General features: G+C 38.8%; 1 protein-coding gene across 6 annotated transcripts; it reads left to right on the top strand.

The window, feature by feature from the left end:
- Positions 1-25131: 25131 nt before the first annotated feature.
- Positions 25132-93493, top strand: HNF4G (hepatocyte nuclear factor 4 gamma). 6 transcript variants are annotated; one of them, XR_008576047.1, is made up of 12 exons: positions 68525-68669; positions 71608-71776; positions 73370-73464; positions 77136-77242; positions 81175-81330; positions 83527-83614; positions 85744-85896; positions 86078-86314; positions 86796-86918; positions 87315-89548; positions 91963-92044; positions 93224-93493. XR_008576047.1 is itself a non-coding variant. In XM_054818011.1 (11 exons), exons 3-11 carry the CDS (start codon positions 71631-71633, stop codon positions 87431-87433), a joined length of 1224 nt encoding a protein of 407 aa, XP_054673986.1. In that variant the 5' UTR covers positions 25132-25347; positions 50928-51031; positions 71608-71630; the 3' UTR covers positions 87434-90899. The 6 variants fall into 6 exon arrangements, 5 of the variants coding, with proteins under 5 accessions (XP_054673986.1, XP_054673989.1, XP_054673988.1 ...); XM_054818011.1 differs by lacking the exons at positions 68525-68669; positions 91963-92044; positions 93224-93493 and adding exons at positions 25132-25347; positions 50928-51031 and having other exon boundaries at positions 87315-90899; XM_054818014.1 differs by lacking the exons at positions 68525-68669; positions 91963-92044; positions 93224-93493 and adding exons at positions 31614-31714; positions 50928-51031 and having other exon boundaries at positions 87315-90899.
- The last annotated feature ends 50686 nt before the right edge of the window (positions 93494-144179 follow it).

Raw genomic sequence — 144179 nt, 5'->3', positions numbered from 1 at the left:
AGAAACTGTATCGCCGAGTATGCTTTCTTAATGTCTTGAGGACTTGTTTAAAATGTGTGGAGCTTAGCTCCTGGTGTTTTTTCTTTGTTTACCCTCATAGTGCTAGAAAGTTTAAAAGCGCATTTCATTAATGTCCTTTTCCTATATACTCTTACCCTATTTTTAACGCCTATTTTTTTATTTGGAGTGGTTTTGCATTTAATTTTGTTAGTTAAGTGCAAGCGGGTCAAGTGTCAGCTTAAGTGTCTTTTCTGCTCTGTCCTTGAAGGAATGGGAGCTTTTGTTTTACCGGATATTTTTAATAATTCTTGCTGCTCCCAACTGGATACTACGCTGAGTGATTGCAAGTCTTTAGGTAAAACAAATTCAGATCTGGTTGATTGACTGTGAAAACTGTATCAAAACCTCCCCAATATAAAACATGATCAAATGAAATAGTTGACATTTTTTAAAAACTAGTAGATTAAACCAGATTTACTCTTTCTAAAAAAAAAAATGAGGTGAAACTACCTTCAGTTTTTAGACACAACAAATTACATTCTGCTTGTCATTTTACGTGATAAGACCCAGCAAACCCATTAATTAAAACAGCCACAGAGCATCTGCAGCAGTTTTGAATGAGTTCAAGGTCAAAATTATCTGCCTTTATGGATTAGTGTTTTTGTGAGAAGGTCGAGGGGCTTGTTACCTGCCCCAGAGTCCTCTGCAGCTTGAGAGTTTGCTCTCCTGGAGTGGGATTAGATGCGATGGTGGTTGTCCGTACTGTGTTTGGTTTTAAATATCGAGGGTAATAAAAGCTCTGCTTTAAACATCCCCATGCCTGAGAGCATAACATTTTGCAAACATTGTAGGGGACGTTCAGTTGTAATGTTTCAACATCTGAGAGGCACATCTATCTAAAAACTACCATAGATCACTGCAGACTGGGCTGATTGATAGGGAAGATTTTTTTGCCTGGAAGCAGTATAGCTAAGAGTTAGAGGGCCTTCATATTGAAGCTAAAGAACTTTAATCTTAGCTTTAGTTTTACCAGCTTTCTAAGAGATATCTGTAGCTCTGGAATAAAATACAATAAAACTACCAAAAATCTGATTTGTTTTGCAGTACGAAAAAACCACTTAAGTTGCTTGAAATTAATTTTGAGTAGCATGAAAGACAAAAGCATAAAAGACAAAATCCTATGAAAAGCCTGCCATGCCAATCTTCTAGAATAACTGAAATAGAAATAAATTTAAAGGAGGGTTTTAAAATAATAGGATAGATTGATCAATTCCCATGGAATCATCCATCATACCTAAGCAGTTTGGCTTATCAAATTGAAAGCAAGTTTTGGAAGAGGCACAGAAATGTCCATTTGAGCAGAGATAACAGAATTAATCAAGGCAGTTTGCAAAGGAACAAACCTGAAATGCTACTGGAAAGGAAAAATATATCTAAGCATTCTTCAGCTGATGAGAGTTTTAAGGCTCTCTTATCAGGAAAGATGTGTAACCAAGCTCTTCATCAACCCTTATAAACAGAAATATAACAAAGAATATTCTTATACCAGTGTTTAGGTCTGCATTGGACTAACATCTTGAATAGTACATCCATTGTGAATAGGTTTCAGTAGAGCTAGAACAACTAGAAAGAAAAGAATCAGTACTATTGACTAGCTGAACAGAAATTATGTAAACTAGGACTATTCAGCTGGAAAAAGACAGTTGAGGAAGGCTGTGATAGAGGTCCATAAAAAATGAATGATGACTAAAACTTCTACAGGCAAAGAGGAAGCAGCATGCAAAGAAATTATTTTACAAACAAAAGGAAATGCTTGCATAAAGGAGACAATTAGACCATGGAACTCAATACCACAGGATGTTGTGGAGGCCAAAATTATAAATGGCTTCGAAAGAGGATCAGACCATTTTCATGAAGGATAGGTCCATTGGTAACTATTAAGTGTGATGGTTTATGCCCACCTTCTGACACAAGATATCTTTAAAATACTGACTGCCAGGAGCTGAGAGACAGCAGTAAGTGAGAGACCATTTTAGAAGGACTGAAGAGGCAATGCATGGAAAAACAGGTCAGATGAGGTCATAAATACAAAATCAGGATACTGTATGGCAGTATCAAAGGCTCAAACAGTGCCCGCTGGCCTATAAAGGCAGTTAAGAACATATGAGGGCCCAAGACAAAAGAAATGCAGTCATATTCTGCTACTCATCATGGATGCATTCCTGCAAAGTGTGACAGTTAGTGATATGAGAGGCAGCAAAGCAAATGTCACAATAAAGAATGCAGAGATCATCCCCTGCAACATCTTTCCCACTCCCTTTCTTCAAACCTGTTCTTAGCAGGATTATGACATTTTCAGAAATGCTCAAAACAGCCATGTCTTTCTGTAAAAGTCTCTTCTTTGCAACAGGACTCACAGTCTCCATCTGCCTCAAATCCATAGGCGTTTAGCCTTTTCCCTTCCGGTGAGCTGACACACTGTCAGATTCTTCTTACTCAGTTCTTCAGTCCTGGCTAACAGTAAATATTTCATTTGCCCCATGACAGAAATGTTTTTCCATTTAATTTACTTTAACAACAGCATATAGCATTGTTAGGGGATGGGAAGCATGCCCTAGCAGAAGAGATTCTTCTCTTCAGGTGGACCTAATAGCATCCTTCCAACATGTAAAAGGAGATCAACAGCAAGACGGAGTGAGACTCTTTGCAGCAGTGCATGACTGGACCATGAGAGACAATGGGCACAAGCTGAAAAAGGAAAGCCACAGACTGGGCATAAGGGAAAAAAAAAATCTTTGTGTGGACAGTCAAGCTATGAAGCAGGTTGCCCAGGAAGGTTGTGCAGTCTCCATCTCTATGGGTTTTCAAGACCCAAATGGTTAAAGCCCTGATCTAATCTCACAACTGACCCAGCTTTGAGCTAGAAACTGAACTAGAAACCTCCTGAGGTTCCTTCCAGCCTGAAGTTTCTAGGATCCTATGTCTGGCACTCTCATGAATCCACACTCATAATCCATAACAATTAATGTAATAAAGGCAGGAAACACACAAGACTGAAAACCAACACACAGTCTGAATACTCAGAGATAGTATATTACTTGTTGGGCATACTTCAGAATGAGTAGGTGGATCAGGGATGTTTTCAATTGGAGATGGTTTCCAAGAGGTAAAGGATGTGAAAAATAAATAATTGAGGAGGAAACAGCAAAACTAGTAAGGCAAGGGATACAGTGTGATGCTACTGCAGTCCTTTTCCTCCACTGCTCTTACTACTCTGAAGGATAGTTTCATCGTGGCTCAGTTATGGATGTCTCAGTCTGTGGATGATTAATGAGGAAATTCTGCAGCTCTGGAGACCCCAAAGGAAGAATGCCTGAATCTGAAGGCATAGAAAAAAGTGTAGGTAGAGTTTATTCTGGGAGAAATAGTCTTTAATTTAGCATAAATAATAATTTATAAATATAAATTCAGCATAAATAATGACTGCAGTTTCCCTTTACTGCTGAAGGTCATAGCAGAAAAGTCTAGGGGAAGGTCTTTCAAGGACGAATTGTTATGAAACACTTATTTCCTAGAAAATATCATGGTGGGATAGAGTGGATAAGACAGGTGTATGATGCAGGGTCTTTTCAGTTCATCTGTCAGTACTCCATGAGTTGCTTAGTCTTGGTCATAGCACCTTCTATAATAGCAAAACTCCCTATGCTATCTATCAAATGTCTTAGGAACTTTAAAAGAATTTTGTGTCAAATTTTTCTCAATAAGTACAGTGGAAATTGTCACTTAAAACAGCTTGCATGTTCTAAGGAGATCCCACAAGGAAACTGGCAGCTCAGCGTTGTCTGAGACAGACACCTCCTATGTGAACGTAAAAGAGCTGCTTTGACGTACGAGTCTCTGCAACCAGTGGAAGAAGGTCTGCATCAGTGTTTTCTGTCTGTTACAGAGGGGATACAGCATCATGGTCTATGTACCCATGACTGGGGATAGTGGTGCTCATGTTTTTTAGTATAAGCTCTTTTTCTAAAAGAGTATTTTTTGCTCCACAAGCAGCTTAACCTATAATACCATGCATTTTTAATAAGGCCCTTGAACAAAGTATGTTCAAGCACTCCAGAACATGTTATTACAGGAGATGGATACTTTAAAAGCTCTCATTCCCATTCCCTTTGTCTCTGACTACTTTTTCCTGCCCTACATCTCAGTGTGTCATATCAGTTATGCCCACAGAATTGTTCATGAGGCTGCTTTGTGAAGTGGATCAAGAAAATTAGTTAGATTAAAAATCATGCTCCAAACCCCAGGGTTATTTTAGTCTGACAGGAGGGAGATGGGAATTTTATTTCAAATGTTTGAATAACTGGTAAATTCCATACCAATAGTCCTTCCCAGTGCTGCTTTCTTCCTTATTTTGTATCTATGTATTTCCTACTAGAAATGGCTAGGCATGAGCTTACATCGATATATGATTACAGTCTGTTGGACCTTAGTTTGCCACAAACATCGCTAAAAACGTTGCTGTTTTTCCCTTGGGAAAAGCTGGAGTTTCTAGCTTTTAAATTTCTATAACTGACAAATATCATGACCTCTAAAAAATAATAAGGTAAAATTCTATATTTTTTAGGCTGAATACTACAAACAGCGATAGACTAAAATTAACTAATTTTAATGTTAAACATTGAAGACAGAAATAAAATCTGCATGCAGAGATTTTCCATACTGATATGATAAAATATGACTCAGTACATGGAAGAAAAAACTTTTTTATTGTTTATGGTATTTTATAGTCGTTGGATGTAGAAAAAAATGACAACATATTGTCATTCAATGCTTGAAGTAACTAGCTGCTAACGTACAATTAAAAACAAGTAGTAGTAGTCTGCCCTCTGCCCACAGGGTACTTCTTGGGGACAGCAGTGCACACCATGGCACATGGATATGTGACTCTTGGACAGAGCAGCAGGAAAATCTTATTTACTTCTGAGATTTTAAGGCACACAGATAGCAATCAATAAAGCAAAACAGACAGTACAGTAAGATCTCAGAACTAGTTTGAAAGTTGATTTGATAAAGATTGAATATTTAATTGGGAAAGTCAAGTCAAATCATACCTCAAACATTTCAATATCAATAATTACATTAATTTATATAAGAGTTTGGACACACATTAAGCAAAAAGAACTTTCCCAACCTCTTTACTAATATGATAGGTATGGCTGGATCCTCTCAGATTGTATAATCACTAGAATATGGGTTTGCCACACTGGTTCATTCAAACCTGTCACCATCAGTTCAGGCAACACTGAGGCGGAGGATTTTTCTTATTTAAGTAAAACTTTATTTCCTCAGGACGATTTACCATTTAAAATCATTTTTGTACAGTAAAAGCGAAATCCCACATACGAACACAAAAGGCATTGCAAAAGTAAATATGTTATACTATATCGGCTTGCACTAGAAGAGTGTAAAAAAACCTGGTATGGATTTCTTAAGCAACATTTTTGTTTCCCTGCCTTCACACAGCAGTGTGGAATGCTTATCTTTCTATTTTTTTTTTTTATAAGGAAGATGATGTTTGTTTAATTATATCTCAGTTTTTCACCTATATCAGCTTTGAATTTTCACCCGGCATCATCACTTCTGAAGTGGTATAATGTTTATTATAAATATCCATAAGATGTTTTGTGTGACCAGTGCTTTGAGCTACATGTTTATAACATAGATAATTAATAATAGCGGAACATTCTCAGTGTGTCTCAGCTAGGACAGGATAATAAATCTGTCACAATGCATCCTGAAGTGGAATATGGACCATATGGTGAGATACTAAAAAATGTGCAAAAAAAAAAAGTAAATGTGAGGTGTCAGTGATCACAAAAACATTGATTTCCTAGTGTTTCAGAAAACTCAACTGGGGTAGAAGGCTGTCACTTCAGGATGACCATATACATTCTACTACCACCAGGTGCCACCTGCACTACAGAGTAGTGAAACAAGTAAATTGCAAGCTCAGGAAATCTGCACAAGTAATCCATTTTATGGAATTAAATACTATTGTGCTTATAACCTATGACCTCCATGCAGGAAGCACCTGCAAGACTTTCCATGTGGAATCAATGGCTAAAACATTGTGAGTTTATTAAACCATCCTACTACAATGCCAGTGATTTGAAAAGCTGCCATTCTACACAGAACATGGATCATAGAATGGTTTGGGTTGGAAGGGACCTCAAAGACCATGTAGTTCCAACCACCCTGCCATGGGCAGGGACACCCTCCACTAGACCAGGTTGCTCAAAGCCCCATCCAAACTGGCCTTGAACACTTCCAGGGAGGGGGCACCCACAACTTCTCTGGGAAATCTGTTCCAGTGCCTCACCACTCTCATAGATAATTTCTTCCCAAAATCTAAATCCGCCTCAATCATCGTAAAGCCATTACCCCTTGTCCTGTCACTACATGCCCTTGTAAACAGTCCCTCTCCATCTTTCCTGCAGGCCCCCTTCAGGTACTGGAAGGCTGCTATAAGGCCTCCCAGAAGCCTTCTCTTCTCCAGGCTGAACAAGACCAACTCTCTCAGCGTGTCTTCATGGGAGAGGTGCTTGAGTCCTCTGATCATCTTCGTGACCCTCCTCTGGACTGACTCCAACAAGTCTATGACTTTCTTGTACTGGGGATCCCAGAGCTGGATGCAGCACTCCAGGTGGGGTCTCACAAGAGTGGAGCAGAGAGGGAGGGTCACCTCACTCAACCTGCTGGTCATGCTTCTTTTGATGCAGCCCAGGATACGGTTGTCAACATGACATTACCAGGTCATGTTGAGCTTTTCTTCAACCAACATCCCCAAGTCCTTCTCCTCAGGGCTGCTTTCAATCCATTCTCCACCTGGCCTGTAGTTGTGCTTGGGATTATGCCGATCAGTGTGCAGGACCTTGCAGTTGGCTTTTTTGAACTTCATGTGGTTTGCACGGGCCCACCTCACAAGCCTATCAAGATCCCTCTGGATGGCACCCTTTCCCTCCAGCATGTTGACCGCACCACACAGCTTGGTGTCATCAGCAAACTTGCTGAGGGTGCACTCAATCCCACTGTCCATGTTGCCAACAAAGATGTTAAATAGTGCTGGTCCCAATACCGATCCCTCAGGAATGCCACTCGTCACGGTTCTCCACTTGGACATTGAGCCGTTGACTACAACTCTTTGAGTGTGACCATCCAGCCAGTTCTTTATGCACTGAGTGGTCCATCCATCCAATCCATGTGTCTCCAATTTAGAGACAAGGATGTCATACAGGACAGCGTCAAATACCTTGCACAAGTCCAGGTAGATGACATCAGTTGCTCTTCCCTTGTCTACCAACGCTGTAACCCCATCACAGAAGGCCACCAAGTTTGTCAGGCACAATTTTCCCTTGGTAAAGCCATGTTGGCTGTCACCAATCACCTCCTTATTTTCCATGTGCCCGAGCACAGTTTCCAGGAGGATCTGCTCCATGATCTTACTGGGCACAGATCATATCACCCATGCTGAAACAAAAGCATGTTTACGAGCCTCTCCAGAAAAACAATACCTGGTTATTTTGAGGCCAACCAAGGAACACTTTAGGTTAGCGCCTGGAAAGTGTGTTATAATTTTACTTTATGTTGTGTGTTGCTCTATGCAACGGTTTTCTACTCTCCCCTGGCCCAACTTCTAGCCCATGGGACTAAATAGTCTTCCATTCCACATGCAGTCTGACTATTCAAAAATTTACTACAAAGCCAGTGCCAAAAGCTGGCATTGCTGTCATTTTACACATTTTGATTACCAGGCAAGTGGAAAATGCAGATTGAAAACATTTTAAGGATATCATCAAAATCATATTTTGACTCTTGTTTCTTCTGAAGACTTGTGTTAGGCTTCATTTCCTTCCTGTGGGTCACCAAAAAGAGGAGCCTGAGCCAAACAGGAACCTGCCTGTAACTTAACTTGTTGGTATAACATGGTAGCAAGACATTGCAAAGGTCACCAACTCTGCAAAGTCAGCATAACCTTCCACCTATTGATTCTGCAAATCAAGAAACTCACAAGCTGCTGCAAGTAAATCCAAATCCTATAAATATCAGGAACATGAAGGTTCCAGTAAATAATTCCTGTCAAAGTCAAGTCTATAAACAACTTATTAAAACATGTCAAACTGTCAGACATCCTTTATATTTTCAGTACCCTTTCCAGTATAAGAGATAAAACAAGGACTTGCCGATATTACCTTACAGAAGGCTGGACATGCTGGTGCCTTTCCAAAGGTCCTTAAGAACTTTGGTCCAAAAGGAAGGACCTGGCAAATTTCTTTAAAAATACTCATCTCGCTGGCAAGCTACTTGAAGAATATAAAGTTGGAAAAGTTATGATCTTGTATGCAAGCAAGCAGTCAATTCTACCATCTAGCAGTCAATCTATTTGACTTTATAGTGCTTGTCACAGCTTGTTAGAGGTCTTCCTCCGCAAGTAATAAACCAGTTTGGGAAAAAGCTGTCCTAATAGAGCAAGCAGAGATCAGATTTAATAACAATAGCTCTGGTAAGATTCTAGTGTAGTCCTGAAGTCAGCTACTGAAGGGAATTTAAGCAACAGTTGCATTTGTTATGTTCAATCGGCCACATTTGTAGGAAGAAATGTGTCTCAGTTAAGCTTACTTCTATGTTATCAAATGTTCTTAACTTACAGTGCTTACACTGTGAACAAAGTGCTCAGCGGTAGAAAATCTGCATGCTTAATCAAATTTCTGAATGAAGGGCTCCCCCAAGACTCACTATACCTACTACTTCTCTAACAGCGATACTCTACCTACAATCTCCTACAAGTTTATGTCTGTAAATGACTTTGGACTTGCAATCAAGTCTGGTGCCTGCTCTGAGGTCAGCAGTGATCTCATTTCACTATGAACCTCAAAGCATGAGAATATATCTACCCTAATAGACAAATTAGACCAGGGAAGCTCAGCCCTGAAGACAAGTCACATTGACCAGCTCAGACTTCCACGGAAAACCCTCTTCCTCCCCAGGGACAGGAGGCTACATCTACTCTACCTTTTGGGAATGGCCTATTGGGAATAGCCATCTGTGCAAGAATATCCAGGCATTTGTCTGTTAGCTGGCAGGCAAAGCCCTAGCTGGGAGGGGCTAAGGTGTGCTAATGAGTTTACTAAAAAATAAATAGGAAGGACAGGTGTGATCTAGTGCTTAACTCCAAGCTCCAGCCTTGTTTTATTCCAAAGCATAAATGTAGGCTTAAAGACCAACTTCACAGTTTGGAAACTAAAACCACCATAACTTCTGCTTTCTCCCAGAACAGGCAGAAAATTATAGACAGCTAAAAAAGATAAGAACTGGTAGGAAGTCATAAAAAGTCTCAAAATTTTTTTTCAGGAACACAAATTAAATTCCTGAATCAGAGAATAGTTCAGGTTAGAAGGGACTTTAGGAAGCCATCTAGGCCAGCCTCCTTCTGTAAGCAGGGTCAGCACTGAACATGGACCAGGTTAGGGTTGCCTGCTGAATCGTGTTGGAATCTTACTGAAAGCCACTCACAGCTGCCAAATGCATGTTGAGAACAAGCAAAATACAAAAGCCCAGATCTACCCATTAAAAGGTAATGGGAACTACCTGGGGTAGCATTGTATGTGCCCTGAAGATTTTAAAACAAGGATTTGTCCTATCTACAGCAGAGAACTGCTCATCTGTTTGATATAACAGCCTTCATACATAGTTGATCCCCCCTGAAATAAATAGCTCTTTGAGAGTAATAAGCAGTGCATTAAACTCAAATCCAATTCCTTGGCTTTCAATACTATTGAGCATTCTGCCATCCAAATATTAAACGTGAAGCAGCTGCACTATAAGAGTGCCAGAAATTTATGGTCAATAAAGATCTGCCACTCGAGGCTAACATAAACGAAGAACAAGCCATCTGCCTAAAATCCAGAAAACTGCTTTAAATATGCATCTCAAATCTCTGGGCAGAACATAAAGATCTCACATCCTAATGGCATTTCGTATAGGTATCTAGTATTATCCTAAGTAAGAAATGAATTTTTAATCCCACATAGTAATGCCAGGATTTACCTTACTTTGGCAATAAAAGTCTATCTAAACTAATTTGCAGCCAAAGAAGTCATAGAAGGTGTACACATCTTCTGCATAAGCAGGGATAACTTTTTGAAGAGAATTTCAGAGAACTTAATAATTCACATTATTAAACAACTCTGGAATGTGCAGTGATGTAGGGAACATCAAAGAAATTCAACAGGCCTTCCCAGAGTCTACAGTAGGTTTTCTGTGAATAAACAGTATGTTGTTGCTTTTTTGAATGCCTGTTGTAAGAGAGAAAGAGAATGTTCATACATAGTTCTACAGATAACTGTTATTTTATAATTTATCGGGTATTTCCATTTTTTTATATAAGGCTTTTTTTATCATTTCTGCATTTAAGAACTAGGAGTTCTGTGGGCAATGGATCTACCATTTTCATAAAGGTTCCCTCTTACTCTAAAATGAACCAAAAACAGATGATGGAAAATTTATATCATTTCTATCAGTGATAAAGAAAGCATGAGGATGAAAAAAGAACCTGTAAGAACTGTGTTCAACCTATGGAAGTCAATGGCCCTGCTAAAAGGTTCAAAACAGAAGGACTAGTGTTCTATTTTGTTACTAAGAATTTTGGAACAATATTGCCTTTTCAATGAAAGAATACTTTAACACTTCTACAGAAGTGTGAGGAGGATAATAATTTCGATCAAATCCTTTTTAATAATTCAAATTTTATAAATAAATCTTAAGGAGTTACAGTTGCAGAAAAAAAAAAGGTATGCCTTACAAAAAAGATAAAGCAAACCTCATCCTAGAGCAACATGTGTGAGGATGCTGAACTCTTTTGTTTAATGTAACTTTTGTTCTCAAATTTGCCTATGCTTTGGGAATGCAAACTATCCATAGCATTCAGATCTTCTTATAGACTGATAGCTATGCAATGCCCCTTAATTTAGGGATTAGCAATATATAGATATGTGAACATTCACCCATACAATGAAGCAATCTTTCTTCATGAAAATAAGCTATGTTACAACACCAGAGTGTACCTTGAAAGGTTACTTTGGAACTGTTATCAGAGGTTTTTCTTTTCTCTATAAAAAGATATTTTTAAACATTAGTTTTTACTACATCTCTCATAGAACACAGTGTGTAGTTATCAGGTATTATATACCATTGTGTAATTTTGAACCTGCTCCAATCAGTCTAACATGGACTAAATTTTCTAGAGAAATTTCCTAATATGATATTATTTATAGTAATCAACAGCACCACTGGGACTTTCCGTAATTAAGTTTTAACATGACAAGAAGAAAAAGGCCACATGGCCATCTAGTGTTGACTGTGAGAAATGCAAGTGATCAACTTCAAAACATTATCCCCAATTTGACAATGACTTCGCAGATCTCCTTTAACAGTGAAAACGCTTTCAGGATGCATGCTATTTCTGCAAAGCTGAAACCTGAAATTCGGGCTGTAACACTGAAAACTGTAGTAAACAGGCTCATTTCGGAGCTTCATTTATTTCTGTTAACTGTATGCTTGTGTCTAGACTTTCGCAGAACACTCATCAGTATGGACCAGAGATACTGGGGCACGCAACCAGAATTTTCAAAGGCTCACTCAGACATTGAGTGAATACATTGAATTTTGGTTGCAGTCAAGTGTCTAACTCCATTTGATTACGTAAATAATACCAGCTGGTATGCAGATACCCCAAATTACTAATCAAAGCCAAATAACAATTTCTTGCCTTCTCATGTGCGCAGGCTCTCTGAAGCCCATGACTACGTCCAGACTGCTCTGCAAGAAGGTTATGCCAAGCAGCCTGGCAGCCCTCCACCACGCAAACACACCAGGCACACCCTGGCATGTGGGGTCCCAGAACGTGCTGCAAGTCTCAGGTCTGGTCTTGCTCTGAGGACAGATTCAAATGCATAGCAAAAAAAAAAAAAAAGATAAAGACAGATGTAATCAGATTCTTTGGCTGCAATATGACCTGGTGCTGAACCAGAGCAAGTATTTACAAAAGATCCGTAAGTCAAAGCATGCTTATGGTTGTCAGTATGTGTCAGGGTGGAGTTATGATAAACAATTGTTACAATTGTATGGTAATGTTTGCCCGTACTTTCTAGAATGTATTCAATGCAAAAAATTCACATTCCACCACAAACAAAAGTCTTTTTGTTTCCCTTGAAGGCAAGAGGAATTTTACCATTGACTTTGGCAGCATTACATTTCTTATGAAGTTAACTCATTTGTACTCATATGGCTTTATCATATTAGTCATCCTTCACAGAAAATCAGAAATGATCATAGACTCATAGAGTCTGTTAGGTTGGAAGAGACATCCAGAGGTCATCACTTCTAACCCCCATGACCAGCTGGAAAGAAGGGAGAAGCCCTTCTCCTGCCACTAGAGTACTTCCTGACAACATCACTCAGAAATTCCGGCTGAATCTGTTTTGCAAAATGACAATATTTTTAATACACACTTTCTACTTCAGCATACTCTACCTTTAACTCTGTGGTTCCACATAGGAAGCAAGAGTACTGACCAAAATCCTTCAGGAAAATTGACAACCCTTCCTGGGAAGAGAACTCTCTCATGAAAGCTATTTTTAATGCATCTGAAGATGCAAGAGACACAGCTAAACATCTCATCAGTACATGTTCATTAGGAATGGCCCTTTTGTGCATAGTGAGTTTTAATTAGCACTACCTTTTTTCCTGCAGGGGCTACTGCAAATGACAGCTGAGTTCACTAGCTTGCTGCCACTGGGTAAACACCACGATGCCTGCCACCAACATGGATCTCTTCTGCACTCATAAATGTGGGTTCTTGTCCTACCTCTGCCTCGTTTGTTAATTATGGCCACTGAGAATTATGCCATCAAGCCTTATTTGAAGATACTTCCAGCATAAAGATGGAAGAAATTAAATGACATTATAGCTAATGAGGGACCACCTGAGCCCTATAGCAATTTCTACAGGCATATGGGATGTGGTGAGCTATTCAAAAATGTAAAAGAAATATCTGAGGTGATTTAATTCATTAAATAATTCCCTAGGTTCTCACTAAGTACTACACATACACAGGTCTCAGTGTTCTCCTTTTCTTTTTTCCAGTGTACAATTAATGAGATGGCACACTGAGGAGTGGTTGGATTTAAAAGTAAGAAGAGATTTCTCATATGCAAATGTCTTTAAGGAAACCCAGACAGGCATTCCACAGGAAAAACATCACTGTAACCTGGTAGAACAGCATTCTGCAATCTAGTTAACTGCTTTTACCCAAGATAAGAGAATATTCCACTAAGCCAAAGAGGAAATCTTTTAAAAAACTATATCTCAGGGGTTGGAAACGCATCCTCCAATATATTTAGTGAAAGATATGCCTAAGTCTCTGCAATATTTAAAAAAAAATCATCACCCTATGATCCAAATATTTATTCCTGTCACATTTCAAAAGAACAGATTCAGTCCTAAGAGAACAGTTCACTGTAAAGAAAATAGCAGGACTTGAATGTGGTGGGAATACTACAAGCATTTCTGACTACGTGCAATACGTCCAATATACCCTCTAGCTCTTGTCACTTCAGTGTCTAGATAAGGAATGGTGTAAGAAGCATAGACAGCACTGTAGCTCATTTCCAGCCTAACCTATCAGGTTTCCTTCCCATAAAACCACAGGAAAAGAGGTAAGACTGTTGATTCCTGTCTTGCCCAGATCCCTTAGTATAGTCCAAGGGTCTAAACTTGCTCCTGCTAAAAACTGCATTGGTTGTACCTTTTTTTTTTTTTTCAGAAAAGATTGAAATGAGACACAAAATCCTCACCTTCCCCGTAAAAGCAGAGGTCAATGTTCATGGCAAAACCCTGCTTGGGGCAGAAAGGAGAGGAAAAGCCCTTTGCTGGTTGCAACTACATCACTGACTAATGGAGGACAAAAGGGGAGTTTGTTTTGTGCAGTCTGCTATGGTTCTAGGACTGTACGGCCACATCTCATGTACTGACAGTCAAGCTCATGCCAGTTGACAGTCCTGCGTGTGTCCATACATCCAAACTTAAAAGGCAAAGCAATGAAGATGCCTGTACCAATGTGCCAAAATGTCTTGCTGCTCCGGACAACATTCCCTGCACATGTCAAATGCAAACTCCTGGGGATCCTCATGTCCTCGCTGCAAGTGGGGCACAGGGGATGGATGGTGCCCTGGCAGGACACTAAGACGAAAACAACTTTGAATTCATCTTCACTGCACTGGAGTGTGTACATATGAGCCCAAGCACAAAAAGAAGGCAAGTTCTCACCCAGACAAGAACCCCTCCAACACACCAGATCACTACCATAGATGCAGCTCTGGTTCTCCTATTCTTCTTCTCTGCAGTTTCATGAGAATAGCTCCATGTTCACACAGAAATACAGAAGTACACCTATAAAGAGATCAGTCAGAGACAGGGGTATTTTAATTGCTCTTCAAATGTTTTCCTGCAGCTGCATTTAAGGAAAGAAAGACCTTTCAACCATTAAAGTGTGAATCCTGGCATGGTCTTAATGCAGCTTCATATCTGACTCCCTTACTGCCACTGTATCTGAACAGTTCATAATCTCTCTGTATTTGCCTGTACTCTATACCACTCTGAGATAGGAAAGTATTTGCAGATTTTCCTTGTAGACAGGAGAGAGGCACAGAGACATTCCTGTCTTTGGTTGAGACCCATGGTAGAGGGGACAACTGAGTGAAAAATTTTGCAGTCGTAAGGCCCAGAGTGCCATTACCTTTCAGACTTCTGTTAAATATACACAGACTCGATTAGTATTATACTATGGTGTAAAATTCATACATGAAAATATATTTGTGAGAGTAATGAAACTATCTTCCACTTGGTCATTTGATGAACTTTCTCCATTTTCCCCAGTAAGCATAAAGCTTTCAAAATCTTACTACCAGCTTGACAGAAGCTTAGTAGATTGCATTTAACCTCCTCAGTTGTTTCAAGGATTTCCTGATGCCTTTTGAACTGCTGTTTGATGCCATTTTGCAAATGAAACAGCTCAGGGGATTGGTAACAGGATATGGGGCCTACACTTGCGGGTCTATGGTGGTGGCCATCTACCTTCTGTCAATACTGATTACAGTAATGTGTGGTTGCTTGCTGAAAATGAATTGGAATTCCAACTCTGCTTGCTAATTGACAGCAACTGAGTCAGAAACTACCCTGACAACCGACATCTAAGTTGTGACGCCTCAACGAAATGGATGAAAGAGGAAGTACCAGACTCCATTCTTATCCTTCTAAGACAGGGTTGGATCACTAGATAATTTGTGGAATTACGTACTACCCATACAGTACCTAGTCAATGACCAAATAAGGAACTTCACTTTACAGGATTGTCAATCTATCACCTTTCAGGAGCATTAAGTTCACTTAAAAAAATTAACTTTAGCAGAAAAGGATGTTATTGCTTTTACTGAGGTCACTGAAAGGGTAATACCATTCTCAGTGATGCTAATGTGAAGGTACAGGGGTGACATGAGTTAATTGCACAGTTACCACTCTATTATTGATTTATACTCTCCTGACATTTACAGAGAAATAAAATAGAGTTTACATTTTACTCACTCTCACAAAACATAAGCCACAGAAACTACTGTAGAGAGTTGGACTTCAAATTGTTAAAATTATTCCATGTAAAGGAATGAAATTAAGAAAAGGTATAATTTCTTCTCTAACTTTCCTTCCGTGAACCATTAAAATGATAATTAGGGGGTTTGAATGAAAGCTGGGAAAGGGGATTTGTCTACTCAAAGAGTTTACACTTCCAGTAGCTATGTGCATATAGAAATGTTCTGCCTCTGTGACTAGCACAGTTGTCATATTATTTGAGGCCCACCAGGCATAAATGTATTCCATCACGCATTTTAGTCTACATATATTCAAATGTCAAAAAATAAGACAAAATATGCATGTAACTGACCTGGTGTAAATTTACCTGTTTGAACTCTGACAATAACTCTAAAGCACGTAATTAGCTGTTCTTCCCTTGAAAGAGTTTCTTTTGCCAGCCTATTCAGTCTGGTAACTCAGTTTGGTCACTTTTGTTCATTCACAAGTCAGGATAAGAGACTTTCTGAAAGCAAGATTTCTCAAGAAGCTTCATATGAAATTTTCTTCAGTCATAGGGCTCATGTAAGATTCACTTTTCTGAATCCACTTCCCTGTTTCGTACAACACTGTATGATGAAGGGTATCAGGAAGCGATGCTTCAGTAGAGAAGCAAGTCTGAAATTCACTTTATAGTACAAATCTCCAGCCCTGCGGCCCAAACACGATAACAGAAGATGAATCCGGTGCACATCGATATTTCAGATGCAACACAGGTCCTGCAAAAGTAGGTTCCAGTGCACATCATTCATATTAAGCACCTGAAAAAGTCTATTTTAGGTTTACTTACATACATGTTCTGAATTTCTGTGCTAGATCTGTGGAACATGCAGCTTCATTTTTAGGGTGTCGGGGGCCTCTTTCCTTTATTGTGTGAGTGTGTCCTTCCCCCCTAGAACTTCTATTTGTCTCAACATGAGGAACATCACTTTATACCAGATACACGAAACAGGAACTGGAACATAGAAAGCCTAAGAAACTTGGCAAAATATCACACAGCAAGTCTATCGAGAAAGCAGAGGAAGTAGTACATCTATACAAATGTATAAAAATATAGAGGGATCATCCCTGAAAGACAAATCAGGTGTTCTGTGATGATGGTAGCATAGGCAATAGAGAAGCAGCTGTTCCCCAAGGACACCTTTCTCAGAGGATCCAATATATTCCAGACTGGGGAGGGAATTTCCTTTCAACGTACTCTTTCCCAGCATGCGTCTTTTGGTTTACATCTTTTTTATTGAACAGGCAAACCAATAACTCTTAAAATAGCTATTTTGTAATGAGTTTGATGTATTCCATTTCTTCTAACCAAATCATCATCCCAACTTAAATGGTCTTTTTGTTTCCTTTTCTCAGGGAAAGGTGGACACTCTCAAATTCACTCATGCTAGCATGCTATCAAACTACGCCTACAAAGTTTCTAGGAAAAAAACCAATCTGAGTACTTCACTAAAACATCCTACTGTCAGGCTGGCAAAAATATGCATCGATCTTTCCCATTCTTTGGGGAAAAAAAAGCTTGTTTGTACAAATCAGTATGAGAAAACACACTGAAAGTTAGCAAGTATTACTTTATATAGTGTGATATAATGTAGGGAGTACAGTTATTTTTATGGTGACCTCAACATATTTCCTGGGGTTAGTGACTGAATTTTACAAATTATTTAATAGGTAAATATACTGTCTTTTAGCAATCTTAAGTGATGTTTGCTTTTACACTTTTTTTATTAGGCTTTTAGATTTATGTAAAATATTTAAATAAATGACAACTTTACATTCATCATCTAGAATGTAAGAATACCCATACTGTAATTAGGCCATAGGTTAGACTTAAGAGAGACTGCATTGCATCACACAGATCTTACTGAAAATGTAAATGTGGAGTTTTAGATCTGTAGCTATGTTAAACAGCAGTGTTAAGAAAAACTTTTAAAAATGCTGTTCTTCTCCAATTTTAGAAATTAAAATTGGCTTATATTGTTAACATAAATATGAACATAATAGTGTTTGATTATATGTTCTGAATGCTGCTGTGCTCTATACAGAGCATGAGGAATATAAAAGACTCACAGCTGTAGCTGGGTTCTAAATAACTTTGGTAATTGTATGAGAACATACAAGGCTGCAGTACATGTAAAACGGCCTACCCCTTCTGGATCTCGTGACTTCAGAACCTGAAGATATGGAGAGATTCTTGCCCTCACAGATGATTAAAGTTATACCTCCAAATTCTCCAACACTGTAGTTAATCCAGAATACAGACAGTCACCCGCTGCTGAAAGCTGCCAGTCCTCTTTTCATCTGTATTTTGAAGATTACATCCCCCCTTCAGTTCTCCTATCATAACTGCATGCATGCCCAGTACTGTTAGAATCATCTGATTTAAAAGCAAACAAGTTGACTTAATTTTTATGTTAAGCTGGATCATTTTTACATGGTTGGTGGCAGGAACTGGCAGCTTTCATCTAAGGAGTGGACAACCTAGGAAGAAGTGCTTGGAGCAAAGGTGGGACTGGCAGGGCTCTTCGGCACTCGCCTGGCTCAGCCTCTTCAGCCTCAGTGGCTGTGGCCAACGCTCAGGCCTTCTTCTGCACTAAAGACCTGAACCACGTGTTTCTGAGCCAACCGTGTTGAAGCGGTTAAAGTGCAACCAGTTCAACTGAAACCATCCGTGAGGAGTTGGCTTTCCTTTTCCTAAAGCAGCGCTTCTCAGCTGGTGATCTGTGAATCACTCTGGTATGCGCGGATAAAGGAGAATGTGAGAGGTAACTAAGAAAAGTAAATAAAAACACGAGTATTGCCATGAGCCTGTACCTCCGCTGAAAAGAAAAGGTGGTGATCTACAAATGGAATAAGTTAAAACATTCTTTTAAACAATTTAACACCCAAAATGGGGTCCAAAGCTATTCTGTAATTCTTTAAATCCAGTGCCAAGCATAATGTATTCTGGGATGCTTTAAAAATAGCTGGTAAACTTTAAGATTTAGGCAAAGTTGAATCGTCGCATCTTCTCTGCATCTATATGAGTGTAAAAATAGCCCAGGCGGACCACTTAGTTTTAATCATCATTATTAACCTAGACAAATGGAATTTAAATGGTTCATTAGACTTCTAGGGCGCTTTTTACCTGCGGAGCCCAACTGAAAACATTGCAGAAGTTTTCATCAATTGATGTCATGGAGATTGAATTATTCCCAACTCTCAACAAAAGATGATTTTCATATGCCATGTCCATACTGTCACCATGTACGTTATACATGTTGTTTATCAGTATACGCAGTGTGAGTTATACTCATTTATCAGTAAAAGATAATTTTCTTTTGCCCTGCCTACATTTTGAATTCAATCATCCCTAACTGAATCAATGAGGTGGAACTACTTTGTGTACAGATTATGTATCAGATGCACGCTCATCCTGTTAATCTCTGGTCCAGCCTCTTTCAGTTTTGCTGTGTTCTCACACTGGTAGTGTTTAAATCTCTTTCAACAACAATATCCTCTGCTTACCTAGCCTACAGTTTCCAAGATATCTCCCAAGACCTGGATCTCCTGGGAGGCAGTCTAAGGTGACCACTGCATACTCAAACATAGAGGGAGAAGTCTTCTTTTGATAAGGACCATTTCAGAATAGCCTGTGTTGGACAGAGCATGTAGACTAGCAGATATGTATCCATGCTGAAATTGCCATACATATAAACCCTTTTGACCATTTTTATAGATAAGCATGAGGTATATTCTAAATCATGATAAAGGCATCAAATAATGATAGAACGATACAGTTCACAAGTGTAGAAAAAGCAACAAATTCTTAGAAAGCTGATCTGGTATGACCAGTGCTTTTAGATATGGTATGTTAAAGTACTTAGAATAGCTATGAAATATTTTTCATTTCATCTTTTGTTCATGCATGCATCTCTTCACTGTATTTGGGGAGGAAAAGAAATTAATCACGATTTGCATAAAGCATACCATGAACATGGCCTGGATTAAGCAACAAGATAAAAAAAAAAAAAAATCTCCAAATATGCAGTTACTGTCTTCATCATTTTCTTTGTATTTGTTCTCATTACATCAGTAACTGCATTTTGGAGCCCTTATTCCTGCCTTTGCCTGGCAGAATTTTTAATCAGAAAAACAAACACGGTGAACATGGTTTGTACTTACACACATTCACTACCGTTAGGTTAATGACAATGTCCTACATGATGATGTGCCCCCCACCCTCTATTTGCCTGATCAGAGGATGTGCTTTTTCCGGGGAAGGAGTTGATAGGATCACTGACGTGGGTCAGGTGGAACAAACAGGATGGAGACCCTGGTTCTTATACTCTATTTAGCAATCTATCTACATGATGAATATTTGTGGGGTGAAAGGGTCAAGATGGGGAGGGGGGGGGGGAAGTGAAGGAAGCATTCAGGCAGCGTGAAACCTCTCGTCTGCCGATCGTTTCCTTTTCCCCTGGAATACGTGGGACACCTCGCGTGTAACACTTTGACACGCCGGCAGGATTTTGCTCACTTTCACACTTAAAGGCAGTCGTTACGGCTAGGGCGGCAGCTCCCCCCTTTCCTCCAGCTGCGGGCACCCTGCGGTTCTGCTGCACCGCACCCTCCCGGTGGCGGAGGCGGCGGGGGCCGGGGGGCCGCAGGCAGCGGTGGGCAGCGGGCAGCGGCGGGCAGCGGCGGGCAGCGCGGCCCGGCGCCGCTAGGTGGCACGGCTGGGTCTCGCACGGCGCCCGCGCCCCGCCGCTGCCGCCCGCGCTACCTGCGGCGCTGCCCTGCCCGGCGCTGCCGGCGCTCCCCGCCGCCTCCGCACAGCCGCAGCCTCCCCCCGCCCTGTTAGATAGAGAGGGGCGGCAGGAGCTCCCCCCCTCTTCTTCCTCAGCTGCTAATGAGGGGAATGGCCGGGGGGAGAGGGCCGCAAATCATCTTAAAAGAGAGGCAGAAAATTACCATGGGCAACCGCCACGAGGCTGGTTTTGTTTCTCCGCTCTCGCAGTAAACTCTTGTAATCTGCAGTTATTAGCATAATCTTCAAAGATCTTTAGGGGGATAATCCTTAAAATGCCTAGGGTGCTCGCTTGTGAGGCTCCTAAATAGGATATCATTGGAGGACCGTCAATACCCTTTGAGGTGCCTTTCTTCGGATTCGAGGGGTTCCTCTCCGCCTTCTGCTGTGGCGGACAATAATGTAATCTCCGCCTTGATGGGGGTCAGGAGAGCATTACGGGTCTGAATACTCAAATCTGCTCTCTCGCGGGCTTTTAATTTACGAGGAGGAAAGGCATATATTTTCCCTCGAAGTTTACTTTTCGTGAAGGGTAATTATCTCACTTGCATTTGAACTCTTCGGGGGACTAGAATGAGTTTCCAATCATTTGATTCCCCTGCCTGCAATCTATAGCTCTTTTGTGTGAACCTTCAGAGCTCTGGAAATGAACAACCCAACCCGCGGTTTGCAGAAATGTTCATTGCAGCGAAGGGCGTGTTCGGATAATACAAACAGCACCCACAGATAGTTGCCAAGGGCACCTAATACATCTTTGCATTACACCTTGAACCAGTCTGCCCATATCTCCGAGTTTTTATTGCAGGGATCATAAATGATTGTAAAGTCTGCAAATCTTTCATCAGACCCTGGCAATTAATAGTTTAGTCAGGGAACCTTTAAAGAAAACAGAGTCTCTAATGCAGCCCTTGAAATCGGTTCATAGCCGCGTGGTGCCGGCGTAATCTCACGATTCAGAGTTTTAAGAGGTTTACAGCTTTTCTTTTTCTTTTGAACAATGCACTTTCTCTCTCACTCTGGTTGTCGAGGCAAAAAACCCACAGAAACATTAGTTAGTACCAGAATGCCAGGTGCTCCCTGATCAGGGGGAGGGGGAAAGGGCTCTGCACAAGTCGGCTTGAACGCTCGATACCAGAACCTGTAAAATTAGACCGCGTTTCCCATTTATGGTTTCAGGTAACCACATAAAACTACCTGTTTCTTTAAACCGGTTTGGTCCTGATCGTTTCCTGTATTGCGCTTTAAAAGCCAGGAGCGCCCCGTGACCCTAAGTGACTATAGTTCCCGGCAGCCGTTTAGATGGTTTTTGAAGGCACGTTGGGGTCCTTTATCAATTATTCGTGTCAACAAAGAAAAGGCGCTTGCCTGAAGATGGGAAAGTTTTTCAAGGGAAGCTCCTGCGAGGAGAGAAGTGCCCAGTTGTCCATAAATGATTTACAAGGGATGGATCAGTAACAGGGAAAAAGCAGCCCAGGGGAGGGAGAGAGGGCACACAAACAGTTGCTTCACCCGCAGGTTAATGATACCGGAATGAAGCGAGCGGAGGCCGGGCGGGTTGCCACGATGGGCGGCCGCTCGCCCCCGAGCCTGGCTGTCGCCCCCGCCCCTGCCCCTGCCCCGCCGCCTGCAGAGGCAGCCCCCGCAGCTCCCCGGGTTTTCTCCCCAAATAAACTGCCTGCCGAGAGGTAGACACCGCTTCTCGGAGCAGGTCGGGGAAGGGCAGACCCTCGCAGAGGTCGCCGGTAGCTGCCCCGCGGGAGCGCACCAGGCTGCGCGCCCGAGGCGCAGGTCGCTCGCACCGCGGGGACGAAGGGGCTGAGCCGGCGGCCGCAGCCCGGCGGGCAGCTGCCCGGCAGGTGTCTGCGGCCGCAGCCAGAGGCAGTCAAGTGCTTAGAGGGTCTTCTCCAAATTGGCACGGAAACTATACTGTCTGGGACTTCCCCCTTGAGGTCAACGCCTGGAATTATTCGTTATCTCCGCTGCAAAGGGCTACGTGAATTTCCTCCCCTCCCTAACCTCAGCCCTGCCCCCCGGGATGCAGTTAGGGAGAGATGCAGTGAGCAAAAGGGGCATCTCCTGTCCCTGATGGCCCAGCTGGTCCTTTCAGGGATCCCGAGCAGAGGGTCCCCGCCGCTGCCCTAGTGCCTTGGTGCTCCATCCTCAAGAGAGGCGGGGGGGGGGGGGGCAGAACTGGAGGTGACGAGAGCCTCCACCCTTGGGGGAAGCGGGGAGGGCTCCCGGCCACAGGCGCCGGGGCAATTCACAGCTACTGCGGCTCTTTGGGAGGTTGCATAATTTCACCGTGGAGGTGACACGTGAAAATGCTGCTTAGAGGTAGCACTGGCGGCGAGGTGACCGTCAAGGGACTCTATGCTGCCCCCCACTCTTCCTCAAAAACGTTGTTGATAACTAAAAGAGGCAACCACTTCATAAAAACCATTTAAGGAAACGCTGAAGTCGAAATGAAAACCACTAGTTACATTAAGGTTAAATCAAACGTGGCCTTATGTGATGAGAAATACGCGCAAATATTCCCCGCACAGGAAAGAAATTCCATTTACTATTCCGCAAGCTATTTGCTTTTGGCACGAAGCAGTACCTTTCCCGCAGAAAGAATAATAATAACAACGTTTGTATACGCTGAAGTGACTGGAATCAAAACGTCCTGAGCTCCCTTTGCATCAAATCTGCCCTCATCCAGATGCAAGTATGGAAATACAGTTGCTACAGATGACCACAGGGCGTTAGTATGGTAACTTTATTCTAATTAAGACAGCAAAGAAACTCCGACCAATCCTCTTTATTCATATAAGAAAACTGGTTATTAGCCCACGGCATACGGCTGAGATTCTCTGAAGAAAGGTAAAAAACAACCCTCATTTAAGTGACAGTCACTTTTTAAACAGGCTGTTTGCGCCTGTGGATTGCTCCGAGGCGCGCTGTAGCCAGCAGCAGTAACGTTTATTTCATTGGCAGTGCTGCCCTTGCCTGCAGTATTTTATCTGCGGCAGGAGATGGGCAAGAACTCCTCAGGAACAAGTCTTCCTCGACGACTTTTATTGGCCTTTTAAAAACCACCTTTGAAATAACACCGGAGGACTGTGGATGTATTTACACCTTCCTTGTGGCTATATGGACAATTATTTCCAGTGATTATTAATGTTTCGTAATGGGGGGGAATTGTCAAGTAATATTCCCTTTGTTCCCTCCAAGGGACAATCGAAAGCCCCTAGAAATTGGATCCAGAGTTTCCACGGGCAAACTCTGGAAATGAGGAATTGGCCATCTTAACAAGATACAACAGCATGGCGAGGTACCATCGGTAAGAAAGTAGAGGAAACTCGCTGATCTCCTCACTGGGGAAACCAATCCATCACCGGCCGCTTTCAGAGGCTGGAGGAAGAGAACATTTTTCATATTTTTTTTTCCAATCTCCTTCCTGTGTAGAGCCCGCGCAGTCCCTCTCCTGCGAGAGTGTCGTTAAATCACTGACACGGGTGTGCAGTTATGGGAGTCGGGCATGTTCACGCATCCACGGCGAGACAGTCCCTTTCTACGGGGACTTTCTTCATTCTTGCAGGGGAACTTCTGCCAAATATCCTCCTCTCACACCGTCAAGCAGGCCCCCCCGAATGGTATTTGAAGTGACAAGACACCACCTTCACCGCTTTGAGTTATTTCCTTTCTTCCTGATGCTTCTGTGGGTGTGAGCTGGTGATATCATAGGCAAGGCGTTAATTATTGTTTCGAGTCTGTGAATGTTCAATGTCGGAGGACAATGCCAATTATTATTTTATAAATACTTCCTTGTGTCACGACCTTCCCGATGGTAAAGAGGCCGACGAAGTGTCTCTAGTGCAAGGAACCCAGAATTTGCAGTGGATCCCCGTATTTGGTCCCGTTTCTTTATATAACCAGAAGCGTAACTAAAAAAAGGGGGGCTTCCCCCCACCCCCGTGACAGCTTCAGTGGAGCAAAGGGAGAGACACCCGGTGGGGAACCCTCGCTCTCTGGGCGCACGCAAATCTGTGGCTACCAAACACGGCGGAGATCTGAGGACTGGCGGGTCGGGGGACAGCGGGGGCGGCCTCGCGGCCGGGGGTCGCCGTTCGCTCGAGCCCTGCGGGGCGGCTGGGCTCGCCCCCCCCGGGGGCAAAGCAGGGCAGGCCGAGGGGTTATTTCCCCGCCCGTAGCTCAGGAGCAGCAGCAGCCCGCCGCGGGGCGGCTGGCGGCCGGCGCGGTGCAGCGAGGGAGCGAGGGACCTGCCGCTCCGTGGCCCAGCGGCCGGGGGGGCGCTGCCGCAGACCTGGCCGGGGGGGGACACCGGGCTGGGGGGCAAAGCCCCGCCGCAACACCGCGGCTCCCGTCAGCCGCAGCTCAGTGGGGCCGGGCCGAGCTGAGCCGGCCGGGCCGGTAGCTCCTGGCCCACCCGCCGGCGGGGCGCGGGCTGCGCGCAGGGCCAGCCGCAGTCGGCAGCAGCAGCTTTCAGTTTTCATTGAGGCTGCTGGTTACTGTTTAACATCCCCACCCACGTTTCAGTTTGTTTAGTAAATCGATCTGATGCTTGGGCTGAGGCTGCTGCCCTGTCGCCATTGAGCAAAGTTAATTCCCCCCCCTCTCCACACGTTCTCTCCTCCTCCTTCTTCGCGCTACAGCATATGGTAAAGACGGTGCCAGCCACACCAAACAAGTCACGCAGCCCAGCGCCGGGACGCCCGTGGGGAGCCGGGGGGTGCGGGGGAGGCAGGCGGCCCGTGGGATGCCGCCGCCCTGATCTGCGACCGCGCCGCCGGAGGCCGAGGGACGGGGCGGCCCCGCCGGTAAGTTCCCGGGGGCTGGCGGCGCCGGCGGCCGCCGAGTGACTCAGCCCCGCGCAGCCCGCCGCGCCGGCGAGCAGCCTCGCCGCAGGAGGCAAACGTGCAACGTGGGGAAAGTTGACCCGGCTCGCGGGAGAACGGACAGCAGCTGCTCTCGGGGGTGGTGGGGGGGAGGCGGGTAATGTTGTACATTTTTTCTAATTTTTTTTTTTTTTAAAATACGCTTGGTCACGTGTCCCTGTTGTCGGCGCCCGGGGCGCTCCGGGGAAACGCGTTGCGCCGGGCGCAGCCTCGGGCCCCCGGGGCGGGGTGTGCGTGTGTCCTGGCTGCGGGACGAGGCCGGCGCAGCCCAGCCCCGCTGCGCGCTCCTGCGCCCCCGCGGGCCGCCCCTGCCCCGGCGGCCGATCGTGCTGCTGCCTGGGGCTGTGCTGGCATTTGTGACTCCTTAGCAGTCGAAGTCACGGCTTTGCGTCGGGTTTAGCAAGATTTTCTAAAGGCTTTTAGGTTTTGCACCCTTATTTATTTCTCCGGCCCCGCCCTCATGATCACCTGTGCAGCAGGTGGATCTGTTATTGTAGGGCTGCTCCTAGTAATAGCACTTGGCCAGTGCTGGATGCCCGGGTAGAGAATTCCAAAATACTTCTCTTAGGGGAAAAATAATTATAAAAGAGAAAACTTCAAACACGAAATGGGCAAAGCAAGCCAAAGATGAGTTTTGCAGGTAGGACCAGCAGTGTTTCCAGTGCTTCTACAGTGTTACAGGTGCGCTGTTTACAGGGTACCTTTGATCAAAGCCAACTTTCAGGTGTCACACCTGTGAGTCGAACATCTGTTCCTGCACACTGAAATGGGAGATACAGTCAAGCATTTTGTGAAGTAGACAGTAGGTTGCAGTAACAGTATTTCAAAGTAACTTTTCACATTTGCAATGGCGAATACTATTCCATAGCAAACGATGGTTATGTTAAATTGGGCCTTCCCTTATGTAGGCCTTTTCTTGTACAGTGCTACACATAATTTGATTTATTGTGATTTCTCATCCATATTACTAAGACAGTAGAGTAGTTTAAAGCGACATTTCCTTTGTTATTGGTGCTCAGTTTGTTAAAACTGAGTTACTGAATGAGACTGATTATGCTACACAGCTTTCAAAGTCCCTGAGTCTCTTATTTGCTGAGAAAACTACAAAGTGCTGTGTAATTCCCCATATTCCTTAAGAACAGAAGTTCTTACAACTTACATAAGAGGCATATGAAACATTTATATATGTACAGGTGATTTTCAAATATTATGAACACTATTTTGGTCCTTTCATTCTTTTCCTCTTTCATTTTTATAGTTATAGGATAAGGGAAAGATAGAAAAAATGCTTGAAATGCTCTGTTGTAACTCAGTTCACACTTCTCATTATCCTTCAGTCTCTGAAGCGTTGAGAGGAAATAAGAATTTTAAAAGTGCTATTTCCATTGCCCAGTACTCAGCTGCCTGTCCCTCTCTCTCTTACTGAAGTGCACCAGGCTGTTTAAGGCTCACTTCATACATATATTAAAAAAAAAAAAAAATCAGGTGTAGGACAAGATCAGGATGCTGTTATCTTGTTCATGATGTTACTTTTGATTTTAGCAGCTCACACATTTGGACTCATTTCCCAGAATACAAACTTTGTGTTTCCTTCACAAAAAGCATAACTTTGTCTACACCTTATCTCACATAACTAGTGGATTATCTCTATTCCAGAATGTTGTGCTTACTAGCAACAGCCTAAAACCAGAGCAATGCAGAGGTTCAGCCTGCATTTCCAAGACGGCTATTATGAGTACCTGTAGGCAGTGTATTAGGAAGAGCTTCAGGTGGCATTCAGCTGCCACCACCCTCTATCCTGCCTCTCACCCGGGAAGAACACAGGAGGTACAGTGAGGAAAACGGGACTCCTGTGGCCTGGCTATAATAGCCAGTTCCTTGGATGGCCAAGTGATGTTTACTGCTAATTTGTGCACATCATTAAATGAGCTCTAGGCCAGCTCCGTAACAAAGATGTTCTAATAAACACATCTTGGCTGCTCCCATTCCTCCAGAGATGGCCGAGTATTGCTTGGCCAAATTTGAATCTCTGAATCAAATCCTATTTGATCCCACTAAGTTTGTCAAACTACAGTAGTGCAAGAACAGAACTCAGTCCTTGTGCTTGACATGGCTTCTGTTTCAAACTTTGTGGCAGAATTTATATCAGGTGCATATGGACTCAATACTACAAGAAGTCGGTCCCTGTTGTGTCTTCAAGCTCTTTAGGACTGGGGTGGAAAAATGGGATCTGGCACATACCATGAGTGTTACTTGCATATGCACATCAATTTTGACTGGCTACAAGAAACAAAACATTACTTTAAGCAATATTAATTCTTTTTAGCAGGTCATTAGTAGAAAGAGACTTCCTGAAAAAACTTAAAAATTAGTAATTTGGTAACCCACATGATGGAAAAATCATCGACTTTTTGCTTGTTTGGTTTTGTTTATTTGCAAATTGAATCTATTATAACAAAACAATAATTATTCACAACTGATTTAAGACTGCATCGTTAGTATAATGTGGTTCTGCGCTGAGCAGGGTGTGCTTTTACATCTGTCAGGTAGCAGGGGCAAGGTACTCCATTTATTAATTGATAAATGGACTCTTTCAATGCGAGGATCTCTGCCTCACTTCTCAACGATTTCAAAGTTCTGTCTCTTGCTTGTGAGCTTTGAAATATTCTATTTATTTATTTTCATTTTTTATTTAATGAAGTGGTTTAGCTATTCAGAAATCTTTCTGTTGCTCCCTTTCTGCATTCAAAAATAAATGAAACAATCTACACTGTTTAATCTCAAGCCTGAAAATTAGTTTGATTTGCATATGTTGCATCATGTTGATATAAGGTATGTAATACTAGTTAATTGCATTATTCTGGTAACATAGACTAGTAATGTAGACTGTTTTAGAATATAAAGGAAGTTTTATTTCTGTGGAAAAAAGTTACCTGCTGTATATGTGATAGAATTTAATTTCTCAATGAAAATATTGCTGCAACATAAAATAACGCTGCAGGAAGGCATGGCTCTTAAGTTTTCATGTATGTTAATGAATGATACATTATAAAACATATCATGATGAGAAAATATGGAAAATGCATTACTAACAGATTAAGATGTTTGAACGTTTTGCAACAGCTTTGATTGAATCAAATATTTTTTCATTTCAAATTTTCAATTTTAAAACAGCACACCCTAAAAATCAGGTCAGAATGCTGTGTGCAATGTCAGAGCTGAGATCTATCAAACTGAAAGGCTCCAACAACATTTTCAAACCTTTCTCAATTGTCAATTTAAGTTAATTGAAAATGAAAGGTCTTGCTTTCAGGATTGGGCCATTTAAATAGAAGCCTGCTGCTTTCATTTTGTAGAAGGGCAATCTCCCTCCACATACGTGTTTTTAAAAGGTTCATTCATAATTCTCCCTTCACACTTCTATTGGAAATGACAGAATTCATTATTTTGAGTTCTTGAACTATTTTTCTGCAACTTGGGTGATGAATTGTATGAGATCTAGTTCATAACGTGGCACAGCAACCCACAAGATTTAAAATTCTCAAGGCTCAATCTGTCTCTTTCTGGCACTGGGCTGGCAAGGATGCAGGAAGCCTCCATGTGCATCTTCTGGCTCTTACGGAGCAGTAGGTTGGGATTTTTTTATTTAATACTGACTAGGAAAAAGCCTCGCACCCTTGCCTGGTAATTCACTAGAGGTATCCAGGCAACAAGGACATACATTACAGTCAGCGGTATACAAGGTGCTGTGTGAATTTTCCTTGCCTCCTGTTTATCGGGGAATCCAACTGCAATAGACCCATACAACTAGCGCTGTTTCCACTATCTGTTCTTAGCCATGGGAAAGTTTGCCCCTAGACTTCTGTATTTCTATTTGTACTTAGTTCTCTGATGGAAGAGGATTTCTTAATGTGTAACAGTACCTGGCCAAACACGGGGATTAGGCTCAGGTGAAAGAGGGGGATCGAGCTTCCGTGAAATGGCAAATATGATTTAGTTTGCAATTGATAGTGCATCTATGGCAATGTTGCAATGAGAATCCCCTTTTTGAGAATCATTTTTTTGTATGGGGTTGCTAGGCTACACCAGCCTGGTTTGTACTTTGAGAAAAAAATTAGTAGCAATGTCCATCAGCAACCAGCTACTTGCTAACCAAAATAGGTCTCACTGGAAGAAAGTTATGAAGATTGAATTTCCCTTTTTCTTTGTTAAACAAGACATTTTTTCATTAACTGCTGACATACGAAGTATCAGCACTGGGCACTGAGTGGGACTAGTTCATATTTTCAGAGCTGGTCCAGATGCTTGAAAACTACTCACCGCAATTGACCATGTTTCTTCACATATCTTAGACACTTTTTGTGCCTCCCACAGCTAGAGAGGGTTATTTTGGTTGGGTTTGTTTTTTTTTTTAATTGATGATTATGAGAAAAATTATTGATACCACCTCTTTCAGAATCACATCCCAAAGTGTCTTGCAGACAGTGTCTTTTGCTATGCCCTTCAGGAAAATAATATTTATTCCTTTTGCAAGGAAATGTCAGAGTGACGTTACCTTAGCAGGTGAAATTCCCTCAGCAGAGGTCTAGACACTACTCAGAGAAACGAGGTGGTGACCATGCTGTGACTGCACATTAATACACACTCACTCTCCTCTCGCTGCACCTGATACGTATAGTGAGGTGTTGGCTCGTACCTGCTGTTGTAGTTCCAAGGGAAAAAATACAATTTTGGAAATGGGTGGGATTTTTTTCACCGAATTGTTAAATACTTCACCTGTTTATTACTCCCCCCCTCCTAACTGATAAACAAGTTGAAAACAGTCTTTTCTGCTGGACCTTTTGGTAGCCACACAGTGATCCTGTAAGGCGGGATAGAGATCTTGTACGTTGTTGGCCACACGTGTAGTTTCATATGGTTTCTGGGCAGTTACCCTTTGATCCATATTCCTTCTGTTGTCTTCATAAAAATGGACGTAGGCTTTTTACTTACGAATGGTGAAAACAATGCATAGCTTTTACTACTAGTTCTGATTTTGGTAGTAGATGCTATCTACGTAACAGGTATGTATTATCCTTATTTTAATATCCTTCTTGCCTTTTGGGAGAACAGTGATATTCCTGGCTTTAAAGTCCAAATCCAAAACATTTCAAAAAGATGTACATTTTTAAAGAGGCTTTAATGTCTTCCGAGCCTCTTGTCTCCGTTCACGTTTTACAGTGTCTTACCCTATATTATTGCTTTTAACTGTCTTTTTTTTTTTTTCTTTTTATCTGACTCTCTGAGCTTCAGTGACTTTTTATATTAATATTAAACATGTAATTTTAACGAGTGGTTTATGGAGATTTAGAGACAATGCTTTTTAATTTACTTCAGTTTTGAAGTTCCAGAGCTTGGCCTGACATAAGTTTAAGGCAGAACTTTAGATCATAGTAATACGAATAACTTTGGCTGTGATGGTAAGAGGGGAAAAAAATTGCAAAGGAAGGCACTCAGTTTTAATGCGAGATTTATCTTGCTGTGTTTCATTTCAGAATCTTCTAGATAAATTACAGGGAGACAAACTAGTCCCTTTAAGAGTTTGATGTTGACACCCAAGCTTGTATGGAAAACCAGATCATTATATCAAAGAGAAAATGCTATCTGCAAAAGTAAAAAAAAAAAAAAATAAAAGGAAGCCTCCACTGGAATTTTCCCAAAGAGCAAAAAGTAGCCTCAGGATTAGGGGGAAGAAGTTTTAGTTGTAAAAATGTAAAATGCATTAAGCTAATTGCAGGTGTATTAGGCTAACTTTGTGCGTGGTTTTTGTTTGTTTGTTGTTCAGGGCTTTTTTTTGGTTTAAAGTGAGTCAAGATGAAAATAACTTATGTCAAATAAAAAGTATTTACAGGGTCTGTATCTCCTTAACTACTGTTATTTAGCATTGAGAGTAAAACATAAATGGGATGAACCAGAGCCTTCACTCCCAGGAATTTACAATCCATATTGCATTTAAAAATGGAGATGCATTCTGTACTTCGCAGAACACAAGTCTGGTTTGAGTTTTGGGGTTGTCTTGAGGTCCATCTCCACAGCCAAATTTTTCAGGCTTCGTTCAGATGCCTTTGTTTTCAGATAAGTAAGAGAGGAGAAGAAACAATGTAAGTAAGTTCCCTGACGCAGGCTGATGCATTTCACTTCCATTTTCAGACTCCGCCAAAACAACCGAGGCAGCTGAAGGCATTGGCACTGCTTGCTTGTCCACTTCATCTCCCACCTCCCCTTGAAGGTCATTGTCCTTATAACAAAGGTGCCGGGATTAATACTTATCTTTGTCCGCAGTTGAGATAGTTCCTTAAATTGCCGAATACAGGGACGCTTGTGTTGATCTAGTGGATGTTGAACTTTCATGGCTAACGTCCGGGTGCATGCCTACCTCCGCTGTCCCTGTTGAAAGGAACGGTCAGCTCTGAGGAGAGCCAAGATTGAAGTTTTAGAGTATTGCAGCCAGACCTCAACAAATTGTCTGTCAACAAAATCAGTCATTTCCTTTCTTGTCAAAAAGAGTAAGCTGATTGGTGGACATATAATGGTAGGGGTATTTGCCTGCCTGAAAATTGACTGAGGGCAACTCATTTCTCATTTTTAACATCAAGTTGATTAGTGGTAAATAGGAGAGCCATCAACTCCACTATAGTAATCTTTCCAATAGCAAGTCTATAAAGACCTTTTTAATAACGGAAGAAAACAAGGAAACTTTAAATGAATAGGCTTAACATTTCAAGGGCAAGGAAATGTTAAGCAATTTGCAGGCTCTGGCTGAGAAAGGGATTCAAATTTTAACAGAAATTTTACTATGAATTTTGTTAGTACAGAACTCAATAGTGGAGGTTTTATCTTATTTTAATCCAATAGGTCAAGTAATTTCTTTCCCAAGATGTATTTGAAGCTGAAAGAGGGTAGAAAATGAAAAACACACTCAATGATCACTCCCAATTTTCTATGGTACCAGAGAGCATAAATGACCATTCTGAAATTAAGATACATGTATGAATTGCAAAAACCTTGGCAGGTAGAAAATGAGCACAGCTTCAAATGGCCTGAAGAACATATCTATGAGATTGCAGTAAACTTTTTAACCCTTTATGGTCTCCTTTCCCATCTAGCCACCTTGGATTTGTAAGGCTGGTCTCTTGCTTTCCGTAAGAGGACAAAAAGCAGCATTATAGAGCAGTTCAAGCCAACGAGGTGTCTGTTAAACCTCAGATGTATAGGGAAGGTTACAAAGGAGAAACTCTCCTGGTACGGAAGTATTTCATTAGTTGGACAAAGTAACATAGTTGTAGGGAAGCAGCTGTTTAGAACTAAACACATTATCAAACCTGGAAAGAGAATTCTAGGAGGGCACTTCGAAAACAGCTTCTTTGTCTGCCTTGTCTGGTAATTTTAGAAGTTTTTACATTTCTGGTTTTTAGTTTAAGAGCTCTGTTCTACCTCAGACCAGTACAACTGAAAGTAGAAATTTTGGGGAACCCTGGCATCAGCCCACTAATGGTTTAGAAATCTTGAAAATGGATTGTGTGGTGCGCTTCTCCGCAAAGGATACATCTGCCTATTACAAGTGCAGCTTGTGATCCTGGAAAATTGAAGATGCTCCATTGCTCTTAGCTAGATAAAAAATTCAACATGTCCTGTAATCCTTGATAAGTCAAGATATATTTTTTTCAGGTATCAAGAAAAATCTGTGGCTTGCTAGTTGCTGCTGTTTGCAGGAATCCCTTTCTTTGAGCTGAGATGCTTTCCATATACAGTTTGGATTTGATGTGCCAAAGAACACAAACATCCTCACCTTTGCCTCTTTCTCTGCATCCTGATAGCACCGAATTCAAAATTCTAACCCATTTTGAGTCAGATCCAGTGTTGGCTATTTGAGATGACCCTGACCCTAGAATTGGTGTAGTTATATTAGAACTGCAAGAGGAGCTTGTGTACATACAAGGTTATCTTCCAGCTGGGAACACTGGGAACTACTTACAGTGTATCTCAAGCTTTAGGTAAGCATTTGGATGAAAATATATTTTCTATGCCTGGGAGTAAATCTGTGAATCATATGAGTCTGCAACTTGCTTGCCTTCTTGCCCTGAAACAAAACATTTAATGCTGTTATTAGTATGTGACATGGTTGGATTCCTGTTGAAAATCAATAACCTTCCCATAAAACAAGCCTTACATCCTTTCCTAAATTCATTTAGAATCATTTTGTATGCCTCATTAGCCTTGTAATTTAAGAAAGAATAAAAGGAAAAGAAAACAAACCAGCCACCTAATATTAAACAGTGTATGTAATTTAATTTTTCCAACCAAAGGGGATGTTTATGACACTAAATATATCTGCTAGTCTATAAATACCTGTGGTTATAGTTGTAGAGCAGTGGTTCTCAAACTGTGGTTCATCAGACACTCAGTGATGATACACAATGTGCTGTGGGTAGTATGATGTCACTACTACCTTCCTTTCTTTTTCTTTCTTTCTTTCTTTCTTTCTTTCTTTCTTTCTTTCTTTCTTTCTTTCTTTCTTTCTCTTTCTTTCTTTCTTTCTTTCTTTCTTTCTTTCTTTCTTTCTTTCTTTCTTTCTCTTTTGAAATAGATCCTTAATATTTAAAATGAAAACATAAAATTTAAAATAAAATTGGAATAACTGATTGACTAGTCTAGGTCTTTACCAACACACTTTTCAATTTCTAGGAGTTTCACTTAGAACACCTTGGAATGATATCCCGCATGTAAGAACCTTACCATAGACTCTTACTTAAGTAAAAAATTAAGGTTTAGTAAGCTATGTTAAGAAATGGAAATGGTTGTAATGAAGGAAAGAATCCCACACATTTTAAATTCCCTGAGCAATTTCTTGATGGCTATCAATGTCTGCTGATTGAGCCTTGATGCCTGTTCTGTCTGTGTTGATACCTATGTCCAAACAGCTCATTTCAAACTTTCTGTGGGTGTCTCTAATGAAGAACAACAGCTATGCACATTTCTATTTAAGCAAAATTGTACATTGTTTAACCTATGTGAAGGTAAAACTTGAGTTTTCATGTTATATATATTTTTCCCATTTTTAGTATAGCTGTCCAATTCCATCAGAATTGCCTTGCCCTCACTGAGTCAAGATAAGTGTGTGCAAGTTATTTATAGACATCAGTATTAATAAATAAAAATAGTGTGCAAAGGTATTTATTTCTGTACAAAGGCTGGTCATATACGCCTGGGGTTTTTTGTGTATGTGTTTGGGAGTTTGTTTCCTTTTTTTTCTTTTGTTTTGTTTGTCTTTTGAGTAGCCCACTAGCTTTTTGCTAAAGACACAAGGAGAACAGCTGAATCTGTATTAAATGTAGCCGGTTGGTGGGCAGTTGCAGCCTGAAAAAGTGTGGCATATCACATTCTTCTTGCATTGCTGTAGATTTCTTCCAAGCAAATTCTTAGGAGAGGGAGGGGGTTAATGTTGGAGAAAATTTATTCTTTTTTTTTGTAACTTACTCTTGGGCGAGGAGCAGAAGCATCATTGTGTGTGTTAGAGGACAAATTACAGCCTGTTCGTCTGTAGGACTGGAGAGCTTGGCTTTAGGGCAGAAGGAGACATAGCTGAATTGAAAACAGATGAAAGTCAAGATGAGGAATTTGGTGAAGATGTGTGTAGGGCGTATTTCCAAAGGCTCTGCTCTCCCACCTCATATTTGGAAGAGATGAAATGAAGTCACTGGCCTCCAGCACCTGGAGTCGCTTTGGCCAGGAAGACCACAGTTCAGACATCAGTCACAGCAACTACTGACCAGGGGTTGGACTTCTAGGTGGAGGTGTCTTCAAAAAGGTACAAAGTCTGCAAAGTTTTCTGTTGCTGGGTCTGGGATTCTGAGTGAGCTGTTGCCCTCACAATTTTTGGGGAAAAAAAGCACACTCTGGCTGTGTGCCAAGGAAATCTTTATATACAGAGAATGTTTCAGGAATCAGCAGGCAGTTTGCAAGTAGATGAGATGCAGGAGATGAACCAGATTGATGCCGAAACTATGAAATATGGAAGCAATTGAGAAAGAGCAGAGAGAAGGGGTAAATAATGAGAGAGATGCTTTGTTTGGGCACAACTCAGGCTTTGGTGTTATAAGCCAAGAGGAAGCCTAGAACTTACTTGAACAGCAGGGACAAAGGAGAAAGAGGTATGTTAACAGGTGTTAAAGTGTCTACAAATAAGCATCACTGAAGCTGGTGTGGTGGTGAAGATTATAGGTGACTGATGACCTCAGGTTCAATGCTTAGGAAGCAGTAAGGTGCTGACCTGGGGGAGAACAGAATGGAGGGCTCAGAACTGAGCCTTGCAGGAGTGCACAAAGGAAGGATTCTCTGCTTAGAAGAAGACAAAGCATTGAGACATGAAAAATAAAGTAGTAGCAATAGATTTATGTTACAATACGTCAATGGGAAAGTTGAAGGAATTAGAGGAAAGTGTATATGTTAAGTGTGTATACGTATGCACATTTAGAGGCTTACTTTTAAGATGTTGCAGCTTGTCAAGTTCATTAATGTCTCATTCTATAACATATGCACACTTATGGAATCACATCACGGTAAACCTGATAAGAAACAGGTACTACCCTGAAAAGTTGTGGAGAAATGCTAGCAGTTTTTCACTGCAACCTAACTGTTTTAAAGCTCAGCTGAAGAAGTAAAAAATAGCTTTATTAATAACATTTCCTATTTGCAGCTGAATAAAGAATTCTAAATACAGCTTTTTGGCAAAAGGAAACTCTTTTGATAGTCACGGAGACTCTAGGAACATCAGCATCAATATGCAACTGCTATCACATGGCATGTGGGAGTATTCGCACCAATTCTGTACACTCTGTTGCTGATTGCTGACTGAACTTCAATTAATTGAGTTACACCAATTTAAAAATCACTGTGATAGAACGAAAAATGAGTTCCATCATTTTCATTAAAACACATTTTCATTGTGTGAAACTAATTTTTTAATTCAGTGCTAACTCCCTTTGCACGTAGTTCCACTGAAGCAATTGTATGGGTTTGCCTAGCTTGTACCTCAACAATGGCACAGTATGGATACGGACAATTGCTCGTTCTTGATTGCAAAAATTACTTACAGGCACCATTATATGACAAAGTATTTTCTAACTGTAAAGAACCTTAATTGATTCTTTGCTCAGTCCTTTTAACTCGCAGGTTCACATATAGTGGCTCAATTCCAGCATTTATAGATGTTTGCTGCATAAGTGCTGTATTTTTGGTGTTTTCCAGATTTTTGTTTGAAGGAAAAGCTTCATAATCCAGCCCTATGAGTTACAGCTATTACAGCTTTCTTGGGAAGGCTTTAGCAGGTGGGGCTCTATACAAAGCTATTACAGGCATACGGACAGGAGGAAAAAACGCGTGCAGAGAGTTGAAGACAGAAATTATAAAGCTTTTAACAGGCAGTATAAGAAAGTGCCATAAATGCCCTAAATTTTGAAACAAAAATAAATTTGTTCCTATATAAAAGTTCTTTCAACTGTGAGATCCTCTGCAGCTCAGTGCTTTGTGCAGAGGTATAGATGACATAAAGGTTTTTCTTGCCTTCCTGGTTACTAGGACCGTTCAATGTCTGAGAAAAAACTCAGATGAGCACAAAGGATTTCTAGGTGTTACCATTACAGTGAATAATTACTATTTATAGTAAGCATAGTTTAGCAACAGTAATTCCACCAGATGTGTGACAGTCTGCATCCCCATTTATTTAAACAATAAAATTTCAGCTGTTTGTATTTCATCTGGAAATCACTTTTTAGATCAAGAAGTGTATTTCAGCCAAATCAGTGATTAACATTGACACTCCAATGTCCCTGAAAGGAGGTCTTGCTTTTATTAACACTTGCTCATTCAGCAACAAGAAAGGTGATAGCACCTTCCCGTAGTTCAGGTTTACTTGATGAAGCAAAATAGCTTGCAGACCTTGAGAGAATGGGACCCATAGGATTGGTTGTGGTCCACTTTCTCATTTGTGATTTTCTCTTTTTCATTTTGTTTGAGATTGAATTTGAGAGAGAGCTTTGTTCCGGACAGTAGTTTATGGCAGTGGGCTGAAGAGATGAGATTTCATTGAATCATAGAACTAATACACAAAGAGAAAATATGTGAAAATTGAAATGACAAGGTAGAGTAGCTTGGTTGTTGAGGTAGATAAAATAACTAGGTTCTCAGGGAAATGAGGTGGGGATTTTTTTCCTGAACTAGATTTAGTTTGAACAAGAACAGTCGAGATGGAAAACCTAGACACTATAAAAACTTGATAAAAACAAACAAACAAGAAATCATCCCACTTTTTATTGCAACTTTGTGTTGAAGGTTCTGTAATGGTGTGATCCCACAGCCCAAAGAAAGCAAACCAGAGTCCGTTTTTTTTGTCAGTGTAACACAGCTAAAGGAATGATAAATAGATTTGATTAGAGTGGATTTCTTTTTACTTTATTCACTATGCAACATTGCTGTCAGAGCACCTTGAGATATTGGTACGCACAGGAAAATTGGTGGTACTCAGAGAAATCCCTGTGTTCTGCCAGTTGGTGTGGGGGGTTTTTTGTTTGGTTTTGTTTGGGTTTTTTTTTAATATAGAATAATAGTATATTTATTTTTCTTCCTTTTTCCTTTAGAATCACTGGGGCAAGTTGTGACTGATCTAAGACATGTGAAGTACCCCTTTGTGAAGAGAAGAATAAAGTTGGCTTGATGCAATCATGCCGCAGCTCTGACAGAGATGCACTGTTTTGAGCTAAAAAAGCCAGGAGTGCTGCCAGGGCTCTCCCATTTCCAAATAACTGTCCCCTCCTCTCTCATGTGGCTGGAAGAGAGAGAATTATTTTGCCTTTGATTAATAAGGAGTTAATGTCAGTAAAGCTTCCTTTAACTGTTTTCCAAAGGGTCGGGGAGAAAGCGGCAGGCAGCGGCTGTGGTGGCGCAGAAGGGAGCGCGCTGCGCCCCAGGGAACGCGGAGCTTTGTAGCTACTGGAACAAGCCTGGGCTGAACCTCCAAGCAGGACGGTGTTTCCGACTTCTTAATGTTCTTGCTTTTAGTACCTGAAAAAAATGTCCATTGCAATCAAATCTCATTGACTTTGAACTTATGAGGACTGTAACAAATTGGTCGGTTTTTGTCAATTTGCTAAGGTTTTCTGCAGAGGTATGCTTTTTTATATTTGTTTGTTTGCTTTTAAATTTCTGTGTTGCTTCCACTAGATTCCCATGCAGTACTGTTTACATCTACCCTGGATAATCTTTTTTCACTCCACCAAAATTGTCAGTCTGGCACAAAACAACCACAGTCTTATCCTAGCACTTTCAGCTACCAATTCCTTCACCAGTGAGGAACGCTTAACGTAATGTGACTGTACCGTGCTCGTACTTCTCTCGCATAAGCAAACTTCTTACCCTATTGTTTCACTCCTCCGTTTTGCTGCTGGATAAAGTCTTATGTTGACAGCTGCCTAAATTTAGAAGTATCTGTGGAGCTATACAAAAATATATCATGAGAAAGTTTAAAAGCCAGGAATTTAATTTGCTGACTTCTAACTTACCCTACATCTGAGGTTCAGAGAAGACCCCAAACTGATCTGAACCATTTCTATGTTTGTCCTGTATTACAGTGATGCTTGTTGGCCTCGTGAGGCTGAGTGCTGTTTGCTGCCATAATAAAAAAGCAGCCTTTGCTCCAAGATCTTTAGTGCTTGCTAAAGTATTATCAGTAAAGTTAATATTTCTACTGCAGACCTGATTTTCACAGCCCCTTGCCTTCTTTATTTGCCAAAATACATCAAATCGGCTTCATTTTCCACATGTGGAGTTTTCTGGCAAAACTGGGTTAGATTTTGAAAAACAGAGTTTACTTGATCCACATGTTTGCCAGGGTGATAATTTGCAAAGTAGGGAGAGCTTTTAACTTTTTGAAAGTATTGTAATTTGTCGTTGTTGTTTACAACGTATCACTTTTTTTTTTTTTTTCTTTAATGTGTGCATGTAAAATTAATTAGCTTGTCCTCCTTTGAAAGTAGCAATGCCTCTGCTTTGGGGAAGCTGATGGCTGGATGTTTGGAGGTGTTAAGTAAATGTATTAGAGGAGGCTAATGCATAACTGACGAGCCGTACAGTATAATAAAGACCTACAATGTCTGTTGTAACCATCACAGTCTCTGCAATAAATTGCCTGAACATTGCAAAATAATATAGAAGTCAGATTTTTTTATTTGCTGATGGCATTTTACTAATCCTGTCCCCCCCTCACTTCGTGCTGCCACCTGATGATGTGGCTTTTTGTTTGATGTTTATACCTGGCCCAAAGGAACTTGGCTGGAAGTGACTCCTTTGAATCCTCTGGGGACAGCTGGTTATTTGTTAAACAACCAAATGGGACTGCCAAGTTCCTTCCTTAAAAACTGTGAAGTTAATTAGTCACCACAGTTAGAGCAAGAGGGTGATGAGGCATATTTAATATGAATGAGAAGAATGGTTGTCATAAGAAATAGATAAATTGACTAGGGTAGTATCTTCATTAAGTTTACTTTCTCGCTCTTATGCAGTGCAAACGTCACAGATGCAAACAGCTCTGGTGACTTCCCGGAGTCTTCCTGCCTTTATGAGAACACTGCTGTAGTTTAGGTTGCCCTGCAGAGGCTAGAAGCACCTCTCTCGAGTACCTTGAGGGATGGATCATATGTGATCACTGGGAGGTACTGATGAAGGAGCATGACACTCCCAGTAAAGCTGCTCTTGGTTTCACCCCAGATAGCAGGTAATAAACTAGACCAGAATGGTATTTTGAGACCTCAACCACTCCAATTTCATGTCAACTATTTTTTATGAAGTACCTTTTGTTGCGTTTGACAATTAAACCTTTTGAAAACAGACTTTTACTCCTTGGTTCAATAACAAGTGTCTCCAATATTTTAATTTAATTTTTGTATGTATATATACATGCATGCATGTATCTATATATATAGACATGTATTTTATGTGTGTGTGTATATATATTTTACATACATATTTCAGTAGGATTGAAAGTGGAGTGGTCATTGTCCAGTAATGGAGGAAGACACAGCCCTTGTTTGCAAAACATTTGATAAATGTTTTAACTGACTTAAGAAATGAAGTTGTTTTCTACAGTTAGCTTGTCTTTATTCTTATCAAAACTGTGGGGCTTTCCAATGTCAGGACACTTAGTGGGTGGATACTTCTCAGAAGAATAGAGGACTTATCAGTGTTTGCTTAGGATCTATTTCGTTCTCAGCCATAAAAGTAGCTATGCTGTCTATAGCACTCATAAATCTTCACCTAGTCAAGGCTACTGTCTCTTTCTTCATGCAAGTTTGCATTTAAAAAAATGAGCATAAACCAATTGCATGAAGCAATTATAATTTCAAAACATCTAACTTCTTCACTGCTGGTTTTGAAAAGTGATACCATAATTCAGTTTGCAATATTGTACAAATTACTTATCAGCCCTGCCACAAAATCTCTCTCTTAGCCCTTACAATGCAAGCATATTGCTCGGACACGTACTCACCAGAGGGCACTGTTACACATATTCTCAGAGAGAATTTTTCTTTTGGTGAAAATAAGGTCTGGTCTTGGAAGAAATGGTGTATTGGGGTTAGATTTTGATGCACACTTTTCTTAGGTGAGTTGTTAATAAGATCATTCGAACTGTTTTATTCTCTTTATCTAGATAACGAACTGAGAAATGTCCATTGCTACCAAATGTGACGTTGCTGTAGAGGGCCCATCTTTATGTCTGTGAATGAACTAAATTATGTCAAACTTCATGTAGTTTATAAAAAGTGAGTCTAAAAAGCCCTGAATTTTTAGATTTCCACTGAAACTGTAGCGGAAGTGCAAAGACATTTCCATTGTTCCTAGTTATTTTTGTAGAACAGAATGGACAGATAATGTCAAGTAAAACCAGTAATTCAGCTTTAGGTAATTATTATGTCTGCTGTTTATTAATTAAATACATATAGTTAGGCAATATTATTACACAAGAGATAGCTGTATCTACGCAGTTACATAGATTTGTATTGCTATTAGGTGAATAAAGATTAAAACTAAATAATGGTAAAGTTTATGCTTCAGGCTATATTTTATTGTGGAAATAGACTAGTTTTACCAGATCCCTTAAGACACATCTTACACTAATCTATTTTCTGCCAGATTATGTGTTTCCTGAATTTTTATTTACTTTTTTCATAGCAAAAGGTGTTTCAAGTTCTCTGGTATCTGTTTGGGCTTTTGCATGTGTATTTTTACTTCACTTTGGTTTAGTATTTCCCAAATATCACAAAACCACAAAAATGAAATAACATGCATCCTATAAAAAATGGACCTTCCACTGCAAATGAATGCGAACATTTGTTAATGATCAGATACGTTTCTACCAACTGTGCTCCAGCGTCTATTGTTTGTGGACTTCAATGGATTTTTTATGGCAGAGTGGATTTTTTGGTTTTAGGTGAATCCATTATCACCGATCTGTTTGGCAGCAGCTGCAAAGAGAGAGTTGCCATCTAGAGCCTGAGGTGGCTGCGCTGCATTTGGGGTGACCAGCAGTGAGGTGATGGTTTCCCATGGCAGCATGGAAGCCGTCTGCAGGGCAGAAGGAGATGGGGAACGAGGATTCTTCTTTCTCTACCTTAAATGCTTTCTGTCTCACCTGTTCAACTTTTTCACATGAGGTTCCATGGAAAATGGTAAATGCCATAGAAATTTTTTTTAATTATTATTTTTTTCTTAAAAGGGCTGCAGGTGAAATCTGAGGAAGTACAGTATGAGCTTGATGCAGAAAAAAATGTGGAAATCTGTAATAAAAAGAATTTTTGTAGTGGAAGTGCAGACTGCATAGGCTTCCAGTTCTTTCAAGGAGTCACTAGGCATAGGGTAAAGGATATGTTATTGACATAGGTAATGGACCTCAATGGACCTCCCGGTGTCGCGTGCTCCCTGTGTCCTGGTTCCTGATTGTCCTGTCATGAGAGAGCAAGCTAACGCCATAGCTCCTCTCTTGCCAGCAAGGCTAGTGAGAGGGAAACAAGGGGACTGGTCCCCTTACAGACCTCATGCTAATACAATATGTGACAAAATTGGGGTATGTCAGGCTCAAGAGCTTTGAAGTGCTTTCTGGTTGTGATTTTAGATATTGTCACAGTAATTTTCCAAAAAGCCTTTGGCGAATTTCTTCAGAAAGGTACTTAAAAAACCAAAGCTATCATGGGTTAAAATGGAAGGACTTTTCCTGGATTAATGATTGTTTAATAGATAGAAAACAAAGGGTAGGGCTAGGATTAGGCTTAAGGTTAGCTTTCGTAATGAAAGGAAATTGCTAACGAAGTCACGTATAGACCTATCCAGATAAACGGATATTCCTGGGACTTCTGTTGTTCAATATATTCATCAGGACTTCTTAAAAGGGGTTGATTCATGAGGTCACAAAGTTTGTTTTTGCTACAGACCTACTGCCACAGGGTACATCTAGTGTGCATCCGTATCTTGAGTATTGGATGTGGACCTGGTAACCCTCTTAAACAGATGAAAGAGCTTTCAAAGATACCCTTTACATGTCATTTTAGTGTCAGTCATGATGGCAGCCATCACAGTGATACTGGACAGGATTTTGTAACTATTTCAATAGCTTTTGGTAAGGAGCAGTGTACTAATGAGCACTGACACTTTAGTTCTTTTGTCCACAAATTCTGCACTGGAAAGCCTAATAAAACAGATGTGTTAAAACAGTCGAACAACACTGAGTTCATGGGACTTGTAAACATGTCACCTTCTTTTCTGTTGTTTTGTAATTTCTGCTGATTTTTCTGCAAGCCCATTTCTTTATACTTAGTGCAGCCTTGATGCAGTGCGCTTGGATTGCTGTATCAGTGAGATTTGCTAAAATAAGTCACACATGAATTGTAGGCCATTATCTATCATTAACTCATCTAGAATTTCATGGCGAACTAAGTGCTATGTATAATGTGTTTTCTCAATTGCTACTGGCTGTGTTGTCTTAGTATAGCAGAATGTGGCTGATAGTACAGTCACATGCAGTTCAGATACATGGAAACCAATTTGGGGAAAAAATGGGTTTAGTTAATAGCAAATATTTAAAATTATTTCAGTTATTTCAATTAATTTAGAGGCATTTAAATTAAATTTTATCATGTATTTATTTTAGACTTCTTAGCTGCATACAGTGCCCGTGAAATTCATATCCATGCAGAAGAAAGAAATCAGAAAAACAAACTTGGGCTCTATTTTCAGGATATGTCTACTCCAAAAAACACATTTTCAAGTTATGCGGTTGATGTTTGTACTTTCCAAGACTTTGTTTTATAAAACATATTTCATGTTCACCTGGAACTCAGCTCTAAGAATTGCCTGCTGGCATTTATGATTGCCTTAATCATTTACAGTTAATTGCCAACTGATGAGCTCGAGACAAAAAAAAAAAAACCAAACAAAAAAAGTCTAGCAAATACAAACTCTTATCATCACACTTCTGTAGGGAATACTTAGGGTTGGGGTCAGATTTTCAAAGAGGTTCATGCATCAAAAGGTGCAATTAGACGTCTAGTGAAACGCAGCCTACCTATCCTATGCGGTATCTGTAAACTCCTCATCTTGTCTGCCAACGAAAAGGAACAGGGTGATCAAAATTATCATAAATAGTTGTTGTTGCTGGCTCTCTTTCCTGTTGAGAATGGTGGTACAGTGAATACTGTGGCCACGTGTGTATGTGTGTGTGCGTGTGTAAGAGGGGAATCGTCTTTGTTTTGGAGAAGTCTCTGTACAAGATACCTGCTCTTATTTAGCCTCTTCTGAATGCCAGTGATCCTGTCCTTCCCTCTTTTACTCTTTGAGTTGAGAATCATGCTTTTCAGCATGCTGGTCCCCAACAGTATTATTAGCCATTATCAAGAGCTATGGGTTCTCTTACAGTGCATATTTGCACCTTAAGGTGCCTGAATACTTTTGAAAAATCTCTGCAGCTCCTTTTTATGGGGATACTTGGATCTTCTGCTGGTCTGCCGTTTGTGTATGATTCTTATTTCAGGTTATCCACCGATGGTTTGTTGAGAAGATGAGTTGTAGGCATGTCTAACATCTCTCTGCTCACCACCTTCTTCAGTGTTTAGAACTGGTGGGGACAGAACGTTTTCTATGAAAAGAACATCCATAGGATGGTATATCTCACTGTTTCTTCTTGTTTCTTTTTGTTTCATCTCATTTCATCTCATCTCATTTCATCGTCATCTCATCTCATAATTTTATTTTATTTAATTTCCTGGAGACTAGCTACTGCTTAGCACAATGTTTTCTATACCATGTCTTCCAATAATTAATGGAATGTTTCAACTAAAATCAATGGCAGCCTATAAACACATTAATAAATATTTTTATGGCATAAAACAATTGCAAAATTTCTTTTCATGGTCTGACTAAAATTTGATTATCTTTTATCAGACTTGCCATCAAGCCAACATCTGATTCTATTTCTAAATTTACTACTATTTCTACCTTTAAATATATTTTCTAGTTCTACATACTGCTAAGAGTTTTAGATAGCTTTCCTCACAGGCTTGTTTAAAGGAAGTATCCTGAATGATATACCTTTTTTAAGACTGAAAGCAATTGTGCCCTTTGTCCCCTAATGCTATCTAGGAGATAGCATGTTACTATTGTTTCAGATGTAGTGCTGCTTTGTAATAATTTGCACATTTTGTGTATGGATTTGGTTACTGAGTGGTATATTTTATGACTACATTCAGTTAAATATTGGAAGTTTATTGTGTGATCATATTTGTCTAGCTTAATACGGATATGTTGGAAAATCAAGAGGAGTGTCTTGATAAAGCAACAATCTACTAACACTTCTGGTACAATTAATATCGTTTACTTCTGCGTACTTCCAACAAGCAATGGTTTCGCTGGTGAACTTGTCAGAGTGAGTGGTAAAAGTCTGTGTTCATTAACACAGGAAAATAGAAGCCTAATGAGATTGAAAAGGATAAGAAACAAGAGGACTGACATGAAAGGGTAAAAGAATGAAAAAATTCAGGGGCTTGAGTGACTTGTAAGGTGAGACATGATTAATCTCATCCAGAGGTTGTAAAAAAGCTGATTGATCATTCTGTTCCTCCCTGGTCACATGTTCCCAAAGAGAAAAAAAGATTAATCATGTTGGATAGCTGGGCAGGTGGACTGCACTGTGCTGCAACTCAGGACCTAATATGTTATTTTGTAGAGTAGAGGCAAAAAATTGGCAGAAATGGACGTAAATATGAACCTGTTTTCAGTGTTACATCTAACTATTGTTAGAGATAAGTAGAATTTTTTTTTTTAATTTGCTAAAGTTTTAAAGTATTTTTTTAACTTTGATTAAGATTTTTTCATATTTGGATTAACTAACATTTTGTTGACTTTGAGAACCAGCTTGCTCCCTCTTTTTTCATTTTTCAATGCTATTATTTTGTGGATGCTTCTTTTAGAATAATTGTATATATTAACCAAATTTTTTACTTAGCCTAGTAGTTATCATTCTTATGAGGTATCTCTGATGATGTTACTCTAATGACCAAAGAATTAGTGTGGCAAATGTTTACAGAATTCTGGAAGTTTTCTTCTTAGAAAACCCAGACTTAAATCTGTTATATTTATATAAATGCATATTTTTCAACTTTTTAACTTATCAGTACATTTCCTTAAAAATAATTGTATTGCATTTAAACATGACTTTTTCATAAAATTGTCCCTAAGCCAAACTGCATAACCTTCTCTTTCTCTCTATCTCCCTCTATACACAAAAGCGCACTATGTATGTGTGATGGAAATAAAATTGTAATATAAATGTGTAGACATTAATTTTTCTGTATATTTTGTTAATTTATTTACAGTATCCAGGTAAATTGGCATTGATTTTCATTCTGGAAACTAAAACTGTAACTATTAATGTGAATATATTTGCTTATCCAAGACTTCAGTGCCAGCTTTTGCTATTAAGATTAGGTAAAGTACATGTTGGCCACATTTTAACTATGAGTTCTTACAATAGTTTAAACATGTAAGTAAACAAGCCACAGTATATATAGGCAGTGTAATTTTTTTTAAAAGGTCATCTGTGTAAGTTAGCTACAAATCACTTTTTTTTTTCATTGCCAGTCAAGTCTCGTTGCCACTATTTATGTTATGAGAGTTCTATTTAAATATATTAAAAATGTTTTCAGGTTTTTATTGCTGGATAATTCAGACCCCATTATTGACACTGTTTCCTGATTTATATTTAGTTTCTTTATTCAGAAAAGTCTTCTAAATTTAGGGAGGCATAAAGCTGACAAAAAGCTGCATGTGTTTTTCCAACCTTCTTCCAATTGCCTGACACTTTGTCAAGAGTATAAAATTATGTAGCAGAGAGTAAAATATGGATTAAACAAAATTCAATCATCCTGAAAGGGGCAATGTTTTGTTTTGGTTTTCTCCTATTATTTTCTTTGTCTTTTTTTCCCCCCCCCCCTCTATCTGTCCATGTGTTGTTCTCCCCTGCTTTTAAGCAAAATGATGTGATTTATACACAGTGCTTTACTTTGGATCCTGGCTCAATGAAATAATTTAACACATAGCTCTTTTTTATTGTGTTTTTATTTCAGCAAGCCATTTTTTGCACAATAGCGTTCTGTTTGGACACTTGAAAATTCAAATGAAAAAGGGGATTTTTTTCCTCAGAGTAGTTTTTGATCAACTTTTCTATTTAGAGCATGCTATTTGAAGAATGTTGCCAAGCTATATGTGTTTTCTATATATCGCGTGCACTTGCTTGTGCAAACACAACCTGTTGTATGTTTTGCTCACAATATTAATACAACATATCCGATGTTATCCGGGTCACGTAATTTATTTGTTCTGAGCAGTTGCTACTTTATGGCTGTGCTTCCACATTTGTGTAACTTATCCCTGTTTGAAAGAGGACAGGTTCCCAGAGCTCACGGAAGAGGAACAAACTACTGCTGAAATCTGTAGTAAAAACTTTGAGAAAAGGCTAACTGAAAGAGGGAATATCTCTGGAAAACGCTAGAGAAGATGGAGAGAGCAAGAGAAGAACAAGCAATGCAACAGGTGTATCAGACAGCAGGGAAAATGCTGTTTAAACCCCTCCAAATTATTTAAAAGAAAATTTCAGATTTTTTTTTTTTCCAGTCAAAAAGGAGGGGATTCAAAGACCAGTCCTGTTCAAATCACCACAGGAAATGTATAACTGCACTCACAAGCATTTTATAAACATCTGTTAGGAAGGTTTTAAAGAAGAAAAAGTAAAATCTGCTCACATTTTAGTACAATGTAATAAGAAATCGAACAGTGGCCTCTTCCACGTTCAGAAATATTATGTTTTTTTGAATCTAGAAAATGGTTTCATGAAAGAATTTCTCTAATTTCAGTACTAGTCTAAAAACATGTTGGCTTCATGTTATATATATTTTAATTATTTTGAAGTGGTTTTTTTTTATATAGGGAATTAATTAAACAAAATGACAAAGTAAAAAAGAGAAGAGATTGACTGAAAAGGAGCCAGTGGGACAGGGAAAGAAGAAAGAGAGAAATGTTGGGAAGGAAAGACTGGAACATCCACGGCACATGGGTGAGGTGAAAGTAAATTCTGCAGACATTTTATGTGACATACAGAGGCAACCTTAAAAAACCAAAATTGATTAATTTCCACAAATAGGAAACAAACAAACAACCAGGGATGGTCGAAAGGTGGAACATGAAATATCCAAACTGGAAGTAAGTTACCATATTTTGGCTGTGACTATAATTGTGACTATGACCAATCACTGACCTGTGATTGGTCCCTAGATTTGTTTGGTAGATTGCTATTGGCCATTTTTAAATCAAAATGGTTTCTTCTGAAGGACATGTTCGTGTTCTCATTAGGAATAACTGGATCAAATTGCACTTTTCTGTGTTATTAAGAAGTCAATGTAGATTATTAGAATGTCCCCTTAGGGGAATTATGTTTCTTTAAGCTTCTTAGAGAATAATATAAGTGGTTAAGTAAAGATAGAGGAAACTCTACTCAATAGATAACTATAGCTCTTTAAATTGAAGAGATGTGGCATTTTAAAGAACAGATTTTAGATCGACATAAAAATGATTGTAAAAATAATCACAATATGCTATAGTTAGTACAGCTTAAATTTGACTGCTTGTCAAGTATTTTGAGGAGAGGAAAGTCTGATTTGCCATCAGATTCACAAGTACATAGTTAGATTTTAAATACCTTTCTTACCCCTGAGGATATGTCTTCAGTCTAATAACAACAGCCACCAAGCTCGTTTGGTGTTTCAGCCATTTAATGTACCTAATACGGACAGTACACTCAAAGGCTAAGGCACACATTAACACATTTTATCACAACTTCAGTGCAGCTATGTAAATTTTGCGTTGCATCTAACGCACATCCAGCGGGGTCAGAGTATGGGCCTGTAGCCATCTGATGAGGCAGACCTGATGTCCACTTCTTGCACCATTCTGCCTCCCCTAACTCAACTCTTTCAATCTTGCTTTAAAAGACAATGGATTTGGGCTGAATTTGCAAAACTTTTTTTTTTTTCCTCCCCCCCCCCCAACTAATCTTTCTTTCTGTGAAGGTTTTTTTGGGTTTTTTTGCACAGTTTGTGTAAACCAGACTTTAAAACATTAGGTATAAGTCTAAGAGTAATGATAACCAGGGATTTGAGACAGAGGAGAATTAGTAGCAGCTCCAGGTATCACTGGGTACGAAGGTCTCCGTCATTAAGGACCACAACTAAATAAACATGCTGGGATATGATTGCTTTATTGCTCTTTGCTCATTTTATGTCATTTTATTGCCTTACTAATGGCTATAGGATTAGGTATGTAAGGGAGTTCTGAAAATGTAGAGCTGAAAGAGGTATATAAAAAAGTGTGTGCTTCCCATAGAGATTCCAACTTTTCCTCATCATGGATGATGGAGAGACTAATTTACCTTGCATAGATAAGCGAGGATAGGGAGAGAGGCACAGTGGGACTTAAAGAACAGATTCATTTCTAGGCTTCATCCTCACTTTAGTACAGTTGATGATTTTTATGTGCATTTATAGTGGCCCCAGTGGGAGAGGCTGTGTTATTACAAGTAGTGCTTTTTTCCTTCACAATTAGCCAAATGGTATGTTTCTGATACAGGGTCTACATGTGAAAATATGCAGATAAGAATTAATTTTTTATATATTTAACTATTAAATAAAACACTCTCATTTCTGATATTGCCAGAATCAATCTGGTATACCAGTGTAGCAGTATCACTTCTGAGGACAGAAAGTACTCATGGGCTAATAATTTTACTGCTTTCTATTTTGCATGCACTGCAGTTTACAAGATCAATAAAGAATATAGTGCCTCAGCAGACCTACAATTTAGGCTGTAAGAATCTCTGTTCTTGACTAAAGTCCTGTTGTATCTAAATAAGGGGAGCTAGTTTCATCCCTGGTGTCTAGAAGTGATTTTCTGTTTTGTCAGTTTCTTCCAAGGGAAAGAACAATGTACGACCCATAAGGTTTCTACTAAAGTAAAAGGCGAAGCAAAGAATGCTGTCTTAGCTGAAGCCGGCGGATTTTTTTTTTTTTTTTTTAAAATAGAAAAACCTAAAAATCACATGCTCATATTTGGATCTTAGTAGCAGGGAGTTACCTTTGGGATGCAGGAAAAAAAAAAAGTCTTTCAGAACTTTATGAGTGGCCAGTGTATATTTTGTTTGTATTTAAGAATTGCTTATAAATGTAAAGACTGCACATATATAAGAATGTATGTAATTAATAGGTAGCATTGACATATATATACATAAAACAAACAAATAAATAAAAGATAGTTACTTAGCATTTTAAAGCGCAGTTCACCCAAGAAGAGTCGGCGAGGCTGCAAGAGTTGTAGTTCTCAAGGTTACTGCAAAATGTCCATTTCCTTCATGCCTTCATCCTTCTTGAAACCCTCTCCACATAGTCAAATTACTTAAGTTTCCTTCAGGCTTTTCTACTACAAATCCTGTTTTACTATGTAGTTTACCCAGTACCTAAACATTAGAATCATCCGAAGAGCAGGGAATCTTTTATTCATACGCTTCTGTCAACAGTTCTGCAGTCTTAAAAACCATTTTGTATCTTATTCCCTATATGTAATCCTTCCAGATAGTATTTCAAGACATTGTATAAATTCTATGCTTTTTTATTCTACAAGTGGAAGAAAATCTGGCATCAACATTGTCTGATGACTGAAGCATTATCTTGAAGTTTCTTTAATCTTCAGAAATACCTTTGTACCTTGAGTGAAAGCACTGTATTCTCAACCTTTATAATCCAAATAATAATTTTCTTTAGGAGCATAGTTGGTTTACATTGCAGGTAGCTTAGCATTTATTTTATTCTTATTGGCTGCAGGTATTACCTAGAGGTGAGGATGGACACACAGCCTAGGAAATCAGTCTTCACTCATCTGTATCTGCAGAACTGAAGCTTCTGTACTCCTGTTTTCTTTTTTGAATGTAAGTAAATTTTTGTTGCATGCTTCAATAACTTCCTTGCCTGCTAGAGACTATATCATTAGCTGTCCTATTTCAACTCACCACTCTCCGAAACTGATGACCATTTGGGGACGCAGCTGTTGGAGGGGTCAGACATTTTCATGTGCTCATGAAAGCCACATAAATACCTATGAAATTGGAGAAATTGCTGGTAGGTTGGTGGAAGATATGCACACTCTAAAGACTTTTGCCAAATTATGTCATTATGTTGTTCACCCAAGGATGTGTGTGCTCCTTGTAAGGCAACTGCTCCCTCATCATATCTTACTACTTTCTCCAGTTGTCCAGATTTTCCAGTATCCTTCTGCGAAAGACGAACAGAAGACCCGTGAACCACTAGTTTTTTCTTCCTTTTTTTAAAGTGGTATGCTTTAATCAGCTAATTAAGGACTTTGCAAGTCCAACATGTATTGAACTTGAAGACCCAGTCCTTCAAAAGGTGATGATGTTTTCTACTGATTTCATTAGGCTTTTGATGAGCAGATATTCTTCAGTTCTGGGCCTTAAATATACAACACTTGAAAAATATTTTCCCCTTTGCACTTAAGTGAATTCTACTGTGAATGTTTCCCTCTGTCCCCCAGTGAACTCCATGATTCTTGTTCCTTCCTATTCAGCAGCAACTCACATGTTTTGAATTCAGTCCCACTTGGTTCATCAGGATGATTTTTTGCACATTTTCCCTGTTTAATTATATAATACCACTTTTGCTCAATTTGTGCAAACATCCTTTGGACTTGTTACAATTTGATTTTCTGTCAAGAATAGTTCCAAAGAAGAGAAAATGATGGGCAGAGGAAATGATGCTGGTGTATATCTTATTTGCAATTCTAATAACAGCTTTGTGAATTTGAACACATTAGTAAAGAGCACTTCACTCAAGTGCACATTACTGCAGAACTTGCTAAACATGCCTAAGAATAATGCTACTCTAATCTGGGCAAATTAGATGGATAACATCATTTGCAGCAGTTGTTAATTATGTATCAGCTGCAGTCACAGCGTAATTCTGTTAATTGCTTATCACACTAAGGTTAACTTTCTGTCATTTATATTTGTTTAATTCATAATTAGAATAACACACTTGATATTGTTCACTGACCACTTTAAAAAAAATGTTCATGATGCAAATGTTCAGCAACATAAGACTAGAAGAGATCTCCTGAGTCATCAATTTGGCTGATGTCACCAACCCATATAATACCTTTCATAAATTTCTTTCTGTGTCTTAAAACCAGTTAGGTTCCTTGCCTCTACTACCTAAATGGAGGTTTGTTACAGTGCCATAACCCTGCCATGTTTAGAAGCTTTCCACTTGCTAGCCTCAAATTTATGCCTTTGTTCTTATGGCAGCATTGTTTTATTATCTAAATAATTTTTCCCCCTGCAATGTTTACCATGCATGATTTATTTGTAAACACACTGCCTCTCACTTTCCACTTTCCTGAGATGGGCAAACCAACTCCTTTTAGTCTCCTTCTCTAAGATGTACATTCTCATGCCCTAAACATGGCTGGCAAGCCATTAGTGCTCCTTAATTCCAGCTGTAATGGCAGCTTTTAACCCCGCTCCTTGTGCAGATGGAAGCAGAAATGCTGTTCACTGTCGGATGAATGACAGATAGCAGGAGGTGTAGATGAGTTCTGCTAGCTCTATGAAATGTGTCCAAAAGCACTGCTGGAAGCAACTGGCTGACTTCTTATTCTGGCTAAGTGAACAGATATGGTAGTATTTTAATTAAAACTGTTAGAAACAGCTAAATCAGTCTTTTCAAACCAAGTCCATTATGGTAACTTAATTTAGGTATGCATCTAAAAAATAGAGAATGCCGTAGTAATTTAGCCAGGGGAGGCTAGAAAGGTATTGCAAATCTTAGAGAGTAAAAATTCAATTGAGAATTGAGAAACTGGGGGACACTTGGGGAACAGTGCTGTACTGGGGGAGGATTAGGGGACTGGCTGGAGAGAAGCTCTGCTGAGAAGAGCCAAGGGGTCTTGGTAGATAGTGAGCAGAGCATGAGCCAGTAGCGTGTCCCAGGCAGGGGCAGAGGGCCAGCAGCATCCTGGGCTGTATTAGCAGGATCAAGGGAAGTGATTATCGCCCTTTACTCAGCACTTCTTAGATGGCATCTGAAACAGTGCATCCAGTTTTGCCTCCCCCTCCCCCTTCCCCTTTCTCCTCCACCCCTTTCTTCCTTCCAGGAGAGACATGGATAAACTGGAGGAAGTTCAGTGGAGGGCCACCAGGATGGTCAGGGGCTGGAACACCTGCCCAGTTGGGAAGAAGCTAATGGACCAGAGCTGTTTCAGCCCAGAGATGAGATGGCTTTGGGGGAGGGGGCCTCACAACAGCCTCTGGTACCTCAAGGCGGTTTGTGAAAAGATGGAGCCAGGCTTTTCATTGTGGTGCTGGTGGGAAGACCAGGAGAATTTCAGACAGGATATAAGGAGAAAAATCCCCCTGCTGAGAACCAGAGGGAACTAAGTCCAGCAAAGGAACAGGGTGCCCAGAGAGGTTGTGCAGTCTCCATCCTTCAAAGTATTTCAACATATGACTGGATAAAGCCCTTAGCAACCTGGTCCGACCTGCATTAAGGAGAAAGTTGAATTAGATGATCTCCTGAGGTCCTTGAAATTAAGGATTAAGAATGTATTCAGGATTCCTCATGCCCGTAGTATTATTTCATATAGTTCCTCCTTTTAGACTCATAAAAATGATTATCAGGTGTCATACAAATGCCCAGCTTTTTAGTTCACTTCTGTGTCTCTTCTTTCTTGTCTGAATTTTATATTCAGATCCCCTTCAGGAAATAACATCAAGACAGTAAATAACATAAATATAAAAATATAAAATATATGTAAATATAAAAATATAAAAAGTAATAGTCTTTTTCTTTTTCTCTTTTCCTTTTCCTTTTCCTTTTCCTTTTCCTTTTCCTTTTCCTTTATGTCTTTTTAAGATTCAATGATTTTGAAGACTTTGGAGTCCCAAAGTAATTATTTCTGCCACATTTCCTAGAAATGGTTGTATTTTAGAATTTTTTTAACTGTTCCTTCCAAGAAAACAGTAGACAGGAGTGCTGTAGTTTTATTTCATTTTTTCCCCAAGAACACTATGCAGATCAGATGAGACAAGTCACATCAATCTTAATTATAAAATGCTTATCGTGTTTCTTATCCCCAACATTTACGATATATCAAAAAAAAAGTGTAACAGAAGTTTCAGTATTTTACTTGTACTTATTCAAATGCCCTGGCAAGGCCAAGTTTTAGCAACAAGTTGAATTTTTATTAGTCCAAGCAGGAAATAGACTTCAAAGAGCCAATGTTGATACTCTCTTTGGTGCAGCAATTGTGTTGTTGCTGCTAGGTATAACAGTCTATGATAACAGTACATCCAATTCTAGACCTTACATCACCTAAAAAATAAAATCCTGTTACCCCAATTTTTTCCACTTCCCTGCAGATTCTGAAAGTTTTCAAATGAATAATTTGTTGTATCTGTAATAAAACCTTAACATAAATGGTTAGGATACACCGACTTAGGTGACCTTTTCATCACCTAAGTGAAGTCATCTTTGTTTCCTTGCACCGCAACCGCTACTGACTCAGCCTTCCTGATTCCTAATTTGTTCTGCAGTTCTTTCTGATTAGGAGATTCTTTTCTACTGTGATTTTGCTTTGTTTTGGAAGTTAAAAAACTAAGTTTATATAGGAAGTTACTTTTGCTATTCTCAGAATTCAGCTAGGGGTATTCAAATACTAATGTGTTTTAAATGCAGATGTATTTATAGAACTTATTGATCAAAAATGGACTGTCACCTTAGACATTTTTTCATGTGTCTAATTAAGGCAACATTATCTGGAAGATGAATCAGTTTTAGGTGCTGTCAGGACATTTAATCAGTAGAGAGTACAGTTGCTTTTTCTCCTTAATCAGATGAAAAGACGTATACCTTTAATTCATTGTTTTGAAAAAACACCAAAACCTTGCAGTGCAACAACTTTTGTCTGTCTCCTTACATAAATCTAACAGATTAGTTATGATTTCTCCTTTTTTTTTCAACATAGAGTGTAGCTTTGATAAGGCAGCTTAACTTCAAGTGGAAAGCTGTCCCTGCGGCTGTATCTACACTGTGGGGTATGTGCATGACAGCCCTGGCCCCAGGAGATGCACCTGAATAGTGTCCCAGCAAGGTGGGGAAGTGACCTGTGATCTCCGCAAGCCTTGTGTTTCTGGTTCCCCAGGCCAGAGGAGGTATCAGCTGGGCTCCGAGCCTGTGTGCTTGGTGTACCTTCCAAAGGACATTTATAGAGGTCTATCCTCTGGTCACAGGGATTTTGAGTACACATTCACAAACCAGGACTGCAGGCAAAACCATGCAGGACAGCTGTCCCACATTTAGGTATGGTAACTTAACATTTGCTTTGTTGATTTCTGTTATGAGGAATGTTCTTCACCTAGTTTATTTTTGGATTGTATTACATGTATCTCCATTTTTATGAAATGCAGAGATACCTGGGTCTGATTCTGTTAATCCTCACTTGGTACAACGTCCATCATTTTATGATTGCACACATTACCATTCTTGTTAGGTTAAGACTCTCTTCCTGAAGCTCAGGCCCTCTGAAATTTATCTTAAGCTAGAGCAAACATCCGTTATGTGAACTAGGAGTATAACAATATTTTGATTTTTTTTTAAATTTGATAAAGCATGTTTTTTTCTGACATTCATAATCTGTAGCAGGTGGGATATATTGTATGCTTTCAGTCTTGAGAAAGTGCTCAGGTGTATAGCGCAGGAGGTAGGTCTCCAGCCAGGGTCTCCACTTTCAGCTCTCTTCTCGAATTTTGGGGAGTCATTTGCGTAGATTCATGTCACCTAACTCCAGGTGTCTGTTGTATTTGTGTGAGCACTTTGGTTAGACAACCAGTGGGAAGAATTGGGTGTTTTGAGAGGTGTTTCAGTTCAACCTACTGTTAAAGACAGGTTTAAAGAATCTGTTCAGAAGTGCCTCTTTCTGATCATTGTATACAAAGTGAGTTAGGCATGTAGTTTGCATGCAGATGACTATATTGTAGACACGTGGACTTGAGTGCCATAAACGCTATCCTTAGTTGTACTTTGCCTCAGTTCTCTGTTCATAAAAAGAGAAGTATAGTTTGGCCCTCACAGATTTGAAGAAAATGCTGCTGACTGCAAGGTTCTCAAGTAAAATGATGGAACCTACCTACATGAATACATTAAAAACTAGGAATAAGGCCACATGAGTACTGCTGAGGTCCAGAAAACCCACCCAGACACAGCTGTTATGTATAACATTTAAGGCAGAACTGATCAAGTAACCTACATTATTGCAGCTACACATATTTTTTCAGATTGGATCTTGATGATTTGCATTGTGTTTTTACTCGTAACTGCACCTATGACTATTTTTCAGTTTCCTCTTACCTGCTCTTAAGATAAAGTACAACTTTACAGGATTGCTTCTCTCATAGTTTCCATACCAGTGAATTTCTTCCTGCTCACCTTGATCAGTGTTTCGGCTTTATTAATCAGGCAGATGCAGCCCACCTTATTTTTCTAATATTTATCAACTGCTTTTAAAAGGAACTTCTACTAATTTTGAGCTTACTAAAATCACTGTTTAAAAATGTTGGGAGCAGATATATCTGTATTTCTTGGAAGTCACAGTAGTTAATGTTTTATTCCTACCTAGGAACACACCTAGAATGTGTTAAAATTAAGAGATAACCATTGGCCAATTGCAGGGCAGATCAGTATGTGACCAGCAAAGAATAGCCTTAGCTTGTTCTCCAGAGCATTCTGGTATATGTCCACTGGGATCTGAATTTACTGGCTTAAAGTGCAGATGCCTCTGCCCATAAAGATATCGAGTGTCCAGGGCTTTCATGATTATCTGTTGTTTGTATTTTCAAGGAGATACTGTTGTCATTTCATGTTTGCTGAAACCAAGAATGACTTTGTTCTTGTAAGGAAAATAATGTAATAATTTTAATGTGAAATTTCTTGGTTTATGACCTAGTGTAATGGTTTCCTTGGCCCAATTTAGGATTTTTAGAATCTTTGAATTGCTGATTTTGATATATTTTACAAGCTAGATTTTCAGCAGTACTCAATCCCATCATACATTGTCGTTCTCAGACGGAAAACTATCTCTTTAAAAATCAGGATATTTTACATGCATGCCTCCTCAGGAGATGAGTTGTTCTAAAAATCTTCATATTTATTTCATAGAATCATAGAATCACAGAATGGCCTGGGTTAGAAGGGACCTTAAAGATCATCTAGCTCCAACCCCCCTGCCATGGGTAGGGACACCCTCCACTAGACCAGGTTGCTCAAAGCCCCATCCAAACTGGCCTTGAACACTTCCAGGGAGGGTGCACCCACAACTTCTCTGGGAAATCTGTTCCAGTGTCTCACCACTCTCATAGAGAAGACTTTTTTTCCTAATATCTAATCTAAATCTACCCTCATTCATCTTAAAGCCATTACCCCTTGTGCTGTCACTACATACCTTTGTAAACCGTCCCTCTCCATCTTTCCTGTAGGCCCCCTTCAGGTACTGGAAGGCTGCTATAAGGCCTCCCAGAAGCCTTCTCTTTTCCAGGCTGAACAACCCCAACTCTCTCAGCCTGTCCTCATAGGAGAGGTGCTCCAGCCCTCTGATTATCTTTGTGACCCTCCTCTGGACTGACTCTGACAAGTCCATGACTTGCTTGTACCGGGGATCTCAGAGTTGGACACAGTACTCCAGGTGGGGTCTCACGAGAGCAGAGTAGAGGGGGAGGGTGACATCCCTCAACCTGCTGGTCACGGTTCTGTTGATGCAGCCCAGAATACAGTTGGCTTTCTGGGCTGCGAGTGCACATTGCTGGGTCATGTTGAGCTTCTCAACAGCCAACATCCTCAAGTCCTTCTCCTCAGGGCTGCTCTCAATTCATTCTCCACCTGGCCTGTAGTTATGCTTGGGATTGCCCTGACCAATGTGCAGGACCTTCCATTTGGCCTTGTTGAACTTCATACGGTTCACACAGGCCCACCTCTCAAGCCTGTCAAGGTGACTCTGGATGGCATCCCTTCCCTCCAGTGTGTTGACCACACCACACAGCTTGGCATCGTCAGCAGACTTGCTGAGCGTGCACTCAATCCCACTGTCCATGTTGCCGACAAAGATGTTAAACAGCACTGGTCCCAGTACAGACCCCTGAGGAATGCCACTCATCACTGTTCTCCACTTGGACATTGAGCCATTGACCACAACTCTTTGAGTGCGACCATCCAGCCAATTCCTTATCCACCAAACCGTCCATCCATCAAATCCATGTCTCTCCAATTTAGAGAAAAGGATGTCGTGCGGGACAGTGTCAAATGCTTTGCACAAGTCCAGGTAGATGATGTCAGTTGCCCTTCCCTTGTCCACCAAGGCTGTAACCCTGTCATAGAAGGCCATCAAACTTGTCAGGCATAGTTTGCCCTTGGTGAAGCCATGTTGGCTGTCACCAATCACCTCCTTATTTTCCATGTGCCTGAGCATAGTTTCCAGGAGGATTCGCTCCATGGTCTTGCCAGGCACAGAGGTGACACTGACCGGCCTGTAGTTCCCCGGGTCTTCCTGTGTTCCCTTTTTTAAAATGGAGGTTATGTTTCCCCTTTTCCAGTCAGTGGGAACTTCACCAGACTGCCAGGACTTCTGACATATGATGGATAGTGGCTTAGCAACTTCACCCACCAGTTCCCTCAGGGCTCACGGATGCATCTCATCACGTCCCATGGACTTGTGCACCTTCAGGTTCCTTAGAAGGTCTCAAACCTGATCTTCTACAGTGGGTGGTTCTTCATTCTCCCAGTCCCTGCCTTTGCCTTCTGTGACTTGGGTGGTGTGGCTAGAGCCCTTGTTGGTGAAGACTGAGGCAAAAAAGTCATTGAATACCTCAACCTTCTCCGTAACCTGGGTAACCAGGTCTCCTGCTTCCTTCCAAAGAGGGCCCACATTTTCCCTAGTCTTCCTTTTATTGCTGATGTACCTATAGAAGCTTTTCTTGTTGCCCTTGATGTCCCTGGCCAGATTTAATTCCATCAGAGCTTTAGCTTTCCTAACCTGATCCCTAGCTGCTTCTCTGTGTTCCTCCCAGGCTACCTGCCCTTGCTTTCATCCTCTGTAGGCTTCCTTTCTGCATTTGAGTTTGTCCAGAAGCTCCTTGTTTATCCATGCAGGCCTCTTGGTGTTTTTGCCTGACTTTTTCTTTGTTGGGATGCATTGCTTCTGAGCTTGGAGGAGATGATCCTTGAATACTAACCAGCTTTCTTGGGCCCCTCTTCCCTCCAGGGCTTTGTCCCATGGTAGTCTACCAAGCAGATCCCTGAAGAAGCTATAGTCTTCTCTTCTGAAGTCCAGGGTAGTGAGTTTTCTGTGCGCCCTCCTCGCTGCCCTGATGATCTTGAACTCCACCATGTCATGGTCACTGCATCCAAGGCTGCCCTTGAGCTTCACATTCCCCACCAGCCCTTCCCTGTTGGAGAGAACAAGGTCCAGCATGGCACCTCTCCTTGTTGGCTCCTCTGTCACTTGGAGAAGGAAGGTGTCATCAACACATTCCAGGAACTTCCTGGATTGCCTATGCCCTGCTGTGTTGTCCTTCCAACAGATATTGGGGTGGCTGAGGTCCCCCATGAGGACTAGGGCTTGTGATTGTGAGGCTGCTCCTACCTGTCTATAGAGACCCTCATCCATTCAGTCTTCCTGGTCAAGTGGCCTGTAGCAGACTCCCACTGTGATGTCCCCTGTTCCTGCCCTCCCTTTAATCCTGACCCATAAGCTCTCGGTCAGCTCCTCATCCATCCCCAGGCAGAGCTCCATGCCCTCCTGCTGGTCATTGACATAGAGGGTGACACTCCCTCCTGGTCTGCCCTGCGTGTCCTTCCTAAAGAGCCTGTATCCTTCCATTCCAACACCCCAGTCATAGGAGCCATCGCACCACATCTCCTTGATGCCAATAAGATCATAGCCCTGCAGGCGTGCGCACAGCTCTAACTCTTCTTGTTTATTCCCCATGCTAGGTGCATTTGCATACAGGCATTTAAGTTGGGCCCCCAATGAAGCTGAGTTACTGGGTGGAGTGGCTGGAATTCCTTTGTGCTGCACTTCAGGTGATCTCCTGCTGACCTGGGATCCTTCTCCCAGCTCTGGGCATCTATTGCTGGCACTGGCATCAAACTGGTAGGGGTGGAATAGATTGAGGTTCCCCTCCCCTGACAACTTTAGATTAAAGCCCTCTTCACCAGCTTGGCCAGCCTATGACCAAAGATGGTCTTCCCCTTCTCTGACAGATGGACCCCATCAGCCCCCAATAGACCAGATTTCTCAAAGCAAGTCCCATGGTCTAAGTAGCCGAACCCCTGGCTGTGGCACCAGTCCTGTAATCATTTGTTGATTCACCAGATTTGACTGGCCCCTTCATATCCCTTCCTTTTGACCAGGAGGATTGATGAAAAAACTTATTTGATGCATAAAATGTAGTTATTTTGTTACTTTATAGAGCTGATCCAAAATATCATTGAAACAGAGTATATGCCTTTATGCTTCCGTGTTGTTCCTTTATTTGGGTAGTATTTTGAATTTTCTGTCCCTTTTCTGTACTTTCAGTTTAAACTCATAGTGTTTAACACACTATGAACTTCTCAGTAAGTGATTTTCGTAACAATAAAAATGAGAGAAGTTGTCAAGCTAAGCATAACCATGCCAGTGTCTTGGAAGAGTTAAGCCAAGTGTGTTAACACAACATTCTTTCTGCAGGAATGTGATGAGTCAGTTTAGACTCTAGTTAAAAATTTTAATTTTAGACAGAGTAACTGAAAATAATGGAACTTGCCTGACTATTTCGTTATTTAATTAGCCTTTTATGTAGGACCAAGAGTTATATAGTCACTAGCATGGGCAGAAGTGTACTGAGTTTGTTTTGAAACGTTATGTAGAATATTTAACTCATTCAGTAGAGAACAGGATACAGAAATTAGAAGACTTGCTGCAATTAATTCATCACACAGAAAAGAAAGATTCTAGGCAAACTGAAAAAAAAAACCCCAAACAAACCTTGCCTTGATACTGGGTAACCTTTTTTTGAACTCTTTTAGGCAAGGTTGTTTATCTGAGAATATATATATAAAAAATTATATGGTATTTCTCAAGATAAATGTGGATAAATTGCAAGGAAAATTCATTTAACTGGCTAAATAAAACATTTTTTATGAGCAAGTTTGCATAAAAACCTGCCAAGGAGGCTTATTAAGAAATTACTAATCACCTGGGGATGACTGAACAGGAGTGTTTAGTTTTGCTTATCAATATCACAATGGTTTGGTTTTATCTTATGCCTGAACTCTTTCCTCTTTTCTACTCATTTCATTCTGCTCTCCAGGACAAGTCTCTGATTAATTTTCCTGTGTGTATCAGAAAATAATAAGTTACCTGATCCAAGCAAATAATTAACAAGTAACTCCAGTCATTTAACGGTAACTCAGGAAATCTCACTGCAAAACTCTATGCTACAAAAATCCTTTAAGCTCTCTAAACTGGCAACACTTCATGGCTATTGTGTTTTCAAGAATAAAATGAACTAAATAATATTCAGTTAAAATAGAAATATTAAATACTAAAGTTTACCTAATTTGCATACCTAATAGTAAACCTTATCTGTTGCTATGGAAAAAGCAAAAGTATCCTATTTTTTATCCTCTCCCCATGAAAATACACAATTTTTGAATAGTGTTTGCTAACCCCAGATAGGATTAGCAAATTTACTGTTAATCTGGACACAAAGCAAGCACAGGAATGGATTGGAGTGGCAAAACACAAATTTACTACTAGCTTATGGAGAGAATCTGAACATGGACAATATAATGTCAAGAATTACTATGATCCAGTATGTAGGAGGGTGAGCTTGCCCCTGTCAAATCCATTTTTGTAGGTATACTGAATGATAATTCAGGAGGCAAATCCAGCTGTCACAAAAACACTGAAAATAAATTCCTGTGTATACATACATACACACACACACAAACTTATACACATACATATGTATATATAAACCAAGATTTTAAATCTTCATAACATTTGATATCTAATTTATAGTGAGAATTACAGAAAGACTGGAGAGTCTGGGAAGTTTCAGGTGTGTTACATTTTCCATTCTCCCCCAGAAATTTAGAATAGTTGTGGTCCCTGTGTGACCTCTTGACTATGAGATGGCTTTTCCTGGATTATTTCCTACTCTTCAGCAGTGGTATTATTTGGTGAAAGGCTATCCAAAACCCCTGTCCTAAGCTGACGGCTGAAAAATCTCAGAAGAAAGCTTTTAACTATTAGCTGCTGACATACAATTATTATAGGTGTAATCTAGCTGTCCTTAGTTGAAGAAATTCACTGCAACTTGAGAATATTAAAGTGAAATAATAACAATAGCAAAAATCTTCCTGATTCTGGTAGGTAATCAAGGGTGGAAGCTGCAGGACCACCACACACAGATACACCGCTGGTTTCACTAAACCATTGACAGAAAGTAGTACAGGGCATCTGGAAAATGCAGAAGGTATTACCTTAATAATTTTGGTCTGTGCAGAGTGTGGGTGAATGCAATGTGAGAATCATCCTCAAAACATGTCTTTCTGTTAAAGAGAGAGGACAGCGAAGAGTTTATGAATGGGAATGTGTCTTGTACTTTGTGAGATGCTACCCATGGCACTCACTAATATTCCAAAAACTGATGTATGTGTACATGTTTAAGTGATAAATAAAATCAGATAAACCAGATAGCTTTGTTTACCTTGACCTTAAGTAGTGGATGTAACATCTTCCCTTTGCATATGGCACCATTGTATTACTGTTGCTATGCTGGTAGCATATCCCTTCAATGACAATGTGGTATATGAAATGAATAAATCATTTATCCTTTCAGCTGCAGAGAATGATATTTGGAATAAGGGGGGAGGATCTGAAAGTGGGCTATATCTTCAGCCATTGTAAATTATCTTAAAAATTATCCTGCAGCAACTATTCTTTAGGCTCAAAATATTTTAGAGCTTTCATATTCCTTCGATATTTCCCCTCAAGTACAGAGAGGGCAAAGACCCTAGTGGATGCAAGATTAAAATTATAAATTGCACTTCATAGAATTTGGAGTGTTAAATCTCCTACTGAGATTTGAAACTCTGATGTAGACTAGTCATTGACATCTTCATAACTATTTTGGCAATATTTACAGCTTGAAAAACATGCTAAATAGGGTGGGTCCTTAGTATTTGACAAGTCAGAAGCCAGGCATGTTCTTTATTTTCTGTTTGTTCATAGTCACGGCTGTTGAAGTTGTAGCTGGGTGTTCCGCAAGATAGATACTTTATGAAGCCAAAAGCATAAATATAAAGACAACTCAGAGCTTGCAGTAATGGTCTGTTCCCTGTTACGCCAAAATGAAAAAAAACCCCAAACCAAAAAACCCCAGCAAACCCAAACCCAACCCTCATCATAACTTATTAAAGAAAGCTACGTATTTTTGCTGCATGATACAGTGGACCCCAACATAATGAATCACCAATTCCAATGAAAAAAAGAGGCAGATTCAATATGTGCAAGAATCTCATTTTTATAGAATGCCTGGGGTGGTCTAAGTGTCTGAAAATGTGTGTAATGGAAACAGGCTTAGCCTAGATTTCCCACAAAGATTTGTACTTATGTTTCACCTGGCATGATTTGTTGCAGCTAATCTTACCACCTTGCCTAATAAGTGTGCTGTGAAAACCTGTTATTCAATTCTGTCACTGGCTTTGCTTTTCTAGTGGTTGATTTAACCACTATATTTTTAGGACAAAGTCAAAAGGAAGATGCAAAATGAAAAGGCCGAGAAGCATCTAAGTGCCATAAATTTACTCAGTAAAGCTGATAGTTGATGCTGGGTTTGAGAAGTGCGTATGAGATGGTGCCTTTGATCATCTTACTGGAAGCAGTTGTGCTGTGCATTTACTCTCATGATTCACAAATCGTTCTGCAAAATCCTTTAACTTTAATCAACTCAAAGGCAACTTTGTCCTTGTTTGGCTCTGAGCTTTTTTTTTTTTGGGAGGGGTGCCATGACAATGTTGGAGACCTGCTGTAATATTTTAGCATTCTAGAGGACTGTAACCATGTTTCCATCATGGTATTCAGGTCTTAAGCACAAAAGGCTATTTATTTTCCAAGAAGTCTAAGTAGTTTGGTAATACATGTTTAGATTTTATTACTCATTTTTAGATCTTATTCAACTCTAACATTTTTACTTAAAAAAAAAAAAAGCCATCAATCTCTATCAAGTACAGTAATAACACAGTGTTACAAATCTTTTCATGTCAAACGACATGAAAATCATTTTATATGTTTTAGAATACAACAAACATTTCCCAGTCATTACTCACGGACCATTTATGAAATGCTTGGGGGTGGGTGGCGGCAGAGCTGATGTGACGGTGACTGGCGGTGTTCTCCCTGGCGCTGAGGGTGTGTTACAGGAGAGGGACGCTCAGTCTCTGGTATTACATGGGCGTGTGTCTTTGAAAGCCAAAGATGAGATTCCCTGCTGGCGTGCAGAAATTTGCACACCACTTCCTGAGTAAGAAGCTTTCAGCAAATAAACTCTCTAACTTCGGGATCTTTGGCTGAGTTTATTGTAGTAAGGTGACCTTCTGGCTCAGCTCGTATGATTTCATTAGGCTTGGTTAGTACAGACTCCCTGCCTACCCCGTCTCATGTGTGTGCCAGCAAATGGGAGGAAAGACGTATCGAAATGTGTGTTTTATCAACATACTGGATAAATATGCCAGCTTATTGACAAAAATAGGCGGCCTTCCGAGTATGTCACTGCCAACTCACTGTACTTGCAAAAACAAAGGAATACTCTGAAGATGTATTCCTTACTTAGAACATGTGAGAAATAAGAAAAAAAACCTCAAAACTTTAATAAAGACTTTCTTATAGGGACTTACATTTCTTAGTAAGCTGGAATAATAAAAGGACATATTGCTATTTATTAAAAAAACAAAAGAAAAAAAAAAAAGAAAAAACCAAAACTGTTTTCAGTAGTGATAGTAGTTTGAGATTTGTTTTTATTTTCAGGAAGACTTTTATGGAAATAACCTTGATTTTATTAGCTTGTATTCTATTTTATACCACAATCAGAAAGAATGATTACAGTTAATATGGAGAGCTGACCAATTAACGGAAGTTAATAGTCTTAAAGATAAGATAGGAATGCTTTCTGTATGTGATTGTAAGGTCATCAGATTTAAAGAAAAAACCCAACAAAACCACATGAACAAAAACATTATTGTGTAGCTTTCTCTTTCTTCACAATTACCACAAAATTTATTTTGAAAAATTATTTCTCACTCAACTCTACAGTATCATTTATCTGAAAGGAGTGTTTCACAGTTTGACTAATTATACAGTTTTAAAACTTCTGCTTACCTAAGGCTAATGTGTCTTGGCTCTCAGTAGTAGATGATTTGACTTACAATTTGAAAGAACATCTTATACTACAAGCTGCCAGGTCATTCATAATTTGAAAAACAGTGCAGGTGTCCAATATGAAAGAAATCTGCTGTGTGGGGATCTGAATAGTAGTGAACATTATAAAGCTTGGACTGACATAGGACCAAAATCTGTTCGTCATTAGCTTTCCTGAACTGCTCTAATTCCAGGACTGCATTCTGATCCACCTAAGGCAGAAAGAAAACATATTAATATTTTACAGTAGTCATTTAGTATACATTAATTGTTCATGATTTACTTCATGATGCCAAAAATCCCCCAGAAAGCACATTTTTATGAATGCAAGGTTTGACTGTAAGAAGTTTCCTTAGCAAAACATGAAAAAAAATAGTATAAAGAATGGCTTTCCTATAGTGTACATTTTTCCATATTAAAAAATCAATTGAAATGAGTTCTTATATGACAGAAGTATGAAGGGTCAATTCATTCCCTCTCTTTAGTAGTCACCAAGGGGCCTGTTTTGGCAGCACTGAAGAAGTTCTGCTAACAGCGGTGGGAACAGTAGGGTTTGATCACGTCATACATGATATCTTCCATCTTACACTCATTCCCTTATTTTAAACTTAGTCATATGCCAGTGTTTTGGGGACTGGAGTTTTGAAATAAAACTCCACTAGACTTAGAGGTGTTTGTATTTGTGCAGCACACAATTTTGGTATGAAAAAGCCAGAGATTATTTATAGAAAATCTTATCAAAACTTATGCACTAAGCAACAAAAGATAATTCTGGTTAAAATATAAGCCTTTGTATATTATATTTAATTTTATTTATTTCATGCGGTGAATCATGTCATGTTACAAAACTAGTTTTGTAACAAATACTATACAAATGCAACAAATTGTAGCAAATACAACAAATTCTACAACTGAAGAAACTTTTCAAACTGAACCATCAGATAGTATAAAATGGTTCTATTTCGTGATGAAACTACTGTGATTTCCTAAACAAATATGGGCTTTCAGTAACAAATAGTTTTTCATCAATCTTAGTTTAGAAAGATACTTAGTATCTTTAAGGAAAAGAAAAAAATACTAGCTATGGTTAAAGACAGTGAAATTTTGTACACTTCCTGTACTGTGAAATGATACTTTCTGAGTAGAATTTCTTCCATGATTGTAGACATGAAATATTCTAACATTTCAGTCATAAACTGAAATATGTTGCAAAATTCCTGTATATTATTTGTCTTCTGTAGTGTACAGGAAGTATTTGTGGTTACATTGGTGGTCAGTAAATATGTGCTATTCATATGAAGGCAGAACATTATAGATTTGCCCTTTTTTAAGTAGTAACTCTTGCAGGTTTTTGATATCTCAGTGAATACGAGATCAGTGGTTTAAAGGAATAGGAACAGCAGGTTGAAAAGGACAGCCCCTATGGAGACCCTCCAGAATCTACAGAGAATTGGTGCAGGCAGTAACACAATCGTCAATGCGCTTCAGTCTGGGGATAGCTCTTACCTACAAATCCTGTTGGCATAATTAGGCCACCGGACTCTGCTGGGGTGAGGAGGAGAACTGGCCTGAGACTGCAGCCATGTGGCCCCAAGGAGACAGGATGATTTGTGCCTCTCAGGTAGCCCCAGGGACTTGGAAATTAGCAGGATGAATTTTGGAATGCTTTTTTTCCTAGGTCTTTTCATGTAAATTTTACTTTTTATTTGCCAGCTTGTCTGTCATCGATCGATCGATTGATTTTAATCAAAGAGTTGTTTTATGGTGCCTTTTTGTGGCTACCTTTACTGAACAACAACTGCAGGCACTCTTTCCATTCAAATAAGCATTTCAATGCTGTATATACGGTTATTGGCTCTTGTTAATTAAACGTAAACTGGACAGTTTTCCTATATATGTAATTTTTAATGTAACAGTTGTTCAGCAGCATAGAGTTTTCTGTAAAGAATTTATTGAGAAGTAGTAACATTTAAAATTCTTCTATCCAGCATTTAAAAGCACCTGATTAGCAAGCGAAATTCATCTATCTTTTGCACAGATTCAAGCAGCTTTAAAAGACGGGTTTTAACTGGGTTTATATATGCCATGTGCAACCAACTGATGAGCAGTGGACCAAAGCAGAGATTATTCTTTTCAGGGAAGGTGAATGATATTTTTTTCCCTGTGCATCTGAATGGTGCTTGAGAACATCATGCTGCCAATCACATCTTGTGTGAAGAAGAGCTGGAGCAAGAAGCCACCTTCTGTGCAAGTTCCACTGCCTAAAGCCATCGCGGCAGCACAGGGCGTGATGGAGGGGAGCTGTACACTGGCCTTTCTAGCTGCAGAGCTTGTGTTGCTTGAGGCCCTGGTTAAGCGTGCCTGCACAGCCAGCTCACTGTCGCTGTTAAAGGATGCCAACAGTGGTAAAAACGGGATGTTTTGCAGCTGTCTTTTAAAATATGATGACAGATGTTGGATGTTTTGGGTATGAGGATAGTCCATAATTGTATCATCACACTTTCTTATTGTTCTGAAGAGAGAGAACAAAATGGCATGTGAACCTGCAGTCTCTTTACATAGAGCAACCAGAGCAGTTGGTTTAGCACTGTTTATACCACACATTGACAACAAAACGTGTAGCAGGGCACGGGAGATAGGAAGCTTCCTGCACGTCCTTGGGTTCACTCAAGAACTGGAACCAGTACAACTCCTGATAAGGTTATTTCATAAAGCAGTCCAAGATTATCAGAAGGATTTCACTGTATCATAAAAGGGGGAAAAAAAAACAACCCAGGTAGAATATAGCATGCAGAAGCAGTTTTCCAGCTCCTCCCATTGCAGCACGTAAGTGACACAGTTATAGTTAACTTTGGATTATCAATCACTGTGAAACAGAATGGGAAGGTTGTACATTTGAGCAGCTTTTTCACTGGTTTTGCATTCAATGATGAGGCTCTCGGAACCAATGCTAGACATGGAAATGGCAAACTACAGTGAAGTTTTAGATCCGACGTATACGGCACTGGAGTTTGAAACTATGCAGGTTCTGTATAATGGCAATGGTGAGTTCTGCTCTGTGATGCAAAACCAAGCTGGTTAACAGAAAAAGTGAAGTTTAGTAATGCTATAAGGTGTTAGCTAAATGTTTTATTAATGGAGCATTTGGGGGTTGTTTTCAAACTACAAATCTGTTCTTTTACACTTCATCACTAACTCTAAGTTAATAACATTATAATTCTTTAACATTAAGGAAAATTAAAGATAGGTTATGTGTAATAAAGTAACTGAACTGTACTGTCACCAGTCAGTTAATCAAAAGAAGAAAATGGTGTATTCAGCAGCTGTTTTATTTACTGTAAGACAAATGAATAACTAGTATTGACAGTTTGGACATCAAAGTGTATTTTGTATATAACATTCAGAAGGACAGGGCAAAATTATCCAGAGGACTGTGAAGAAAAATTGCTACTGTTTCTTGATGCCTAGTTTCTAATTGTTGGAGTAATATTTTATTTATTTAAATGTCAATCTAGCCTTTCTAGGTGTGTGTGAACTAGAGTGATTTCTCACATTGGCTTTCTAGAGGCTAATGTTCAGCTGAGAAAAACTGTTTGGGTTTAGCTAATGAAACATTTTAGGTGGAATTTTTAATGCAATACATTTTTGAGGAATTGTATCAATAAGTTTTGCTTAAAATAGGAAGCACACCATTTCATTCTTCCATCGAGTACTGTCCAAAAAGAAAAGGAAATGTCAATCTATTAAAGTGAAGAAAAGTATCAAGCAAATTAAACTACTCTAAAATGGCTTTCCAAACCTTCTGATATATTTAAAAAATTGCTGTATTGTATCATAAAGTATAATTCTTAGATCTATTGTAGTATGTATTTCTAAAAAGCAGAATGAATATTGAGAGGTTTGCAGGAAAAATACTTAGCACCTGCATTTCCATGTATTCCTGCCATACAGAACCTAAGTCAGTTTCTGTTGTTGGACTTGAAGTTTTATCTGAATTTCTGATGTTGCTTTACAACAAGATTAGTAAACAGAAAGGCAGATTTGTTTATTGATTTAGGAAGAAAAAACAGACCTTTATGCCCTAAGTGATTTTGAAGCTATCAGCAATGATTATGTAACTTTGAGATGGTTTCTCTGCTTTTTGTTCTAATATGGGTGATTTCATTGGTCCTTTGGTTTTTTGCTGAATAGCACCCTTTCAAATCTGTTAATGTTACATAAAATGGGAAAGCAGATTAGGGAGGTTATGCTGTGCTGGATAATGTGGTGGTGATAGAGCTAGTTAAATTATTCACTGTAAGTGATTAGTTTGATAATTATTACTTATTAGGTGTAGCCTTTTTCTGTTTAGAGTTTGCTTTGAGTTTAGCCTAAGTATTTTCTTACAGAATTTATAAAAACATTGTATTGTAGCTACAGTGCTAGTCTGGAACTGAAAGCTGCCTCTTATGAACCTTTCTATGTCTCTTTTCTAGCTGTCTAAATTAGTTAAAAACATTCAGAGAAGTTTAACAAGCCACATTCAGGCAGATTATGCAGTTCTATTGAAATCAAAGAATTTTGCAAAATCAGGTGAATTTTCCAGACATTTTGTTTCAGAATAATACCAAAGAAAATAAGTATACCCTTTTTTTTATATATATATACACACAACTTTTATTACTATGAAATATTTAATCATTAAATTTAAATATTGCATTTTTAATTATTCTGCTGTATCATTAGGATGCAAAATCACAAAACTCCAAAAGAAAGGTTTTATATTTTTCTAACTAAAGTAATTCTGTAACCCATTTTTAAAAATAATTTTCCAGTCATCACAAGCGTAATTTTAAAATAAAATCTTTACAGAACTGAATTCTTACCTTTAAGATTTCATTTTTATTTAATCATTTTTTAAAATATAATTCCTGTCAATTATGTCTCTGTAAAACAGAAAAAAAAGTTTCTTCTTCTCTCTTTGTCTAAAGAACTCTGTTTAAATTGTAAGATTTTGGGATACAGTGAAAATTTTATAATACATTTGTGTAATACATTTCAATTGGATCTAGTGCAATAGAACAATAATATGTCTCAATATTAACAGTTTTGCTTTTCGACCTGTCTACTGTTCATGAACTCAGGTACTTGACTTTTGAATGCGTGCTTGAATAACTAATTAATGTGGCACTCTTTCCTCTCCCTGACTGAACTACAAATGTCAGGGCACATTGCAAACAGCTTTCCTTTCGTAAAACCAGAAGCATATCAGAACAAGCTATTTTGCATTTATTTCTTTGAACATGTCTGTTAAACATTATGACTCAAAGAAGAATAAATATATCTGGTTTGATTTAAGGTGAATTTCTTCGGTATTGTTTACCATATTCAGTGACTAATTGTTAATCACGTAGCTATTATTCTCTTGTGCAAGTAAAGTCTGCACCGATGTTGCTTTGGAAAATTTGTTCAAGGAAACAACACTTAGAAAGTCCTCTTAGTATACTTTTTTTTTTGTATTGTGCAAAAACTGTCTTGTCTTTTTTTTTTTTTTTTTTTTTTTAAGTCACGTATGCTGTTGTACCTTTGTATGATAGTTGCCGGTTATTGCCAGCTCCTATGAGAACTGATATAGGAGATCTTTGCCAGATAATTAGGCAACATTGCTTTGTGCCAAAGTTCCTCCTCATGTTAGTAAGAATGTATATGTAATTATATATGCAGAGTTACACTTTAATTTTTAACCCTTTCAGTTGGAAAGAGTTTAGAATAAAATTATTTGTTGTTGTGAACTTCATAAATTCTATTAACATCTCTATAACTTTGAAAGTGTTCATCTGAATAAGAACCAGAAGTAATCAGACACGCTATGCTATACAAATACTAAGTGGCAATTAAAAGAGAAAAGGCCAGAAGAAGCCTCCAGTTAAGTACAAGTTGTTCATGGGGTGGTTGTTGAAAGTCTTGTCCATAACTACGTATGTTGTTCTTGCTTCTTCTCAGACAGTTCAGGAGAAGCTGTCAACATGAATGCTGCTGACAACGGGGTCAGTAGTCTCTGTGCAATATGTGGAGACCGAGCGACCGGAAAACATTATGGTGCTTCCAGCTGTGATGGATGCAAGGGATTCTTTAGACGCAGTATACGGAAAAATCACATCTATACATGCAGGTATTTCAAAAGTTCCTCTGGAGGCACTAAATTAATGAATTTAAGCAAAAATGACATTCAGACCTTTTCAGACTTTTCAGAACTACGTCAGGGCATTTTCAGCTTTATCTTAAGGAATTCTAACCAGCATTTTTGATGAGCATGTGATTCATGGTATATTCTTATGATTGGAAAAAATATCTTTTATTCAAGACTACTTGATATTACACATTCCAGATGTCTGTTGATATTGTTGGTATCATTTCATCACTCAAGAGCTGTTTCACTTTTATTTATGATTACAAAGGTCATCTCCTGGGAAAAAAAAAATCTCATATTTTCACTGGCAATGTGAAAACTGTAATCCTTAACTGTTTTCTAAAAATTATTTTCTATTGTTTTTCTTATGAAGGAAGTTTCTGAATAGAAAGTCCAAGATTTATGAGTCTTGCTTTAAGGGCTGTACTAAGCACATCTGCACATCTTCCCACTTTGGGTAACACACTGCTCTTCTGAGTGACCATATTCCCCCCTGTCAGTCTGAATTGCAATCTGCTAATTTCTGGATGTCTGGCCGCCGAAATTATCACACTGCAGGTCTGTGCACCATGTTTGAAGAATTGCTCTGTGCGTGCACAAGTCCGTAATATGTCAGTTTTAAGCTGTGCATGGAATATATGGAAACCTCTGTATGTTTAGACAAATCACTAAAGGAGAAAACATTTTTGTAAGTATGGTTTGTGAGTGGAAATGTTGTTTGTTACACTCTTCCGTGGTCACTTAATACTCTTATAAGGAAATCTCTCCCTTATAGACATACCACAGTGATATAGCATAGATGTATGCCTAAGGTGGTGTGATGAGGACTGATAGAAGTGATTTCAGGAAGAGCCCTGCAAAATGTAGATCTATTTATCTAACAAACACACGCACAGCAAAAAGGCAGAAGCAAACAGGGAGCGGGGGGGATGGCTCATACACATTCCCCTTAGGCACACCTGTAGATGTGCATGAGAGCCTGGGTAAGCCTTCTTGCAGTGTCACGCTCTGTGTGTTTCATGTCTTTATTTCATTGTGTTGTTAGAAAATTTTCCTCCCATTTCCTGTTTCGGTTGTCAGCTGTAATGATACAACATGTAGCCTGTTCATTGGTGTCTCCCAGAAGGAGTAAACTTTGCCAGCTGGTACTGGTTTTGCAGCTAAGGGCTCCTCCATGCCGGTGACACTTGGCATTTTCCTTGATTGTTCTTTCCTTTTTCTATTTGTAGCTTTTCTTTTTTTTTTTCTCCACCACCATTTGATGCAGCCAGTTACTGTCATATCTCACAAATAAACTGAGGTTTAAAAGATGCACATAACTCCAAAATTTTCCACACTTGGCCATTCCAATGCATATATGTGTCTATATACATATATTCCTGCAAACCGAACAGGTAGGAAACACCTGTCAAGACTGATTAATTAAAAAACAAAACAAAACAAAAAAACAACAGAACAAAGTCTGTGGTTATAGACATTGTTCTGACAGGCCAAATTAGTTGGGTTTTTTCCCTTCATAATCAACGTGCTGCTTTATTACTGCTTTATACATTTACCTTTTCTTGTCTCTGACAGATTCAACCGGCAATGTATTGTTGACAAGGACAAAAGGAATCAATGCAGATATTGTCGTTTAAAAAAGTGTTTTCGAGCAGGAATGAAAAAAGAAGGTAATGGAATCATTTATTACTTGATATACAAAGACAAATAATCTGAATTAGTTTTAAAATGTACTAAAAATTCTAAAAAACTCCAGCAGAATAATTCAATGGAAAGTCTGCTATAATGCCTTCAAGATGGAGAAATGCTTTTAAATTGACATAAAATATGCATCATCTAGTTTTCAGGTGGATAAGCAGTTCTAACACTTTGAGCATTAGCCAAGCTATGGGTTTAAAGTGAATTTGCAATTGTTGAATCCATGGCACCAAAATCCATTGATTTCTACATGTTGAGCCATAGCCTGGAAAAGTTCAAAGTGTGAGATTTTAATTTTAATTTTTACCAAATTTGAGTGATAAAATCTCTATCTTGGATTTTGCTTCTACCCTACCTTAGTAATGATGGTGCCAATTTACTGGTTCTTCCCTTAAAAGTAAATGTTTGAAGCATTTAAGCCAGAGGAAGGAGTGTGAAGTTGAGCAAAAAAGTAGTGGTGAGAACAGCAGTGGTAGCTGTCAGTGGAGTGTTCACATTAATTGAAAAAAATTTCTACTCTCGTTAGGGCTTAATATGGGAAGATTGTCACTTATGCATCTCACTGACAGACATGAAGAAACATGGGTGTCACAGTAATCCTCCTGTCAAAGTGGAAGGACCAGACCACCACAAGAGCAGAGCAGTAGCAAATGAAAGGCAGTGGGAATATGGGAGGATTTTTGTATTGGGTCATTGGGTCTGTTGCTTCACTGGCAATTATGATGCAGAGGCAAAAGGCATCCTGATCTGGTTCAAATAAGCGCTCAGAAAATGGTTCTTTCATCACAAGCTTTCCCACCCGTTTTGTGGGGAGCATGGTGGGCCTGAAGGCCAGCTGCAATGTGAGGTGCGCTGTTCTCCTGTACTGTAACTGGTCTATAATACTTTTAGTCTATACATAGCTTTCCTAAAATAAAGGAAGCTGTTTCTTTGCGCTCTTATATTTCTATACTATAGTACTTCTTTGTGAGTGATCAAGTTTTGGTATGAGGTAAAATGGATTTTCTCCTTGCAGCTGGATGGAGATATTCTAAACAGTGTTATCCTGTGTATGCACGAAATGTTTGCTAATTCTTGTGGATCTCCTTGACCACAGTTTAGCCTTTTTGAATTTGAGCCGTTAAAATATGTAACATATTGTATATATATTATCAATCTGACGTGAAGAGAAGGGAAGACCTGTGTGTCCACAGCTGCCCTAAAAGTTTTGCAAAAAGCAGAGCTTCACAGACTTCCAAAACCTGGAATTAAAGAATAGTTTAGCTCAGAGGGACATCTGGAAGTCATCTAGTCCAGGCCCTCATTTAAAGCAATGCTAACTTCTACATTCGGTCAGGTTGCTCAGGACCCTGTCCAGTCAGGTTTATACAGTCCCTGAGAGGGGAGATTCCACAACCTCTCTCTGCAACTTCTTCCAGTGCTTGACCACCCTCGTTGGGAAGAGTTTTTTCCTTATATCTAATTGGAATATGTCTTACTGCAGTTAGGGTAGTGTCTATTGCCTCTTGTACTTTCACTGTGCATCTGAGAAGAATCTGGCTCCGTTTTTTGTAAACTAATGAAATTAGACTCCCACCTCTGCTTTGGACCTCTTTTTTCCACATACACAAAGATGCCTCTCTCTGCTTCACCTTGTGCATCCTGTGGGTTACATCTCCATATCTCCATAGCCCTCTGCTGAACACTGCTCAATTTTCCAGTGTATTTTGTTTACTGGGAAGCCCAAAAGAGAGAAATAATCACTTCCCTCAAGATGCTAATGCATCGTGGTGCATGGCTAGCTGACATCTCCATGAGACATGCTGCTGATTCATGTTTATGAAGTGAAGATATATCCTGCGCAAAACTTTTAACCTAATTCACACCGCTCTGCCTCCTTTGGTCCCACTACCTATAAACTTTCATTTTTCATTGCATCCAAGCTATGTATATTCAAGGCTTCCCAGTGCTGAAATAATTCACAACGCCAAACTGTAAATTTCACTGCTTGTGTGTTGTTATATACCTCTCCTACATGATCAGGGGATGTCTCATAGCATACATGTAGCATAGTCTATGTGATAGTTTCTCACCTTGTTTCTAGGAAATCGCTTTCTTTTCTTCAGGGCGAAGGTGAGAAAGGCTTCGGCTGGAAAAAGCTGTACAAGCCCTCTATGAGCAAATATTCCCCCTTCCTCATGGAGTCTCTGTTTAAGGCAGTTTTAGCCTGAACTGACAAAAAGGTTTAGCAAGACAGACAATCCAGCCTAATAATCCAAAATTATGCATACACAGGAGAAAATTGAAGCATTTCCCTATGATTCTTAAAGTGACTTTCACTAGTGATTGTCAGAATAGTTTACTATTTTTCTAATACTAATCAGTGCTGACCTTATTTTAATTATCTATGTAGCACTTAAGCTGCTGAGATCCAGTGAATGGTTTTTTCCTCCATTCTTTTAAAAAAGGTTATATTTTTTGTTTCCTGTCTACATGAACATTTAGCACTTTGTGTTTATCACTGCACATTTCTTACTGTGACCTTAATAAAAGGCCCATCAGTGAGTGTCCTTGGCAAAAAGTTAGTACACCTCTGAAATAAACTATGTGCATTGTTCAGATAAACCCTGAAAACTATTCAGTGTATAGAATATTTTATTTTTTTTATTGAAGCCTTTGGTACTACTACTAAATTCTGTAATGCAGATTGTTTCCCACAAAATAGCAAACATATCTTTGGAAATAAAGCTGCTGCTCTTAAAAGATGATGAGATTCTTTGTGCAATAAAAAGATTTTGATCAGCACAATTTTTTTTTTCTTTTCTTTTCTTTTCTTTTCTCCTTGGCCTAACCTTGGACATGATCTAGGTTTTAGAAGAATCTGACTGATAGTTTTATTTTTTCTTCTTCCTTCAATTCAGGAGTAAGCCTTGTTGCTTCATAAGCCTTGCATGTGCTGATTAATGATTCCTTACCCAAAGCCCTTTCAACTGCCTTTTTTTGGACCCCATGAGACAAAACTCACTAGCCTGAAACTTTTTTTGGTGCGCTTTTTTTAAAAAAAAAAAACAAACCCAAACTTAGTTAATGTTCTGTAAACTGGCTAGGAATGCAATGTCACTGAGGAGGAGCATGAGATTTAAGTTTCAAAATTATCTTACTAGTGGAGTAAGTTCATGATCCATTTCTGTTTCAGGGTTTCTCACAGGGTTTCTCGCAGGAATAGGGCTTTCACGCTTCCTCTGACTGAGACATTTTGTCACTGGTGATGCTGCACCCTTTGACCTGTTCAGCAGTCTGGAGATGTCCATTTCTACCATTATCATCAAGCCTCACTTACTAGATCAGTCAAAATAAAGAAACAACAGCATGTGTTCAAGTTCAAAGGAAAAAAGAGGTTTAACTGTAGTAAAGCCAGTCACAAAAGTGCTGATAATTCAGTATCTATCTACAACTCGTTAGACGTAGTTTTTACAGGCAAACAGTACACAGATAAAGACCATAAACATGTATTGTCATCCTTCCTCATTACTCAGAGCTAAAAGCACAAGGTCTTTTTTGAATGTCATACCTTTTGATTCTTATAGTTATCTAGTAAACTTCTGAAATGATATTATGTGGCAATGTCTACAAATCAATAAATGAGATGATTATTCTTTTCCAGCTGTACAAAATGAACGGGACAGGATAAGTACAAGAAGAACCACTTTTGATGGCTGCAACATTCCCTCTATTAGCACATTGTCACAAGCTGAGGCACTCTCCCGTCAGGTACTGAGATCTACCACAAAACTATTTGATGACTTTAAGACTATTTTTTTCTAAAGATAAATACTGTTCAGTTTCTTGTTGTATTAAATATAATTATTGAGATTATTTTTTCTATTTCCAAAATACACCCAGAAGCTTCGTTTTCCCAATGAAAGAATGAGTAATAGAATACATTCCTAATGCAAAGTTAAAAAAAAATAAATTCTACTTTGTCCAGGACAATATGTTCTAGGCACCTTTCTTAATAAAGCTTTATAGTTCTTACTGCTTTTAAATCAGTTGCTGTCTCAGACAGCTGGTGGCATCTCTCTATCCTTGAAGCTGGCTTTCCCATGAAACATTAGGGAAAAAATTGTCCAAAGCCATTACATTCAGAAGGGTGTGGACACTCATTTCCTTACATTCTTTTGAAAATCCCATTTTTAATATCCGTAGACATTATAAATAAGGCAAACAGAAGTGTTCCAACTGCAGAGTCTGTTCACATCTCACTTTTAAATTTTCTTTGTCTCATCTGAACTTCATTTTCCTTTTTTTTTTTTCCCTATCCAATCAATTGCTGAATGGAACAGTCTCCAGTTCTTTTCTGCACCTCAGATAAATCATGGTCATTGATTCTGCATTCTTGCACCTCTTACTAACTTAGAATTTAACTGCCACCTTTATGATTTCATGCTGACTGATTTATACATCCCCAAATGTTTTGTAATCTCATCCTTTATCAGCATCTCTCTTAGGGTGGAACTGTCTGTAAAGAATTGATGTAGGAATTACTGCGTGATAGTCTTTGGCACATATTGCATGTCTGGGCAGACTAGATGAACATAATGGACCTTCCTACCTTTCATACCTATACAGTATGAAAAATATACCTATTTTTACCTCCTTAGTAATTCTTTGAACTTGCTTATTGTGCTTTTTTTTGGTGTTACTCCCTTAATCATTTCCAACTGGTATATGCAATTCAGGAATAAGAGCTGTCTTTACAGAATCATATCCTCAGCCTTTCCTGCCAAAAAGTTCTTTTCAGCTAGTAGATTCCTGGCCTAAAACATCACCTTGTGTATACACACAAATTTATTCTACTTATTATTTGGTATGTTGTAGTAGGAGCGAATTGCTCCCACTATGCCAAGCATATGTGAAGATACAATCTTGGTGTCAAAGACCAAGAGATCGCATTAACATGATGGAAAAGTAGTCTTAAAAGTCCTTGTTTTTCTCTCAATTGAAAGAGTCTGTAAGATGAGTTCAGTCCTGAGGAGAAACTTGGAGGAGGTGGTAGTGTCACAAATCATTGGCCAAGTCCTTCAGCTGTGAAATGAGGAAGAAGGTGGCATTCATCCCTTTTACAATTTTCATATTAAAGTAGGGGAAATGAACTCTTTTGACCCTGAAGATCCCTTACAGGGGAAAATTGTCCAAGTACAATGTTTCTCCTACAGACCCAGGAGAGGCTTCCTGGATTGTGTAAACATGAAAGGGACAGTCTAGTCTCTCATAGGATTAAAGGCATGTGTCTCTGATGGTTCTCAGGATGACAGGGATACAGTGTTACATTGTCATGTTCATCAAGTCATTACTGGTTGCACTGGTAGAGGTTTCATCTCAATATAAGAAAGAAATTTTTTACAGTGAGAATAATCAATCACTGGAACAACCTTCTCATGGATGTGGTGGACTCCCCATCACTGGAGGTTTTCAAGATGCAATTGAACAGGGTGCTACATGATCTCACCTAGGCTCCCTTTCCCACAAAAGGTTGGATGAGATGATTCTATGAAGTCAGCGATTCCTGTGTTGCACCTCAGAAATGAGAGGCAAGTTAAAGCAATAGAGAAATAGAAATAGGAAAGTTCATAGCTTCATATCCTTTTGAAGACATGCAACCCTAGGCATTCATAATGAACTCCATGGGAGTCATCCCATGAATCTCCAGCAGAAGATCACCAAGTAATTTCAGCACAGTCTATAATTTGTCCTATAAGGTGTAATTTATAAAGATGCATAGCTTTGATTAAAAGATATTAAAGGAGGGACAACGTATTAAGTTCATGAGTCAGTAAGTCTAATGGTTAAACAATCTGCCTGTTCTTTACCTTCTTGAATTAACTTCTAGTTGGTGCATGGTGGTATATTTTTCTGGTAGGTCAGAGCACCTCCTGTTATCAGAACTCTTTTCTCTGTGTAGGTACTTTTGAATCTTGATCAAGACTCCTCTTACTCTTCTGGAAAAAATGAAGTATGTTGAATTTCTTTATTCTCTTTCTGTACTGAAGGTTTTCTAGAATGAATCATTCTGGTAGCTTTGACCTGAATGATATTCAGTATTTTCAACTTTGTTTTTGTAGAACAGATACCAGAAATGGACTAATGATTACAGCAGGGATTTCACAAATGCTCTATCTACAAAGAGACAATACCTCTAACCTTTTTCCTGCAAGACAGCCTTTGAATTACATGTCTGAGGATTTTTTCACCTGTCTAGCTGCTGTGTTTCCCTGAGAACTAATGTTCAGCTGGTTAACTGCCATTAATATCTAAGATGTTTTCAGTGTTTTAGACTACTGAATTATGTAGGAAGCACTGAGCTTTAGTTCAGAAGTGCAGCTCCTTTTGATGACCCAAGGTTTCACCATAGATCCCACTGGGGGATTTAACATGTTATCTGGAAATGAAGGGGATCTGGTGGCAACCTAAATAGCATCCGCCATCCTGAAATTTGTAGGTATACAGTATTGGAAGATCAAACAATTATTTTGTTTGAGGGTGGGGAAGATAAACTACAGAATTTCCTGAGTATGCTTTCTATAACGAAATGTAAGGTGAAAGGCAGTTTCATACGCCTTGTACAGTGGTAGAGCTTTGTTGTTGTGGTGGTGGTTTTCTTTTTCTCTTTTTCTTTTTCTTTTTCTTTTTTTTCTTTTTCTTTTTCTTTTTCTTTTTCTTTTTCTTTTTCTCTTTTTCTTTTTCTTTTTCTTTTTCTTTTTATTTTTATTTTTCTTTTTCTTTCTTTTTATTTTTTTTCTTTTTCTTTTTCTTTTTCTTTTTCTTTTTCTTTTTCTTTTTCTTTTTCTTTTTCTTTTTCTTTTTCTTTTTCTTTTTCTTTTTCTTTTTCTTCCTTGGTATGATAGCAGCTATAAACTAACCTTCCCAGGCTTGGTTTTATCTTAAGTTGTCTTTCCTGCCTGGCTTAAGAGGAAGCCTGGTTTTGTTCCTTTCCTTGAAAAGTCATTAAGAATTTCAAGACTTGGCTCAGTGATTATGTGAAAGTGCCCCAGCTTCAGGCCCAGAAAGATATTGCTCTCTTCTTATTTCACAGAACACTGTTCACTGCAGGTGGTCTAATGCACACTCATATCTTTTACATTTGCTCTGAAATGTCTCAGGCCTCTGCCTATACTGCTGCTTCATCATTACAAACCATTCTCCTCCAGGCACTAAAAAACCCCTGGTTTACCTTCTAAAGTTAATGATACTTATCTTTTCAGTAGAAGAACATGCTACCCCTTTATCTCTCTCCTTCTTTGCCCTTAATGTTACTGCATGCCCCTATGAGCTTTTTTCTTTTTTTTTTTTTTTTTCCCCTGAAATGAAATAAATGTCAACCATTTTAAAGGAATAAAAAAAAACCACTCACCCCCCCACAAATAATAAGGGCTCTGGTGTATTTAAAAATAGTATTTTGGAATGAGAAGATACTGTATCATGATATGAATAGTGTAATTTTTAACATATTGTAATATACACTGGTAATAATGAGAAATAAAATTTTATCATTTATGTGCAGACTAATGGTCCATATGGTCAAGGAATTTCTCAAGAGTATGCATGATTACTGCTGCGATTTTTTTCTTAAATATGCTGTTAACCAGTGAAAATGCAATTATATGAAATTTAACATTGTTAATTTTTTCTCTCACTATGGCCAGATCTCAGTCTCCAGTCCTGGTGCTAGCACTGACATAAATGTTAAGAAAATTGCGGGTATTAGTGATGTCTGTGAATCTATGAAGCAACAGCTTTTGGTCCTGGTGGAATGGGCTAAATATCTTCCAGGCTTCTGTGAATTACCGCTGGATGACCAGGTACAAGAGGAAACCAAAGAGAGAACTTCAATTAGTGTCCTGTTATTTCTGTGATATTTAAATTTTATGATTAAACATTCATTTTTTGTCTGATCAAATAGAGCTGGGTGCTAGACCCACCATCTTAAAACTTTGTGAAGTTTTGAAATAGCACCACCACAAAAAAACCCCAGAGGAAATCGATAAGGCTGTAGAACATTAACCAAAAGAAGCAGCAAACCAGTACGCTCTCTGTATTCTGTTGGAAGCAGAGACACCAAGCTGCATACAAAAATTAAAAAAAACTTGTGAAAAAAGACATTCTTTTTTCTGACCTTGCAGAGTATTTATTTCATGTTCACCTTTCATTATAACATTCTTTAAGACAGAGTGTTATTTAATTTGAAGCCGGTCTTCTCTACTTGCAAATAATAAAAGCCATTAGAATCTCAAGTTTCAAACATACTGATATGAATCCATAGCAAATGATCTTTCATATAGTACAATGTACTAAAGTTATATAGTATATAATGAATGTGGGGCAAAAAAGCATCAAACCTTGAAAATTCTTAAGGGTTTCTATGACAGACGTCTGATCTATCGTCGCATCTGTAATATATCCTAATATATCACTGGGTTTCAGAGTAAGCTGTGCTGGCACACTCAGACCCAGTGTCTCCATGTTGCAGTAAGGAGTTCTCCTACCGGCCACCTGGGCAGGAGGTTAATTCGTGGTTCGGCATCGCTTGATTCCAGTCCACCAAAATCTGATTCAGCTTGAAAATGACTCTGTGAAGTGGGATTGAGTAATTCCTCCTTTTTGTTTCTTCAGTTTCTCAGTTTTTAACAAAATTCTGCAAGGAGGGTTAGATCATCTGTGGGTTTGAGACTCAAACTGAGCTCATTCCCTCTTATACTCGTCCTCAGGAATATGAAGGTGTTTCAGGCCACAGGAGACTCCACAAAATAGAATCTTAATGATGTCTATGCAGACCTACAGAATATGATATGTGTGCACAAGCTCAACATAACTGGAATAAGTTAAAAATCTGTTCATGTGAAAGAAGGAGAATTTTAAATACATTGGTTACACCAGGGCAACAAAAACAAGCAAAAATATTGCTGTTTTTATTGTTAAGATGTCATGAAGGAAAAGAGAAAGGATCAGACCTCATTAAAAAGTTTGTGTCTGTATTAAAAAAAAAAAAAAGTATCAGCTTAGAAAGATAAAACATCCCTGCAGTGCTTGAAGAGTACATGTTGTGAAATACTCCAGAAACTTAAATACTTTAGAGGAGTAGTGACAAAGGTATTGGGAGTTACAACAAATGCCACTTTTTCATTTGTGATGGCCTTTTTCTAAGGGGTATTGTACATTTAGTTATAAAATAAACCATGTAGTTTTGAACAAATGATTCCTGGTCTGGTAATCAGCCTGATTTACAAACTATAGAGCAGACCAGAGCAGAGCAGTTAACTCTACTGAGATCCTGAAAAATCTTAACATATTAAGTATTCCTAGGTGCTGTTTACCTTTACATCTTTCATAAAGTATTGGCTTGGATTCTTAAGAAAAGAATTACTTGCCAAGAGAGCAGTTCCGTGAGGAAATAGAGGCCAGCGCTGAAGTTACAGACATTAAAACCAAAGGAAAGTAAATAGGTGATGGAGAGTAAACTAATGACCACATTTTTAAGTGCCTTCCTGGTATGATTTAGGTTTCTTCTTTGTTGACAGTAGTGGATATTTTAGCATATCTGGCTTTTTGGGGGAAAAAGTTCTTTTAGGTGCCACATAAATTTTTGGTTCAAGGTGAGAAAAATGAAACACCGACAGTGCCGAATTTACCATAACAGTTCTCTTCAGCCCACCAAAGTCTTTAGTGTCAACTTAAAATTCCAGAGAAAACTGTGTGAAGGGAATAGGCACTAGGAAATAAATGCAAGTATTGTATTTATTGAGAAGTATTTTGCAGGGCTATATGTTTAAAACCTAGACCAAATGCTAGAAGTGACAGAGGATGAATTTAATTATAGTGTGCTATTAGTACAATGCTAAGGTTTTTAAATTCACTTTACATTTGACATTAGAATCTTAACAGTCTTAAACATGTACCTATAGCTGAATACACTCATGGTAATACGCATCCTCATTTCTTTTTCTCTTACTGGAACTTACTGCTTTATCTTCTAATAAGCGTGCTGTTTTTCTCTTGAGGTTGCCCTGCTAAGAGCACATGCTGGGGAACACCTGTTGCTTGGAGCAGCGAAACGGTCCATGGTGTATAAGGACATTTTACTTTTAGGTAAATATTGGTTTTGTTTTAATTAATAATGATGATGTTATAGTACATTAGCAACCATGTAATCACTTAAGTGGGACAACTGTTCTGGCACAATCAAAGCAATGCATTCTGTGAATGCTAATTAGCTATTAATGACATAATGTCACGTGCCCTGTTCCAGCAAAAGCAGGTGGACAGTTTCCTGTGAGTTAATACAGCTAAAGGTTTATTGGATGCCAGAAACTGCAACTTAAGGGGATTCCTGCTAAATTGTCTCCTTACATTAGCATCTCTTCTGCACCTTTGTCACATAAAAAACCATAACAAAACAGCAACAACAAAAAACCCCCAACAAAAATCCTCTTTGCTTAGGAAAGGAGCAGCCAGCCTGTGGCCTATGTACTAATTTCAGTCTTCATGAAAATCATTTATCTAGACCTTTCCCAAGAGCCTTTCAGACATAGTCAGAGAAGACCCTACAGGCTGGAAAATTGGATAGCCTGTTCCCTGCAACTCGCTTTCCCGAGAGCCCTCTCACCGTTGCCTTGTCAGTCACCACTTGGCCATCATATAAACAGCATGCCTGTTGCCCCCTGCCATGCGGGAGATGGGTGCATCCATGGCACGGTGAGGAGTCACACCTGCATAGGCTTATTCTTGGTCACTTGAAATGGCTCCTTCACTGGGTTTTATAAAGAGACCATGGCTGTTAGGAAGGGGACATCATTGCGTGGTGGAAGCATGTCCTCCCTTCATTTGTACAAGAGAGGCAGAGTAATATGGTGAGGTGAGTGCCTGTGTGTATAGTGATGTGATGCGGCGTTTGTTAGCGTTGTTTGACACACTACTCTGACAGTCTGAAGTGCACCCTGCCAAAAATGGTCTCATTAAACATGTGCAGCACTTGGGCTCTTTTCTGAGAAAGCGTGTAGGTCTTTGTGGACAGGATTTTTGATGTGAGGCAAGACTATGCAGAATATGGAATCAAACTAGTTTCTTCACTGGTGATGTGGTACAAGGGAGTTTCCCACTACTTGTTCTCCTTCCTCTTTGGGCCTGCCTTTTCATAGCTCTTAATCAGCTTGAATTTATTTTTACACATATCATAACATTAAAGGGACAGGAAGGGCTTGTTCTGGAGATACTACTCTAACCAGCCATCCTTTCAAATTAAAAACTATACAAATGACCTTCTTAACCTAGTTCTTTCTCTAGAAACAATTTTACTGACAAAATTAACAGAAATAAAAAGGAAATATTTGCAGTTTTGGGATTAGTAGGTAATTAGGACAGATATTGAGAAAATAATAAGCAGAAAACTGTAGCTGAAATCACCAACATCAGCATATATACTGAAAGAAAAAAACAATTTGAGGCTTGAAGGCTTATTTCTGATATTTGGAGGAAGATACCTGTGTAGCTTATGAGTCATTTTGGCATGGATCTCTTGTGATATAATCATCAGCTTTCTTTTTTTTTTTTTTTTCTTTTTTCAAAAACTGCTTGGTGGCTTCTAGAAGCTCTGGGGCTTTCCCATTGTTCTCACCACTTATGTTAGATGATTCCTGGACAGAAGGTGAATTAAGATGCCATGATGGAGACTTCCCCAATGTGAAAATATAAAATTAAAAGATCAGGGAAAATTCATTCTTTACTGAAAATTTTAAGATGCTTCTAAATTTTATTAGAAGTAGCAGAAACATCTGTTAGAAACATTCCTAGTGCCTCCTCTGGAAGAAGGCTTCTTTGTCCATTGACAAATCCTGATCATTCAGCTTGGAATATATTGTTTTAATGGGGGAAAATGAAATTTTAAGATCAGTTTACCGTTATATTTATCTATTATGTAAAGATAAAGGCCTACTTGCTCCATGCTTGTGCATTCAAATATGGACCTCAGTCTTGTGGACTAATCAGTAACTGTACATGTTGGCATATTTACATGCACAGATTATTTACTGGGTGACAGCTGTATTTTGCACATACTCTACTTGCAAAGAACAGTTTTGTATGATACAAAGGAGAGTTGTTACTTAAAAAAAATAATCTGATGAAGCAAAATAAAAGGTGCTTTTGAAAATGGGCTAGATCTAGTATGTTACATCAAAGTCTTTATATTAATCCATATGTTGGCATTCTTTCTCTCCAAGGCAACAATTACATAATCCATCGCAACAGTACTGAAGTAGAGATCAGCCGCGTGGCCAATCGAATTCTAGATGAACTAGTTCGACCCTTCCAGGAAATTCAAATAGATGACAATGAGTATGCTTGCCTGAAAGCAATTGTGTTTTTTGATCCAGGTACTTTTTTGAAAATATTTCTCAGAATTATTGTATACGTGTTATACTGAAAGTAATTTTTGTTGATGTAGCATCTACTCATGTTATCTAGATGGATGGAAAAGAATAAAATGAAGAAAAGTAAGATGCTCCTCCAAAATCATAATCTGCCTTGACTTTATGTCTTTTGTCATTTTTTAAGATGCAAAGGGCCTGAGTAATCCAATGAAAATTAAGCACATGCGGTTCCAAGTCCAAATCAGTTTAGAAGATTATATTAATGACCGTCAGTATGACTCCCGAGGAAGATTTGGAGAACTTCTGCTTCTACTGCCTACACTCCAGAGCATCACTTGGCAAATGATTGAGCAAATACAATTGGTTAAACTATTTGGAATTGTTAAAATTGACAGTTTGCTTCAGGAAATGTTACTGGGAGGTAAGCTAACAACTTGTTAAATTTACCGTGTTGTATTATGTTGAATTTAGCATACTGGGACACTGAGGAAGATGTAAGCAAGCACTTTGACCACTGCCTTGCTGGCTGAGCTTTGAGTCATATGATTGTTAACTAAAGTCTTCTTGTCTTGGCTGCTCATCTTGTTACAGTCCTACAACCTCAGATTGTACTGTGTACTTCTTAGTCATTGCTAGGTATCTAGACATACAATTCCCTAGGCAGATAGAAGAATCCTTACAAATATTTCACGAAATCCACTGTTAATGCAGTCAAAACAGGGAAAATAAACACAGTGCTTAATCTGGTTGAAGTCTGGTTAAATTGTTTAATGAATACCCAGAGGCAATTATTCAAATTGCCAATCAAAATATTTGCTCTACGGAAATGTAATTATTGCAGTATAAGTCACTGGCAACAACATGCGCTTTTGAATTGATATGTGCTCATGTTATTTTTGCAGGTACTTCTAATGATGCCAGTCATCTGCATCATCCAGTACATCCTCACTTAGCCCAAGATCCATTAACGGGCCAAACTATCCTCATAAGTTCAATGTCTGCTCCTGTACATACAGAACAGATTTGTAAGTAATTGCAAGTTAGCCTTCTGTCATAACATTTCACTGTTACAGTTAAAAATATTAATTAGAATGGTGCCCTGTCAGTGCTTATAGAGTTATTTCGTCATTATTCTTAAATTAAAATAATTGTGCATTAAAAACATATGTTTATAAACAGTGTTAAGTGAGAGACTTTGACCTGAAATTAATCTAATTTTTAAAATTCAGCACCATTCAGATATATCTTTGGTTTCACATGCATAATTTTTAATAAACTAAAAATTCTGATAATTAAAATATCCTATTTACCTAGCATGCCAAATGTAACAGAACTTCCTTTTGGGGCCGTAGTAGGTGTGTGTGTATGCAGAGTAGGCCAGAATATAAAAATACATAATTCTTTCTATATTCTTTTTTCAGCAACTCCAGAAACTCCATTACCTTCCCCTCCTCAAGGTTCTGGGCAAGAATACAAAATGTCAACAAATCACGCTTCAGTCATTGCACAGCAATCTATTTTGAAACAAAAACCATTGTGATAATGTTTCTCTGTCTTGCTCGTCCTTCCTTCCTTCCTTCCTTCCTTCCTTCCTTCCTTCCCTCCTTCCCTCCTTCCCTCCTTCCCTCCTTCCCCCCGCCCCTTCCCTCCTTCCTTTTTATGCACTAGATAAATTGGTAGGACACTTGCACATTTAAAATCTCAGGATGATAAAGGAAATTGCTTCCTCAGCAGCCACTACTGTGGGTGTTTCTTAAAACACCTCATGATTTCGAAAGTAATACTCACTGTTCTGACTGCCACGTACAACTGTAACTGTGGACACTGCAGTCTGACAAATATGTATAGAGGTTGATGTTATTTTTAGATCTTTTAACTGCACAGATTAATTTTTTATTTGTTGTCTTATGTATTATTGTTTTAGATGTGTATATAATTTTTTCTTTGTGACGGAACTGGTTAGTGCTTGTTTAGCTGTGAATTGTAGACATGAAAAAACAGGTTAATCAAACAAAAGCCAAGATTCCTTAAATAGTAAAGCAGTAGGCTACCAAACATAGTGCATGTATTAAATAAAATGGAGAAAATAATGGACAGAAATACCCAAATAATTGAAAAAAAAACCAACCTGATTTGAAAGAACCATTTCTTTCAACTAAAAATTCAACAAAAGAGTTGAATCCTCCCTACCTACCTATTTGTATGAATCAGAGGGCCTGCCACATACAAATATGTTTGAGGACTTATTAAAATCTGCATTCACAGTAATGTCTATATCAGTCAATTGGACAGTGCTGAAGCATGCGTGCAGGCATTCATGTTGCTAAATTCACAGATTCATAGATTCACAGATTGCTAGGGATTGGAAGGGACCTCTGGAGACCATCTAGTCCAACCTCCTTGCTAAAGCAGGATCACCTAGAGCAGGTTGCACAGGATCGCGTCCAGGCGGATTTTGAATATCTCCAGAGAAGGAGACTCCACAACCTCTCTGGGCAGCCTGTTCCAGTGCTCGGTCACCCTCAAAGTGAAGAAGTTTTCCCTCATATTGAGATGGAACTTCCTGTGTTCCAGTTTGTGCCCATTGCCCCCTGTCCTGTCACTGGGCACCACTCAAAAGAGTCTGGCCCCATCCTCTTGACATCCACCCTTTAGATATTTATAAGCGTTGTCGAGATCCCCTCTAAGTCATCTCCAGGCTAAACAGACCCAGCTCTCTCAGCCTTTCCTCCTAAGAGGCAGAACAGCGACTGCTATTCTTTTTGGTAAGGCTAGCTAGTTCTCTCCCAGACGATTTCTGGGCACATTTTGGGAATTAGGCCAGCCTAGGACACTTTTCACGAGGTGCTTTGAATATGGCCACCTCGCTTTAGGGGCACAGAGGAACTAGGAATATGGCCGGCGATGCCACTTGACCTCAGGGCTGGAGAACAGACTTTGTACTGTTTGATTTACTAGTGTAAATGTAGCCATTGTGTTTATTTGCCTAACTAGCTGGCAAATGCATGTTTCAGCAGTCACTCTAAACTTCACCTACGAGTAGTTGTAGTTATGTAGTAGTTCTGTGTCTAGAGAGGTATGGCTTACTAACTCAAGCAGCAGATGTGCCTGAGTTCAGCTCTAGAAGTTCCTGGTTTGAGCCATGGTATTTCAAGCCTTAAGATAGCCAGCACACCAAATACTCATTCTCTGGATTTTTAAGAGTTTTCAGAAGCTTGGGATGAATTGACTTACTGTGACGAGCCCCCTTCTCCTCCTTTTCTTTCTTCCCTTCCAGTCTGGGAGGATCTAACATTGACTAAGTTTTGTGTCTGGAGTCTATAATAACCCATCTGGATTTGGACCCTCTGTGGATTTGCACAAAGTGGACCTTGTGACACATGCTCTCTTGGGCATATACTCACTCAGTTGCAATTTTTGAAAATGATCTTTTATGATATATAAAGTGATCTGTTGTTCATACAATACTGACGTCATAAGAAAATCACCACTTTGCACATTTTATTTATTCCAGCCAGCAATGATTTTTCCTTTACTACTTTAGACTTTCTTCCCTGAAGTTATGTAAGAGAGAAACAGAGGAAAAAGAATAAAATACTGCAGTTTGCTGAACTATTACGAAGGGAAAACATAGTGGAGTCAGAAATTCTTCAAGGTGAGATGTTGATCATCCTGAACCAGGCATCTACATTAATCACAGCATCCAAAGACGGTGTAGTTAAACCTCTGGCTTTTAAAAGTTGCTCAAACTGATATGATTCTTCAGATACATTTTTGCTGGCAGGAAATGCAACACAGTAAATGCTGATCTGACCTGAACATTCAAAAGGCTTTAGTGAGAAATACACTTACCAACAAGTAGATGCTGTGTTTCTTTATGTTATTTTAAGGTAGTTGCTTTTGTAAAGTCTGCATACAGTAGCTCTTAATGTTTACCTTTTGCTTTTTAGTGTTTTTCTTATTGCTAGTCACCTTTTTTTTTTTTATCAATGCATTGCTCTTTTTACAAGTCCCTTTTAATATGAGTTTTTATGACAGAATAAAGTACCAAAGTTTTGCCATTAACTTTAGGGGTATCCGGACTGTGCTATTTTTACAAGTTGGCCACCACCGCTTTGTGAGGAAACACAAAGTTAAAGCAGGCATGAGAGACACTGAGCAGCCCAAAAGTTGACTGATGGGCATCACTTTTGTGTACTTATCATCGAAAGAGTGTTCGGCTCAAGTTGGATCTGCATGACTTTACTGAGTCAGATTAATTAAGTCAGTTGCATAAACATGGCAGTATTGGTCTGACTAAAAACATTTAAGGAAATAAAAAGTAATCCCCAAGTTGGCCACCCTTGCCTTATATAAGCAATGTGCATAATAGCTTAATGGGTTTAGTTTTCACACTGTACTTTAGATATCAAGTGTACAATAAAATGTTTTCACACACTGCCAAAATGTACTGGATGAAAAATATACGTTAGTATTTTATCTGACAAAAAGTTATCTATTTTGTACGATATATTACATTTTTTGAAAAAGAACACCACTGTAATTTATTGGGAAAAGCTGATTTATTTTATAAATGTAACATTATTTTTGTAAACTTAATTATGAAAAATCAGAAATGATTAGCTTTGTTAAATATTAAATTATAATGAGATGTAACTTTATATGTTTGAATTCTGATACCAAGTTTTTGTGTTGAGCATTTGGAATTGAAATTGTTGCTGGAAATATTTCAAATGGACTTTTTTTCATAAAAGCTCAATAAAGAAAAATGAATGATCTAAATGACACATTTGCCTTTTGGTAATTTTGTGATAATTTGTCATAAACAATGACCATGCTTTATATTGCTTATGTTATGAATAAGTATAAAACAGAAACATGCTTTCATCTCTACAGTATTCACAAGACAGAGTGGCTGAGGTTGGAAGGGACCTCTGGAGGTCACCTTGTCCAACCCCCCTGCTCAAGCAGGATATTGAAATCATATGAAAGAATATGATGGCAACATTTTAGTTGATTTTACTGTAACATGGCAAAGTATTACATAGCTATGGTTTTCAATTTTTAGTTCTGACTCAGAAAAGAATTGAAACACATGCTTAATTCCATCTGTGTTTAAAATGAAGCATAAGTTCAATAGCCTTTTTTTATTTTTTCTGGATCGGGCTGACTTAACAAATCATTCCCTTTTGTTGCTTTAGTGCATTGCTATTTAGGCTAATTTAGTTGCAGCTAAGCAGTTATTTATTTTGTAGATAAAGACTTTGAAAACTTTGGAAAGATTCTTTAAGATATGTTTTTTAGATAACCAGTATCTCCTCAGCCTTGGAAAGTAAGTTCAGTTGTATGTCTCATTTGAGTAGATTTTTAATAGATGTGGGGGTTTTTGGCGTTTTGTGGGGTTGTTGTTTTGGGTTTTTTTTTTTGATTGGGGGTGGTAATAACACAATTAATTGAGCTGTTTGGGTTTGCTCATATGTGCTCTATCCTGGAGAGCTGCAGGGCAAAGATGTTGTGGGAGACAGAAGAGGCTTCACTTCTGAATGCTGGAGATCTTCAGATCCCTTCGAGAAACTTGGGTTGGTGGCTGGTGAAGGAATTCTCTGCCCTTTACTTGTAAATGCTGAATTGGGTGAAGGAAGTTAGTGATTTTAGGGAACAGAAGAGGTTTTTTTCAGCCTACAATGGAGAAAACATGGAAAACTCCCTACATTTTCAATGCCATGAAGTGCTGACAGACTCTTCTATAAGGATTTCCATAAATCAACTTTACAAACAGCTTCAGTAGGTGAATCAGGAGTGTATATTTTACAGAGAGAGATGGATATATTAGCTTTCAGTTATAATCACTGTACAAAATTCCTCAGAACTAAGGAATTCTGAATGTGGATGAAGGTATTTATTGAGTTCCAGGAACTTTCTGCGACAGAAAATGTAACATTCTTAGAATACAAGAAGAAAATCCATTATAGCTCTTGATTAATATTTGTATACTTGACAGTTCTGTTCTCACCTGAAGGATGTCTGTCAGTCTGTGACTGACTAAAATTTTTTATGTCTTTCCAACAGACTATTTCAAGTTGTGCACCTCCAATACTTGTGTTACTTATGCTAATATACAGAAAGAAAATAATTACCTTCACATTTTCCAGTAAGTCTTTCATAAATCTTCTCTGTTGGTTTGCAAATGTCTACATTTTTCATATTGTCCCTTGTGTAGAGCCATTAGCTTTCTTCTTTCCCTTTATTCTCCCTAGGCGGGGGCGGGGGGGGGGGGAAGTGTTTAATCTTAATTGCAACTGCTGATGATTCTAGGCCCGACACCACTTTTTCCTTTTGCAAGAGTGAATGCCACCAACGTCTAACGTGATGAAGTGTGCTTCATTGGATGAACAGCAGCAAGTGTTGAAGATTTTCCTTTAGCCAATCTGATCAAGGGGTGATTTCATCTGAAGCTTAGACACTGTGCTCTGTGATTAGGAAAGAGAGCCTAGAAATCCACATTTTTTAAATTTCTTTGACTTGGATCTAAATAGCAGTGGCTGGTCTCTTGGAGCCTTATTGTAGCAAGAGGGCACTCTTTGGGTGGTTGAGAACCTCATGTGTCTGCTTAGGCTCAGGGGCTTTGTGGGGTTTGGCCTCCCACACAACCTCTTCTGCTGTTTTGTTAGTAGGTTCATCAAGCAGACAGCAGTTGCTGTTTCAATTTTAGAATCCTGACTGTCTTCAAGGAAATGTAGCAACAAAGATTTCTCAGGGACATGTTTCTCTGGGACTTAAATTACCTTAAGAACTTAAAGGAGGTAGTGAGTGGTTAGAGAAAAATATTTTAATAGGATATATGACAAGATGTACTATGGTCTTTCAATGGAATTTAGTGAACGGAAGAAGGAAAGAAAGCCTTCACAAATCTGATGATACCATGAATTCCATGAAGACATTATGAGAACCTCTACAGTGGTATCTCTACAGGTATAAGATCAGACAGCTTTGCTCAATATAGTTTGGTTTGTGGTCCAGTACATCACCTGTACATTGCAAACATCAGATTAAGTTGGAACAGCTGAATAATTTACAACTTTTCTTGATCAGTTCATGAGACATATCCCAGCAGCTTAGCATGCCCTCAGGTGCCCACAGACAGGGCTGCAGTGCAGGGAGGCCTGGGCACATTCTGCATCACTGCTCAAAGACCCATCCTCTAATTGTGTCGTGGTTTCAGCTGAGACAGAGTTAATTTTCTTCACAGTAGATAGTATGGGGCTGTGTTTTGGATTTGTGCTGGAAACAGTGTTGATAACACAGGGATGTTTTCGTTACTGCTGAGCAGTGCTTACACAGAGCCAAGGCCTTTTCTGCTTCTCACCCCACCCCACCAGCGAGGAGGCTGGGGGTGCACAAGGAGTTGGGAGGAGACACAGCTGGGACAGCTGACCCCACCTGACCAAAGGGATATACCATACCATATGACGTCACGCTCAGCATATAAGGGGCTGGGGGAAGAAGAAGAAAGAGGGTGATGTTTGGAGTGATGGAGTTTGTCTTCCTGCGTAACCGTTACGCGCGATGGAGCCCTGCTTTCGTAGAGATGGCTGCCAATGGGAAGTGGTGAATTAATTCCTTGTCTTGCTTTGCTTGCATGCACAGCTTTTGCTTTACTTATTAAACTGTCTTTTTCTCAACCCACAAGTTTTCTCACTTTCACTGGTCTGATTCTCTCCTCCATCCTGCCGGGGGAAGAAGGGGAGCAGAGCAGGGGGAGGAGTGAGCAAGCAGCTACCGGGTGCTTAGCTGCCGGCAGGGGTTAAACCACAGCAGTGTTATTTAAACACAGTAATGCCATGGGAATGAAACAGGACCCTTCATGTAGCCCACGGCAGTTCCTACTGTCACCAATCCCCTTTTATCATTGCATCTTGTTGCATGTGGCCCAGCTGAACCTGCCAGTTGCATCACCTGAACTACATGTGCACATGTCCTGACCACTTTTTCTGGAGCAGCTCTGCAAGTTCCCCAACTCTGGGAAGACTGCAAGACAAGCAAACACCCAGCTGCTAATATGATGCCAGCAGTCAGAGTCACCTTGCAAAGTGATCATGGTAGCAGCTGATCCATTATGCTAAGTCATGCTTTGTTTCATACTTCTCGCGGGCCAACCGACATGAGATAAAACTTGGTCAAGTTTTTAGTTGTGTACAGAGGCAACGTTTCGATTTGATACAACTGTGGAGAAAAGCAAAGCATTGGAGCTGGTGATGTTCTCATCTGTCACCTTCATAAGTAGCATCAGCCACTCGATCTGCAGAGTGCTTCTGTCACCTCTTAGAATGGCACCTATTTCCTGTCTTTTTGAAATAAAACAACTAAATAGATTGGGTTACAACAGCTATCTAGGTAAAAGTATGCCAAATTCATAGAAACCCAGTTCTGAGATCATATAAAACTTTCTTTTTTAGTCTATGCATTTTGCTGCTTAAGTGAAACGGTGCAGTTTATGTTACATTTTGATCAGCAAGCAGTTCCCTCCCCCCCCCCCCCCGATTTTTTGACCCCCCTTATAATTGAATGAATTTTCATGAATATGACTGCCCAACAAAGCATCCCATTTTTCAGATGCCTGGCTTTTGTAATTTAAATAATGCAAGCATATGAACATAGAGATTTTGCATTAAAAGGCAAAGGCAATCTCACCAAAAGAGTTTATTCAATATATTTCCAACATCATCTATTCCAAGATATAATTAAGATTACCATGGCCGAAGACTAATTTGCTGTGGTTTCCAAAAAATGGAGCAGATAGCAATTGTAATAGAGGACAAGAATTTTCCATATAATATTTTTCATTGTCATATTAGATTTTTTAATGAGCATTAGTCTTGATCAGAAATGTAATAAAACAGAACAATACTCTAAAATATGCAGACAGATGTATTATAAAATAACAAACTTCATATATTTAATTTATGTACTGTGAAGTACACTTTTCTTTTGCAACATGAACATTAATATCCACTTTTTATCTCAACAGCAAAATCACAATTTAACTGTAGCATGATCTGTCCCCTATTTTAATGCGGGGTTTTTTTGCAGGTTGATTAAAATTGCATTGTGTGATTAAATACATAGAGGCAGGTATTCTGTCCCTGTGACACTGTGCCTGTTCAGAGACTGACAGCCTGAGGTGCTGCTCATCAACCAACAAATAATTTGAAAATGAAAATAAGGATGGAGTCCTTCTGGAGTGCAGAAGAGGAATCTACATCTCCCTGATCATGAGGAAGGTACCCTTGGAGCTTTCAGCTTTTGACTCACAGAAGGAAACGCCTGCTTAAGGAGATATTTGCACTTTGAAGATAGGGGTAATAGTGGGGAAAAAAATCCCTTAAAAAATGAAGTTGTGTTAGTCTCAAGGGTACCCAGTTAGAGAGGATAGATTCAAGAAGGCTTGATGAGCACAGAAGGACAGTCAGCCAAGGAACTAACACAGCAGTATTGCATTTTGCACAGCAGTATTGCTTTTTGCAATGCCTCAGCTTCTGGAGGTGTATTACTATGTGAAAAGGAAGCTTTCTTTTGTCATGGTCAGAGCAAGATTCAGGGCATCATGGTTAACAGAGAACCTCCTCAAACAATGAAATTTACACGCAGAAAAATCAGAAGGAATATTATTTTGATTTGGAAATAATTCGGCTTATTGATTTTTTTATACAAGTTAATCTTTCTGGTATTTTGAGTGCTCTTTTCAGATTTTAAATGCTTGGAATTGACCATGCTATGTCAGATGTCATCTTCATGTTCTGTCTGTGGGAGAGGGGGAGTGGTGGTGGTGAATAAAGATATTAAAAGGCCAAAAAAAAGGCCAAAGCAGTGGGAACTCTCAGACCCAAAGAATATGCCTCCATCAGCACACTAAATAGACTCACGGGACCTACTTCAACTGAAGTATGTGAATGGAACTATTTGCTCAAATTACTGTCTTCAACCTTAATAATATCGTTTGGTGGTAATAAAGGTTCTTTAGTGTAATAACTATTAATTGCATTGCTCTGTCCTCTCTCACCTGAATTTTATCTTTCTCAGAGTAAGAGCCCTTATTTATTTACAGCTTAATTTATATTGAATCCTGTGCCTGCAAATCCTTGAGCCCATCAAGCTTACAGCACTCGTGTTGTCACACTGCTAGCCCCATTTCATGTGAGCTCAGGCTGAGTTTCCTGGGGAAAAAACCCCCACCCTATCAGAATAACTAGAAAGGGCAAGAGAAAACAGCAGCAGATTTAGAAGGATGCAGAGCATCCTGTCATTTCTGTTACTCACTGCTGCTGAACTCACTACCTACTGTTTATGACCTCTGAACATGTTAGCGACTGCACAGTAGTTCCTCATGTCACAGGAAGACATATGGTGACACAAAGGTCTGTATGCTGCCACTCATTTTCTCTGTGCAATCTAGATCTGGATTGTTACGGGGGGTGTTTGGAAGGATATAAGCAGCACAGTTATTTCATCCTATTCTTTTGTTTAAAAGTCATAAATGCATGAGTTGCCCTTTGCCTCTTGGCACTTTATTTCATTCATAAATACTGATGCTGAAGTATTAGTAAAAATGTAACATTTAGACCAGGTCTTAGCTGACGCATTTCACTTTCTCTGCCACTCACCTTACTAAAATCAGTTTTCAGCAGTGTTCATTTCCTAATACCACTCAATTTTATTGCAAGATAGTTTAAGATTTTAGTCTAAATTTATGACATGACTGAGACAGTAATGAGGAATACCAGTATTTCTGTAAATGAGGTATCATTGCAGTCAGACTGTGTGCTACAATGCTTTAAAGATGCTCTTCTCTGAAGTTCTGTAATTTGGCTGCAATGTGTATTACAGGTTAATCCCCAGTACACACAAACCAATTCACCAATTTAAACCTCATTATTTCCTGTCACTTTGCTTTAAACTACAACCAGCACAGGAGACAAAGCAGTGCCCATTGTCCACTGTCATTTGCTTTATATATGGAGACACCGAGAGTTATTTGTTGACCTTTGAAGTAGAGTGTCAAGCTCCTTTAATATTCTTTCATTTCAGATGATGAGGAATACAACTGAGAGTGCTCGGTCAGCCCCACGTGACTGGTGTCCTCGGTGGTAATGAGGCTAAGTGGTGCAGATGACCCCTCATGTAAGAAGGGAGCAGCAGAGTGCCTGCTCCAGCAGGTCTGCAGGGGCTACAACTGGAAGGGAGTTACTTTCTGCTTCTTTGTCTGTGGAATAAAGACAGCTCGGCCTCCACTAAAGTTGCTGGTCCATTGGAATGATTCTTATTCATGCATTAGGATGATCAATTTTGCTTCTTTTAATGAAAAATATTACAGTGCAATATTATGACACAATACAAAACATTACAGTATTATCGGAAGAAAAATTTTGCTAAAAAGCATAGCAAGTCTACCTTGGACTTTGAACAAACTCTGTTGTATAAGTAAGCAAACTTGAGGAAAGATAGCAGGGGTCCTATCATGTCTGTTTATACAGAAATTAGGAGTATCTGAGTATCACTCACTAAAGTAACCGAGTGTAGACGAGCAAGCGGCCACCCTCAGGGCATGAGGTAGAGCTCCTCAGGCTGCTAAGACATTTGAGATACAATCTGAAAAAACACTTAGCACTCTGACCCAATCCAACAGAGCGCTTAAGCAATGCCTAACTTCAGAGTCATGGCTGACTTCATTGGAGCTGCTTAGAGGCTTAAAGGCGAGCTCACTCTGGCACGCTGCACTGTGTAGGGACAGGCGGCATGCCACTGCATGCCACCCTGCAGAACGGAAAATAGTGCAGTGCTGCAGCCCATCATACAAATTATTGCTGCTTCAGCCACAGTATTTTAATAAACAGAACCACTTTCAGCAGAATGACTGCTCCTTCCTATCCGCAGGAAACAATGTAGGAAGACAAGGCGTAGACTGAGCTAAGTGTCCTGTATAAATTGCATAGGCTCCTCCACCTCCTCCTCATTTTGAATACAAAAGTAAGCACAGATGGAAAATTGTGATTTTTATCCCTGGACACTGGTGAGAGTTTTGCAGGGAGCGAGTAGTTCTTTTCAAATGCATATTAAGTGTTGGTGGAACTGACTGCTCAGCCATCAGCTGGGTAGAAATTTTTGTCCTATCACAAAGCTACGCTTGCAAGTAGAGTGACACTCACATCCATGCAGCAAGGTCTGTGACTGAATGGGCTATGAGAGTTTGCACTATGTTCTAACACCTTTGGACACAGTCCCCCTCAAATATAGTCTAGTGATGGGAACTTTGTGCTATAGCTAATATGCGAATCTAAACTTTTGCACTAATCTTCAAAGATATCTTGGCAGCTAACTACTACTGAAATCAATGGAAGTAAGGTACCTAAATAGTAATTAAGTGCCCATGTATCTCTGAGGATCTGTGCCTTTGATCTCAAAATCTGTCAGTCCAGCTCATTACAAGCTCTACATTTACTTTAAAAAATATACGAGGTATGAATTAAGGCTAAGATTAATTAATAGTGGCATTAACTGTAGCAAAGCAAAGAGATAGATTGCACTGACAGGAAAACTAGAAAGGATAATGGATTTAATGGCATGTGTTCTAATGGAAAAAAATAACCTACTGCATGAGACTGTCATATCTGAAAAAAATGTGGCTACCATTTACAGTTCATATAGGGACAAAAAGGTTTATACACTAGCAGTATATAAATCACTGAAAAGAGTAAGCTGAGATCTTTATAGTAGCAGTGATATATTTTCCCTTGTGGAAGCCCTAGCCCAATTTTGTATCTACGGAATCTCTCTCTGGCTCAAGGCACTGACCTATCTCAAACACCCAGCGCTGGGGAGGGATGCATCCTGAGCGGAGACACTCAGTCTCTCTAAGCAAACACCCATTGAGGAACAAGCATGAAACCTCTTGCCATCATTTACTACTGGATAACACAGGGAACTCATAATTTAGCCTACTAGCTGCCATGGTTATAATTTAAAATATGTCCCCAAGCAGGGAAAGGACAGACCCCCTAAATCAAGGCTGAGAATTTGAGCAGTGGGCAGTGAGTCAGAACATTGAACATTCCTAGTCCAGGTATCTCTACATGGGAGTTCACATGTGTGCCAACCACTGAGCTAACAACTAAAAGGGAGAACAGGAGGTCCCTTTTCTTGACCAGGCTGTGGATCTCCATTAGATCAAGTAAAAAGCTATTGAGGCTAAGATGCTTCCGGCTGTGTATACAAGTAAAAACTTAGGAGCCTTTTTATGGCATCTTGGTGTTAGGCAAAGAAGAATTTTGAGGATGGCAGCTGGAACCTCAGCCCCTATTTGGTCCTATCTGTATTCAGCGATGCAGGATGATACTGTGGCCTCTGAGCCACCTCTGGGGTCTCACTGTCATGCCAGCTTTCATACCGCAAGAATTATACCTGTGTCAGTACAACATTAAGGTCGAAAATATAATGCACTGACTTGGCTAAACTACCTTCAGACCCAAGCCAGCATTTCCAGGCATGTCTGTGCTAGCTTGGTATTCTTCACCTATGCTGCACTGTGCAGGACAGGCATGTATTTCTGTTGGATCCCTTTGTAGACCTAGTTTTCAGTGCTTTCTTCAGAGTATTCTTTGCCAATTCTCCAAGTCTGACTTCTTAATTGATCTAGATGATTGCATCTACAGATGCAGACATGGTGGAGGAAGTTAGTAAATTTAAAAATAAAATATAATTGAATATGATAACTGTTATATATATTTACAGTCCAGCTGATATAGAATGCAATACATGATGGCAGCAATAATCTTACCTGGAAATGGTGGGGTGAAATCTATGAGACTTAAGGGAAGATGGGGTTTCATCCTAAATGCTTAGAAGTAGGAAGTAGGTGCCTAAGTCTGATGGCTGCAATTGGTCCCAGCTTGCTGTTAACATCCCAAATGCACTTGTTCTGCCAGTTCAAAAGTTGTGGGGTGAATAAAAGAGAAAAAAAAAAAAAAAAAGGAAGTCTTTGCAATGATATTAAAATGAACGGTTTCAGTTTAATGTTCCCATGGTATTCCATTTAAGCTGCTGTATAGTGAAGAAGTGGCTAAGGAACAAAGTGCTGACACAGGGGCCAGATCTTCAGGTATGATGGCTAAGTGCATGGTCCAGTTTGGGGAGGGAAGGAGGGATTGCACAGGAAGAGCAACTCTTCCCTAAGCCCTCCCCTCATCCTGGGGCTGCTGTGTGCAGGGCCAGCCCTCAGGCACAGGTTAGAGCAGCCCTGAGGCTACCTTGCTAAGTAGACAGATCCCTCTGCAAGTGCAAGATTACTCCCAAAAGAATGTTATCGACTGCTGTGTTCAATTTGGTTTTAAATGATTCATGTACTAATTGAGCTTCTACTACTTACCAGCTGAAATACCATTTGACCTCCCTGTTAGGGAACACAGTCTTGTTCCAGTGTCCTGACAATTGTCATTGTGTAATTGACCACCACCAAAAAATAAACAAGTGGCTGCTGAATGAATTCTACTGATTGAATTTGCTGTGTGAGAATGAGCAGGTAAATATAGTGCTGCAGCTGATTTTTGCAAGCAACAAAACTATGAAATGCTTCAAGGCACCAATGAAAATAGGCAGAAACCAGTACCTAGGACAAACTGGGAACAATAGTCCCCAGTGAATTACTTGTTCAAATGCCCTAGCTCATGCTAGTATTAAAAAAATAGCAGACAACAGTATATGGTTCTCTTCATAACGATTTACTAAATCCCAGAAAACTTGAAAGATAAGGTAACAAAGGAAAAGGAAGGTGATTTAAAGGGTTCCTGCCAGCTTCACTCTGACAAATATTCAGTTGATTGGTGGGCCTGTGTTTCTAGTAAGTATATACTGACTGAAGTAATCCCTTCTTTCCTTCCTTCCATTCATGTTTTTCTGTAGTAATTAATGCATCTTAAAACACTTCTTTTTATTTGAGCCCTGCACCTTTGCAAGCATTCATCTGTGCCACAAGATGTGTAGCACAGATCCTTTTCTTTCCAGTACTTCTTTATCTTTCCCAGAGGATAGATTTGCATTGGTGCCCCAAATGGTGACAAAGTATGGTACAGCTAAACTAGCCTTCTGCAGGGACACGGCCGCAATGGCATCCAGTGAGTGTTCAGAAGAACTAAGGGGACACTTGTTGAAGTAACTAGATGGAACACCTCAAGGCACTAACTAGAAATGCATTTTCATAATGGCCTGGCATCTTACCCTACTCTTTCTTTAGAAAGGAAGGTCAATTCTCAGCCATGAAGAAAGGACTGATTGGATATGTGAAACCGTGTTCAAGACCTGACTTGAAGCTTCATGAACACAGCAATTCTGGACTTAGTTTCGAGTTGAATGAAGGTTTTGTTTTGTTTAATTCCTTTATTTACTATACCAAGAGTAGTTTTGGCAGCTGATGTAGCTTATATGAAGCAAAATTGTCCAAGAAAAAACTGAAAGAGCAAGTGCCCAGTGGAAGCAGAGCACTGTTGTGATTCTGCCACTTGTGTCCATACAAACACATCAGAAGATGGAGTTATCTGGAGCCGGTTTGTCTCCAGGGATGGTACACTGACAAACCAATGCCACCTGAGTACCAGTAACTAACTTTAATCTCCTAAGCCTTACAGGCTTGGTCAGCTTCTCTATATCTGGGAAACATTTTTATTTCCAGCCAGACCTTCAAGGGCAGTGCAATAGAGCTGGATGTGTGTGATACTGTATTTGGCCTCATGCATTCAGCCAGCTTCAATGAGAGTTTCAGTGTGAGCCTCTGGGTTTCAATGTGAGACTGCGCTCCAGATGTTGGCCCTCTCTCCCAATGGAAAAGTCCACCAGATCCTCCAGGGTTCAGGGCAGCTGGAAGTATGTTGAGGAGCAGCATAGGCCACAGATCACTCGTGCTTCCTCTAGAGGATAGAGATTGGGAGATCATCTGACCATAAATGCTAAAAGACTGCACAACTGTACTCTGTATGTGTTGCTTAGAGAGGTGATCAAGGCAAAATAAGGATTATACAAACTGAAAGACAGACACATTGAGGTCAATCAGCTTAACGTACTGACATGCAGATGCTTGAACTATAACCAAGAGAATCTGTTGTTCTTTGTATTAGGTCTTACATAACTGACAAAGAGACAATATATGTCTTTCTCCTGAATAAACTGTATAAAATGATATTGAGACTTACAGGTATATTAATCTTATCAGGCACAGTGAAGAAAAAAAAAACACCACGGAAATTAAATGCACAATTTTGAACCAGTTCGATGGTCCCTTCATTTTATTATAACCCACATCACTTTCACAAAAGAAAATCACATCTCGAAGAACTGATTCAGTAGAACACCCACCTAATTGTGTGTTTCAAAAAGATTTAAACCTGGGATTAAGTGATCTGACGAATCAGAGCTTTATACACTAGAGTTCTCCCAAGCATACTAACAAAATAATAGAAAAGGAAAGTAGAAATATATTTGGTCTTCCAAAAAAGCTTTTTAGCCTATTAAGTAACTCAAAAGTTATAAGGGTGAAGGTAATAAACAGTTTTTCTCTCAGTAAGAGACAAAAAAGAGAAATAGGAATGAACAAGTGAATTTCAGCACAGTTAAAAGGACAAGAAAGAAAACACTGCTCATGTTTCTTGGTGATGTGAAAATGGGAGCAGAGGAGAGGAACAAAGCTGTAATTATTATCTTTGGAACCTATGGCAGTAAAACTAAAAAAAGTTTTCCCTGAGGAAAAAGAGGAACTGTCCACGAGAGCAGGATATATTTTCAATATATTTGCCTCCCATCTCGTGCGCATGTGATGGCCACTCTTCATCTCTAGGACTCAGCATGCTCCTTAGTCACCTGCCTTGCTGGCCAGCAGCTATGGGGGGTCCCACAGCTTGGGGGGCAGTGCTAGGGCAGTGCAGTGGCCAAGGAGTGTGAGACCGTGCTGGAGCCCAGCACTTAGAGAAGCCTTAACGAAAGGCACAGTCTTCCCTACTTGAAACCTTGTTTAATGTATTCCTAAAAATTGCATGCATTGCAATAATTAGGGAAGTGCAGGACCTGCAGGATGCATACAGCCCCTGCCTCCAGTCCTACGGTATTTTGTCTCGGACTTTGCTCATTAGCTCAGTGTCACCTTTGACAGCCCCTATTTTTCATAGTATCTTTCTGACCAAAGATAAAATGGGGATTTTTAAATTTGCTGCTTTTGATCTTTGACTTATTCATGAAAAATGTCAGATGGATATTAATAACCTAATTTTTTAGGTTTCAACCCAAATGTTTCATAAGAACTCCACAGGCCAAAGATTTGTATAGGAGATGAATAAGAAATTGAGATGCCATATTTCTAACACATAACCCTCATACACATCAGCACACAAAATAACCCACAGCTCCAATTTATTTTAGTGGGACAAAAGCAATCTAAAAGAGAAATAAAAACAACTTCATATTACTAGAAAGAATTGAACTCTGATGTATATTGATGTTCAGACCCTTCAGAATTATATTTTTTGATAGAAAAAGTTCTATTGCAACATTTTTAGATATTTCTTTATTTTAAATGTGTATATTTGTGACTTTATTTAAATAAAGTATGCATATTATAGTGCATACACATATGAATTATATTTGTATATATTTTTTATATTACATTGCTACACTGTCATATGCACATAAAGACTGGCACAATGTTTTAGGAATTCTTAGCAGATTCGACTTCTTGGTTCAATTATACAATGCCAATTATACAGTGAACATTGAATTATTCCAACTGTTTCAGCAGCTTTAGGAAGAAACTGGTCCCTGCATGGACCAGTATAATTTTACTTTTTATGTATAGATTTAGATTAGATATTAGGAAGAAATTCTTCACTGTTAGAGTGGTGAGGCACTGGAACAGGTTGCCCAGAGAAGCTGTGGATGCCCCATCCCTGTAAGTGTTCAAGGCCAGGTTGGATGGGGCTTTGAACAACCTGGTCTAGTGGAGGGTGTCCCTGCCCATGGCAGGAGGATTGGAACTAGATGGTCTTTGAGGTCCCTTCCAACCCAAACCATTCTATGACTCTATGATTCTATACCCATACTTAGATATCCAGAATAAGATAAATGTGTCTTCTTTCTTCCATGGAAACTCCATCTTACTGTACCACTTGAAGACACTGTTTTTTTCCCCTCGTAATCATAAAAATTTAGCACATTATGGACTATTACCCTAATTTACACACTGAACTAGACTCAGTTTTGTAAGGATGATCCTAAAAGTACTCAGGAGATAACACACAGAAAATTATTTCTGGCCTAGTCATTTTGCAGTAAGAGATCTTTCCTTTCTATAACACTGTTCATTGTAGACACAGATATAAAACAATACTCTTGGTATTCAGGGGGCTATACTAAAATACAAAAAGTCCTCTATTCCTTATTAGGTCTTGCACACTATAAAGACAATAGTCACAGTATCTGTCGAGATCTAAGGCACCATATTACACTTAATTTGTGCACCTGAATAAAAAATAGAAATAAAGAGTATTAAAATGGTAGCCACGACTCTCATTAAGAACTGCTTTACTGTATCATTGAATTTTATGAACAGTTTCCACAACTTAGGCTTTGGGGAGAAATCTGAACATTTAAGGCACAAAGGGAAAGGGGAAGATTTGACATATCAAGGAAGAAAAAGCTGATAGAGTACAAATATAGCAAGATTCAAAAATGGCCTTCAGGAAAAGTGCCACAAACTAAACTTATAGATTATCAAAATGTAAAATCCCAAACGAAAACAGTTCCTATAGATTTGTGTCAGAAATGAATTCCTAGAGGTTGGTGGTTTGGGGTTTTTTTGGTTGGTTGGTAGGTTATGGTGTTTTCATAGTTTGTTTGTTTGTTTTTCTTCTGAGCAGCTGGTACTCAGAAGGTCTGAAAAACAAAAGACATCTGATTTCAAGAGAGAAACATATATATTGAAGCAAGTAGAACATGCCATGCCAGGAAATTGATTGATTTTATAATAAAATGAAATAGTAATACAATTATGTGGTGGGTTGACCCTGTCTGGAGGCCAGGTGCCCACCAGAGCTGCTCTATCACTCCCCTCCTTCACTAGACAGGGGAGAAAAGGTATAACAAAAAGCTTGTGGGTTGAGATAAGGACAGGGAGAGATCACTCACTAATTATCGTCACGAGCAAAACAGACTGAACTTAGAGAGGGAATTCATCTGATTTATTACTAGGCAAAACAGAGTAGAGGAATGAGAAATAAAATTAAATCTTAAAACACCTCCCCCCACCCCTCCCATCTTCCCAGGCTCAACTTCACTCCTGGCTTCAACCTCCTCCCCCCTCAGTGGCACAGGGGGACGGGGAATGGGGGTTGTGGTCACTTCATCACACGTTGTTTCTGCCGCTTCTTCATCCTCAGGGGGAGGACTCTCACACTCTTCCCCTGCTCCAGAATGGGGTCCCTCCCACGGGAGACAGTCCTCCACCAACTTCTCCAACGTGAGTCCTTCCCACGGGCTACAGTCCTCCATGAACTGCTCCGCCATGGGTCCCTTCCACGGGGTGCAGACCTTCAGGAGCAAACTGCTCCAGCGTGGGTCCCCCACGGGGTCACAAGTCCTGCCAGCAAACCTGCTCTGGCGTGGGCTCCTCTCTTCATGGGTCCACAGGTCCTGCCAGGAGCTTGCTCCAGCATGGGATTCCCATGGGGCCACAGCCTCCTTCAGGTGCCTCCACCTGCTCCAGCGTGGGGTCCTCCACGGGCTGCAGGTGGAATCTCTACACCCCCTCATCCTTCCTCCATGGGCTACAGGGGGACAGCCTGCTTCACCATGGTCTTCACCATGGGCTGCAGGGGCATCTCTGCTCTGATGCCTGGAGCTCCTCCTCCCCCTCCATCTGCACTGACCTTGGTGTGTGCAGAGTTTCTTACATCTTCTCACTCCTCTCTCTGGCTGCAAAAGCTCTCTCTAGCTTGGGGTTTTTTTCCTTCTTAAATATGTTATCACAGAGGCGCTGATTGGCTCGGCCTTGTCCAGCAGCGGGTCTGTCTTGGAGCCGGCTGGCATTGGCTCTGTCAGACACAGGGGAAGCTTCTAGCAGCTTCTCGCAGGAGCCACCCCTGTAGCCCCCCCCCACTACAAAACCTTGTCATGCAAACCCAATACAAATTATGAAACAGATCACATTCAAATACCAAAAAGAATGATGCTTGAGCAGTAAATTTATGAAAGTTTATACTTTAGGAAATCAATCTCAGTTCTATGATAAGCCAGTATTTATTATAATAGATGTGGCACAGGTTTACATAGTCAAAAAATTACTGCTGATATAAAACAGGTCCAACATGCTTTACAGGATGTTCATTGTTTTGGCAGATATGGTAGACTCCATGAATCTCAGAATCTTTGATATACTTTCAGTTCCACTATGTGAACCAAGTGTTATCCTCTTAAAGTATGAGAATCTAGTCTAAATGAAGAAGGTTTTAATACAATGCTTCTTCTTCTAGTGTTGGAACTTAGCCCATGAACTACCATCAACTCATTATTCTTCTGTATAAATTATTTGAAAAATGGTATTATTTTTATGTGAAAGCAAGGCATGTGCACAAGATCACAATGTCCTAGATATAAGCTACAGGGAATCTCTTTAGACTGTTTCACCACTTACTTCCCAAAACAAGCATGTAACACTGCAAGAAGAGTATGTGAAGCGACCTTGCAGTTCATCAGTGCTACGTCTGGACTAATAGGAAGGGATAAGCTTTTATTTCAGTGAGGCTCCAAGGACTGATCAAACAACCAAGGAGCTTCACAGCTGTGCAGAGAACGATCTTTGCTAGCGAGCAAACCTGACAAGAAAAAATTTCCCTGATGCAAGCCCATTCTATATTCCCTTTTACTTTCCCCAATCCCAACATTATGTGGGGAAAAAACAATTTAGGAATGGGCAAGAAAGTATAGAACTTTCCTTTTTAAGTCTGAAATTTCCTCTGAAACTGGACTCCATTTTTTGTCATCAAACTTTATGACATCAGGCTGCAGCTCTTTATGCGTAATATATATTTATAACTTCTGTGCGGTTCTTCTTCCAAAGCTAGTATTCCTAACCTCTGAAATAATCTACCCAACTCCTAAAACTCAGGGCCTGCTTTTGGTATTCACATCGGAAAGCCGCTGATATACAACTGACCTTAATTGGAATACTTTTGGGCAGGATCAGTAAAAGAGAAAAGCTGAAAGGATGTGTTAACCTTACTTGCAAAGGCAACGCAGATAGGGCTGTTGTGTCATCAAAATTTTATGCTCTATTACTGTACGTTAGAAAGGCTGCCTAGCAATCTTTGGTACCTTTCGCAAAGAGTTGATGGCTTTATTCTTTTTCTTTTTTCCTTTTTTTATTATTTAAATAAGAACAACGGAAGAAATGTTTTCTGCTGTCCTAGTTCTGGAAAACTTTTCTTACAGTTTGGATAAATATACTCACATCCAAGTGTGGTTAGTATTTTTCCATGAATTAATACTTTTACTTGGGGTCTTCTGTCTGTAAAATGTGATTAATTTTAAATTAAAGAATGACCCAAACAGCACTTGAGACTAAACTGAAATGTTTTATAAAATATGTATATTGATTTTAACCAAATGCAAGCTTTTTAGATAAAAAGACTCTTTGATCCATATTCAGTACACCAAAAACTAACTTTCCTGACTTTGATCATACAAAGACATAGAGAAGATCTTGTCAGAGATGAAATACACAAGTGAAAAGAGGTGAAAAATGAATGAAGTGACATAACAGTGGTTAGGCTTTGTTGTCCTTGCTGTACTATACTAGAACAAGTACTTCTTGCTAATATGATGGAACAGCTCAACAATTTTCAGGCACAAAGAGTACTTGAGGGAAAATTCAATAAGTAAGTTAAGAATACCAAACTGTAATCAGGCCTTGGGGAAGAAGCAGTATTGAAACACAACTTTTTTTGACAGTTTTGAGTGTAGCTCTGGTGGTCTGTTTCAAAAACTGTCAAAACGATGATAAGTGGTCTTAGGAGTCTAGTTTGACTCTTAAACCAAATAATCTGGCTGCCTTCTTAGTATTAGTGCCGTTAGCAATTTAAAAAGTCTGCTTTTTGAAAGAGAAGACATGTTAAAATAGAAAAATGACTATGCTGAATGTAGAGTAATTACTTTTCATGACATCCTCATTGAAATCAATAGGATTGACTAATTAAGACATCTAAGCTGAAATCAATAGGATCTGACAGCTAACACCTCCCTGTAGCAATAAGCCAGCATAAACAATTTTGCATCTATACCGATGTGAAAATTAGCCAATCCTATTTCTATTGCTATTCAGTAATTAACATTTTCCCTAACAACAAAACCATTCTGTGCCTAGTATACCCCCCACGTTCCGAAATAAAAGCTGATGAAACTGATATGCCTTCTGTCTTGTAGTGCACATTTGCAGTTTGTTACAGAAGAGCTTTGATAGGCCTGATGTTTGGCTTCTCTTTCCTAATATGCCAGTGGTCTATAACAGGCAATTAAAATGCATGTCATGGCCAAGATCATCAAATGCAGAGCCAGCAGCCCAGAATGGGGAAAAAACCCCCACAACCAACACCTGCTTTTTGTTTTATTCTTTCATTAATGAGGCTTTAAATGGGAAAGCCTATGGGTGGATAGTTTCCTGCCAGTTCTTTCTCTGAGGGTTTGCTCTGCCTTCCCGCAAGTTTTCAGTCTTTCCCCAGTGAAGTTCTGGAGATCTATGCAAAGTCCATGCTATATTACTTCTGAACCTATCCTCGGTGCACATTAGAACAGGCTCGCAGAAATCCTGCCACCTCAAGGCTTTCTTGAGTTGGAAAGGGGAGACAAGGAAAGAATCAAAATACAACTTGTGCTATCCAACAGACATGCACTCTGAAGTTTGTTTTCCTGCTAGTTAGATTCTGAGTCTTCTTGGAGTTTTTGTTCCTTCTGAATTTCTAGGTAGAAGTAACAGTCAACAACGTTTTCCATCTCTAGTTTGCAGTGAGGCCGTAACTCTTCTTCGAACATGAGCATGATAGCCTTCATTAAACCAAGTGCAATCCTTTTGACATTATACATAAGTGACCTTGAATACAGATCAGGAAACTCAAAGAGAGCAGAACATATCAGAAATGTCTTCTGAATTATCCTGTTTTCCATAGAATTCTCTTCACATCTGTTCATTTCCTGATATACTTTATCCCTTCCAATTGCTGTTGGGGTTTTGCACAGTTTATTTTGCTATTTAATTCATGGCCAAATGAGTATTATTGGTATTAATATAGTTGTCAGTAGCAGACTAGAACCATGTCTTCCAACCACTAAAGGTCACAGTAAAAAGTCATTTGAAGAAATGTTAATTGATCGCTATGGACCATAAATATGTTTTCTCTTTCTCTCTAGTACAGGCACATTTGTTTGGAGGTAGATTATGAATTTAAGCATACATACATAGGGCCTATATACTTTGATCCATTAATTTTAAAGCTAAAACTCAGGAATTTTTAGGAATCCAAAGTAACAGCATATCCTGTCCCAATTATAAAATACAAACCAATACAAAATGTATTAGAAATCACAGTCTCTCATACCAAATTCTCTCTTTGTTATTTCTGAGCCAAAGTGCTTCCATAATTTCCTGTCCTCCAAAGGATTTTGCAGATACCTGGATATCAACAAAAAAAGAGGTTATATGATTCATATTGGAGAAGAACTGAAATCCAGATGCCGTAAGCAAGCAGTAAATCTTAATATTGGACATATAGTCAAAATTTATTGCTGGCACAACTTTTCTTCCATGAAGTTTCTTCGTATCTGTATGCAATACTTGATTTGAGAAGAATTAAGCATGAGATTAAATTTGAGCATGTGTAGAATGATTTATCTTGAACTAGGCTGGCAAGACCATACTTGACAGTGAGTGTTTTTCTTATTTATGTAATATCTGCCCCAGATTTGTTCAAGTTTTTTGTTCAACTCTTTGTTCAAGAGTTTTTCTATTGGATCAGGAATCAGAGAATTTAATCACCTCTGCTGATCTCACCTGCAGTAACGTGGCTTGGAATGAGAGGATGGCATTTAAGTAGAAAGTTCCAGCCCACTTAGGAAACCAGCTGATTCAATGGCCTCTGAACAGTCCTTCTCTACAAGTACCACTGCTAAAACAACTACTTCACTATACTGTTCAATTACAGCATTATCTTCAAAATTATGGCTAAAAGGGAGATCAAATTACCTAACAAATGTGAAAAGATTGTAGAATACCAAAATTTTGAAGTGGCATGAGACAAATTGAATTGTGACTAATCACAGGAGATGCCATTACATGCTCTCCTTTTTTCCATTTTAGTAAGAGAAGGTGTCTTACATAGGCTAAGGACTTAGAAGTGATGGGTTCAGTTTCTCTGTTTTTTTTCCCCTGTGTGTCTTTTGGCAAATCTCTTGGCTCAGGTAGTTCTTAGATTGCTCCAAATAAGCTTTAAATAGTTATTGGGTACCATCCTCAATATCACTGTCTAAGACTGTAGGAGAATATGGACAGAGCTGCACAAGAGTTAACACTTCCCCAGAACAGACACATTGTTTAGAATGAGAGCTAATGAAGCACACAACTGAAATAGGTGTTGCTGGAACAATGTTTTTGACTTTTGCATCCAACACAAGAGTGATTAAGTGCTAATATCACTTCCCCTGGGTGCGAGGAAAACTGGATTCAGATCCTTGTTCTGCTTTTTTCATGGCAGTGAGCTAAAACAAGACCTTCCATGTGATCGATGAAAATTGCTGGATTAAGGAGACACTCCCTTTTTCCTTATTAAATCATGTCTAAAGGACAGAGTAACTCCAATAAGATAAATTTACACTTCACTGGAAAGCCTAGTATTTTACAATTAAGGTACTCCCATGGAAACCGGCAGAGCTATGCTGAAAATTCTTGGTCTAACTCCAGCAGAAGCAGAACTTAAACACAGATCTCCTATCTCTGTGTGAGTGCTTTAGACTTCAGTTTACTCTATGCTCTTTCTGTCATTTTCTTTGCAAAAGGGCAAACCAAGTTTAGGTTCAGGAGTCTCACAGGGGGTTAATAACAGGATTCCATTAGGTGACATCTTAAATTTTATTTAGTACTGCATCTTGTTACTTTTAAGAGGCCAGTCATTTAAGTTTCTCCTTGTCGCTTTTTCCTTGCCCAGAAAAATGGGATATTGGTGTTTCTCACATCCTACAAGTGTAATTATAAAATTGCAGGAACAAGGTTAATGGGACCGTGTAAGTTCTGTGCATGAACATCTAATAACACAATAGTGCATGAAGATAGGGAGCCAGTGATTCACAAAGGCTGAAATGAGAAACTAATTAAGAAGAAACACCTCTGGGTTATGGACTCCACTAGGCATTTCTTTTCTAGAGGTTCCAGGTGTTCAGCGTAAGATGAGCCATAACAAAGGTACTACTGAAAAGTAATTTCTGTGTCTGAAGGGGGAAAGAATTTCTGTAACAAGCCCATAACATGTGAATTTTGTAATGGTAGGCTGTTGCTAATTTCTTTCACCTCTGTGATATCAAGGGAGGAGCTTCATACTTTAAATATAGTATAAATAGTGTAAATAATGTAAAAAATATTTTTACATCAGCATTCCCATAAAGTATTTTCATCAATGCAATCAAGTAAGAGTCTATAATCAAAGTATTACATAGATTAAATAACAAGGTGCGGGTGCCCTGGTTTAAGCCTGCAGAGCTCTGTGATACTTCTCAGGAGAATACCTTCCATTTTTAAGTGTATTATATTCATTATTCCTTTCCTCCCCCTCCTTTCTTCTTACATTTTAATTCATTTCGCGGCTTCGTCTTCATCACATGGGCTTTTATTTTCAAAATAAGCCATTTGTGCAGTATCTTTTCAAATGCTTTTGGAAAATTTAAATATATAATGCAGCTACATTCCCTTTATCTGTCATGCTAGCAGTATCTTCAAAAAGTCTAGTGTATTTGTAAAGCAAGAGCAGCTCTCCTAGCATTCTTACTGCATCTTGTTAACTAATCCCCTTGTCACCACCTCACTTTCACTTTCTTCTGTCACAAATTAATCCATCAACAATCTTGTAATTCGAATGATCTGGTTTCCTTCTTTTTCCGTGAAGTGACATTAACTCGTATTTGAGTTGTAAGAAGGCTGCATAGTTCTCACTGAACAAAATATTATCAAATCTTACTTCTTTTAAATGCTATTTGAGGGCTTTGCTAGTTACCATACAATGCTGTCAAGGATATTTAAGCACCTAGACAGAGGTAAAATGCAGGTTGGTTAAGATGTAGGATCCAGACCCTGCCAGAACCGGCGTAAAGCCTCCCATTGACTTTACTGCCATGGCATTAACACATCCTCCTTTGCTGGGAGCAAGCAACTTGATTTTCCTGTATCCTGGGGACGTGAAAGTAGAGCTCCTTGATCATCCTGTTAAACTGAGGGGAGAGAAACAAGGTTGATATTATCCCATAAAAACCCACTAGAAGTAAAGCCTCCCCGACACAACTTAACTGAGCATGTATTGGTGATGAAAGTAATACATGAGGGATTGTGGCATCACCTGTAATTAGGCTTTTAGGTTTTCTGGACTGCTACAAACTGGGATGTGCTACTAGCAGGCAGAACCAGTTCAAGTGCAAATTAAAGCCATAGGCAGATGCTACTGACTTGTTTCAAATAGGAAACAAAGGAGTGTGGAAGCAATAATGCAAGAAAGCATAGTTTTAACAGGCAATCCCATTTTCCGGCTGACTACAGCCACTTGACCTTTGTCCTTGCTTTTTGCAGTGTGTCCAAAATAGAGAGAAGTTTCTCGCATTGCACACCTTGCTAGGGGCTCTTGCAGGTAGAGTTAGGGGACTGGTTCCCTGTTGTATTGAACTTCATTTAGCTGTTTACACCAGTGCAAAATATTTGTAAATATTTTTCAACTCAACTTGACAGCACTTTCTATGCCTCTTGCTTTTTATGATGAAGCACATTTGACCATACGAGGTAAAAGACAACTGAGAACAAAGCCATAGGAATTGGCCCAAACCAACAATTTAATGCCTTTTCCCTGACCGACCTACACAAAACTTCCCAACAACCTTTAAGATGTTTAATTTCTTTAACCTCTTTCATTGCTTCAAGATTTTTGAAATTGGGAACTCCAAAGTCACTAGTTTCACATTAAAATTACATCTTAAAACTTTGTGGAAGACCTTAACTACATCCTTTGGAAATGAGGAGATTTATAGTAAGGAAAAAAATGACTATTGTGATCTCACATGAGACTGGTGAATCTCATTCACTATAGCATCCTTTATCATCTTTCATATGGTAAAGCATCCTTTATCATCTTTTATAAGGTAACATGGAAGATTCATTAGTGTGAACATTTTATGCATTATAGGATTTTTTAAAATGCACTACTCCCCTCAATATAACCAATATACAATTTTAAAAGGCTAACAAATACTTTTCTTGGGTTTTTTTTTTTTTTTTAATGTGCAGTTTGGGGACTAATCTGTACACTGTTCCTTACTTAGGCCAAAATTCAGCTTTTATTGAGAACTCTTGTTTCTGAATCTCTTCAACATTTAGATTTACAGGACTTTTTTTTCCTGTTTATATGTCTTTCTGCTAACACTTGGAAGTAGCTGGAAAACTTCTACAGCCTATTAACTTTGATTTTAGGAAGAACCTACACTCAGGTAATTTCAGCCCACAAAATAGATATGTCAGGAAGTTATGAAGGTCTGAATTTGATACGATGAACATGAAAAGGGTTGTAACTGATGCTGTATTGTAATGGAGTCTGTACCAACAGTCTCCCATGCTGAGAAGGAAGACTCATGTTTTATACATCTGATTCATACGATGGCAGGAAAGACACCCTCTTGAAGACAGAGATGTTACAGTCATGCAGCTGAGCATGGGGGATGCATAGGAATTTCTCTAGCAGGAAAGAACAGTGTCTGGAGCTAGGACTTAAAAAGATACAGAGCAAACTCATGTTTGTAGCCAGAACTCTCACGTTTTCACTACTTTGGCTGTAGAGACCACGCTATGTGAGAGCCTGTGTTACAGGACACAGCTAACCAGGAGGTCAAACGGCAGGAAAGGGTGAGGACACTCATCTGAACATAGGGATTGTGTGAAACCTCACAGTGTGTGAGGGGCAGCCCTTCGCCCACCACAGCCAAGGGGCACCGTGCCTCCTCGCCTGCGAAGAGCTGTGGCCTGCTTCTCTCTGCCTTATGGCAGGAAATCCTCCTACGAGCTTCACGTTTGATGATAGGGGCTTGGCTGGTCACTAGAGAGAGGGCTTGAAGATTGTCCACCGTTAAGGAGGCTTCCATAGCAGCTTTTCCTCCCTGCCACTGAGTCCTCATGGGACCATATGCAAATTCTACCTTCTGTAGGCCTCAGTTTCGCCATTTGCAAACCGAGAACATCTAATCCATGCCCTTTCCACAGCCCTTGGAGATCCCTCAATATAAGCAACAGTTGAATGCAGATGTCTACTAAATATTAGTGCTGTTAGAAGCAGGTTATAAAAAATGTGTGGACCAGCTCCAGAAATGAGTTTGGGCACAGGCAGAGATTTGCAGAGGCAGAACAGGCACAGAGAGAGCAGTCCCACACAGTGGGACCCAACTGTTCATTATTATTTTTCATGTTATTTTTCTGGTTTTATAGCTTTGTTTTTTATTTTGAGCACTAGCCATTGGATGCAAAGGCAATTATTGCCCCTGCATGAAAGTTGTGCTTTTTCATTTCCATCTCTTTTATTATGGCAATTGAATTCTCATCACTGACCCATATTCCTCCTTATCCCTATAGGATACAGACTTTTTCAGTTCTTCTCTCCATTGCTCCACTGTATTGATCAGGCAATTTGCAACCCATCCTTCCTTTAATGTAATTTCCAAACTTCCATCTATCTAGCCTCCTATCTCTCCCAGGCAAATATTTGGTGGATGCAATCTTCTCCAATATAGCATGGCTTTATTTCTGTATTTAAATGCCACATTATATACATAAATGGATACATGGTATGCAGAAATTCATGAAGAATCTCCCTGTAGGTGTCAAACAAACCCTATTGTTATTATGAAGGCGAGTGAGATAGAAGGATGGCTTAAAAATAGACAAATAAACAAATAAAAATGATAACCAGAGAGATTTATAGAGGATAGTCCTAATAATTGTCTCCTTCAGCAGTCAGAACAACAACAAAGAAGCCCAAGGAAAGAGAATAATCTGCCCCTCTGTAGGAGGACACACATTTATTCAATTTCTCCTGAAAAAGCTTGAATGGTCAAATTTGGCTCAGTGTTGTACTGACGTAACACAAGCAGTTTCAGAAGGATGATTTTCAGCCTGTCTCAGTGATATAAAACCAGATCCTTAAAGCAATACAGGTGCTTTCACTTTCATTTTAACACAACTGCTCTTTAAGAAATTTTCTCCATCATGTACAAGCTGGATCCTAAAACCTAAGCCTTCTGATAAGGACTTGCTCTTATGGAAAGAGAATTTTAATGTCACAGGAAGACAGTTTTCTTTTTTTTTTTTTTCTTTTTTTCCCTTCAAATTAAAGAGTTTTAGTTGGCAATGTAGAGTGAATCAGACTCTCAAAAATACCTACTTAGTCCTTTAAAAAGGAAATAAGATTTTGAGAAGAACTTCCTAACAAAAGCAAATAAATGAAGGCTTGTAAGAGCTTTTCCAATTTTCTATTGACTAGAATATATATGTATTTATAAGTACTTATATATATAAATAAATTATGTATGTATTTATAAGTATTTACTATTTTAAATTATTTTTTTAATGCAGACCTCCTGCTTTAGAAACCAAGTCAGTGTCTGAACTGTTCTTGCTGTGCTGTTCATCTTTCCCTAGGTCTCTGCATTCCTGAAGTTGGGATGGACTGCAAAGGGCTGCTCACAGAGGCTTAACTGCAGGATTGGGACCTTGATGTATAGTACATGTGAGCTGTTGTAAGAGAGCTTCACTCCTGAGAAGCCTGCAAACCTCTAGTGTTTTTCCTAGCATTGAATTTAAAGATTCTGCATAAAGTGTTGAAATAAAATCTATTCCTAGCCTTTGATAACAAGCCTTTTCACACAAATTTGCACTTAGTATCTCCCTAAGTTTGCATAGGAGCCAGAGTGCTGAAAATAGATGAAGAGTAGCTCTGTGCTCCCATCTGATGTTGGTTCAGATCACTGGAAGGATGTTCTTATAAATAAAGAGCTGCAGGCCATGTCAGAGCCTCTTTCCTCCTCCTAATCCACAGCTCAGTTAAGAAATAACACATTTTTCTTCATTCAGGCCTCCTTTTATCTTTTCTCCTTCTCATGTGTCTGTGGGGTGTATTTTTTTTCTCCTCTCTGCTATCGCACTGCTGCTGAATGTTGATGAGACGTACTTAGGCCAATCCTAGAGTGATTTTGTCTTATTGGTGGTTTTGGTTTGGTGGTTTGTTTGGTTGGTTTTTTTCCCCTTCAGATCTGGCAATACCTGATCCCTGCATTTAAGGATAGCAGGTGGCTTAGATGATTGCCTGAATACTGGATGTTGTCCTATGATGACACCTTTCCTCACCTCTCCTGAGGAAAGAAGATGCATTGGAAGACAAGACAGAAATGTTTCTCTCACTGAATCCTGCAAAAGAACAAAACTACTTTGTCTTCTGTGCCTTGTGAGCAAAAATGACCGGTTGGAATCTTATTGGAGAAGAGAGAAAACAAAGGTTCAGCACTGGTGTTCTGGGTCAGTAGGTTCCAAATGTACACTTAACTTTTACATCTGTTGCACTGATTTATATACAAGGTGGAGGTTAACTGTTTTCTGTTTTCCTTTTGCTACAACTTCCTCTGAGCTCAGAGCATATATTTTCTTGATACTATTTCAAAAGGACCTTTTTGGAAGGTGGGATTATTTGACTAGACCTGTTGAAAAGTTCCATTTTAAAATTGTACCTTTTATGCTTTTTAAAAATGTACAGCAATCATTTCCACTTTGCTCAGTTTGCTGAGATCTAGCTGTACTTTTAGCAGCAGCAGTAGTTAGTAGAAAAATACATGTCCCAAACTCTTTCTTCCCATTGTCGCTGTGACTGCTGGGGGTGCTTGATGGTTGGTGGTTTCTGTGCTGGTTTCTGCTGGAGAGGTAAAAATATTAAAGCCAGGTCTCAAATGGAAAGCAAACAAGGTATAGCTTGACAAAAAAATGCGAAGAGAAAATATGCCTAGAGCAAGGGAAGTACAGGGAGTCTCCTACCAGGTAGGGTGAGATTTGGCTAACACAGGTGCTTGTAGAAGCCCCTGCTTCTATCTTAGATTGATGCACTTCTGCCAAAGGTAGGGAAGGCATCGGAGAAATAGTTGCCTTTCTTTGTATCAGCTGAACAGTCCTGATAGGCTTACACCAAAAAGAAACCTTTTCATAATTCTGTTGAAGAAGATGGTATATAAGAGTAAGACTTTCCCAAAGCTGCTAGGAACTGTGTTGGTGCCAGCGAGTGGGGCAAAACGTTTGCCCAAGGTTTCGTAGTAGGGCAGATACCCTGATGTAGCTTTATTTGTAGAACAAAAAGTCTATTGTGGGTCAGTTATGTACACCCTTAATGGGAAGTATGCAAATCCATTGGCCTCAATGGCACTATTGATGTATGTAAAGTTGGACACGTGCTTTAGGTCTCGGTTACTTCCACCCATGCCATTCAACAAAGAAGTAAAGCAGTTCCTCCAGCTTTTACCTTGGCAACATTTGTGAAAGTACTGGTAGGAAAAACCTGCAATGAGAAAATTATATGGAATGTTTATAATGAAAAGGCTTCTAGTTTTGTGACAAAAATGTTAATAGAAAATAATTTCTGTGGAATTACTTTTGGTGACTTTTTAAGAAGCCCAAAGCTTAAAAGCCTGCAATAACTGTGAACAGAACAAGCGTGCTGCAATCCCAGATTTGCATGGTCTTTACAAAACAAACCATGCTCAAAATCAAGGGGACTGCTTATAGGTTGCACAGACTTTCAGTTGAGCTCAGTATTCTGAGGTGACGTACTGCAAAAATCATGCCTTGTTTGAGCAATGGTGGCTTGGAGAATATGGTTCACACACAGTAAAATATTGAAACCATCTGTATTACAAAGTAGGCAGCAACAAACATTTCTCAGTAGAAGCGTGCAAAAATAGTGATCTGTTTTGCAATGGAAATCTCTATATGAGGTAATTCTACCATATTGCAATCACTTGCCTAAAGATGTTAATAGCATAAAGCGTATCTTAAAAGCAAGTGGTAAACCTATTAATTTCTTACATCTCTATGCATTTGTCATTTACCATGAAATAATTAAATGTTTTTTGCATTGTTTCAAAAAAACTGTCCATATTTGAATAAAAACCTCCTTTCACTGCCCATGCTACATGTTTCATTTTATCTATATGAGAAATGTGAAACTAGGGAATTAATAATTATTTCACTTGGAAAGGTATGAAGCAAATTCCATTGCCTTTGTCTGATTAGAATCTTCCCTGCTGGTTTAATTAAAAATGGCCATGTGACAAGCAAAGAAAGCATCTCTCCTTTGGGGGGGAGGGGGAGGAGGGAATGGTATTGTATTTTCCAGTAAACAGTGAATCCTGAAGCTCCAGAGTTGTAAAATTTAAATGCTTAATGCAAATGAAAAATGCAGACTCAGGTCAGCTATAGACAAATGTCACTAGACTGGATGCAAAATGCACTGCAGGCAGAAAAGATGACATTTATCAGTCATCCATACATCAGTAACTAAAACAATTTTAGGGTTGTCTAGACAGGCATCTATTATTCCTTAAATTTAAAAGCTTTAGTAGAAAGACAACAGCAAATGCTCTATTTATATTTAGGGCTTTTTTTTCCAGAAGAGACAAGATAGGGAAAGGAAAAATGATAGTTTTCAAAATGAAAAGTACAAATTTGCTTTTCTTTTTTTCTTTTTTTTTTTTTAATCTTTTTTGCTGTCTGTGTAAAGGAGATTTTCTTGGCATGTTCTGAAGGCAATTTAAGTGAATTATCAGAGTGTGCATGCAATGCTGGCTGTAATTATTACAGTACAGCCCTGTAATATTGAGCTTAATTACTGTGTACAGTGTTTGGCCTTTATGTTTTCTGCTTAATTTACCCTGTATAGTTAACGTGAATTTAGTGAAATCATTATGCACCTTTCAGGTTTCTTCTTTGGGAAAAAATATTTACATCCTCAGGAGAAACAAACTAGAATAGATACAAATATTGAAGTAAATAATTCTGGTGGATGGATCCCTTCCCTCTGTTGCTTATGTGGAGTCAGTTCTGCAAATATATATTCATGTACTGAATTAAAGTCTGTGAACTGTCCCATTAGATGGAATACTTGAAAGCTTCAGTTTCAACATCTGACTAAATATTTTCACTATTTAAACCACATGCAGTAAGGTTTTTTTCTTTTTTACCCCGTACAGTACCAAGCAGTTTTGTAAGAACGTGCACAAAATTACAATTATTCTCTTTACTGTGCGTAACACATACTACATATTTTGGAATGAATGAGATTATTTGTATGATGAAATTATTTATACTGCTGCTTTAAATTAAAGTTAATCTATGGATATGCTATACTTAAGCAGAAGCAGTATAGCCCTGCTCATCTGCAGTCTGTTGTCCATTAACATCTCTTCTGTTCGCAGGTCTCTTACATCGCCTCCTCTAGCAGGAGGAAACAGCTCAGCGTCAGATTGCCCCTCTGGCAGCAGGGCTGGAGCGTTGGCTGTTCAAGCCCCGGTCTTTAGTGCCAGCAGTTTAGAGCCCTACAAAACGTAAGGTCAGTTCTTTCTGTCACACGCAGAGTAGAGAAACTGAGTAGTGGAGCAACTTGGTAAAAATACAGAAGCAAAAGATGTTTCTTACACAGGAGGCCTTAGCGGAGTGCTCTGAAATTTAAAAAGATGGATGCTTTTAATGGGCCACAGTGAAACACAGACAGCTCATGAAAGAAACAATAAGAAAATGCTTGAAAAGTAAATAATAAAAATAAAGTTATCACGAGTTTCAGCTGAGAACATTCAATTGTATTCACTGCCATTCAGAAAAGAAAACTGCTATAGAGAGTAATGCCTATACGCATTGAAAGTGTTTGGGGGTTTTGTTTTGTTCTTTTTTTTCCTGCATATAGCTCTTCTACAGTTCTTACCTTTGGTGTCTGCCGTAAGGAGGTGATGGGTTTGTGTGACATCATGATCCTCATATTTTGTGAACTTGGGAATGTCAGGTAAAGTTAAAGAAATTGAGGCACAGAGAGATTTCAGTAACTATCTCCTGGATTCACTGATGTCTAGTTCCATATACAATACTGATACATTTATATTTGGAAAGAACTTTGAAGCAATTAAATATATTACAGAAGCACAAATTAATACTGCAGTAAAGTGTGTACACAGTAAATCCCCTTACCTTTAATTTGGCAGAGGTCATAGGAAAATTCTGAACATATATGAAAATTCAGACTCCTTTTCATTAAAAACATATATAATTTTGGCAGCTTTATCTTTTGTTTTGATGGATGACCTTGCCAGTGTTAAAAGGTGCTGTTTTCTGACAAAGCTGCCTCACCTGAGAAATAAATAAAACCAAATAACCTCTCATCTTTGATGGCCAAAAGAGAGTATTCTGCATGGTTGAAAAAGACCGGTCCACGCATCGTGCAAGTGAGAGCAGCGTGAGGGGCTGGTGAGGGGGCCGGGGGCTGCGGCTCCGCCGGGGCCGGGACCGGGGCCGGGGCCGGGGCCGTCCCGCTGCCCCCGCTCGCTGCCCGGTACTCGTTCCCCCGACGGGTCGCGGCCCCCCGGGACTGTTTCGTCGCTGTATTTTTCCCTATTTTCCACTAGGTGGAGCTGCAACAATATTTTTCCCGTCTTTATGCTAAGGAGGAAATGGTTATGAACCTATTTGAAAGGCAATGTTCGTCTTAACAATTCAAATTTATTCCTGTTAATTTGTATTTGATAAAGGTTCAGAAGTCTTTTGTTGTATGTCTAGTTAGCCTGCATGTTACATTGAGAGCATTTGCAAATTTTCTGTTTGATTGTGAGCCTTACTGTGAATTTTTATGTGGCTGTATACCTGCACTATTTGTTTATATGTGCATGTGTGTGTATTTCTGCGTTTGTAGGTGTGTGTATATAAAAGGCAGGAAGAAAAAGCTATGTCTTCACAGTTGTTGTTCTCATCAATGAAGTGGTAAAGCACAGAGCATGCCTAGTATGGACACAATGCCAATACATTATTCAGAGACAGGTGGAAATTAAGGCTTTGATTGTCTTCTATGTAAAGCTCAGTGGACCCAGCGTTCAGTACCCAAAACTGAGACAGGACAGTGCTTAGCTTTCAGAAAGCTCCTTTTCTATTTGTGTTCCCCTTGGACAGCTTATTGAAGTGGGAGCTCAACACCCTCATACCAGTCTTCAGCATCTAGTTATCACGTCCTCTTTTTAAAAGGTCAAGACCCCCTATGGCAGATACCACTAAGCACTGAAAGGTAAAAAAAAAATAATGAAAAGTCAGGTGTGGCAGATGTACAAATGCGCTTGCCCTGAGGACTAACTGTCTGCACATTCAGAGCTACCATTATTTGAATGGGAGTGCCTGTGTTTTGTTACTCAGATTCACAGCCATGGACGTCCCTTTAGACCTTGGCTGTTTGTGGAGGGCAGGATACGTGAAAGGGCCAAGCATGTCCTTTCCCTTCCCTATTAGGCACAGCTGTGGCAAAATCTTTGTTCAGATGCAAGATCTTCTGGCACTGTCTAAACCTTTGCTCCCTCCGGCTTGCTTGGCTGCAGTGAGCCCCTTTAGGGGTCTCAGGGTTCAGGAAGTAGTAATGTACCTGGTTAGGTACAGTGTTGATATCTGTTCCTCAGAGATTGCACTGGCTTCCCATTTGCTTCTTGATTAAATGTGAGATGCACTTCTGACTAATGAAGTCCTCTGTAGTTTAGACCCTGTGTAAATCAGCTTATTCCTCTTTTGCTGCTGGATCTGACATGAGACTGGTAATCTGACATTGCCGAAAAGAGTCTGGGTGATTTTTTGACACATCATTGGAAAAAGTATTTAAATCCTGTGACCTGTTTTAAGGATCTCAGTCAGGTATCAGAGGTTCTTCTACACTGGGGATTGCCTCTTTGCACTTTAGCATTGAGAACCAAGGGGTTGATGAACCAGCAGCACCTTTTAGGTAATACTAATGATGGCGTGCATGTGTGGTGAAGGGGCATCAGTGGGTGTCTCCAGCCTGCAATACAGCATGGTCTCAGTCAGAGGTAGTTAAAGTCTAATTATCATTGCAGAAGCCAAAGTTTTGGTAACCTTAGACTTTGTTATGTCTTATGAATGCAGAGAGATATGGAGGGAGACTGAGGAAAAATGATGTTTGGCTGATGAAGCGGCTGTCACCTTTTTACACAGGTTGATTTTATGATTGAAAAAATCTCCTTCTTAATCAGATGTCTTCCAGCCTACTTGTGATTGGCAAAACCTGTGAGATTATTTGGAAATACCTGTCTAATGTATGTCCATCTGATGGATGTACCAAATTGTGCACCTCCCTGAGCCCTCCAGCATTGCTAGAGCGTGCAAGAGATTCATTCTAAGTTCTTGTCTGTGTGGCAAACCTTGAACATTTATTTCTTAATTAATAGGTCAGAATCTAAATATATCTGAGCACCTTTGGTATAGAAACACGGAGTTGTGTTTCTACTTAGGTGTTTCTCTTCTGAACTCTTACTGTGACTGCATCTCTCCATGTATGACAATAGGAGCTGGAATTTAACACCAACTTTTGTGCTGTTTAGCTCTAAGAATGCAGAGTGATCCTTTTCAACCTCCATGTTTCTCTCTAGACTTTTTGGAAACTTCAGGCAAAGTTGCTGAACTGCTGTAGGTCAGACTAAAGTAGGAAGCACAGAAGGACTTCTGAAATGACATTTTATCAACAGGAGAGTGCCTGTCTCTGTTCTTTTCTTCTTTTACTTTAAACTGTCCTGTAAGCTTAAGAAACGGAAAGTGGGTTTTAGAGCCTTTTGCCTGCAGGATAATGGCTGAAAGAACTGCAGAAAATGGGAGAAAAATTTTGGAAAAGCTACCTGAGCCCCCACAAAAATGACCAGACATGAAGAAATCTGTGAAACTGAGATTCTCATGGTGCAACTAAGTAAATTACTAACAAGACCAGGGCAGACCATGTGAGTGGATCTGATGTGACTGTCCCTGGTACTGTGCACTCATTCCACAATGCATGCTGATTTTGAATATTAATTTTAGATAAAGAAGTAAGTATGTTCTGTATACAAACATAATAAAAGGTGAAAAGTTATCCATGAGGTGTACCTCATGGTGAGGTGATATAGTAGGAATGACAAGACATTCCTACTGTGTGTAATGGTGATGAACACAGTAGGAAGGGATTAGCTGTAATAAGTTTTTTTTTCTTTCTTTCTTTTTCTTTTTAGTTTTCAGGCTGCCATTTGTGCTACAGAGCCCTTGGAATAGCATCTGTCCAAACAATGGTGGTTAGGAGGTTTGTATTACCTGATGTCATTAAAATTGAACCATCTTTTAGGGCGTCTTTCTTAAGACACAAGCCTAAGAGCAGTAACCCCTTGTGAGGGTAGGAAGCTGCCATTCCCACCAGGAACGTGCGCTGGTGAGCAGCGGGAGGCTCTGCACAGCAGTCGACCATCATTATAGCTATGCATTATAGCTGTGCTTCTGGAATGGATTGGGGAAATCTCCTGCCAGGAAAAAGGTGCATCTGGGAAGGAGTAAGCTACATATTATTTCACTTTAGGTCCTGTAAAAGCTAAGTCGCTACTCTTTGAGGACTAGTAACTATATTTATGTAAGTGGTGTAATACAAGGAGACCTGTAGGCAATTAGCATACATTCGATGAATAATCAAAGCTGTTGCAGGTTTGCGAACTAGTAAAAACATTTCTGAGGAAAGCGAGTATCTAAACTTTTTAGAGGCATTTAATCTAATTTTGACTGGATGTGGTAACCTAACTCAACAAATGGACATTACTGCTGCAACGGTTATGGTTGTAAAGGCCACTGTAATGGCCAAAAAAAGATTTTTTTTCTTCCATACTGATTATTCAAGTTCAGTAATCAAACCAGAGGTTTTTAATTGGAATATCATTTTGGAAAGTAATTTCAAGTAATTTCTGACATTTCAATCAGAAGCACTACTAGGACCATCTTTCAAACATTTAGTCTTTCAGAAAATTCTCAGCGTGTATTATCTGGTGTGAGTAGAATATACCAGAGGATAATACATTCTGGTATCTCTGAGGCCATCACAATTCATGATAGCTGAAATGTGGAGCTCTTCCATAATTTTCTGTACTTACACAAGAGTCTGTTGCTACAAGAAATACGTTATGAGCCAAATATGCAGGATGATGCAAAGCTGAAAGAGTGGTATTTTCACATATTGCTTTGCCAGCTATGAGCAGCCCTGTCGGTGCAAGGTGTTATTCTACCTACTGTTATTACTGCATCCATACGGTGAGTAAAGACACACCCTTTGTTTTTGGTAACAGAAGAAAACAGTAAGCCTCTTAATACATGTGAATATATACAGCCATATTGCCTATTGAAAAATTGCCAAAAGATAACTTAAAAGGGAAATACATATGTATTTCATTTCTCTTCCGCTTGACAGAGCATGAGGCTATTGTGATAAATTAAGTTCCACCCGTGGTATAAAACTGGGGCAGGTAAGAAGAGGTTCAGGCCAAATATGCTGGCATAGTTTAACATAGTGTCAATCTAGAAGGGAAGCTGTTGATCCTCTGATCATTGCTAGAATATAGTGTAATGGTTCCTTTGACACCTTTGTCTTTTATTTCATCAGTATGTAGTACATGACATTTTGTACTTGTGAAAGGTGCTGAACTGACAGGCCTTGAGACTGAAGTCTTCTCTTTGTACACATATCAGACGATACGTAGACAAACACAGCATCCCCTCTCTGCCTCTGTCTTTCCTACACTTCAACTGCTTTCTCGCTGCAGCTTTCTCGTATGACCACCATTTGAAGTGAAAAGATAGTCCGATCTCTACCACAATTCAGTAGTTACTGTTTGCTGTTAGTGTTACCAGGAAGGTTGCTTGTCCTGTGTGGGTTTTGTGGGTTTTTTGCGATACAGAAATGTATTTCCATTAATTTAAATAATTCCAGCTCATTTCATGTGGGTCACAAACCGGCCCTTAGACTGTGATACCTTTAGGTTACCATTGAGCTGAACCAGACTTGATCTGGTAACCTATAGCAGAGGTGAAATGCTCCATATCCTATTTCCATTCCTGCTCGTATATGAATTTGTTCAGTGTAAGGTTAATCATGCATTCAAGAGGTTTTGTTTTGTTTTTTTTTTTCCTCTGAAGTGCACAGTAGATCTGTGGTTTTGTCCTTTCTGTCTGTTTGGAGCAGACAAAGGGGATTATGAATGGGTACGATAGAAATTATAGTGTTAACAGTACCAGTGAAGGCATAGTAAAAATTATTATGTTTCATAATATTAGTGAAATTTGTCTCTTTATTCACAATAGCACAGAATTCCCATTGGGAATATTGGATCCACCATGCAGATCAGAGAGAACAATTTTGCTTGTAGTATGGACTTCTAATGGTTTTACCATTCTTGCACTTGGAGGGGAGAGGGATGTGGGGGAAGGAGTTATTGTCTCCTCTCAGTTTTGAATAACGCGACCACTTAGAGAAAAAGAAAATATGAAGCAATCTACATTCAGGACCAACAGCTTGCAAAATTTAACTTCAAAGTGTGTAGCTAGTTTCTGTGGTTGGGACCTTCTCAAAGTATTCAAGAATTATTTTATATTTGTCTATCATCTACTTAAAAATAGTGTAAGTACTTTTTTTAAAAAAGTTGCCATCCTCAAAAAAACCAAAAAAAACATTATGAATCTATAGCTTTCAGTTTATTTGCATTGAGCAGCAGAATAACTTGGGGTGGGGTTGTGATGGTGCAGCGACAAAGTTCAAAATTCCTGGAAAGGGAGTTTTCTGACCAAAATTTTGGGCACGGTCTCTTTTTTTTTATACCATAATTAGTAAAATATAGACCTAGTATATATGTGAATTTATAAACTGTAATAATGCACAGCTTCATATGGGTTTTTGTGTGTTTGGGGTTTTTGGTGGGATTTTTTTTTTGTTGGGTTTTTTACAGCACTTTTATCTTCTCAAGGTGTTTCTTGGTGTGCAGAAATGATTATATTTTCTGCTCTTCTCAAAAGGTTTGATATGTAATTAAGTCTTTCCTTATCTTTCACCAGATGTTGCAAATTATTCTATTTTTTTCAAAGAATATGTCAAGAGGATACCCCTGTTGTATAATTTGTTAACACTCTGGTAGATCATAGAACAAAATCAGTAATATAAAGGAAAAAAAAAGTATAAATATTTGTTTGGAAGAGACAAAAGATCAAGGGTTTTTTTTGATAATCTCTATGTCTGCAACAACATAGGATGCAGTTAATATTTTTAGTAGTAGCATCATATTCCTATTCCACTTACTCATACAAAGTATCATATGAACATAGACTTAAATTATTTTTGTCAGGACTGGGTTTGCATTAAGGGTCTGTTTAGTGATTAAGGGCAAAAACTGCTCCCTATCATTTTTCACACTTGCATTTACTCATACTTTCAGACTTGTCTCAGCTAGATCAACTAAATTTTCTCTGAAAGATTGAGAACATATCCGGCCTCACTCAGTCACAGTCCAGAAGGAATTCAGTTATTTCAAGAAGTCTCATTACACAAGATCCTTCTATTGCCTCTTGTTATTTATCTTTCAGTACTATCACCTTTTACTACCCTTTCTTCTTTCTTAATTCAAATTAATAAAGTCCTGCAGTGAATGATTCTTCAGTTCCTTTGAAATTTCTTTTGAAAGAGTGAGAAGTCCTCAAAAATCACATACTCATAAAATGGGTGAGGAGGAAAAAAACCCTTTATTCTTTCCTCTAGACTTCAGTGACACTATGAAGTTTCACATAATTTGCAGACTGCATCTCATAAAATACTGGCAAAATTTATTCAATTCAAATTAAATAGATGTAGCACAGAGTAATCTTTCTCTATTAAATATGTCACTTTTTGCAATTGTTTCTTAATATCCCTCACAGCTTCCATCTAAGATTAGCACTTTCTTTGCTGCCACAGTTTCACTAACCTACTGAATTATTCACTGAAGCATAACCTTCAGATATCAGGTTAGAAAGACCTTGATTATGGCAGGAAGTGAACTGTATAAACCATTTTTCTTTAAAAGAAAATTTCTCTGTATAGAAAAGTCTGAAATGAGATAAGTATTAAATGTGTGTAAAAATTAAGTTCATAATTGATAGGAATTTAGTCAACTGTGACATTCCTGTATTTTGTTTATAATAATGTGCAATAACATTCTAGATACCATTTAATAGTGTAAAAACATGTGCATTTTCATGGTGTTTGTTTAAACTTAAAGTACAAGACAGGGTATCCATGTTGGTCTCAGCTGTAAAGTAGAGCTGTGGAATCTCTTGCACAGATTTAACATACTCGACAAAGAATATTTACATCCAATTCCTGATTTTGTCCCATTTGCTGAAAATTACTTTTAAGGGGCTCTCAGCTCTGGAAACCATGGTGACAGAGTGGAAGGCTTCCCTACAGCAAACCGCTGTTATTGACCATTACTTTGTGCCAATCCACTGTTGAAAGGTCATTTGAACACCTACCAAGGAGACAACAGCTTCCTTTGCGAGTGTTGAAATACAGACTCACCGCTCGCCTGTCTGCTTCTCATGACCTGTCCGGTGGCACCCAGGAGCTGAAATGTAATTGCGAAGTTTAACAGGCTTAAACGCCCTCGCTTTTAGAGGTACTATGATAGCAAAATGTCAGGGCAAACAACATTCTACAAATTATTCTGCTAGTCATGCGTACAAATTTTCATAATGACTTGACCTAGAATAGGAACAAAATGTGTTTTCCTAACGTGGGTGATAACTGCATAATTATGCAACTGATTCTGCTAATATTATCAGCCTTATATTACTTTTCCAGATGTCAGAGAAATGGCACAGAAGGAGAAAACAGGTGGTAAGATTGTGGGATATTGCATATTCGTACAGTTCATAACAGAATTTTCTATGTAGATTTGTTGGCAGTAGTTTGAAGAACTATAAGATAAAACATGCTGCACAAGGATTTAACGTTTCAGGTTTAGCAGGGCCTTCAGCAAATTTTCTGCTGTGCAATGAAATGTTCACTTCCTAAGACATGTTTAAACCTCTTGCTTCCTCTTCTCTGTCTCTCTTTCTCCGAGTGATGTTTGTGATTTGTAGGGCTTTACGAACACGTAAGGGTGTCACTTACGGGTAGCTAAATTTGCATTAAATGATTATGTGAATTCACAAGTCAGATATCATCTTAAAAGAAACACAAGTTATGTAAAGGAAACTATTGGCTTAGTGAATTTTTAAGAAGGATTGTATACATTGCTCTTCGAAGTTCCTTACACAACAAGAAGCATTGGAAAGCAGTGTGGGACATCAAAAAAATTGGGTTCATGTTGTGGGTGTATAGATGATTTTTTTCCTCGTATTTTAATATACAATTATGCATACATACATCACAAGGATACATGCAGTCATGTATCCTTGTATACATTTATTTGATAATTCAACTCTATATTTATTCTGTGTTTATTAAAGAAGTATGCCTTTGACAAAAAGGTCTGCAGCTGTGGCATTTGAATTGCAGACCAAAAATACATGTGAAAGAATTAAACTTCCTATATAGGAAAGAGGCTAAAATGTGTACTTAGGGAAACTGATCATTTTGTACTTAGAAATATGTTGCAAGTCACTGTGGGCATGACTTAGCGTACACTGTTCATTTCAGTCTAACTATATCCACCAAAGCTGCCTGGGAATTGCATCGAGAGTGTTCACAATTCTTTAGTTGCTGCATTTTTGCCTTTTGGTAACGTTTGCTAGAAATCTCATCAGACTTAAAATAATTGGAAGCAAACTACAGAATCAGCACTGAAAATGGAAGTTGTAAAAGACAGAAAAGATTGTGGTAGTGGTTCTTCCAACAAAGTAGACAAAATTAACATCTCATTATGTGCCTGGAGATTGTATGATAATCTGAAACCCTGATTAAAAGGAATGATTTTTTTCCCGATGAATTGATCTGCCATCAGGCTAGAAGAAAGGTTGTGTAATCTGAGGCAATCTACCTTTATTTGATTTTTACCTTCCCTATTTCATGGGAATGTTTTGAAGAAGAAGTCATTTGTTAATATGCAGAAAATTTGTCTTTAATGGAGTGATAGGAGAACACCAAATATGGCAAGGAACATAAATATTCTTGCTCAGTTGTTTCTGAAACCTTTACAGAATCCTTTAGAGTTGGAATCAATAGAAGAAAAAATATCTGGTGAAAAATGGAAAAGTATCAGATCAAAACTTGCTTTTCATGTTAGGACTTTGGGTAATTGATGGACAAGCGTGGACTTCGAGTGTTACACTTTCTTCAGATTTGTAGGCATTTGGAAGGTTAATAGCAGACATATGTTACAGTGGTTGCCAATAGCAACCCCTGTGATTCGGGTTGGGTTCAAACAGCCATTCAACCCCACTTGTCCCCACTCATTAATTCCAAAAGCTAGCCATGCAGATTGTTTTGGGGAATGACATTTTACATGTGTGTCTAGCAGTCTCTTCTGTACGTATTTATCTAAACATTTATATTTCTTCCATCACCACATTACACAAGTGTGAATGAATCTTGGCTGACAACATAGCTGTGAGGAATGGAGAGGGAGTATTATCTTCCCCATTTAACAGAGGGAGAGAACTAAGATTTTAAGAGTTACTGAAAGTTTCAAAGAATATAGGTATCACTGCTGGATATTGATGCTGAAGTGTCTGAGCCTTTATCTGCTTTTCCCTTTTTTCTTGCAGAAACATGCTTGAGTCTTCTGTGCCAGCAGGTCCTTTGGATTGCTACCAGGGATGATACGTTGGCTCTTGGAAATGGCTTTGGGATTCCTAGCTTTATTGTAAGAGTTTTTTGCATGGTGTAATTCAGATTTTTAGGCATATATGTTTGTGTCTGTATGTGCATATTTGTTATTCTTGCAATCATACAGTATTCTTTGTCATCAGGTATGCATATGCAAACATTTTTGTGATAAATTGCATATGCTATTTGATGATAGTCAAGCTACTTGGGGATCTACTTGAGGTTACACTGTGGAAGTTATTCCAACAAACGTCTATTTTTTTCCTTCTTAAACAGCTAATAGATACATCCCCTAGTCACAGTGGGATTGGGAAGGAGCTTGTGAAGCCATGCCCCAAGGCAGATGAACTGCACCTAGAGAGATCTAAAACATTATGCAGATAACATAAAATGGAAATGCTCTTTCAGGACCTGCTAAGCAGCTTGGAGAAAAAAGGAAACCTCTGAACCATGCTTCGAGTCCACTCTTAGCAGTCCACTCTTGCACTTATTATCTAGAGCTACCCCTTTCCCTCATACCTACGGTGCTTCTCCAAAGTTTGACTCTGTTGTTACATTGTGCAGTAGGGGGGGAAGAAACAAATGTGAGACTGAATGCAAATCTGTTGATGGTAGTTTTCAAATCTTCTATCATGTTTTTTAAGGGACAACGCACAGTCATTGCTAGACTATTTGAAATGGGTAGTGTCATTCTGATTGATGTATTTATCCAGCACACCTTCATACATTTCCTTTTGACGTCTTATACTTTCTGAGGCACGTTCCTGAAAGTGCACGGTTAAGCCTGTTGGACAACCGCATGCAAAAGTGATTCTTAGGAGCAATGAGGAGTATAGAAAAATAGTTATAAATACAATTTGCTGTTATATGGTAAGATTGCCTCTCCTTAGTCCCCAAAGGCCTGCTCAACCTAAGGAGGATAAAATAGCTGAGCAGAGATACAGCCTAGCTGCCCCCGTAAGAGTCCGGCATGTACCTGTTCTGGCAAAGGGACAGTTTAGTAGTAGATTAAACTAGATTAGATGGTGGGGTTTTGTGCAAATGGGTGTGGGTGTTTCTAACATAAACTGATGTATTATTACTCTGAACGCACCTTGAGGGGGTCAGTAAGGACGACAGGAGGCTTTCTAGCCCTATGTGTACCCAAATGGCACCCATTAAGACAGGTAGTCTCTCCTTTCTCTTAAATATGATAAGGTGTGAAGTGGACCCTCTGCTCTTGGGCATGAGCTGCTATCACGTGTGATATACCTGCATTACAGTTAAGTGCTCCTGTTAACAAGCTAAGAGGACCCAACTTCAGATTAGAGAGCTACTGTAGATGTATTTCATTGAGTTGTGCTGAAAGGAAAGGAAACTGGTGAAAGTCCGTCTCAGACACATAAAATGGAGACTATTATGAAAGAGTGGGGGAAGAAAAAGGTGAACAAGAAGGCTGAGGAGAGCTTTAAAAAAAAAGGAAAAATAATTGGAATAAGAAAGGCAGGAATGTATTTAAAGACTGCAAAAAAGGGAACAGATGGAGGGAGATTCAATATTTACAAATGGGAGTGAAAAATTAATTTGGAAGGAAAACACACCAAAGGGGCCATGAAGAGGAAACTAGTAGAAAAGGAGGAAGGAGGGGTAGAGCAGGAGAAAGGACTGGGGGAAGAACAAAAGAAAGAACAAAGAAAAGAACAAAACCCGGCTCACTCTGCAGTTATTGTATTTTGGCCGTAAATATTTGCAGGTGGTTACAGTAGTAATTTCCCCACTTCTCCTCCCCTTTTCCCTTTTAGAACCAGCTCGCAAATCAGTAGAATCTCCAAAACAGATGAAACTCTTAAAAAGTGCGTTCTGTGTCTAAAACCACCGCAGTGGCTCTACAACATCCACATGACTGTAATGATGTTTTCTTCTTTTTCAGAGTGCTTCAAGGCACGCGGAACTTGCCCGTCATTGTATTACACTAAACTTGAAGCAGCCTCTCTCTAAAACAAACAAACAAAATGAACTTTACTTTTTCTTTGAGCTTCATCAACAGATCCTGGGCTCTTTGTGTGTTAACATTTTCTGTTGCACTTGGCATTTTCTTAGCACGTTTGGGCTTTTACTATTTCTGCACATATTAATAGTAATTCACAAGTGCGCAATGTTTCTGGAAACTTGCCCCATTTCAGTCACTGGCACGACTCTCCATGCTGGCAGGAGGGTCCAGCTTTCCTCCTTCCATGGCTGCTGGGGGCATTGCGGCTGCAACTCTCTCTCTCTTTTGCTGCGGAGCTTCTGTAGGAAATCAGAAAACGTTTACCAGCACGTCTCTCGCGTATTTCTATCATTTCTCTGATAATCTTTGCTCGTGGTTGCGCTGCACTCCGTGTGCGGCGGTGGCAGTTTCACCTGCCCACTTTTATGTGTCATTAGTTGTCACTGTGCTCCCGTGTCTGGGTAGACACATCTTCACCGGGAGCAGCTTCGGCATCGTGTCTGGGCCTTGTAAATCCTGGCAGCAGCGCTACACGCGCAGCAAAGGCTTTGTGACAAAATAGAAGAATGACAATTAATGATGGCTGCGTTTGGGAAAGGGAGGAGGAACATGCTTGGGTCGTGTGGAAAGATGTGTTTCCAGGCTTTCGAGCACGAGGCAACATTTTACAATTCAGGCTACAGTTTTAAAGCCTGGTAGAGAAAGCCCTTCTTCCGGCAGAGCTCAAAGCCTGCGTTAATATCTGCCATTTGCAGAGCCTCTCGACTTCGGCGGGGGCTAGTTTTCGTCTGGTGGGAACATCGCTGGATGATTGAGGCATTATCGCTTTGAAAAGGACCTTAATCGCGTGATCAGTCTATAAATTAGATTTTACTCACAGACAGCCAGGGTGACGGGGCTGGCCCCCTTGACTTCAGGGGGACCACTCGCTTCAGTAAGGTTTTATATGGTCAGGACTTCAGATTTAAGAATAAATTCTTTATTTTCTAGCAAATATTCAATAAAAGTTAATCTTCACAAATTATTCTGAGCTCTGCAAATGCTAAAAATGTGTGTTCATTTAATGTGCAGGATTTTTGTTTACAACGGGCATTAAACAGAGGGAATGTCAGTGTAAGAGGAGGTGGACTTAATGGGTTAAAAACTGTGTAAATGTTACTCTAGTTAAATTACAGCTTGTTGTTCAGATGAATACTCTCCACTTCTCATATAGCTTTAAATTATGGACAAATGCTTGCAATTGTGAACTACCTACATTGTGGCTGCCTGTTCCCAGGCTTCATCAACCCTAGCTGTCCAATGGGATTACTGTAAGCTTTCACGGCAGTCTGCCAGCCACTGATCAGAAATTCATATCCCTGGATGTTAGATTGCTCTCTTTATTCCATCCTTGTGATGGCTGTGATTGCTGTCATGGTGTTAGGTTAGAAATTAGCATTTTGTGGCCCAAATTTTGCCATCCAGAACATAATCAGAAAAAAGAGAGGGGGGGGGGGGGAAATCAAAGAATAGTAATTTCATCTGTCAAAGAAGGGAAATGCAGTGTTACCATGATACAGATGTCTACGAAACTTAGGTCAGGAAATGTTGTGGTATTTATGGTCCTAGCTGGCGAATGCTTAGGCAGGTGGTGCTTTTCTGTTACTGCAGACCTCTGCTCATAGATTAATGTTTTTCCTCTGATAAAAAAAAAAAAGTAAATAAATAAAAATCCATCGTTGAAACTATAGGTGGGCTTCAGAAACTCTTAAATTAAAAAAACCCAAGGATCTCTAGCAGATACTTTCAAGGACATGCTGAATTAATCACAAGAGGCTGGTTAGCAGGAGGTCAGAGAGAGACTTCTTAGCATCATTTTGGGTCATATGTCTAGAGGCGATGGCAGTATGTATGTGCTGTATTGTAATATCCCCTTTCTAGTTTTCTTGTCTCAGGCAGAAAAGGATGAACACATACTGCATAGGCTCTTGAAAGGAAAGAGACATTGGTAAATATCAGTAGTTTGGAGGTGTTTTCCTGTTTTTTAAAGCCGAGTCATATTTGACTGGCTATTAAAAATATGTCATTGTTTTTCACCAGATTTGTACTATATTCAGCAGTCCTTGTATTCCTTGTATTTTATTTTCTAAATGCCTTATACATGATGATACAAAGGTGGTGATTAAACAGCACAGTAGTAGTCACTGATAGATTTAATGAACATTTATTATTGCTCCAAACAAAGATTTTTCTATTAATCTGTTTCAAAACAATTCATCAGGGCTTATTACAGAAAATTATGGAAAACAACTGTCTAAAATTTAGTGCATAGATACAGTTAGGTCCTTAAAGGTAGCTTGTTATTCTTTTTAGGCAACTCACAGACATGCTAATTTTTCCTGTCATTAGCACTGAACAAGCTGGAAGGATTCTGACATGCGAGGTGCACAGATTCTGTTAGGAGCCTTGATTTTTATCCACCCAAGCTTATCCGTCATCTTTAATCATGCAAAAAGCAGGGTTACTTAATCATTTCATTTTATTGAAAAGAAAAAGAAAGATTTACATTAAAATGATGACATGCAAGAAAAAAATAAATTGAAAATGATTATGAAGAAAATGTAATGTAGAGACTAAAGCTCCATTGGTTTTGTGATGCTCATTTAAAGCAATGATCTAGTAAAGCCAAGATATAAAAGTAATGATGATGTTAGCTGTTGAAGTATAGCCATCTTATCTTTGCATTTTAACATACATTCTAACATGGGGTGTGTAGTCAATTATAGCAGATAACTAAGGAAGATACTGTTTTTCACCTGTGCTATATTTATTCCTTGCGTTAAGGTGTACCTTTGTCTGAACTAAGTGTATTTTAGCACACAAATGTTAACATGCAAGGCATGCTAGCGTTTTCACAACCACTTCAGTATACATGTGCCTATCTGTTCATCTCCCTTTATAGGATAGGCCAAAATTATACTGATTTTTAAAACATCTAAGGAAAATATTGATTTAATGCAAATGTGAATTATATTTTGGAGATAAAATTAACAAATTATTCATGAGTGGCTTCTGTATCTTTCAGATTTTAGACATTGCATTGTAGTCCCTACCAATTCTAGGTTTCATACGCTTGATTTAATATATTTCTTTGCTTGCTTGTTTGTTTGTTTGTTCTCTTTACCCATTTTGAATATTCTTTTATGTTAATACATTCTTTTCTTATGTAACCTTTGTGTCTGGGTATGTCAGAATTTAGGTGGTAAAAGAGGTGGGGAAAATATACCTGCGAACTTTCGATGTCACAAAACATTTGTTTAGGAAACATATTATAGTTTCCAAAAGAAAGTTTGTTAAAGGAGAAAACGAGGAGATATTTTCTTATGTGAGTATATACAACAAGTGGTGTATTGCATCAAAGAAAAATTATTAAAAGTACCAGACTTTTAGGTCTTCATCTGATATTTACATAAAATGGTGCATTAAACAAGTAATTACATTACAAATCAATGTTTACCAATTAGGTCATTAATAATTCATTCTACTGTACTAAGTTGAGTGAATTTAAGGTTGAATACTCTGGTGCCAAATTGTTTTAGGTACATTAACATTTAATGAAATCTGAAAAATATCCAACTTTTTCCTTTAATACATAACATTTCTAGGTGTTGAATATTCATTTTATTTAAAGAGCTAAAAAAAGAGGAAACAAAGTTCAGGCTTTTGTCAGCTTTACATCAGTGCAAGAATCTTTTATTGCTACTGGAGCTGAGAGTGTAGAAATAAGAAATAAACCAGAAAAGAGAAAAATAGGTGTGTTGTTGTGTAGTTAGTTGTTTGAAACCAGTCATTTTTGCAACACTTTCTGACATTAGTTCTGTACACTGCTTGGCTGTGATAGCTGACTGTTTTGAGGGGTAATCTTCTAGTAGCAGGGAAATGGTTAAAAATGTCATAGGGTAAAACCGTATGAGTGGGAAAAAGATTGGGAGTCCATAACCACAAGAACAATTCTTGTTTATATGTTGGTTTTGAGTTCTGTTTTAGAAAGGATATAGTTATTATTATAGAAAAAATATTAAGTAGATAAGAATTTTAGCCGTCTTACAGCTTCCTTATGTCACTATAAAAACCCCCTAAAACTCTCTCCACTACTATAGATATTTTAAATACTTTGAGAATTAACATACTGCATTTAGTTTAAAAAACCCCCAAACCCAACACAACAAAACACACACCCTTCTTTTTATTTTTTAAAGTATTTTCTATTTTTCCTCTCCTCGGATGCATCCATCTATCTTGTAATTTCACAAATCTTAGAAATACAACTGGAGTCATGGTGAGATATTTTAATATAGGGCAAATGTCAACATTCTGCATAGTGACTGTGAACAATTTTAGGCACAAGAACAATGGATTTGTAGTTTTTCTTCTAATAATACAAGAGAATATAAGGAATTTTATACAATACACAGCTTCTTTCCTGTAGTGAAGACATAAAGTCAACTTCTTTTACAGACACAGACTGACTAATACACTGAGGATAAAAAGATGCCTTTCAACAATAAATTTTCTTCTAGACTAAGCAATCTTTCTATATTACTGTAAATGAACTTAGATAATACCTATATTATATAAACTTATATAACTGGCCTTATTTTACATTGAAACAATTATCTTCCCGATTGTTTCATATGACTTTCCTTACTTAGTATGGTCAAATATATGTTTCTCACTTATTCTTTTAAACAAGTAGAAATAATTTTCTTTTCCTGTTTTTCCCCCCTTTTCTTCTCCCCCCCCCTTTTTTTTTTAATTTTCTTTTTTTTCAAGTAGGCTAAGGTTATTCTGGTGGTATGATTCTTGTATAGATGTGGAATTAATGATCCTCTGATGGTTGTCCTGAAAACAGAATTATTTACTGAAAAGAATTAGATCTGATCTTATGTTAATTTATTTTTGTACTTTTATATCTGTGACTCTAAAAGTACTGCAGATGTAGGTTAATAATTTGGTCTAACCAGTTGCAAAATGTTAGCAAGAATCATGTCAGTTTGGATGACATTAGACACTTTTTATCTAACCAGTAACTTGGATTTTGCAATATTTGTCATGCTATAGCCTGAATAATATTATTGTGTTCCTTTTCTGGAACGATTTTATATTTTAAATGATTTTTTTTTTTTTTAGTATTTTCTAGAAATTTACTTTCATAGATATTGAAATGTTCTTCTGCAAAGTTTCCATTAATTCCTGATATATTATAGCCATAGTACTGAAGGCAGATACTTATTATTTGTTAAGCATCCTTGAATATGAAAATTAGATTTGGTTATTAGAAATAATGAAAGCGTAATAGTCAAAACAGCAAAGACGAGTGACAAAAAAACTGCAACAGATTTTAGTAACTATAATGTTTAAGCAATAGGTGGCAGTGTTACCTAAATACTCTTTGCTTTGAATTGAAAAGAATGGGAGTACTTAGGAGGAACAGGACATTTGTTTTACTTGTACGTAATTGCAGATTTGTACAAACAAATTTTACATCGTTAAGGATGTTTTCAAAAAGTTTTTCTAAACCCCTGTAAATTCAGTATCCATTATTAGTAAAATGACCTACATTTTTGTGTTATGTGATTTATTAGTTAAAACATGATATTGCAATCTAAGATATTCAACTTGTATCTGAAAAATAAGAACATTTTCCTATGACATACTGTATTTGAAAATGTCATCCATTGTAATTTCATTACATATTTATAGTAATAAACACCAAGCATAGTATTAGAAAATATACTACATAAATTACTTTTCTGGTTTATTACAGATTTATAAATTTAGGACCTAGTTAATAAAACTTATAGCGCATAGTGATTCTCTACAGATTACAGGATGAACTTTATGAATCCTTTTAGTCTGTACAGCACAGTACCACAGAATATACATGCACCAATCTAGGAATACTGTTTCCCTCGTTATACAAGTAGCGACTCCATTCCACACCTTCTGAGAAGCATGCATTAACCAAGAAGGGATGGCATTACTTAGCAAAATTGGTGCTTTAATATACATTTCTATACTGAGTATGCCAGTATATATATTCACTTAAATACGAAATGCTTCACAAAATGCAACATTGTAGATTACAATAAAAAACAATTAGTTTAAACCATTTCGGTCCTTTGAGTGTTACCTATGTATACTTTATCATATAATAATTAAAATACCATACTGACCAATGCAGCAGCCATATTCCATACCATGTGTTCTACCTCTAGGATACAGCTTTCATACAGTAGCACTTCCAAGAGATGTGTTCATCAGTGTGTGATAGAAACACTATGCTGTACTTTTTTGCAGTTTGAAGGGGGAGGAAAAAAAAGACTTGCTATAGTATGTAGTCTTAGTTTGATAATTGCACCTCAAGTATTTATTATGTTATATCTATTGATTTTTAATCTAAAATTAGGAGTAGGATATTGCCTGTGAGAAAGGTAAATGATAATCATGCTAGCGAAAGAAGATAGTGATGGATAGAAGCAATGATGAAATGTGTCTGATAGGGTAGTTTTCTTCTGTACCACCATTTCGTTGCTGCTCTGGGATTACAGCAAAATGGTGGCTACTTATATTTTATGGAAAATGTAAATTTTATGGTAACCTTCCTATAGACTCCAAATTGCTTCTCCCCTCCATCCCTATTATATTGCTTTGTTAGAATGAGCGTGTGGTTTGCCTTCTGAATCTCGTAGTACTACGGGAAAGGTAAAAGCTCAGTTGCAAAATTCTGCATTGGCAATACAGACTTACATACATGTGATTAAACCAAAACATAATCAAATGGGAAAATCATATTGTCTTATAACTACAGATAAGTTACTAAACAGCCATAGGTAAATAAATAAGCTGTGGAGTGTATTCTTGTTTTGCACAGCACAGAACTATTGTAGCTGAGTGCAAACATTTGTCACGACTTTTTTTTTTTTTATAAAACTTAGTCTTTATTATCAAACAATTCTAATAAGTAGTAGATCTGAAGAAAGAGAAAAGAGATAAAGTCCTAATGCTTTGTTTTCTAGCCTTACTGTTTCTCTATTCCCAATAGTTGACGTGGCACGGAGTGACAACACTGTCTTGTAAAAGATCCCCTTATCTACCTGCTTGGGTAGGGGTAAGGTACTGAAACAGAACCTTACTGAAACAGCGTTTTGTTTTTGTCATGGTATACAGAAGGATGTTACTTGCGATGATATGATTTTTTCCCAGGTACCTATTTTTTTAGAAATGAAAAGAATTAGAATACGTGGCTTATAAATCTGATTTTTATTAACTACATGTGTTAAAAGAGAGAGAATGCAGGAAAGCCAAAAGCAAAGGGAAGTGAACAGAATCAAATCAAGAAAATGAACTAAAAGAGAGAAAGTAGGAGAAATATTACAATATTGGCTTTTGCTTAAATTCTGAAGGGAAGATGCTTTATAGAATGCTGTCTTTCTGCAATTACTCTATTATAGTTAAATTGTAATATTAAAATATGGGGTATTGTTAAAATGCACTTCTATCTCTCTCCAGAGAGAAAGATATTTAAAATTAAATGTATAGAATATTATCTAAAATTTCCTTGCCTATTTTTATGATGTGCTTCATATAAGTTACCTCAGTTTTGAAGATGTGACGTTTTAAATAGTAAAAAAAAAAAAAAAAATATGAAAAAAAATCAGCTTCCAGAGTCATGTTGCATTTTTTGTTTATCGGGTGGATATAGTTGAGGTGATAAAATATTGAATTTAAAGCATGTCATAATGAAGTACATGCATGGATACTACTTATTTTTAAGGAAGCAGGTTCTTCAAGGAGTAAATTCTTTCTTTGAATGTTTGTATATCTTATTGAATTTGGCATTGTGGTGACTGTTATACCGCAACCCATATAAGACTGTACTTTATCTCCAGAGATACTGGTTACCTATAGGTAGAAGTGGTGAATGGATATTGAAATTTATATGAACGTGCACCAACACACTGTCCTCGTTAGCACATCATGGCAGCTAGAGACAGAAGAGGTTCCGTGTTTCAAGTGTATCTTTCACTTCCACTTCACCCTCCCCACTTTTTACACAAGTGAATCAGCTGATATCCCTCCAAGTAAAGGGTGAGTCACAGCATTACGTAAAAACAACATTGCTCTGAATCATTTCTGATGAGTGCATAAATTTCAATATCAACATTAATTTGTTGGAGTTACTTTGTTCTGAAATGATCAAATATATTTGAATAAAGATTTTAAAGGTAAAAATGGTAATGACTTAAATATTTCTATGATGCAATCGTAAGCTTCTAGCTGCAGTATGACCATTTGTTTTGTTACTCCAGTTTCTTTTTTATAGCCTGAAAGTTGGCAACATTGCTAGGGAGGACCCAGTCAGGAAACCATTTTATCTTGTACCTAACAAACAAGACACTGATCTTAAACTACAAAATCTTATTTAAAGTTGAATTGTGTGGGTTTTTTTTTTTCTCTCTGTAGCTTGTGTGTTTTAGCTGTATATTTACATGCAAAGCTCAGAGTACTTAGATGTTCTATGCTAGATGCTATAATAACTAGGAAGATCGAAAAATCTATTTCCCAATTTTACATGTTTAAAGAACAAATGTGCACTGTACTTTTATTTTAATAAAAAGTCATAATCCTAAACCCCCCTACATCAATTAGTGCCTTAATGTTTTAGTAATATTAATCATACTACAAAACATAATTTTACATGGTAAAATACGCTATTTAAAACTGCTAAATAAGAACATAAATATTTGTGTAACAAAATCTATGTAATTCTGGTTTATAGAGGAGTTCTGTAGCCATTTGTTTTTAAAGTTCTCTGCTGTATGTAGAAATACAGCTTTCGATTCTTAAAAACTGAGGACATATCACTGCAGACATATGATGAGCACAAGGTTTAGCAGAAGCGCTTGAACTTGCATAATAAGAATAAGCAAAAGCATATTCAAACCCCACCAAACTTGTAAAGTGCTCATGCCAAGCCAAAACAACATCAAAAGTAAACTGAATCATGTTTAATCCTACAAAATTACAGCTGTGCAGCTTAACATTGGTTTGGTCCGAGGCTGTCAGAGTTGCTGTTGTGATCCCTGTTTTCACTGGAGATCAGACTGAAATTAACTTTGTGTCAGCAGATGCAGTTAAAAAATAATTAGACGTAAGGATTTATGGTATGTTGTTGTAAATTTCTGGGTTAAGATACGACTTAATGTTTAAAGAAAAAAAAATGCATTTTAAAACCTGAATGAGGTATAAAATATTTAAACATTATACCAATGTTTTTAAAAATTGTTGCAATGCTTCACATGTAATGATACTAAACCCAAGTCTGTTGATTATTTTATTTCTTTATTTCAAATTATGTGATAGTCATAATACATACAGAAAATGTTCAGAGGATTTTTTATTTTGTATTTTCATTCACACATTCAATTAAGTTTTTCTATGGACTACTGTAAGTAAGTTAACTGCTGTCTCAATGTAGTCATCGAATAGCTCAAAACTTTTGTGCTACCCAAAAAGACCCACCACCAGGAGAACAGCCTAATCCTTTTTATCGGACAGGTATTGCTGTCTGATGAGTATGGTATAGCTTCCTTCATGTCAGCAAACTTACTATTAGCTTGAAAAGTGCATGTTTTTCAGTATGTTTAAAAAAAATTTAAAAATAATATTAAAACCCACAAATACATTAGAATTGCCTCAGTTAACTTCTGTTGAATAAACATAATGGTTTATGTAGTGTCCTGAAAACAAGAGATTTCAGAAGAATGTTAGTTTTGATTCTGAATTTTCAGAAATTATTGTATTTCGGTATGACTGCAAGGTCTATATGTAAGAGTCTTTGGCTTTTCTGGTTTATTTTACAGTTAAAAATGTTTGATTAAAAATTATAATAATTTAAGTTGTTGTTATGCAGCATTTTTTAGTGCAAATAATTTTTGTTGTCTTAATGTCTGTCAAAGAACAAATTATGAATAGATAACTCAAATATAACTAATCACTCAGAGCAACAAAATGAATGTCAATTTAAAAAAAAAAACAAAAAACAAAAAACCAACACTACAATCCCAACACGTTTCTTTTCTTTCCTTCCCCCCCCCCTTCTTCTGATGCTGGGAAAGATAAAAGCTGTGCAATTACATCTCAGCAGACGGGATTCTGAATTTCACTAGATTTGTCAATCAGAAAGCTCAATTTACTTGTTCACTTTCATAAAATTTAGAAGCAGAGGACAGAACGGTAGCCTGGTCTTCTCTCTGTACTGGCGCAGAATCATTTCCAGCCTGTATATTTATTTGGTAATGTTTTGGCCAGTTATTTTAAAATTGCCTAGCAGTGGGCCACTCTTTGCTCTCTTGGGAGATTTTTCTATTGGTTAACTCACAGTCAGGTTTTTCTTTTTCCCCTACTGATATATTCCCTTTATTAATTTCCTCCCATTACTCCTAGTTATACCTCCTTTTACTATGCTAAATAATTCCTTTTATGCTAAATAATTCCTTTTTTCCATTTTTGAGTTATCACTCTGTAACATTGCTGTTCTCCTTTTTATGGAAACTGTCTCAAATTGGCAAGATCTAAAATATGCTGAGTTAAATCTGCTATAAAAGACTTTATTGACAATTACTATAACTTAAACACAGTCCTGCTTTAATAAGCTCAGCTAAAACTGAAGTTTGAATAATTTTTGTTAGCTGAACCAAGAAATCTATTAAAAGGAGCCCTCTATTTTGAACTGTTTTGTAGTGATGTAATGGGGCCAAATGATTAAGCAGAGCTCAGATAGCCAAAATCCTCTGGGTCAAATTACCCTGTCTGCTGAGAAGCACAACAGGCTTGAAAGAAACACAGACGCCGGACAAATGTTTCTGGTCAGAGGAGGAAAAGCAGTACAAGACTGTCTCCTTTTTCCAGGGCGGAAGCTAATTTTGGTGGGCTCTCCTGTGCGTTTTCCTGAAGGCTGGAGACTGCCTAGTGCTGAAACCTGTGGATACCCCCTCCCGACACCTTGTTTTCTCTTACAGTCTGTGGGAACGGGGACTCGGTGCTGCAGGTTTGGCCTTATTCCCCTCCTAGCCTAGAGAAGAGCTGCGCTGGTTCGGTAACGGCGTGTGCCCACGAAGCAGCATGTAGGTGCTGGTACAGGGGCCAGAATCGGCCCCTCCGCACCGACACCCTCATGGCCAGGGTCCTAGAAAGGTTGACTGAGGCACTGAGGAGGGAACATGCTTTGCAGTGAGTATTATCTGCAGCCAAAAACTGTGATGGGCTTTGATCAAACTTTGTATCTGGGAGGTCCCAGCTAGTGACAGGGGAACCAATTCTGGGCTGGTGGTGGCCGACAGGGCAATGATAAGGTAAAGTGAATGCACAAAACCTCCAAGATTTTCAGAGGAAACAGGTTTCCCTGTAAATCTAATGGCACATTGGGAAAATTTGGACGGTAAACATAAGCTAAACCATGTCTAGTTTTCTGAACTGTCTTCTACCTCAGCTTCCTTTCCCTTGGGAGACCCCTAAATTTACTTAGAGAGACTTTCACACCAGCAGCCCCACAAGGATTTGAAAACCACCGCAGTAATGTTGCACCGATGCATGCTACCGTCATGGTTGCAGCGAGGTTTGCTGCTGTTTGACACTTTGCATACGACATGAGTAACTCACCATTTGCATCAGGTCTGCTTTTGCGAATTAGCAAGTTGATTCTGCCCTGGCTGAAGTTAATGGAAAGTGAGGGCTCATTCCCTATGACAAAACAGATGTTTTAAGAGTACCTGTGTATGCTTAGTTTGTTTGGGGTTGTTTTTGTTTGGTGGGGTTTTTTTTTGTTTTGTTTTGTTGGTTTTGGGTTTTTTCCTGCAGTTGCTTATTTTTGTAAAACTTTTGATTTCTGCGTCTCACAGGATTGGGGCCTCCAAGTAAGTGTGTTTGTCTGTGTAGGCAAATGTTCTTTATTTTATTTAACTCTCTAACCTGATGTGAATTTGTACAAAGCTTTCAGTGTTGTAGTGATAGCTGTCTTTATTACATAACTTTTGCTGATC

The sequence above is a fragment of the Grus americana genome, chromosome 2, assembly GCF_028858705.1.
Source record: "Grus americana isolate bGruAme1 chromosome 2, bGruAme1.mat, whole genome shotgun sequence".
NCBI lineage: Eukaryota > Metazoa > Chordata > Aves > Gruiformes > Gruidae > Grus > Grus americana.
The sequence above is the reverse complement of the archived record's forward strand: the minus strand, read 5'-3'. Positions and strand labels throughout refer to the sequence as shown.

Bases quoted from the DNA above. Each gene is read 5' to 3' on its own strand.
- HNF4G (XM_054818009.1), top strand. From the start codon at position 68,552: ATGATGAGGCTCTCGGAACCAATGCTAGACATGGAAATGGCAAACTAC. The intron at 77,243-81,174 runs GTACTGAGATCT...CACTATGGCCAG, and splicing joins CTGAGGCACTCTCCCGTCAG to ATCTCAGTCTCCAGTCCTGG. The intron at 86,315-86,795 runs GTAAGCTAACAA...TTATTTTTGCAG, and splicing joins TCAGGAAATGTTACTGGGAG to GTACTTCTAATGATGCCAGT.